This window comes from Chanos chanos, chromosome 2, assembly GCF_902362185.1.
Source record: "Chanos chanos chromosome 2, fChaCha1.1, whole genome shotgun sequence".
Classification (NCBI taxonomy): Eukaryota; Metazoa; Chordata; class Actinopteri; order Gonorynchiformes; family Chanidae; genus Chanos; species Chanos chanos.
Genome location: NC_044496.1, coordinates 17043291 through 17187469, shown reverse-complemented (window position 1 = coordinate 17187469; position 144179 = coordinate 17043291). Strand labels below are relative to the sequence as shown.

Below are 144179 nucleotides of genomic sequence, written 5' to 3'. Positions count from 1 at the left end.
AGCCAACACAATTTCACAATGTATTTCCTTGCTTAATCTTTAAAAACAAAATGTCTACCTTTCTACAATCATACCCAATTAAAATAGCTTGTAATAGAGCCTATTTTTTATATTCTAGGTTAGGGGTGGTGTAAGTGTCTCATGAGACAGATTAGGTAGAGTAGCAAGACCAGGATTAATTCTGAAGGTTAGACTCTAGAGAGCACAGCAAGGGGTCACTCCAAAATTCAGAAAGAAATGGTATGACTATTTTAAGTGGGCTGCATTTTAATTACATGCTTCACTTTCACTGCGTGCTTGTACATGACAAGTTGTTGTTATAAACAAGTATGTGGTAAAGTTTGTGTGGTATGCAAAAGAGTCTGCACACATTCAATATGATGGTGCATATATGGTACAGGTATCAAAATGGTGTATTTTACACTTTCTGTATATTTGTTTCAATGCAGGAAGTGTGGGGGTTAGAAGGGTTAGGTTAAGAATTCCTGGCAGATAAAAACACAGAGCTGTGATCCATTTCCGGCCAAAACTGTTGAGTCATCATCCTGCCACCATCTCTCTCAATCACTACAAACCCCCAAACCGTAAACGTTCCTTTCTACGCACAGGAAACGGATAGTTCAGGATCTTGATGGGCAGTTAGGACCAGGTAAACGCCTAGTAATTCAACTGAGTTACTGGCAGTCCAGGTGTCATGTACATCACATCCACAGCAGACGGTGAAAAAGAGAAACCGTCTGGGGCACATGATTGCCCGTGCCACAATATTTTCTCTTTACATGGTATTGGGCATAGCTTTTCATCTTTTTTCACAGAGGGAGGGATCTGGGCTGATTTTGACCATTAGCTTTTAACCTAATGCTCTGTCTGCCTGCACAGGCAAATATTTGACAAACAGTATATATTCATGCTATAGCTCATTATACCTTTAAACTTGGATCGGATGTTGGCCAACTCTTTGTTTATCCTCTTAATTTCTGCTTCTTTGCTTTTACCTGTGAAGATATAGAAACACAAACAGAAAATTTTAAGTAAAACAACAGTGATGGTGAAGAAAACTACAAGAGGAACCGTACGTGTAGACACCAATAACATTTTGGAAAACTGATTTTATTTGATATAACTGAATGAGTATCCATAACCATAGGTAGTCTACTTTGTCATTATCCCTAGTGTTAAGTCATTTAGTACAAGATCTCAGATAACCTAAGGCTATAAGATAATGTAAACTTCAGTCCAAAACCTCCCCTTCAGTTACATATTACTCCAATACATCATAGGCAACACGTTAACTTTGTGTGAGAACTTTGAAATGTAGGATTGCTGACAGAAATGGGAAGTTGGGGAGTAGTCTGTGTAGAGAACAGAAACAAAAGCATAATTCCACGTGACCACAAACGTTACAATTTTGAAAGCTAGTGTAGACCTTTGTTAGGCACAGGACACCATGGGCTCCTCACAATACTTTGGCCCACGAATACTTTGGTCTAACCCAACGTTAAATCCCTCAGCCAAACTACTGCTTCAAACCAAATGCATTTTGCCTACAGGCTACTTATACTCCCATCACTGAACCTAGCAGATTTGTTGTTGGTGTTTTGCTTTTTTTTTTTCATATGACACTTCAGTGTTAAAAAAAAAAAAAAGCTTGTTCTGCTTGTTGACAGCTTTCAATTAAAAGTAGAGGTATAACAGTTGACTGTACTCATGATTCAGTTTGTACCTCATTCTTCAGATTTTGGTCTATATCACAGAGCAGACGTTTTTCTGCCTTTTTTATTCGAACATCTACAAATTGAATACAAAAGAACTAACTCAATACCAGCAGCTCTTCAGAAAATGGGAATGAGACAACAAATCAGCACCTTTAAAGCTCTTATTTTAGAAAGCACATCTAAAGAAACTAAACTTGAGCTAAAGTTATTTTAAGGCTCTTCTCCATGACAATGAATCTTATAAGATTCCTAATCAAGAAAATAACTGCAAACACATGAGGTATGTAAAACAATGACTGTTCTCATTTTTTCAGATCAGATGCACAGCTACTTCAATATGAGAGAGACAAGTTCTTGCTTAGAGCCGGTAGATAAGATCTACTTGATTAGTTTATGTTTATTTATCTATTCAAATACTATATCTATTGTTTATGGTCTGAATACTGATACCACATGCTTTGATGTAATTTAAAAGGGCTACTCCATTGACATCACCATTAAAACATTTATATATACACACACACACACACACACACACACACACACACACATACACAGCCCATTAGAAAAGTACCATGAACTGAACCAAGGACAACAGAAATGTGTTTTTTGGGCTTTGGTACAAAACCATTACACCTAATTAAAAGCATTTATAATCTCAAAGTAACCACTCAAATGCAAGCTAAAAGAGTGGTAAATCATGGTTACACAAAATGTTACAGAAAAAAAGAGTTTTGTGCATGATTCACTTTTACAGCAATTACAGGCAATGCAGTCAGAACATATACAACTACAGCAGTGACCACTGCTCTCACAGTAACAACAATTCCAGCTTTTGTGACTGAGCACCTATGATATGATAAACAATTGCCACAACTAGGGATGATCTCTGCTTGACACGTTTTGGTAGACTGATAAATAAACAAATAAAGGACAGGGTAGAATCATCTTGGTTCTAGCCACAACAGTAAATGAGTTGAATAAGCACTTTTTTTGTGTTTTCCAAGAACTTTCAGATTTTACTGTAACAGGAAATGTCTCTGTATCTGCACATAGGAGTGTTCATACTAGGGAATGGGCACAAGGGTGTGTGAGTGAGTGGGAACATTTGTTAAGACTGAGGAAGAGGAACTGTAAATAGATCCTCATTGGGACAACGCATTTGGGCCAGTGGGGGTCTGGCAGAAAGCTTGGCACTGCAAAGCTGAGCTGATGGTAGAAAATCAGGGCACATTAGTTCATAAAATACTGCAATGTCTCAAAGGTCAATCCATATTGTTTTGAGTTAAGTGGCTGAATTTAGGGTTGAGTTTGGTAAGGGCTCAGATTACAGACTAGAGATTTTAGCTGTGCTACCCAGAACAGGCCACCTACATAGATCAGACAACAGTTTCTCCTAACTGCCATGTATTGATTAAAGAGTTTGTTTCATTCAAGTATCACCGGAAAAAACAGGGAGAAAATGCTGTGGTATTACATGTTGCCGATGTGACAGGTGAGGAAGAAACAGTGGCACAGGTACGTTTGAGGTACAAATATAAAATGCAGATCACACCCGTCTGCGTCTACTGTCTGAAGCCCTTAGTCAGATCGAGATACAGACTTCAAACGCATACGTCTCGGTATCGTGCAAACTAAACACTGATGTCACTTCACCAGAAGACAACTTAAAAAAATGCAGAATTAGTTCATAACTTGAAATACTAATCATAACATAAGCAGACATGTTATGATACTGGCAGCTCCTGAAGTTAAGCGTTTAGTCGATTACTCGTTAATATCCCCACCAAATTTGTACTTCATTCCCAATATTTGAGTGAAAGCGCCTACCATGTAGTCCTTCAGCATACGTAAGAAACATTACAACAACATCATGGTTTCGTCTGTTACATCAAGACGGCGCATTGTCTTAGAAGAGCAATGGGCAAGTAAAGTAACAGTTGTTCACTGATGTCACAATCAGGGCAAAAAAAAAAAAAAGACTGTCACTCAGCCCCATGCTGTAGGAGGAAAAGGAAAAACAAGCCAGGCTAGTGTCGGTTAGCAACCCTGGGTGATTCCTGTCATGACCCACGCCCATTTGATATTAGCTTGATAGCTCGATCATGCCCACTCATGTCTCCTTTGTGTTTATACGCACTCGTTGTTTATGTCTGAAGTTACGCGCGCTCAACCACCAAGTAGTTTTGTTAACCTACCGTACACCTGGTGACATTTCGGTCAGTCGACGTAATATTGGAAAACTGGCGCGGTAGCTCGCGAGGCTGCGCCTTCAAAGCTAGTTAGCTAATGAGAGCTATCATTATGTCCAGTGAGCACTTACCCAGGCTTGACTTTAGACTAAACACAGCGCTGAGTTAAATGCAATATTTTGTTAATACCAGTCTTGGAAAGATCTCCCAGCCCACAAGTAACTGTAATTCAGGATAACAAGACACTGCATGCTGTTGTCACTCTTAACTTTAATCTCTGATAGCTTCCTGATTGAGTTTACCGAGTTAGATTTAGCTTGAATAGTCGTTTTATTTCAATTAGCATAACCAGTTAAGATCATTTTATGCTGGTAATCTAAATAAGAGGAGATTATATCTGTCTATAATTTAACGTTTTCTCTGCAGGCACTAATCCTTTTGCTAGCAGTACGTCACCCATCACTTACTTCGGAACTTCTGGCAAGCTAGCCAACTAGGATTTATTATTGGTATTATTATATATTCTACAGAATTTGTCAAAACAGTGATTGATCAGTAAAAATCCACCAGCTGATGGGAGAGAAATTTGATCATTTCGACTGGTGTGACAAAGATGGATAGCACAACTGAGTCACTTGACACTAAATGAACGAGGATATTACCTTAATGTAGCCAACTTGCCCGGCACCATATTCAGGCTAGTCAACATGAATTGGGATACATTTTCGGCAGTGGTAGGGTATGCAGTCAGATTGGATAGTTTACCCAACGCTATCTTACCTAACTTCTAATCTTTCTCTTAGATATCCTAATTGGCTCTGGCAACGCTGGCCAGTGGGCTATAAAAGTATGCTATCTCTTGCGAGTTAGCTGTAATAGCCAGCTACGTCTATGCTAGCCTATACGTGTTCGACAGTTAGCAAGTAGTTTTGCCGACGGCCTGATACCGAGTCAAATTTGTCATGTGTAGTTTATTAACAAGCTATTATTGCCGTAGTATTGCTATTTTATTTAAATCTATTTATGTTGCTGTTAATGTTCATGTTAAAGTTGACATTAAGTATAATTCGCTCAGTAGCCAAGACCACAATACAGTATTATAAGTGAGAACAGGCGAAAGTGACTTACAATTCCTTATATCAGAAATGAAGACCGCAAGGCCACGCATCCCATCTCCCTTTGAAACAGCTGGCATTTTGTAAAAGCTGAATTTTCAGAGGGTTTTGGAGAGTCGGCAATTTCAGAAAGTTTGGGTAGAAATAAGAATCCGGCGAGACGGACACACACAGAGTCCGTGTCCGTTCGAAAATCTCTCGGTTCTATCAACGTCAGTTGAGTTGAATTCCTAAGTGCTGAGAGCGCGCACATCTGTCTGGGCGTGAAAGGTGCTACACATGGCGAGAACGAGCGTGCGTGACCTCTGCTGACTGCGGCCTGCTACGGAAGTTTGAACAGTCGTCCCCCCCCTCTCACCGCCTCTTACTGTGGGGCGTCTAAGGATATTCGTATGAGCTGCACCATTCCGCGTATGTCTATGTAAGACAAAAATGATGAATTCGTGTGATTACGTGTGTCTCTTTTTGATACAGTGACATGTATGTTTTCGAGTATGATTTACGTTTGCATGTTATTGATACAATGACATGTATGCTTCATTTATTAAAGCTGGCAACTATTCACAGGAGTTCTTGCGTGTGTGAAGATTTGCACACTATTGTTTTACTTTGTGTTTTTAGTCTTTGGATAATTTTTCAGCAGATGTAAATTGTAATTGTTGTATGGACTAACTCTTGTGTGTAGTGATTTAATAACACACGGAGACACTAGGTTAACGTGACCATCACTTTTACTGAACTCTGTTGTTTTTCGTATCTTACAGGTTAAATCTCTTGACCCATCCCTAGGTGGAGAGCGCCGACTACAGGTAAGGAGTATTCACATAATTTATTAGGATTACCATGTATCATCCCCCCCCCCCCCCCCCTTATGAAATATATTCCCCATAAACAGCTGAACCAGCTTAACTTCCTGTTGTTTATATTTACAATCCAAAACAATGCAGTCCTTTTCTTTTGTTTAACATTACAACCAAAAGTTCATTTTAACCTCACTTTCCTTTAAGTGAAATTCATTTCAAACTATGACTTAAATCAGTGTTTCTTTCTCATAAACAGAATGTTTATAAACAAATAAACACAAAATGTTTTTTTTTCACAGCATATAAACAAAATGTTGCTTTTCATGGAAAATTAAGCTTTTGTGGTCTATTTAGTCTACCCCACCGTGACCACTTGACCGGTTCTCCCCTGTCTACAGTTGGTGTAACAGTTCCTTTCACTGGTGACAGTGCAGGTGATTGCACTGTTGTGTCACTCTCCGCAGGTGTACTGTTGACTGAAGGAAAGACCTCCAGGTCTAGAGAGCATGGTTGTGGAAAAGTTATTTCTCTGGTGTTCAGCAGGTGTCGCCGATTTCTCTTGAAGCTGAAGGAGTTTCCATCAGGCGTTTGGATTACAAAAGATCTGGGTTTCTCGTGACTTCTCAACGCGATTGCTGGTTGCCAGTTGTTTTCGACTCTTACTTTCACCTTCTGTCCATCTGCCAGAAGTGGTAACTGTTTTGCTCCAAAATCATAGTGTTTTTGTTTCAGCTGCCTGTCCTTGATGTTCTTCTGCACATCGTCGTACAGTTGCGGTTTCAACAGCTGTGCTGATGTTGGCAGTTTTGTATGCAATCTTCGACCCATGAGCAGCTGTGCAGAAGACAGTTTCATGCCATACAGTAGTGAATTTCTGTATTTCAACAGAGCAATGTAAGGATCGCTTTGGGTTTCCTGTGCTTTCTTTAGCAAGTTTACTGTCTGGATTGCTCGTTCACTTTGTCCATTTGACAGTGGAAATCCAGGACTGGATGTGGTATGTACAAACTCCCATCTCTCTGTGAATGTTCTGAACTCTACACATGTGAATTATGGACCACTGTCCGACACAGCTACATCCAGAATCCCATGTCTTGCAAAGATTGATTTGAGAACTGTCACAACGTGTCTTCTTGTCGTCTGTGTGAGTTGTCTGGCAATCTCAGGAAACTTTGAAAAGTAATCTAAACACAGTAGATATTTACCTTGGTCATAGTGGAACAAATCTACTCCCAGTTTTGCCCATGCTCTGTCTTGCCAGAAGCCATGACTGGCATCCAATACCGAGAGCACTTCACATTCAGCATCTCAGCAACAATCTCTTCAACTGTGTGCAATGGGTAGTGTTCTCTCTCTATGCAGATTCTGAGTTTCTTGGGCTTCACTTTTGTGACCATGCTGTTAACCTAATCTTTGGGCTTAGTCTGCTTTATAATAACCCCAAGATCCTCTATTCTTTTCAGTTCAGTTTTGACCCTGTCCTTCAGTGCTACAGGTATTTTTCGTGCATGAATGACTGGAGCAACATCTGGATTGAGCTGGACATCGTATGGTCCTGGTAAACATCCTAGACCAGTAAACACATCTTGGTATTTGCTCAGAAAAACAGTTTTGTGTTTGTTATCTACTTTGTAAACTCTTTTCATCAGTTCTAGTTTTGAGCACGGTTCTCTGCCGAGGATAGCTGATGAGTCTCGCTCTACAATCTGGAATTCTAGCTGAAACTCATTTTCTTTGTAGTCACACTTGAGCATTGTCTTACCCTTTGGCTCCATCGTGTGGCGAGAGTATGTAACTCATTTGCAGCTCGACTTCAGCAGTGGTACTTTCGTGTTTGTGATTTTTTCAGAATCTTTGTATGACAACACATTGCACTCTGCTCCTGTGTCTAGCCTTAAGGTAAACATTCAGTTGTTTATTTTGAGTGCTCAAGTCCATTTCTGACTTTCGATTTCAATTATAGAAACTGTATGCAGTTGTGCTATCCTTACACCTGTTTGCTCACGTTGCTTGATTTCAATGCCGCCCATAAACAATTCGACATTTTCTTCTTGATCTATCTCATGGATCGTTCTCTCCATTTTTCTACACTTGCCAATTTGTTTTTGTGATTTGCACACGCGACTGAAATGGTTCTCTTTTGAACACTCATTGCAGATTTTGCCGTAGGCTGGACATTTTCGTGGCTCTTGAGTGTAACCACATCTCGTGCATTCTTCTCTCTCTTTCCCCGTTTGTTTAGTACTCACCTGTCTGATACTTGACTTAATTTTAGTAATCTTATTCACAGCTACCTCTGCTTACTCATGCAGTGATTTCATGTGACTTTGTGTCACCCCGCCACATATCCACAGCCTTTGCCAGGTTCAAGTCTGTTTCCATGAGTAGCCTAGCTCTCACAATGTCGCTGTTAACAACACAGACAATACGGTCTTTTATCAATTCGTCCATAAATCACACAGATTCACAGTCCTTGGCCTTATTCTTCAAGTAGGTCACGTATGCATCAATCGTCTCATTCAGTCCCTTTGCTCTCGTAAAATAACATATACCTCAGATATGTAATGTTCTTCTGTGGCTCACAGTACTCTCTAAACTTGACTACAAATCATCATCATCAAAGAGCATGGTACCCAATACCTTTGTTGCTTCATCTCCGACTACGTGAAGGAATGTCGCGCATTTCACTCACTCTTCTCTGCAATACCAGTCGCAATGAGATACCGGTTAAACTTTTGAATCCATGCTCGCTAGTGGTGGGCAGTTTGATTCATTTTAGTGAGCCGATTCTTTCGGACGGTTCAAGAAACTGAACCAGTTTTTTCTGGTTTTCGAGTTTTGATTCTTTTGCACTTCCAGTACATTTCCTCACTCGTTTCTTCAGCTTACAGCACTGGCTGAAGCTTTACGTTAGATGCAAATGGCCGTCTACAAATCTAATGTTGATAAAATAATTACCCAAACTGTGCATTATTTGAATAAAGCTATTTCTTCTTTGCCTATGTTCTGTTTATATTTAAATTTCAAAATGGTAAAATAAATCATGTATCTATAAATGTGCATAGCCTAATTTTACATGTTAGCTTACCATACAGTTACGTGCATGTTAAAACTCGTTTTATTTACTTCTTCCGAACAAACAGTGCTATCATTTATCGCATTTCTGATATCAAATTTCTGATCAGGTAACATAAACCAATATGTTATTAGCTACACAAAAGTTTCTATTTTGCCACAGGGAAGCGAGTCTGCATGTCCTTCCTCCTTAGTTTCTTGGCTGTGTCCGAAATGGCATACTACATACTACTCGCATACTAATTATGACGTAAAAGTAGTAAGTAGTATGCAGTACGTGAAAAATAAAAATTTTGCAGTACACTACAGTTACCCGGATGATGTACTGCTCTGGCGAAAATTTCTAGTATACATCCCGAGCTCACTTCGCTGACTACTGCATCCCATGATGCAACGCGGTAACCTCTAACTTTCCGAAAACTTTCAAAAAACATGGCGGACGGCGACAATGGCAATGTAGTGTAGTGCACTACACGAAACGTCTCGTAATTGTACCATACTGCATACTAGCGTGTGGAGTAGTGTGCAGTACGCAGTGTATACTAGGCTAGTATGTAGTATGCAGTACGCTAGTATGCCATTTCGGACACAGCCCTTGTGTCCAAAGATCTGATAGCCAGGCCTTATGGGATACTGGAATGGTGTATCCACTGAATCGAGCTTTTGAACTCTGGTCTTCAAACTCAGGTTTTCAAATTGGAGCCGTCCGAGTTCGAACTCATACTTTTGAACTCGGGTTTCGAACTTCAAAAGAACGGCTCAGTTATGCTGGTGAACCGGGACGAATGATTCACTAAGAAAGAGTTGTACAAAAAGAACGAATCATTTGCGAGCCGCACACCTTCAATGCCAGTTTTCCAACAGATTTCCCTTGAAGCACAAACTGTTTGGAGGCTTTAACTACTCCATGCTTTACTTCTGACACCATTTAATTGGTGTATGGACTAACTGCTGTGTAGTGACGATTTAAGAACTCATGGAGACTCATGGTTAACATGACCATTACTTTCACTGAACTGGATTGTTTTTTCGTATCTTACAGGTTATATCCCTGGACCCATCTCTAGGTGGAGAGCACCGACTACAGGTAAGGAGCATTGATAGAACTTTTTAGAATGACCATATATCACATAAATGAACAATAGGGGAGAGTGGGACCAAACGCGTGTCGGTTCTTACGATGACATTTTCCCCGAGATCTGTGGAGCCGTATGGTGCTGTATTTGTTTATAACACTATACCTAAAATCCAGTGGCGACTGGTGACCAAATGTTTTGGTGAAGCAACCCCTTAACTTTTTAACTTTTTCTCCAGGACTATATAGCATAGGACATATAAATGTTTCAGCCTGTTGTTTTTACCTCTTTTGGGGGTCCAACTCTTAATTAGGGGGGTCAGACCCCTCCAACTCCACCCCCCCTAATTCAAACCCCGGTTGGAGTTTTGTGTCAATCATATTCAAGTTGAGAACATACATATGGCAATTTACATTAGGTAACCTCCGCTTCAGGGGCGGGACTTATTGTCATAAGAGTCCGTTTAAATGCAAAGGGGAGATGATCCACGATCCACATCATCTCTACGCCAGTTCGTAAACTTTTTGAAACTTTTCTCAACATTTCTCGCATTTGAATCTAGTATAATACTGAACGCTCATGCCTCAGCTCTTTGAGGGCTACATACTTGGTTGTGTCCTGTCTTGGAAGACACTTTGGATAAAAGCGTCTGCTCAATGAATAAATGAAAATGCGTTATAAATGTAAAACGGTTATGATGGGCAGTGTTTTGTATTCATGTCAAGGTCAAGTCGGTCTTAAACTACTGTAGCTGCTGGGCGGGATAGGAGGTTATACAAGTTCATGAGAGATACAAATCAAAGCATTTTGAATTTGTCGAGCTTCGATAGTAGGTCTCACAGGATTTTCATCAAAGTTTTAACAGTTCATTTTCACAGTAAGTCGATGGGCTAGACTGGGATTTTAACTGTAAGCACTTGCACGTGTATTTCATTAGTTCGTGATACACGCGCTAAGACTTGGGTCGGTGTTCAAAACAAACAGTTGTTTCAGTTCTATAGCTTAACTCACCAAAACTATCTGCGCCCTTACTGGGCTAAAGCTAGCAATTTTGTTGCGAATAGTAGCGTCATCGCCGCAGTGGTATAATAACATGATATGATTGTGGCCTATTCTTATGTGATTTTTCTAAAGCTGTATTGTGTTTTATATCCATGTGTTATGCAAGCTTAAACAGATATTAAGGATGTCACACAGGTAGCATATGTTGGTTTAGTTGTTCATAATCAGTGTAATATCATGTAAGTAAACCAACATGCATTTATTTCCTCCTGTAGTGTGTACACTATGTATGACTTTTAATGGGCAAATTTTACAATAGACTGTGAGCTGAATAATCAACAGTAACCTCTGAAAATATCAGGTGCTTGTCGCCCTCTGGTGTGAAATGTTGACTTGAGGTAAAACAAGTGCGTCACTCTTTGTTCAGTGCTCTGGAGTGTGCAGAGGAGATGGGGTGCAGCACTCCGATGGTGAAGAACAAAGGAAAAAGGCCATCTCTTGATTGAGTTTTAATCATTAGTTGGCAATTATTGACTTTTTAGTTCAGAAAGAAGGTATTATCAGAGAGCATGTAGGGCGAGCTCATGAGACCAGTGTTTCTCACTTTAAGTTAGCACACGAGTTGCTTAGTAGTGGAATATGATCAATTTAATATCACTGAATGATTTATAATAGCCTAACAATTTTGTGCTTTGCAATCTTAAATTATTAAAATAATTTCAGCAGTTTGAATTAATTAACAACTCATAATATAATAATTATAATTGAAAATGATTAACAATAATAACTTCTATTTCAGAGAAATATATAGGATTTTAGGGGCAGAAACAGCCTGTGTGACGTGATTATAGAAATAGCCATAAAACTAAAGCTGATATTACATGTTAGTAGGAACACTGTGTTTTAGTTTATGTAAAACATTTTCCATAGAGGTGACAATTTCAGCATGACTTCAACATAAAGAGATGACACTGCCTGGTTCTGGCAAATTCTACTGAGGAATGTGGGCCATGTATAGTCATGGTATATTCAAAATTGCCTCCATTTGCAGTTTTGTGTTTTGAAATTCTCAGAATCATTTGGTTTCTCTTATCTATATTTTGCCACAAGAACATGTTGGCATTGAAAAAATATTGAAATGTGTGTGTAGAATGTGAAATAGGTTTTAGTTTAAGCTTTTTAATACAATAATAAATGTTGCAGTATTAAAATATTGAACTAACTGCAGGATTTAAGTTTCTGGTCCCAAATAAGGTATCAATATTTTCAAAGCTTTTTTGAGAAGCTATTTTGAGGCAAAGATGTATTGACATTCTCCCTCTAGTTTTAGATAAATATTACTTAAATCTGTAAGGCTTTCGTGGTATCTTAAAAAGCAAGTGGGAAGTAGTGGCTTTAATATATTTTCATGTATTGCCGAATTTTGCCTCTGTATACACATGCAGATCAGCTGATGCAGTACTGCTAGCCTTCCACTGGAGAGCATTAGTTACACATAAACACACCTACTTCTGTATATGTTCTCCTACATACTCTTAACAATATTATTTTCCGCAATTTCCAGCACATATTGAAAAGTTTCTCCCCTGCATTTTTTAATACTAGTACCTGTCAAAAATTACTATATTCTGCAACACCAACACTGTGTGCATGATGACAAACTGAAAACCATGAGAGGAACCCTAGAAACAAACAAGTAGGTCAGTTTCTTAGCAGTTAGCTTACAATGTTGTGCACTTTTAAAACATGACATTTTGTTTATTTTTTCTTTTGTACCTGTATGCGTATTCCTGGCTCTCGGGAAACTGTTGTTGACTATACCCAAAAGGATCAATGCACCTGACAAAATATAGCCTATTTATCACATGACAAAATGTGACACTGCTTTAAACATGTTTGTGAACAACATAGAGAAACCAATGGAATTTGTCTGTTGGAAATGAATGCATTTGAATGATGTGTGATTTCTCTGTTTCCCTAAGTTGTGACACAGCTATATTGTTTTAAAAAGTCTAGAATACACCAGTTTTTTGATATTTAAAAAAGAAAGTATCTCCTTGGATTTGAGGTACTTTTCATTTGGTTGGTGTAAGTATTAGTAATGATGATTTACTTTTTTCTTCATATGCAATTTAGAAATATTCCGTCAAATGATTAATGTAATGTGGAGTGAATATTTCATCTTTTTAGAGATCATTTCTCAAGCATTTTAAAATTTGAAGAAAGAGACATCTCAAAATAAGTAAAAATCTGTTTATAATGAACAATATATGAGTAAGCACAACTGAAACAGACAATTCCGAGTCTTCCTTTTGAGGTCTATGTCGGTGTGCTGCATATATGTCTTTGGCTCTGGCTCTTTGGCTTGTAATTGGCTCCGAGACCTTTCTTTCCCGGGATTTTCCTTTGTTTCCTTTTTGTGTACTGCACCCAAGCAACGTACTGAAGGTCTAAAGAGCCTGATACCAGGCTGTCTTACACAAGCTAAATTTGGGTGTCTACCACTCCCTCTTACTTGCGTCCATAGCACCACACCTGTTTACCAAACAGCACTTAACCTGTGGTACAAAGGGCTGTTATCAACCACCTAGAAACACTTTGATAATGTCTGCTGGACTGTTGTATCTGTGGTGTAAGATAACACAGTTGGAAAAAGAGACTTAGCCAAAGCTAGCGCTTAATCAAGCTTCAGTGTATACCACTGCATGTAGAAATGCAAGGCTAAAGATTTTTTTGATTAATTGATTCATGTGTCTGTCTGTGAGACATGGATGACAAGAAATTGGTGGTGGTTTTTGCATGTTTTTCATATGTAACCATGCCACGTTTTGCCCTGAACATATATATTGTATATTATATATTATATCCAATCAACATGCAAATAATTCTGTCCCTTAGTAGCAGACCATGGACGACTCAGATTGGGAAAATAAAATACATTTTAAAAATAAATTTAAAAATAAATGATTTTGTGGATAAATAAGTAGATATGTTCATAACTAAATAAAGTCCACAGTACATACTTAATTAGTGTGTAGAAAGAAAAAGTCCATGTGCCTCAGCCATACTGAAGTTGATCTATTGCATTTCTCCTACTGCTTTGTACTTGCATTCACACATTTGCACACATTCCTGATAACCACACACACTCTGCTATACACTAGAAATGCAACATACATACACACCCTCAAAGATTTCAGTGGCGGAGTACTTAGAGCTCGACACTGGTATATTACTATAGTAACCACTCAGCAATTCCCAAACTATTTATAGTGCTCTTCTCTTTAAACAACCCAGTGTATAAAATATTCCCCTATACTGTAAAGATGCACCAAAGGTCCACTCATACAATACATACACACACACTTCACAACTATCATAGTCAGCACACATCATACATACCACAATCTAGATGTAACACACAATGCATTTGCTCACCTCCACAACAGTTTCTACACGGCAGTAACCACTCAGTAATGTGAAAGCTCTTAAAAGTCTGCTATTCTTCTCTATTCTTCTTATGAGTCTTCTAACTCTGAAACACACTCAAAGTGAATACATCGCTCTATGTCTAACCCATATGTTAAAGCTGTAACATGCATAGCGTTTTTTAAATTAAAGGCTGCTCACAAACTTTGCTTGTTTTCCTGTTTGCTTTTTGAAGAAATTTTTATAATAAAAGATCCTTTTCAACTTTAGCCACAACTTGAGCTTGGTCTCTTGTGTCACATTTTGAGTATTTGTCACACCTCTGTTTTTACCTCTCTCTCCTGGCCAATCAGAGCCCACTCTTATCCAATTCAGTCTGATCATCTTGTTACCTAAATTGTATGCCCCTGTTCTCAGTTGGTTTTCCATTCTGTCTTTATGTACAGTATGTATACATGGGGTTGGGTCAGATTACTTTGAAATGTAATCAGTTATTGAATACAAATTACATGGCAATTTCTGTAATTAGTAATATAATCCATTGGATTGCAGAAAATGTAATCTAATCTGAATACTTTTGGATTACTTCAAAATCAAACATTGAAAATATAGCACCTTATTCTCAAAAAATGAACACAGACACAAAAATTTGAGTTCCACAAATATTTTTTCTCTTCAAACATCTCAAAACATTCTCAATGCAAATAAAATGCCTTCATTGATAACTCATCATTAAAAACAGAACATTGGTCAAATTAAATTGCCTTTACAAAAACACGCTGGCAGAAGCGTCTCTAGACGGGTATACTCTATTGTGTCTTTTTTTTGTTTTGTTTGTTTTTAGGTTTTTCCATATAAAACAAAGAGTGGTGAAGTCACTACTCCTACCCCACCCCTCTCCAATTTCCCTACTGTCTTCTCCTTCCCACCTCCCCTACACAACTAAGACCAACAGGATTACATACATGTGTACAGAGGAGACAGGTGGACATGCAGACGATCAAACATGCAGATGGGTAGATTGATGCACAGTTATGCAGGCAGAATAACAGACAGACAGGTGAACAGATAGACAAGCAGACAGACAGAAGCACAATGAAAGGTAATAAGAGAGTGAGGGATAAAGAAGAAAAGTAAAAAGTTGCTGATGTTTTTTATTCAATGGCCACAGGGAGGAGTTTGCTACTGTACTGCAAGAGGAGCACTTGTTCAAAGTTTTCATCTATCAAGCGGTTCCTCTGGGGGGTGAAGATGGTTGCACAGACTCAAGAGCCTTTCGACAGGTGCACTCAAGGGTAAGATGGTGCTGTATTAAGGGAAGAGCCTCTTCACCCTTGGAAAGTCATTAAGGCAGTCCAGAGTCTTACTAGTCCCCTCTAGATACCTCTGGACTTCATCAGCAACACCACCTTTGACACTGGAGTTTTCAGGTCCATAACTGAAGAAACCCTCATCTGACCATGTAGAATTCACACTGTCGTCAGACTCAGCATCATCACCTGGATTCAGGCAGGTTGCCTTTGACACCAACACTGCACGCATCTCTTCTCTTTCAGTTTCTGCCAGCCACCACAAACAGAACTGTAGCATAATTGCTGTTGCAATTTTTGCATCCTGACTGTTAAACAACTGTGCAAAGCATGTGTCTATTGCTGGCAGGATGGTGCCAATGACATCAGAGAAAAAGCGTGTTGCAGCTCTATTCTCGCATAGCTTCTTCCTCAGAGTAAGTAGTGTGGGTATCAACAGCCCAAAGAAGCATTCCTCTTCTTCTTGCAGAAGGTCAAGAGCGAAGGTGAGTGGCTTCAAGACCTCAGCATATTCTTTCAAGAGGGGAATCTCATGGGAGAGCATCCTGGCAATCTCCAGGTGGTGACAAACTTCCCCAGTTGTGCCTCACTGAAACACACAACTGTTTGCACTGCATTATATTCTGAGCTCCAGCCAGTAACACAAGGAACCATGCCAAAGCTTTCACAAGGTCCTTGGAGGCTATCAGATTCATTGTGTGTGATACACATCTGTGGTGGGGTGGTAGAAAGAGATTTGCAGGTTTTCAGAAAGAATAGTGTCCACATCCTGGAATTTAACTTGGTTATCCGCCTCACAGTGGTTATCACTTACTGTTGAAAACTCTTTGAGAGCTGTTATAAAATTGTGACCATGATCCATGACAGTAGCTTGGACTTTGTTTTCAATGTTGTAAGCCATGTGGGTCTCATATATTTTAGCAACAATGTCATATGTGTCTGCCTTTAATCCTTGCACAGGAAAGTGCTGCCGACTTCCTCTCCAGATCGTCACCCTCAATCCAATGGCAAGTCATCGCAAAAAAGCTCCTGTTGGAAGTTGTCCAAATATCAGCTGTTGTACACACCCAGTGTACTTTGCCTAGCTTTGCTTTAAATTCCTTTTTCATGTATTTGTATGCCTGATCAAGCCTAGCCATCAGTGTCTTTTGGGTCATTACAGTCTTTCCCCCACTTATGTCCTCAATTAGCTTCCAATAAAGAGAATGATTGGACATCATCCACAATGAAACTGAAGACAAAGGAATGTACTTTGGTTTGGGAAATATTATTCACAAATTGTTGAAGCCTTGGTTATTTCGCTTGTGGCTCTCCATGAGTCTGCTGATCTGCATTGCTAAGTCCCGTCTGTGTTAGCCCTCTGTGTGTTCTTCGTAAATTTCACAGCATGTTTTCTCTGAAATACACACATGGAAGGAAAAAATGAAACAAAAATGCAGTTTTCACTTGAAAGTTATTTTCATTGTTTGATCATAAATCATTAGAAGTAATATGTTTTATCCTATTAACTCTAAAATAATTGAAAATGTGATCAACTTAATAAATTAGGCTACTTCTAAGTAGTACAACCCTTATTAAAACACATGGCACTTAAATAAGACATTTCATTGGCATCAGTTGGGGTTTGGGGCATTTTAATCATTCAGTAAATGAGTTGTTGTGACTGACATTTGAACTAATTGTTGAGTCAAACCATCGGATGGTATTTATATTGATAGTAACCTTGATAATGTGATAGGGCTGTCAACACTAGTATAAAATTGAGTTCAAACTTATCTAATGTTCTAAAAATTATGTGGATGTGAGTACATTTGAATATGTAATGCCAGATTGACATAAAAGTACACTATACTGCGCAAGATGACGAATTAGACTATCAAAAGTAACAAGTGAAAATGAATTTTCTTTGACTCAAAAGAGAAATGTGAATTATCTACTCATTTCTAGTAGGAGGGGTTTGATAAAAGACTAAAAATCCTTTCCATGCGTACAAGAATTGTGTTTCTACTCCCAAAATTTAGCATGTTTCTTCCCCTGAAGCGTTGCACTGACAGAGAACATTGCCATATGTTCACTCGTTAAGTTGGTGTAGGCGATCTTCACAGCACACTGTATAAAATGCAGTGTCATCATTTTCTAACATAAACTTGTCACATGTTCAGTTTAGCTAGTGAACTAGCTAGCTAACTATAGTGGAAATGAGTGATCATAAGCTCCCCTTCAACATTCTATTTCTTGAAGAAAATGACTGAAAATTGCACACAGTACAGCAGATTACAGCTAGCAACAGGAGAGCACCGACTCCATACAATCGTATTGGGTAACATTAAGCATGGCAAAATCCATACTTTTGAGATCCAATATCTGTAATTTGCTCAGTATTGTATGTAATGAGCTAAGCCATCGCTACCATTATCAGCCATACTACTGTGGCAGATGCAAATGAGCTGTTGAGCACTGCAGTGAAAATGGTTGAAACAAAATTCTATACCCAAGCCTAACCCATCCCACATTTTTCTGCAACGTTAGCTGGCTAACTAAGAAGGAAACCTCTAAGTGTTTCTTCGGATTTGAAGTTGAGGTCGTTGCAGATGACAGCATCTTTATTTTTGGCTTGCACAAATTGCACTAGACAGAGACATTCTTGTTTTGCACATTTTTGAAGTAGAAGTGATGGCGATATTGCCAGGAATGGAAGGCTATTTTGGAGGGAGTGCTGCTGTTTGAACTTTCCATTGTGACTCAATCCCGTTCTTTTTTCCGTGCCACAAAGTTGAGCACTCTTCTAAGAAACCCCGTATGTCAGATGTGCTTTTCATGAGTTAACAGCATTGGTTATCACGAAAAAAGTTTAAAAATTTTTAAATTGCTGTATTTTAAAGACGTAATCAAAAATGTCATCAAGTAATCCTTTACAATGTAACTGTAATCTAATTACACATATTTTCAAATGTAAACTGGGCTGATCATAGTTACTTATGTTTTGTAATCTGATTACATAATCCCAATTACACGAAATCCATTACTACCCAACCCTGTGTATACACTTGTGTTTCCCAATGTGCAAAGTCTCACTTGATTATGCCAAGCCACTTCCTGTTGGCCTCCTTGCTCCCTGTTTGCACCCCTGTTTCCTTTTAGCCTTTCTGTGTGTTGACCTTTGTCTGTTACCTGAATTTTGATTTTGTCTAGCCTAGAGTAACCTGTTTTCGTGTTTTGTATCCTGCCTGTTTTTGACTTTGAGTTTGGATTGCATGTAGGATTAAAACTTTTGCCAGCACTTATGTCCAGTCTATTCGTGACAGTACTTAATCTCCAAACCTGTATCGTTTATTGCGTGAATGAGAGATAAAGTTTATTATGCTTGTGGATGGAACAAGATGCAAACGATTAACAGCTGTGCCCTCCCAGTAATAAGCTACACTGGAGTAATCATCCAGTGAGAGGTGAAAGAGGTGCAAAGACTGGACTGAATGACAAGGAAACTGATGATCATGGAGTCCTCCATCCCAAGGCAGACATATACTGGCATAAACTGGGAAAAGGAGCCAAGGTCTGAAGGAGAGATCAAACAAGGCCCTGCACAGGCAGTTCTGATGCCCGGTAGAGGAACTAACCAACATGGAAGAGGCACACAGATGGATGATTGAGGCCGGCTTCAAGGCATCAACAGAAGCACTCATCACTGTAGCACAGGACCAGGCACTGAACGTCATGCGCCATGAAGGAAAAATATTAAGGTCACCAGTGACCCTAAGTGTACACTGTGCAAGGAGCAGGATGAGACAGTCACCCATCTACTGAGTAGATGCTAGAAGACCGCAAACATCAAATACTGCAAGAGGCACAACAACATTGCAGCTCCGGTGCATAGGACCATCTATGAGCACTTTCAGATCCCAGTACATAAACCTGAACACATCACAGAGGATGACAGGGTAAAAATCCTCTGGGACATGGAAATCAGAACCGGCACGAAGCCCTAAGCAAGGTGGCCAGACATTATGGTGATCAGTGAGGAAGAGAGCAATGATCATCAACATTACAATTCCAGATGACAAGAATGTCTTGGCCAAGGAGCAAGCGAAAACCAATTGCTTGGACCTGAGATTTTAAGTGCAAAAGATCTGGAATGTGAAAATCCCCAAGTCACCTCAGCAGTGATCAGAGCTCTGGAAGGCCATTCTGTGGAACTGAGCAAACACCTAGGATTTCTGCCTAGAGTGTACAGTGCAGCAGCCCTTGTCAAAGCAACATGGCTTGGAAATGAATACATTCTTCACAGGATTCTGGATCTCCCAGAGGACTGGTAGGAACTCCAAGACCCAGAAGAACATGAACCAACCCTAGGAAAGAGTTGTGATGAATGAACAGATAATACTACTACTACTACTACTACTACTACTACTACTACTAGTCCCATTCCCACCAAGCTGCTGCCCAAAACATTGCTAAAAGGCTTGAATCATAGCCCGTATGAAATAGAATGAGATATGGGTAGGACAGAGCTGCATGGTGGCGCGGTCGGTAGCAACTCCCGGCCAGCCGGCCAGGGTCCTTTCTGTGTGGAGTTTGCATGTTCTCCCTGTGTCTGTGTGGGTTTCCTCTGGGAGCTCTGGTTTCCTCCCACAGTCCACAGTCCAAAGACATGCAAGTCAGGCGAATTGGAAATACTAAATTGCCCCAAGGTGTGAATGTGTGTGTGGATGTGTTTGTCTGTGTGCCGGCCCTGCAATGGACTGGCGACCAGTCCAAGGTGTTTTTCCGCCTTTCGCCCAATGACTGCTGGGATAGGCTCCAGTAACCTCGCGATAAGCATTTTAGAGAATGAATGAATGAAGGAAGGATGGTAGGACAGCACAAGGTTCAAACATAAACATAGGACAGTTATTGTGCTCCTTCCTGCACCCTCATGCCACATATGCCACATACCATTCAACATGGTATCCATATACACAGGTATATACTCTTTCCAATTCATTCCATGATAATTTTCACTTAGTTTTGTTTTCAGTTCAATAATCGTATCGCCAGTGCATCAGTCCTGTACATTAACAATTAAATAATGTTCTTTACCAGGGTTGATTGCAGACAACTGTCTGTGTGCCTGCACTATGCTTGTTAACCCATTTACTTTTTACTCTCACACTGAAGAGATACACAAGGGCTACAGCACCTCAAAGAGGTTTAATTTCATAAAACAGCATAGCAATGACATGCAAAAATAATTGAGCAAATCTTGAATATTGAAAAAACTCAAATAATCAGAGCCAAAGTCTTATCACAGCAATGGTGTTAAGAACGTTTCAGTAGAATCCCAAATTTACGAGTGCCCTGATTTACAGACCTTGTATCAGGAATCCTGAGTGTAAGGCTTTAATTTTTGTTTGACCATATTGGTGCAGACATAGAAAATGAAAATTGAACGCTAGATTACTACTGAGGTTTCTCAAAAAGCTGGCCCTTACTGCAAGGTTTGTGTAAGCCAATGTTGTATTAGTTGTTAATGAAACACCATTTCTAAATCTTACCATACTATGAATTTCAGCTTTTAATTCCAGTTAATCTTATCAAATATGGCTTTACATGTGCAGTTATTTAGATTAAAAGAAGTTTCTGGCCCCTCCCTTGTTCATATAGATAAATAGGTCTCAGATAATTTGACATATATAATTGCTATCACGTTATGATAGGTTTAACATCACTGTTAGGACAATCTGCATGTGACAATCTTGTGGGCAGGGGGCAGAGTATGTCTTCATAGGGATGCAGTGCCTTGCACTGAGAAAAAGCACACAGTGTTTGCTATACAGTGTAAATCAAATGCATTTCAAAAGTTCATTTCAAGTGCATTTTCTGGATCTAAAATTGAGTACTTATTCCAAGAAATCAATCAATCAGTTAATCAATCTTGTCCTTCAATGCTATTACAACATACGGTTTATCAGCAGAGACAGGTTAACATACCACAGGATTGCCATTTCTGTTTTTAGCTGATAACTCAAATTTAGGTTACATCCTGGCACTGTGGCTTTGCTGAGCCAAAAAGGTGTTATAGCAATGTAATTTATTCAAAATTAAACTGATTTTGATTGCTGCTCTGTTCACCTAGTTTCAGTGACATTCTAATCAAGATACTTAAAGTAGGGCAGAGCAGTATGTAGCACAATTCATTTGGCACATTAATGCCACACTGTGCATGCTTTAATCTTGTTGTGTCAAAGAATATTTGATACTAATTTCTAGTATTCATTTAAGTTTAGTTGACATGATTACTGTGTCATGCACAACCCTGACCATTGTTGAAGTGTGTGAAGGGTTAGGTGAGGAGAATTTGTAAGCACAAAGTTTTAAATGACATTAAAATTAACAATGAACATCAGATTTTGAACAAAATAGGAACGAAGGCCTCTATGACAGTCCAGGACTGCAGAAATAGAGATAGTCCTTTTTTTAGGGTACAGATGAGAAAATTTGCTGCTTGAAATTCCTTTGATGGTGTGACAAACACCGGAACACTCTATTTGGTTTTCCCTCTTTGTCTTATATTGACTTTGGAGGCAGCACTGTGTGTATTCCAAATATTTGCTGAAGAAAGGGTTGGACAAATATTGAATTGTTAATGCCTAATAGAGGCTTTGTAGAGCAATTGCACATAAATTAGAGGTAGAAGTTATTTACAGTTGTCTGTTCCTACGCTGACACATTTGTTGTGACATCCTCCCATTTCCTCCACTGGATACCCTTCTCAAGTCTGTGTCAATATTACTGTTTCCTCACTCTCATAAACCTAACTGAGCATTGTGCAATGAACATCAGATCTCTCTTGAGGTATTCTCGAGAACTGTTGTGGGGAAAATAACACAAAGTGGATTAGAAATCCGTTAAATTGCACTATGTTCATTTCAATTGTCTCTCTCTCTCTCTCTCTAGAGCTAGAGGAAGATTACAAATGAGGTAACACATGGGCAAGGAGAAGGATAAGAAAGGGAAAGAGCGGCAATGTCTCTCTCTCTCTCTCTCTCTCTCTCTCACACACACACAGAGAGAGAGAGAGAGAGAGAGAGAGAGAGAGAAACATTGCTGCTCTTTCTCTGTCTTATCTTTCTCCTTGCCCATGTGTTACCTCATTTGTAATCTTCCTCCATCTATCTTTGCATTAGTTGTGTTGAGTTGTAATGGCTGAAATATGGCTTATTGAATAACAGTACTTTCTTGGTTACCGGGCTTTAACAGCTCTGGTTTAACAGTTCTGTGATTTGTGTGAAAACAGATGAACAGGGCTTGTTTTTTTTTTGGTTAGGTAATGTAGTGGTTTAGCTGTTTGCACTGTGAAATGACAGTGAAATATTGTAATAATGAAAAGTTCTTTGATAGTGCTGGATATAAATTATTATTTAGTACCACTTTAGAAGCGGTTCTGTAGTTTAAGGAAATGGATTACTTTTATTTCACTCAAAATCCTTTGAGGTGTTCCTAATGATGTCACAAGGTCTTTTGAACCACTCCTTGACATATTTGTAGAGTTTAACCATTTGATGACCAGACTAACTTTATCTGTATTTATGGATGTTGTCAATGCTTTCATTTGTATTGTAAAATGAGTTCCTCTGAAACATTCATAAGTAATTCTCAGTTTTTTATGCTTCACAAATTGCTTTATGCTAGGTGATCTTTGATCCTTCCTGGGCAGGACAAGAAAGAGTGCTTTCTAAGTATAGTCAGCCAGTGGATTTGAGGGAGTGGGACAGCGACACATAATGGTGATTGTTAACCACAAATGCTGAGTAATTCTTAAGTGAGCTCAGTGATGACCGCCCAACAGAATCATCAGGAGAATCAATATTGGTATATGGCAGTTTCAGTGTACAAAGACTGATTAGTACATTTTATTCTAAAGCATTTTCGAAATCTTTAAAACTATTGCATGGCATGCGGATCTTTAGAGACCATTGATGGTTACATCTAGGGGTCGGTTCACTTGTAAACATGAGGGTGATTACAATTCTGCTGTCCCACCCCTCAGCTTATCAAAGAAGTGGTAAGGCTGCACAGTTGAAGTGAAGAATTGTTTCCTTTACTCATAGTTACCATTTCAAACAATCCTGTGTTGTTCACTGAGATCATAGATAATTGTATTTGACTTGTGTCCTTTGATGCTATTGTTTTATCATACAATTGTTTCTGACAACTTCCATAGCACATATCAAAGCCTTTGTGATTCTGATTCTATAAAACTTGTCATTAGGTGACGCAGACCAGTCTTAACAAGGTTCTCTATTTGTAACAGCAAGTAGTGTAACATTGATGAAGGAGCATGTTTGTATTATGTCTTAACAGTAGTGCTAAGGGTAAATGATCCTTAATACTGAAGATACACAGACCTAAATTACATTTTAATGAAACACATATTCTTCATATTCTATTCTTACTGATTTTCTTTTTTGCTCAGTGTTCACAAATGTGTTCAAGCTGTTAAAAATCGTCTCATTCACATACAGCCTCTGTTTTCAGATTGTGCTTGCTGTTGCAGGCTATCACAACTTGAATATTTCATCACATGGCTTTACATTAGTCTTCACTGTCTTAAGTATTTGTGACTAACCACAGTCTTTCCATTGTTCTCTTTTTCCATTTTTTAAAGTCTCATTGAAATCCGGACACTCACACACATAGACAAAACAGCACAGTGTGGTCCTACAGAACCAAAGACATTAGAGTCTTTCCTTAACTGGGTGCAGAACAATGGTGCTATGATATAGACATTAACAGCATTGTTCACATAAAAGTGAACACAGCTAATGTCTAAACCTATTTTTCATACAAATTTTCTCATATCTTGGACTTCTATCATATTGTTTTCAAACAGTGTAAATATGTATAGAAAACTTTAAAGTTGTTTACAGTTGCTTAAACACTTTCTGACATGACCCTCCATTTTACTCAAAATTATGGACACAAAAACAAAGAATAACACTGGTCAACATCAGACATCTGAAATAAAAATCAAACATTCTCATGTTCAAAAACATGTCATCTTCTACCTGAACTAAATGTTGCCTTCAGAGGGAATACAGAAGATGTAAATATTCAGATGCTAATGTAATGGTTTGGGAATTTCTGTTCACCAGTTTCAATGTGTAAGTGATAAACTATAATAAATGTGATCTGAATTAACAAATATTTTACAGAATAAATCGTAAAACACACAGATAGAGCCTTACATCTACACAGAATCCAGCTGAGGCTCATGAATACCAATTCATACTGTTTAAAGTGACATTCCGTGAGAATTAATCTAGGCATGAACTGACCTGCCTCTCTTTGACAAGTTACAAAATGAGTGTAATTTGTATAACACATAAGAAGTCTATCTATCTATCTATCTATCTATTAGGGCTGGGCGATATGGCAAATAAATAATATTGCAATATTTTTAGGCTATATTGCGATACACAATATATATCTCAATATTTTGAAATCTCCCCTAAAGCACTTCATAAATGCTTGATTTAACCCTTTGATGCATACAGTTACACCAATATGATGATTCTAGTAGTCCCTGCAACATATGTCTGCATTAAAACATTCTTGTTTATATTCGTTAATGGTTTCTATTGGAACCATTTTAAACTTGAATGTAAAAAGGGTGAAATCACAACCAAGTTAAATTTAACAAAACAGTGTTTATTCAAACCAGGCAATCGCACACATAGGCCTTTAACAACTGTTAAATGAAAATAAATAATGGCATGATGTAAGCCTACATACTGTAGCCTAGTTCTATAGAGCTCAAGCTCAACAAAGACCCTCAACAAAACAAAGCAACAAAAAAGTGCATTCAACAAACCCTGATAAAGACATTTCAAAACAACATAACTTAAAGTGCACTTTTTGTGCATGATATTTGTGACAACAGGTCATTTTAAAAACGGTAATATAAAAATAGCATAGTGTGAGAACCACAGAGATAGAGGTCCAAGCTGTCATTGCGACTAACCACTCTGCAGAGCAATAACAGTCACATACATCACAGGATCAAGGGTCCTAGTGACTTTTTTGAATCTGGGCTTTTTTACTACACTAACTGGGGCTGTGTTTTTGGAAATGTAGTTGGTTACTGCAGCTGTTATTTCTTTCTATTTTGGACTTTTTTCTGTCATATGGGATTGATTTGGAAAACGAAGAAGCCAGAGCCATTTGCTTCTGGGCTGGTTGCTTTGGTGTTTCATTTGGTGTGGGTGGAGATGTGAACGTGCAGAGTTTCAGGCATTCTTTGTTTTATAGTGGGTGGCATTTCAAATGGTGAAACAAATTTGTGGTAATGGTTTTGATGCATGTCTTGCAGATAACCGTTTTTTGTTCACCATCTTCCTTGTGATACCCAAACCACTGCCAGATAATGGATCTAGTGTGCACCCAGCGCCATGAGGGGGCTTTGCCCCTCAGTTGTATTTTGTGAAGTTTTGTGAAGTTTTGAAGTTTTCCCCCTTAAAATATTTGAAGCTTGTCATCTGATCATCTTTTCCCACTGCACAAACAGCGTTCAAACATGGTTCTGAAACATACCACTGTTATTTCAGGCCCATGGACAGTGCTGTTTGTTGTGCGTTGTCAAGAGATTTATTTATTAGATTTTAACGTTATAGCATGCTGTACACAATGTGATTGAAAAAAGAAGTTAAAACCGTTAACACTCAAGCTAGTTAGCTTGCTAAATAGTTAGTTTAACTTTCGCCATCATATTACGTAGCTTGTTTGCTTAGAAAAAGGCAGATCAGGAATAAGGATTGGCATCAGAGCTTGGCTTTGTAAGAAAAAAACCCTATTTCACATGGAAAACGTAAGGTAGGGAATTGTTCACATCCTGTCAAAATGCCACTATATTGCCACCCGCAGGATGACAAAAAATGCAAAGATAGGCATAGCAGGATGATAACCTACTGTTTTACTATATAATAAGATTTACCCCCTCACCATTTTAACTGCCCTCTCAGTCACTGATCCAGTGCTGTTTCTTTTCAGCCTAATTTGTTCACCTCCATCTTCGATTACCGTTTCTGAACCCAACATGTAAACTTGCTTTGGCACTGCACTTCTTTTGCTTGGCTCTTTCCCTGTTGCCTCCACAAAAACACACATCTCACCTATATACGTCACACTCACTTGTCCAGGAGAGTGGTCTGGATGGATGGATGAGTGTGTGTGACATATGTATGTGAGTTTTTTTCTTTTTGTGTCTGTGAGAGGGAGAGAGGCATAGGAGAGAGCGAGAGAAGCGAAACACCAACGCAAGTCTCATGCCTGTGGCTTGAAAAAATTACGTAACAGTTTGTACTCGATGTTAGCAATATAGTCAGTTACTACATTCCTTGTAGAACAAGCCACAAAACATCGAGTATTTTCGAAATATCGCCCACCTCTACTATCTATCTACACTGCCTAGCCCAAAAAAAAGTAGCACACTCTAATATTTCATTGGACTCCCTTTAGCATTGATTACGCCGCGCATTCACTGTGGCATTGTTTCGACAACCTTATACAACGTCACATTTATTTCCGTCCAGAGTTGCATTTATTTTTGGCCGGGATCTTGTTGATGATGGGAAAGTCGTACCACTCCTGCACATCCCAAAGGCTTTCAGTGGGGTTAAGGTCAGGACTCTGTGGTGGTCAATTCATATGTGAAATTGAGTCCTTATGCTCCCTGAACCACTCGTTCACAATTTCATTCACAACCGGTTGAATCTTGGCATTGTCATCCTGGAATATGCCTGTGCCATATGGGAAGAAAAAATCCAATGATGGGATCACCTGGTCATTCAGTACATTCAGGTATTCAGTTGGCTTCATTTTATTGCCACATAATGTCACTGAGCCTAGACCTGACCCTAAGAAGCAACCCCAGATCATAACACTTCCTCCAGAGGCTCCAAATTGGCGACTTTTTTTTTTTTGGCCAGGCAGTGCATCTATCTGTCTATCTATCTGTCTATCTATCTATCTATCTATCTATCTATCTATCTATCTATCTATCTATCTATCTATCTATCTATCTATCTATCTATCAATGCATGATTATATGTGGCTGACTGAAGATTGTATATCTATTTAAACTTTCACATTGTTTTAAACTGTAGGGTTTTTCTTTTACTTATTCACTTAATATACTGTGTACTATGCACTGTGCCTTTAACTGCTGAAGGAAGATTGGAGCAGAATTTCACAAAAAACTTAAAAATGGGCTCATTTGCTGTCACATCATTTACCCAATTTGTGCTAAAGTAGCACTGACATCAAAGTTATCTGGACCTCTTGGGGTCTCTACAAATTCTCCATGCTGCTTTTTGGATTGTATGGAGCCCCAGCAATGTTCCGACACCTCCTTGACCAGGTAATGTCCGGCTTGAGTAGTTTTACATCTGCATATCTGGATCATGTTATAATCAATATTTTTTCCAGGGAGGAACATCTTAGGCACCTGGATGTGATTTTCAAACATGTCCAGTCAGTTGGCCTCACCATTAACCTGTCCAGGTTTGCCTTTGTAAGACTGAGATAGAGTACCTGGGTTATGTGATTGTCAATGGGGTCATGAAGCCGCAGGGTCAGAAAATTTAGGCCTTATCTCTTTTTTCCTTTGCTGGTTGGAATTTTTTGCCCATTCAACTTGTACCTGGTAAAATAACTCCCTTAATTTTTGCATCGCCACACCTGTCTCTGTGCCCCTAAATGGACCGCCCATTACTATTACTGTTTGTGTAAAACAGCTCCTCAGTTGCATTTATGTTAGAGCATTCTGTTTCAAAAATCCCAATCACACATGTATGACTGTAGATTGCAAGGACAGCTCTCGTCACAGCTCATGTCACATCGTACTCATCAAAGTCTGAATCAGCTGATGATGCTAAGGTGGTGTAGCCTCGAGGTAAGTACAGTAACCATTGCAGTGGTCATGAGTTTTTTACTGCAAAACCTTAGCCAAACAGTGCCACTTCAGCACCACCTTCGGGGACAGCAACTGCTTAGCTGACATAACAACAATAACAACATCGCATGGTCGGCCAAAACAATAATAAAGGCACATGGGATTTTGGCAAGACACCCTAAGAAGGCACGACTGGAGGCTCATCAGGAGACCCATCATGTTCCAGCTAAAAGGGCCAGTATAGGGAGAGGTACGCAGATATGTCAGGAGAAGCTCACGATGACACTAGAGTGTGGGTCCAACTATCTTAAAATAAAAATATCAATAGGTATCCTTCAATTCCATAAAACCCTTTTAATTACATTTTTCCCAACAGCTTCCCTGCTCGAACTGTACTGCCATATTATTAGTAGTATAGTGTTTTCAGACCTTTCGATACAGATGTGAATACCGCTGAACAGTACATAAACATTGCAGTATATTAATTGTTATGCAAATAGTATCATCGTTTTGTGACTTTCTTCGCTTACCATGTGTTCGTCTTGGCTCTTATTAAAGTTGCTGTATTTATTGTCTTGTATTTACTTTTTTATGTCTTCTAGAGTTATAACGTGTCACTTGTTATTTGCTGCTCTAACAATGTATTTTAAACATAATTTATTTCATTAAATATGTTCTTCATGAAAGGTAATGATAAAAACACTCTTTAACTTTCTGAAAATAAAACTAGGCCCTTACATTAGACAAGGCAAACGAAGAGTTATCTTTCTGGAACTGTGTTGGTTTATTGTTGTACCGTGTAACTGAGGAGTTACCTCAGCTGATTACTTCTATAACTATGACCTGTGATCTGATCATTCATATCTTTCCAATTGTCCGGTTACAGATCCTGCTATAGGAGTCAGCATGTACCCTCCCATTACTGCATATCAGGCGTGGAATCAAAAGATATAATTAGCAATTTATGTTTTACTAAGAACACACCTATATGAGTTCATGGAGTAAAGTGTGACTCAAAACAGAATAAACAGTAATTAAATGACCACACCAAAATAGGGCAGGGCACACTCAAAATTTCTTTGCTGTGTCATAATTTGTTAAATTCTGTTTCAAAATGGACTAAACCATGATGTTTTGTGTCAACCCAGAAAAATTAAATGGAATGGTGACATAATAATAGATACATAAGCTCTTGAAACAGAAAGGTCTTTTTCAAGAGCTGAAAGAAAAAATTGTAATTGCAGTTCTCTAATTACTTCTTTGGATGACAGACTTGTCCAGTTGTCTCGAAAGAAACTTTCACATTTAGTAAGCTGCAACTGAAACTCTTTAAGGACTTAGCAATGCTTAAAGACCTTGGGGTCATGAACTTAATCACATTGCTACAGAGATAACTCATACCATACAAAATCAACCCTTCATTAGCTAGTGGGAGAGCAGGGGACTCATTGTAAAAATAAAGTGTAATACAAATGAAAGATTAAATTTTCATTTGAGTTGAAGAAAGCAGTACAAAATGGTGGGACCATCTCATTAAAAAAGAAAAAAGAACTTGTATATCAGACCAGTGCAAATGACTCATACAGAGAATACTCAGTGTGTACCAAAGAAAAAAGTAAGCAAGGTTTTTCATGCATTTTGAGTCACAAGCGTTTGATACTATTGTGTAAATGCCCTGTAATCGATAAGAAAGACAATGGGAAATGTCTGCTGGGGTAAGAAGTGAAGGACATAATTCATAATTAATCTCTTGCTTGTTACACACCTGTGCAAATATGACAGTGTCCAATATGAGTCAACATGAGATAAGTACATAAAATACACACAACAAAAAACAAAAATGCCAGAGGACTAGTCCACGCTTTATTTTCTCCTTTTTTTCCATGGTAATTTCTAAATGACACCTTAAGAAAATGATTTAAGTTAAAATAAGATTTTCCCCATCTTTTTAGCCCTTTCTTTATTTTCAAACCATTTAGTAAATCAATTCAAACTGTAAGGCAGATCATTATCAGTGACATGTGAAAGTGTTCAACATCCAAACAGAGAAGATTTTGTAACATTAATTTGGGTTTTCTGCAATGAGACACAATGAGAAAAAGGAAAATTAAAATTTAAGATGGTGTCTATAAAACTGAAGAATATGAGGCGCTGGCATTTTGAGTAGGAGCCAAGTTCTGCCCCAGGCCACACCTTTGCTCCACATCCTCTTACTCTGTGCCCCTTATACAAAGCCAGCTGGTATAAAGACCAGGACACAGGTAACTACTGCACTTAGACACCTTTGGAAAACCATACAGCCCCAGGATGGGGACATCTAAAGAGCCATCAACATGGTTGATCACATGGATAACACTATCCATTGGATTAAGGACATCAATGACAGGTATAAGAATGTCATATTTTTGCTTGGTGTGCTTTGAAAATGTGTTCTTTTTAAAACAGTGTGGGGTAGAATTGAATGTGTTATTTTGGTTAATATGTAATTATATGGCAGGACTGCATTGTTTGATCAATGTGGGACCTTAAAGAAATATCGCTGTCCTGTTCTACAAGTTCCACACAGAGAAAAGAGACCTAGCTCTTTCCATTGTGATAGGCTTAAATCAGAGATATGACCTGTGACTGAACAAACATGTGTTGAAGAATGAGGATTTTCTTATTGGGAAAGTAAACTATTCTTGGTTGCATAACTAAGAATTTGAGCATTACCTTGACTTTCACTATTCCTTCAGCTGATACTTCAAATGTTAACATCATCCCTCCGGCGGCCAAGATACCTGTGATATCAGGTAAGGAGGATTACATATGTAAGATGAGTGATTGCTTCGTGTATCTTGCAATAAGGTTGAAACACAACATATTTTAGATAAGAAATGTTCTTGAAAGAGATTTAAATATATTGGATCACCAGTGCTCCCAGAGTGTTAAGATATTAGTTTATCAAATGAATACAACAGAAACACTAAAATAGCTGATCGCTTTTTGGATCTAAGAAAGGGCGCAAAACATTTGGTGTGATAAAGTTTAGTATTCTGTAAACAAACCATTAATCTGAAGTTCCAAGAAAATTGTAACACTCAGGAACAACATCTGTTTTGTTTTTGAGAGGAATTTCCACAATATTCCTATTATTACACATATAGCATTTAGCAGTAACTTTATATGAGTCTGACCAATGTCTCAGGATTGCTCTTTGTTGGCTAAGACACATTTGGGTGAATTGTTATTTAATACATCAGTTTGCCTCACATGGTCATGCCCCAGAGACAGGAAGTATTAATTTGTTATTTGGTGTCACTTATCCCTAGGTGTGAGTCCAGCTCATAATGAGCGAGTCTGCAGCACATGGGGTAACTACCACTTCAAAACCTTTGATGGGGACATCTTTCAGCTGCCATCTACATGCAACTACATTCTGGCCTCTCAGTGTGGGAGCAGTTATGACGATTTTAATGTCCAGATGAGGCGTCAGGTGGTGAATGACAAACCTACCATCAGTAAGATCACAATGAAGCTGGAGGGGACAGTGTTGGAGATCACCAAGTCCTCCATCAGTGTGGAGGGGAAAACGTATGTATCACAAAACAAATAAACTAATCAAAAATATCTTCCACAAATGCCTCACACTGCAGTTAATGTGGAAAGCCTAAATGGCATTTGAGATGCCTATCCCACAATATTTGTACAACTAATAGCTTTTATAAAACTGCAGCAATGAAAGTAGCCGTGGAACATACAGTAAGAATTCAGTAGAAAACATCTTATTTTAGACCAATAATTAAGGTTTTATTTGGTATTTAGAGTGAATCCATGTCTTTTTGCTCTCAGGGTGACCCTTCCATATAGTCACGGAGGAGTTCTTATTGAGAAAAGTCCCTCTTACATTAAAGTCATGGCCAAGCTTGGACTGGTGGCATTGTGGAATGAGGATGACTACTTGATGGTAAAATAATAATAATAATAATAATGATAATAATAAAAAAAACCTCGGGATTTCTTGTCAGTACATTTATCTCACACACACTTCAGTGGCATTGTCTTACTCTATAAGTCTAAAAGATCTGTTTGGATACTGTGGCTTTGAAATTTATAGGTATAGTATATATTGAGGTTGTCTTTTTTTTTCAGGTTGAATTAGACAACAAATACAAAAATCAGACTTGTGGTCTGTGTGGAGACTTCAATGGAGTTCAACTCTACAATGAGTTCTTTAAAAACGGTAAAAAGAAGAGAAAGAAAAAAGAGAAAAAAAGTCAAGGCTTTATATATGCTACGATATTAACATAATGTTTTTCCTCGTATAAGGTGTAAGGATTTCTACATCTGACTATGGACAGTTCTGCAAAATGGATGGTCCTACAGAAAGCTGTACTGAACAACTGCCAACCTCAGATAAGACATGCAGCAATCTGGTATGGGCTGTTACAAGATACTATCTATGTGAGATTGAAACTGAATACTAGCATAGGTTTAGCTATTCGAGATGTGATTACAAACTTCAAGGATCTCAAGAGAAACATTACTTCTTAATAGACAAGAAGACCCAGTTAGGTCCATCATCAGACTTTAGATGCACATGTGCTTTTACATATACACTATTGTACAAATCTGTAAAGGCTGTATAGCCAGTCGCAGTGAGAAGTACTTACTGCCAGTCATTGACTACAGTTTAGCAAGGGGGTGACCACAGCCACTCTAATCACAAACTCAGCCACCTGCCTAGCCAGATGTTTTATTGCTTTTTGTTGAAACAGTTTTCCTCTGATTTTGTGAAAATACAATCGAAAAGCAGAAAAAAAGTTTGGCAAGAAGACTGAGACTTAGCTTAAAACTGATGAGAGAATTAGCACAGATTTCTGCAGGCTACTGCTATCATCTTGTATCTTACGGTATCTGCCATAGCAAGATAGCAGGCTTAATCTAATTAATTTTCCAATTACTATTACCAGTTTTGAGAAGTACTTACTATTTCATGGCCAGGCATAAAAAGGCAGGAACTGAACATAATCGTTAACAGCAGTAAATTTAATTTTTATTTAAGTAAGCAATTAAATAGGTTACGTTGATGCAATGGTAAGCTACAATAAAATACCTTGCTCCTTGAAATTTGCATAATTTTTCACATAGCCTACCTTCAATTTGTCATCTAACATGTTGGATGACTAAGTGCATACCAGCCTTAACATGGCCTGTTCAGTGTTACAAAGTTCAAGTTGCTGGCATATATGAAAGAATACGACTAAATGCAAATACAAAGTATCTTAATTAGATATGTGTAATATCCTTGGTTTTTGCTTTGTTTCTTTCTGTACTTATATATAATGGATTCTTCTCTCGTGTACTATTAAGCTGACATTACATCCGTATGTGTGCCTGGCTAATAGTTTGGACTCTCTGTTTCTGACCACTCCAGACATCAGTTTGTGAACAGCTGCTCACCGGTCCAGCTTTCAGTGGCTGTAAAGACTTGGTGGCTCTTGATTCATTTGTCAAGGCCTGTGAGGCGGACATGTGTCACTGCAATGACAGCTCCAGTTCCTTCTGCCTGTGCAACACCATCTCTGAGTACTCACGCCAGTGCATTCATGCAGGAGGAACACCTGAAGAGTGGAGGACAGAGCAGTTCTGCAGTAAGTGCGATCATCACTTTGTGTACACTCATCACCTATTTACATACACAACACTCACAACTTTTGGTGACATTGTCAAATATGAGATGCATAAAAACAAACAGAATTACTCACACTCTTGTTAAAGATAGTGAAAGTGCTGTTTGATTCTTGAACATGTAGGAAATATTCTACTCCTTATGTGTACAAGTGACCTGTCACAAACCAAAGAAAATACAATCGCAAATTTATACGCCTCAAATGTCCTCTTTGTGATACTCCCAGTCAGATTAATTTGAGGAAATAAAACGTAGCTGAATCAGTAAGACTGGTTTGGCAGTTTTTGTTTCTGTCTGAGGTACATTTCTTTTCCAGGTAAAGGTGCAGGGGAGCATGTTACTTGTAATCTAGAACAATTTATTATCTTTATTGTTATTCTTATTTTACAGGAAAATCTTGCCCTAATAACATGGTGCATCGGGAGTGTGGCAACCCATGTGTGGACACCTGCTCAAACCCTGATGGAGGAAATGTGTGTGAGGAACACTGCATCGATGGGTGCTTCTGCCCCACAGGTATCATAAGTTTGTAGAAAATTATAGATTTCAGCTTCATTAATAGCAATTGATTCAACAATGTTTGTGGTAGATATGTAGAAACAATGAGCATTTTAAAAGATTTTGTGCATATGATAATAAGGATTTTAAGCCTTCTCTGAAAGTTAAAAGTATGAAGAGAACAATAAACTGGAAAGTGTTCAAATTATGCTGCCATGTTTTATCAGCTATTTTGGTTTTTGATGAAACCAAATTAAACACTAAATTAAAAGAATGAGATGCACCACAGATGTGATGTAACTTGTGTGTCATGTACCTCTCCTTAAGGCTATGTACTTGATGACCTCACCAATAGAGGTTGCATTGCTGTGAATGAGTGTCCATGTCTCCACAATGGAACAATATACAAACCTGGTCAATCCTATTCAACCAACTGTAAAGAATGGTGAGCAGGTGTTCTCTTAGAAACATATTGCATGATGTATAGATCTACACAAATGTAACAGACAAAATCCAGTAAAATCCACGCTCCTTGTTTTGTGACAAGTTTTTTTCATCACTTGTGATGTTTAACATTTAGTGAGCCCTACATCTCCTCATATTTCATTCACATAACTTATAATGAAATATTTTCTGTTCAGCACTTGTATTTCGAATCAGTGGAGCTGCGTTGAAAAGGATTGCCCTGAGACTTGCTCTGTAGAGGGTGGGTCCCATATTACCACCTATGATGGGAAGGTGTACAACTTCCATGGAGACTGCACCTATGTTCTCACTAAGGTCTGTTTTCAGAGTTCCATTGTTAAAACTTGCTTAGTCTACATACATCATGTAAAATGAGCAATTTTTATGCAGTTTCAAGTAATATGAATTCATGTCTGTCACTTTTTGATTTGATACAATGCATGCAGTTTCCAGTTTTTTTGCGATGCAAAAAGTTTACAAACTGACAGTTTCATCAGTACCACTATCAAAATAATGGTTTTCAGGGATCAAATGGGACTGATTTCACAGTTTTGGGAGACTTAATAAAATGTGGCCTAACAGAAACTGAGACCTGTCTGAAGGCTGTTACTCTGGCTATATCAGGAGGATCAACAGTAAGTAAACCCTCTCAAACCAGCAGGGAATCTTCATGTTTTAGTTGATACTGTATCAGTTAATCCAGATCCTATTAAAAGATTTTGTAGCTCTATATCAAACATAGCAGGTAAATCAAAACTGCAATCTGTACACTCCATATTTCATATTAACACAAAATATAAAAATGAGAACATTTCTGAAGGTTCTGAAAGCACAGGCTTCCAGAATATAATTTAGTATGCACAGTGCATGAGATTTCTTTTACATGATTTGAAGGACCTTTGTCCTGCACTTGAGATCTGTATCTGTCACATACTTTTGGAAACTAATGATTAATTTCATACCCTAGGGCTGCTGTAAATTAAAAATAAATATATGAGTTTCAGATGATGGAAAGGTTTGTAAATTGTCTTGTAGGTATTCAACATCCAATCTGATGGAAAGGTTTTTGTAAACAGAATCTATTCTCAGCTGCCAATCTCAACAGGTGGGTGACTGACATAAATTGTGTGGCATGTCAAGACTTAATACATGTTACTGCATTCCAGGAAATATGATAAAAAATGTATATCTGAATATTATTTTAATTTAAAGTTATAAGAATCAAATATTTAGTTTTAATGTCTGTTAAAGATATGTCAAAATTATTTTTAGGACCAGCGACCTTTCAGTGAAATACAGGATGAGAATAATCATTTACAGTTGCACTAAATACACTGCCCCCCTCTAAAATTCAATTTCTCTTCATAGCCGGAGTGAATATTTTTAAACCTACAACATTTTTCATCGTCGTCCAGACCTCCTTTGACATGAAGTTAGAAATCCAACTCATACCAACTATGCAGGTTTACATAACTTTGGGAGTCTCTCACAAGCAGACAACAAGTGGTGGGTTAAATGCACATATTAAAATCTGTCATATTTAACTCAGAGTGTCTAAATATGAAGTTTGTTCAATGCATGCATCTTTGTCTCTCTTTATACACAGTGTCTTTGCACGCAATTTTTTACTGCTTTTTTATTGTCAGAGCCTCTACATATAAACCTTTCATCATGTGTTTACTGCTGGATAAAATAATTTCTGCATTCTTCTGTCAGGTTTGTGTGGTAATTTCAATAATGTCCAGGCCGATGATTTCACGACCATGAGTGGAGTGAGGGAAGGCACAGGTGTGGGTTTTGCTAACACTTGGAAAACTAGAGCCAACTGCCCTGATGTCAAGAGCAGTTTTGAAAATCCCTGCAGCCTGAGTTTGGAAAATGGTACAGAATTATACCTCTCCTTCATTTGTCACAATATTTTTGTTTTATTGTTGTCAAGAATAATGTCCTGTTGAACAAATAATCAAACAAGAACTCAGAGATTTCTCTTTGGCTTTTTAGAAAAATATGCCCAGCACTGGTGTTCTCTACTGTCAGACCCCAATGGGATATTTGCTCAGTGTCACAGTGAAATTAACCCAGATGTCTTCCGAGAGGTAAGTTAAAGTACTTAAAGTACTATATGTATCCTACAGACCTCTTTTCAACCTAACCTATTGTGTAGCGGCTTAGCATTAAGTTTGTCTATTGTGAAGGTTCAGGTTGACCTACTTGATATAAAATCAAAAATGTTTTTCCAACAGAACTGCTTGTATGACACTTGCAACTGTGAGAAAAGTGAGGACTGCATGTGTGCTGCCCTCTCCTCCTATGTACATGCTTGTGCTGCCAAAGGGGTCCTCCTCAGTGGTTGGAGAGATATTGCCTGCAGTGAGTGATAAGCCTAATGAACTCTCAGAACAAATATTTGTTCTTATGAAAAAGTATTAGATTAAAATATGTTTTTCTAAAATATTTTTTACAGTAGCTAAGGGCACATTTTCATTTTACATTGTAGGAACTACCTTTTAAGTGTTTTGAACTTTTTTGTAAAAAATCCACTCAACAGTTTCAGAAAAGATGCTTAAAGCGCCTGATCTAAAATAGATCTTGATCTGAAATTGAAATGTGTGCTAATGAACTTTTTGTAAATGTCCATATTATTAATGATGTATTAAAACCATTTCCTTGTCACAGATAAATATGCCACCAGCTGCCCTAGCACCATGGTCTACTCCTACAATGTCACAAACAATGATCGCTCCTGCCGCTGCCACAGTGACCCTGACTTCACCTGTGCAGCAACTTTTGAACCTGTAGATGGGTGTATATGTGCTGAGGGAACCTACTTAGATGAGGGGGGTAAATGTGTCCCGCCAACTAGCTGTTCCTGTTACTACAAGGGATCAGTGGTTCTCCCTGGGGAAGTCATTACTAAGGACAATACAATGTGGTATGTGGTACAGGCCTTTTGTTAATCTCCTTTTTAGGTGATGTCCTTTTCTACAAAAATGTTGACTTACTACTACAGTATGAGAGGATTTATGAAATGTCATTAATTTTTTCTGTTATCTGAACTCAGAGTATTTGTAATAATAGGATGTTCAGGACATGAACGTGTGTCATAAGAGTTTTTCCTCCTTGTTTTGAAATCAGCACCTGCAAGGCTGGCCAGCTTAGCTGCATTGGAGAACAAGGCAATCAGCCATGTGAGTTACTCCCACAATGTGGACAACTGAAGATTATATCCCTGCTGCTAATAGACCTAATGCATCAAGTTCATTATTTAAATACAATCACTTCTTGAGTCTATCAAATGCGCCTTAATACCTTTACATGTGATTATGCTTACTGACAGTATGCACTACAGTGGACTGTCTTATTGCATTAAAAAGGCTTTCTTTAGATCACACTTAATTTGTTTGTACAGAACTATAAGACAGTGTTGTTAAAAACATAAAAATCTTCTTTCACATCAGCTTGTCCAGGACCTATGTTTTTCTTCAACTGTTCCAATGCCGAGCCAGGATCTAAGGGGTCAGAGTGTCAGAAGAGCTGCAACACTTTAGACATGGCTTGTGTGAGTGATCTTGTCCTTACTTTGGTGCCTTAAAATGTAGTGACTGTCAGAAAATCAAATCTTGTAAACATTTCACTATGGACAGTTAAACATATAAGCATTTGAATAAGCTTTTGATACAGCTCACTATATAATTTGTTTGCTAGAATATATACAGCATCTGTAGGCGGTACCCTAACTGATATTCATCCAAAAAAACCAAACCAACAGATCAGTACAGAGTGCATCTCAGGCTGCGTTTGTCCTCATGGACTTGTGGCTGATGGCAGTGGTGGTTGCATTGAAGAGGATCTTTGTCCCTGTGTTCACAATGGCATCATCCACCAGCCTGGTGACAATATCAAAGTTGACTGCAACACCTGGTACTAATCAATCTCTTTTTGTTAGCCCCTAACATGTTATTTCCAATGTGACTTTTTTCTTGATGTTTTAAAGGAGCTATCGTAATAACCTTGACTTGATTTATTTTTGATACAGCACTTGTAAGGGTCGACAATGGCAGTGCACAACAAACTTGTGTCATGGAACTTGCACCATTTATGGGAATGGGCATTTTATCACCTTTGATGGGAAGCGATACATTTTCGAAGGAGACTGTGAATACATCCTAGCGACGGTAAACCTGAATGACAAAAAAACAGTGCATGCAAAAGACACGAGACCCACATATTTAATAACATTCTGGTTTAATATAGCTATACATTGTCAAACATTGGTAGTAATATCAATACCCATTTCATGTCCAATGAATGTGAACTGAATTTGGGTGAAGTGAGCTCCACTTTTCTGATTTACTTAGGATTACTGTGGCCATGGCAATGCCAGTGGCACATTCAGAGTCATCACTGAGAACATCCCTTGTGGAACCACAGGCACCACCTGCTCTAAGGCAATCAAGATTTTCCTCGGGGTAAGGAGTTATCCTCTTTGCAGTTTGATAGTTTAAGTGGTGAGATGAGATCTTTGACATTTGTATTTCTGGCACTAACAGCTTGTTACTCCTTTTCAGAGCAATGAACTTGTACTCACAGATTCAAGTTATCAAGTTATCAAAAGACACACAGGAGAAGACATCCCCTACCACATACACACTATAGGAATTTACTTGGTGATTGAGGCCGAAAATGGTCTGATCTTAATGTGGGACAGGAAAACAAGCATGTTCATTAAAATCAGTCCAGAATTCAAGGTGAAAATCTGTGAAACTCCATCTTTAATACTCTTTATATTCAAAAACTCCTTAAACCCAAAACTCAATTTAGTTGTTTTCTCAATGGCTACAAAGTTACCACAGTCAATATTACTGATTCTGTTATTACCTTGATTTTCCCTGACAGGGCCAGGTTTGTGGTCTGTGTGGAAATTATGATGGGAACACAAATAATGACTTCACTTTAAGAAACCAAGAAGTTGTCATCAATGCTCTGGACTTTGGAAACAGTTGGAAAGTATCTCAGAGCTGCCCGGATGCAAAGGATAATAGGAATCCCTGCATTTCCAACCCATACAGACAGTCCTGGGCTCAGAAACAGTGCAGCATCATCAAGAGTCAGATTTTTACAACCTGCCACACTCAGGTCAGTTAAATAGGAGTTCCACTGACTTCAGAATCAAACAAACATGTTTTTGCCTTTGGTTTAAAAGAATGAGACTTATATCTCAGGCCAAAATTACTGTGCCACTTAATTCACATTGAGGATCCAAGACATGGCAAAATATATGAGATGCCTGACAGAGTTTCTCAAATGCTGACAAGTATTTTTTGAAGATTGTCATCATTGTGAAAAATAACTTGTTACTTGGGCAAACACTTCAAAAGTTTCAAAATTCTAAATACGTCTGTGACATACTTCTGGTTGTATGTTGGCTTAGCTCAGAGCTGATTTATCATTTTAAGGGGACTTCTTAAATAATGGATATTTCAACTTGTATGGACAAAGGAGAGAAAGTACTTTGAGAGTAAATGACAGCATCAAAAAGGTTCAAGCTTACAGCCAGAAATGAAAGGGTTTTTCACTGTGACTATACTTATCATATGCAAAGCCTCTCTCAGTTGTGTAGACCACAACTGTAATAATTTCTAGCTGTTAGGACTGTGGGCCTCTATTTGGAGGGTCATAAAACTTGATAGTTTTGTAAGCACACATGGACTGTAGCAGAACTGTTAATATCAACTCATGACTGAGTGTAAAATCATCCTATGCAATCACCCTGTATGTTTGCTCAGTGATCTATAGACAACACATTACAGTGACAGTGCAGATGAAAATATCGCTGTTGTGGTGCAAGACTGAACACGAAGACATTTCTGGTCTTTTTTTGTTACATGATATTCAAGCTCTAGTCCCACATCTGCTGCACTGTAGACCGTTTATAGATCGCTTGTTTTTCATTTAACACTCCTCATCCTCTGCTTCAGGCAGAATCCAAGGAAACATGTATTGTATAATTTGTGCCTGCAATACAACCACTATAATTTTCCCTTCATTACCACCTCACTTTCATATGTAATTCTGAACTGACCTACTGATATCCTTTACTGGTATATGGAAGTTCTAATATTACTGTTTCCATATCCAGTTATCTCTGACTAATGGAAAAATTTAAAGGTCAAAAGAACAAAAATGGCTTAATTCATTCTGATTGTTCAGTCATAGTATAACTTTTGTTTGAAAGTATGTTTAATTTCTTGATTGTATGTACTTTCTCCTCAAGGTGGATCCCTCACCTTTCTATGATGCTTGTGTGAGAGACTCATGTGCTTGTGATAGTGGTGGAGACTGTGAATGTTTCTGCACTGCTGTAGCAGCCTATGCAGAGGCTTGTAATGAGGCAGGAGCCTGTGTTGCCTGGAGAAGTCCAACAATCTGTCGTAAGTCTTCCAATATGAGTAGAATGTAAGATTAATACAATTACTTAATACATTACTGAAACTGCTGACTAGATTATCATAATTTACAACTGAACAATACTGTACACTTCTGAGTTATTTTGTGTAAATCTTACAGCACTTTTCTGTGATTACTACAACCCACCTGGTGAGTGTGAATGGCACTACAATCCCTGTGGAGCTCCCTGTATGCAGACTTGCAGGAATCCCTCTGGTAACTGCTCCACTCAGATACCACCACTGGAAGGTATGAAGACCACATAAAAAACAAAGCGTGAACATTAACAATAATTTTCTGCACTGTACACACACACAAACACACAGGTGAACAGACAAGCTCTCCTGCATACTCAAATACACACTAAACATGTAATCAGTAAGCCAGAGCACATTTGGACTCTTTACCTGAAGTCTTTGCCTGAAAAAACACAATGCTACTATCACAAGAACCATAATAATAATAAAACTTCAAACAATGGCCCCTTAGATTAGTCATACTGATATTATGAATGAGAAAAGTTAAAAAAAAAAAAAGAACAAGGTGAAAAAACAAGCATGGAGTTGCCTTTTAATTCTTATATATACAAGAAATTTACAAGTAAAAAGATGATTAAGTGAGATTAAATAAAATAATTTTCTTTTCTAATCACAGGTTTTCCTTAAATGAAAAATGTAAAACAGTAATACACTCACAATTTTGCATTCAATTTTATGTACAGCCTCAAAAAAACAAAACAAACAAACAAAAAAAACAATAACCAAAACAGAACAAAAAAAACTGTGGGTACAAGTTTGATCAGTGCCTGAAGCGCCACCTCAATTTTATACTCCAGTGACTAAACAAGTGATGCAAGGAGATTATTTTTGAACTGTTTCTTTTTCCTTTTATTCCCTTTTTTAAAGAATTTAGAAGAAATGTAAACAAACGGTACATTTCTTCTTAGGGAAAAAATCACTAGTTTGTCTGATAGATCATCTAATGTGCCACAGCCCACTGCCAGAAAAGAAACTGTAATAATAAGAAAGGGGATTTATTTTTCTACAGGATGCTACCCTAAATGTCCTCTTGATCAGCCATTCTTTGATGAGGACACAATGAAGTGTGTGACAAGAGAGCAATGTGGCTGCTACGACACACAAGGAAAACATTTCTCCAATGGAGAAACAGTCCCCACCACAGAGAACTGTCAAACATGGTATGTTTTCATTTCAATTGAGGGAATAGTAGCATTTCATCAAAAAACAGTTTTTACTGATAAACTTTAAATTTTCTCTCTTCCTAAAGCTACTGCAGTTCTTCACAAGTAAACTGCAAATATGATGTAACAGGTAAGAATTTCTGGACTGACCTCACAAATACATTTTTTAACCTGGTTTTCATAGGATCTTGTAACTTTACACAGACTAACAATGTTTATAGATAAACTCAGATGTGCACAGCAACATTTCTGAAATATTTTTAACAGATGCTGTGAAGTAATATTGTTGTGGAGGAGGGTGGTTACCACTCTTATGGAAGTTGTACATGTATGTGTTGGATTAGTATGAGGGCAATTAGAATGATCAAGAAACCTGAAGCTACTGGAAATCTGATATAAACATCTGAGAAATTCTGTTACATACTTCTGTTTATAAGCTACTTTGTAATACTGCTGGTATGTAGAACATCCTACACCCTGAACATCATGTATGTGCGTGAAAGCTATCTGCAATTGTTTAAAGTCAACTGAACAGAAAAGCACAGTCACTGTTTCTCTTTGCAGCTTGTACTTGCTCATTCAAAGGAAACACATACTCTTACGGCCAGACCATATATAATACAACAGATGGGCTTGGTAGTTGCATCACAGCTGTCTGTGGAGAGAATGGAATTATTGAAAGGAACATGTACCCTTGTCCCTCAACTCCACCTCCAAGCACTCTGACGACCACAGCTACACCACTGACACCAACAACTGTCTTCAATTTCTCTACAAGATCAACAACAACCCCACCAACAACAACTGCAACTACAATAACATCACAACCTGTTTGTGAAGTCTGTTCCTGGACATCATGGATAAGTGTTGATTATCCAGAATATGGTCCAAATGGAGGTGATAATGAAACAATACAGAATGTGATAAAACATGGTAAAAAAGTATGTGAAAAACCAGTTGAGGCTAAGTGTCAGGCAGTATTTTATCCAGGTGTTCCACTATCACAATTAGGGCAAAAGGTGGTATGCAATAAATCAGGATTAATTTGCAAAAACATAGAGCAGACACAACCAATCTGTCTTGATTATGAAGTAAAATTCAAGTGTTGTAAATTTGAAGCATGTAAAACCACGACACAAATGTCAAGTACTGCAACAACCTCAACTCCAGTGTCAAGTGCTACAATAGCAATACATTCTACAACAACGAGCATGCATGCTTCCACAACAAAGCCCACATTTACAACAAACATAATGACTACAGCTTCATCCACTTCAACATCAACCACGCAGTCAACACCAGGCCCAGTTGTGACCACACCAATGACAACTCCATCTACGTCCACTTCAAGCTGTACAAGTTGTAACTGGTCCGATTGGCTGGATTTTGGCCCCCCAACAACAGGCCCCAAGGGTGGTGAAACTGTCTCCATTCAAAACATTTCAAAAACCTATCCTCAGATCTGTTCAGCTCCAGTTCAGGTGGAATGTAGGTCAAAACAATATCCTGGACTGACAATCTCACAGTTGGGTCAGGCTGTGGTATGCAATCCCACACAGGGACTTATTTGCCTGAACAGCGAGCAAGGCATTCAGCAACAATGCTTTGACTATGAGATTAGAGTTCTGTGTTGTGGACCATGTCAAAGCACTACCACGCCAACAACGACACAGCCTTCATCCACAAGCACCAGTGAGACAACAAGTCCTACCACCACAACAACATTTACACCTTCAACATCCACGACACAACCAACAACAGGCCCAGTTGTGAGCACACCCACGACAACTCCATCTACATCCACTTCAAGCTGTACAACCTGTAACTGGTCCGACTGGCTGGATTTTGGCCCCCCAACAACAGGCCCCAAGGGTGGTGAAACTGTCTCCATTCAAAACATTACAAAAACCTATCCTCAGATCTGTTCAGCTCCAGTTCAGGTGGAATGTAGGTCAAAGCAATATCCTGGACTGACAATCTCACAGTTGGGTCAGGCTGTGGTATGTAATCCCACACAGGGACTTATTTGCCTGAACAGCGAGCAAGGCATTCAGCAACAGTGCTTTGACTATGAGATTAGAGTTCTGTGTTGTGGACCATGTCAAAGCACTACCACGCCAACAACGACACAGCCTTCATCCACAAGCACCAGTGAGACAACAAGTCCTACCACCACAACAACGACATTTGTACCTTCAACATCAACCACGCAGTCAACACCAGGCCCAGTTGTGACCACACCAGTTACAACTCCATCTACATCAACTACTTCCACCACTGTTACAACAAGTCGTACCACCACAACAACATTTACACCTTCAACATCCACGACACAACCAACAACAGGCCCAGTTGTGAGCACACCCACGACAACTCCATCTACATCCACTTCAAGCTGTACAACCTGTAACTGGTCCGACTGGCTGGATTTTGGCCCCCCAACAACAGGCCCCAAGGGTGGTGAAACTGTCTCCATTCAAAACATTACAAAAACCTATCCTCAGATCTGTTCAGCTCCAGTTCAGGTGGAATGTAGGTCAAAACAATATCCTGGACTGACAATCTCACAGTTGGGTCAGGCTGTGGTATGTAATCCCACACAGGGACTTATTTGCCTGAACAGCGAGCAAGGCATTCAGCAACAGTGCTTTGACTATGAGATTAGAGTTCTGTGTTGTGGACCATGTCAAAGCACTACCACGCCAACAACGACACATCCTTCATCCACAAGCACCAGTGAGACAACAAGTCCTACCACCACAACAACGACATTTGTACCTTCAACATCAACCACGCAGTCAACACCAGGCCCAGTTGTGACCACACCAATGACAACTCCATCTACGTCCACTTCAAGCTGTACAAGTTGTAACTGGTCCGATTGGCTGGATTTTGGCCCCCCAACAACAGGCCCCAAGGGTGGTGAAACTGTCTCCATTCAAAACATTACAAAAACCTATCCTCAGATCTGTTCAGCTCCAGTTCAGGTGGAATGTAGGTCAAAACAATATCCTGGACTGACAATCTCACAGTTGGGTCAGGCTGTGGCATGTAATCCCACACAGGGACTTATTTGCCTGAACAGCGAGCAAGGCATTCAGCAACAATGCTTTGACTATGAGATTAGAGTTCTGTGTTGTGGACCATGTCAAAGCACTACCACGCCAACAACGACACAGCCTTCATCCACAAGCACCAGTGAGACAACAAGTCCTACCACCACAACAACGACATTTGTACCTTCAACATCAACCACGCAGTCAACACCAGGCCCAGTTGTGACCACACCAATGACAACTCCATCTACGTCCACTTCAAGCTGTACAAGTTGTAACTGGTCCGATTGGCTGGATTTTGGCCCCCCAACAACAGGCCCCAAGGGTGGTGAAACTGTCTCCATTCAAAACATTACAAAAACCTATCCTCAGATCTGTTCAGCTCCAGTTCAGGTGGAATGTAGGTCAAAACAATATCCTGGACTGACAATCTCACAGTTGGGTCAGGCTGTGGTATGTAATCCCACACAGGGACTTATTTGCCTGAACAGCGAGCAAGGCATTCAGCAACAATGCTTTGACTATGAGATTAGAGTTCTGTGTTGTGGACCATGTCAAAGCACTACCACGCCAACAACGACACATCCTTCATCCACAAGCACCAGTGAGACAACAAGTCCTACCACCACAACAACGACATTTGTACCTTCAACATCAACCACGCAGTCAACACCAGGCCCAGTTGTGACCACACCAGTTACAACTCCATCTACATCAACTACTTCCACCACTGTTACAACAAGTCCTACCACCACAACAACATTTACACCTTCACCATCCACGACACAACCAACAACAGGCCCAGTTGTGACCACACCCACGACAACTCCATCTACATCCACTTCAAGCTGTACAACCTGTAACTGGTCCGACTGGCTGGATTTTGGCCCCCCAACAACAGGCCCCAAGGGTGGTGAAACTGTCTCCATTCAAAACATTACAAAAACCTATCCTCAGATCTGTTCAGCTCCAGTTCAGGTGGAATGTAGGTCAAAACAATATCCTGGACTGACAATCTCACAGTTGGGTCAGGCTGTGGTATGCAATCCCACACAGGGACTTATTTGCCTGAACAGCGAGCAAGGCATTCAGCAACAATGCTTTGACTATGAGATTAGAGTTCTGTGTTGTGGACCATGTCAAAGCACTACCACGCCAACAACGACACAGCCTTCATCCACAAGCACCAGTGAGACAACAAGTCCTACTACCAGAACAACGACATTTGTACCTTCAACATCAACTACGCAGTCAACACCAGGCCCGGTTGTGACCACACCAGTTACAACTCCATCTACATCAACTACTTCCACCACTGTTACAACAAGTCCTACCACCACAACAACATTTACACCTTCAACATCCACGACACAACCAACAACAGGCCCAGTTGTGACCACACCCACGACAACTCCATCTACATCCACTTCAAGCTGTACAACCTGTAACTGGTCCGACTGGCTGGATTTTGGCCCCCCAACAACAGGCCCCAAGGGTGGTGAAACTGTCTCCATTCAAAACATTACAAAAACCTATCCTCAGATCTGTTCAGCTCCAGTTCAGGTGGAATGTAGGTCAAAACAATATCCTGGACTGACAATCTCACAGTTGGGTCAGGCTGTGGTATGTAATCCCACACAGGGACTTATTTGCCTGAACAGCGAGCAAGGCATTCAGCAACAATGCTTTGACTATGAGATTAGAGTTCTGTGTTGTGGACCATGTCAAAGCACTACCACGCCAACAACGACACAGCCTTCATCCACAAGCACCAGTGAGACAACAAGTCCTACCACCACAACAACGACATTTGTACCTTCAACATCAACCACGCAGTCAACACCAGGCCCAGTTGTGACCACACCAATGACAACTCCATCTACGTCCACTTCAAGCTGTACAAGTTGTAACTGGTCCGATTGGCTGGATTTTGGCCCCCCAACAACAGGCCCCAAGGGTGGTGAAACTGTCTCCATTCAAAACATTACAAAAACCTATCCTCAGATCTGTTCAGCTCCAGTTCAGGTGGAATGTAGGTCAAAACAATATCCTGGACTGACAATCTCACAGTTGGGTCAGGCTGTGGTATGCAATCCCACACAGGGACTTATTTGCCTGAACAGCGAGCAAGGCATTCAGCAACAATGCTTTGACTATGAGATTAGAGTTCTCTGTTGCGGACCATGTCAAAGCACTACCACGCCAACAACGACACATCCTTCATCCACAAGCACCAGTGAGACAACAAGTCCTACCACCAGAACAACGACATTTGTACCTTCAACATCAACTACGCAGTTAACACCAGGCCCAGTTGTGACCACACCAGTTACAACTCCATCTACATCAACTACTTCCACCACTGTTACAACAAGTCCTACCACCACAACAACATTTACACCTTCAACATCCACGACACAACCAACAACAGGCCCAGTTGTGACCACACCCACGACAACTCCATCTACATCCACTTCAAGCTGTACAAGTTGTAACTGGTCCGATTGGCTGGATTTTGGCCCCCCAACAACAGGCCCCAAGGGTGGTGAAACTGTCTCCATTCAAAACATTACAAAAACCTATCCTCAGATCTGTTCAGCTCCAGTTCAGGTGGAATGTAGGTCAAAACAATATCCTGGACTGACAATCTCACAGTTGGGTCAGGCTGTGGTATGCAATCCCACACAGGGACTTATTTGCCTGAACAGCGAGCAAGGCATTCAGCAACAATGCTTTGACTATGAGATTAGAGTTCTCTGTTGCGGACCATGTCAAAGCACTACCACGCCAACAACGACACATCCTTCATCCACAAGCACCAGTGAGACAACAAGTCCTACCACCAGAACAACGACATTTGTACCTTCAACATCAACTACGCAGTTAACACCAGGCCCAGTTGTGACCACACCAGTTACAACTCCATCTACATCAACTACTTCCACCACTGTTACAACAAGTCCTACCACCACAACAACATTTACACCTTCAACATCCACGACACAACCAACAACAGGCCCAGTTGTGACCACACCCACGACAACTCCATCTACATCCACTTCAAGCTGTACAACCTGTAACTGGTCCGACTGGCTGGATTTTGGCCCCCCAACAACAGGCCCCAAGGGTGGTGAAACTGTCTCCATTCAAAACATTACAAAAACCTATCCTCAGATCTGTTCAGCTCCAGTTCAGGTGGAATGTAGGTCAAAACAATATCCTGAACTGACAATCTCACAGTTGGGTCAGGCTGTGGTATGTAATCCCACACAGGGACTTATTTGCCTGAACAGCGAGCAAGGCATTCAGCAACAATGCTTTGACTATGAGATTAGAGTTCTGTGTTGTGGACCATGTCAAAGCACTACCACGCCAACAACGACACAGCCTTCATCCACAAGCACCAGTGAGACAACAAGTCCTACCACCACAACAACGACATTTGTACCTTCAACATCAACCACGCAGTCAACACCAGGCCCAGTTGTGACCACACCAATGACAACTCCATCTACGTCCACTTCAAGCTGTACAAGTTGTAACTGGTCCGATTGGCTGGATTTTGGCCCCCCAACAACAGGCCCCAAGGGTGGTGAAACTGTCTCCATTCAAAACATTACAAAAACCTATCCTCAGATCTGTTCAGCTCCAGTTCAGGTGGAATGTAGGTCAAAACAATATCCTGGACTGACAATCTCACAGTTGGGTCAGGCTGTGGTATGTAATCCCACACAGGGACTTATTTGCCTGAACAGCGAGCAAGGCATTCAGCAACAATGCTTTGACTATGAGATTAGAGTTCTGTGTTGTGGACCATGTCAAAGCACTACCACGCCAACAACGACACAGCCTTCATCCACAAGCACCAGTGAGACAACAAGTCCTACCACCACAACAACGACATTTGTACCTTCAACATCAACCACGCAGTCAACACCAGGCCCAGTTGTGACCACACCAATGACAACTCCATCTACGTCCACTTCAAGCTGTACAAGTTGTAACTGGTCCGATTGGCTGGATTTTGGCCCCCCAACAACAGGCCCCAAGGGTGGTGAAACTGTCTCCATTCAAAACATTACAAAAACCTATCCTCAGATCTGTTCAGCTCCAGTTCAGGTGGAATGTAGGTCAAAACAATATCCTGGACTGACAATCTCACAGTTGGGTCAGGCTGTGGTATGCAATCCCACACAGGGACTTATTTGCCTGAACAGCGAGCAAGGCATTCAGCAACAATGCTTTGACTATGAGATTAGAGTTCTGTGTTGTGGACCATGTCAAAGCACTACCACGCCAACAACGACACATCCTTCATCCACAAGCACCAGTGAGACAACAAGTCCTACCACCACAACAACGACATTTGTACCTTCAACATCAACTACGCAGTCAACACCAGGCCCAGTTGTGACCACACCAGTTACAACTCCATCTACATCAACTACTTCCACCACTGTTACAACAAGTCCTACCACCACAACAACATTTACACCTTCAACATCCACGACACAACCAACAACAGGCCCAGTTGTGACCACACCCACGACAACTCCATCTACATCCACTTCAAGCTGTACAACCTGTAACTGGTCCGACTGGCTGGATTTTGGCCCCCCAACAACAGGCCCCAAGGGTGGTGAAACTGTCTCCATTCAAAACATTACAAAAACCTATCCTCAGATCTGTTCAGCTCCAGTTCAGGTGGAATGTAGGTCAAAACAATATCCTGGACTGACAATCTCACAGTTGGGTCAGGCTGTGGTATGTAATCCCACACAGGGACTTATTTGCCTGAACAGCGAGCAAGGCATTCAGCAACAATGCTTTGACTATGAGATTAGAGTTCTGTGTTGTGGACCATGTCAAAGCACTACCACGCCAACAACGACACAGCCTTCATCCACAAGCACCAGTGAGACAACAAGTCCTACCACCACAACAACGACATTTGTACCTTCAACATCAACCACGCAGTCAACACCAGGCCCAGTTGTGACCACACCAATGACAACTCCATCTACGTCCACTTCAAGCTGTACAAGTTGTAACTGGTCCGATTGGCTGGATTTTGGCCCCCCAACAACAGGCCCCAAGGGTGGTGAAACTGTCTCCATTCAAAACATTACAAAAACCTATCCTCAGATCTGTTCAGCTCCAGTTCAGGTGGAATGTAGGTCAAAACAATATCCTGGACTGACAATCTCACAGTTGGGTCAGGCTGTGGTATGCAATCCCACACAGGGACTTATTTGCCTGAACAGCGAGCAAGGCATTCAGCAACAATGCTTTGACTATGAGATTAGAGTTCTGTGTTGTGGACCATGTCAAAGCACTACCACGCCAACAACGACACATCCTTCATCCACAAGCACCAGTGAGACAACAAGTCCTACCACCACAACAACGACATTTGTACCTTCAACATCAACCACGCAGTCAACACCAGGCCCAGTTGTGACCACACCAGTTACAACTCCATCTACATCAACTACTTCCACCACTGTTACAACAAGTCCTACCACCACAACAACATTTACACCTTCAACATCCACGACACAACCAACAACAGGCCCAGTTGTGACCACACCCACGACAACTCCATCTACATCCACTTCAAGCTGTACAACCTGTAACTGGTCCGACTGGCTGGATTTTGGCCCCCCAACAACAGGCCCCAAGGGTGGTGAAACTGTCTCCATTCAAAACATTACAAAAACCTATCCTCAGATCTGTTCAGCTCCAGTTCAGGTGGAATGTAGGTCAAAACAATATCCTGGACTGACAATCTCACAGTTGGGTCAGGCTGTGGTATGTAATCCCACACAGGGACTTATTTGCCTGAACAGCGAGCAAGGCATTCAGCAACAGTGCTTTGACTATGAGATTAGAGTTCTGTGTTGTGGACCATGTCAAAGCACTACCACGCCAACAACGACACAGCCTTCATCCACAAGCACCAGTGAGACAACAAGTCCTACCACCACAACAACGACATTTGTACCTTCAACATCAACCACGCAGTCAACACCAGGCCCAGTTGTGACCACACCAATGACAACTCCATCTACGTCCACTTCAAGCTGTACAACCTGTAACTGGTCCGACTGGCTGGATTTTGGCCCCCCAACAACAGGCCCCAAGGGTGGTGAAACTGTCTCCATTCAAAACATTACAAAAACCTATCCTCAGATCTGTTCAGCTCCAGTTCAGGTGGAATGTAGGTCAAAACAATATCCTGGACTGACAATCTCACAGTTGGGTCAGGCTGTGGTATGTAATCCCACACAGGGACTTATTTGCCTGAACAGCGAGCAAGGCATTCAGCAACAATGCTTTGACTATGAGATTAGAGTTCTGTGTTGTGGACCATGTCAAAGCACTACCACGCCAACAACGACACAGCCTTCATCCACAAGCACCAGTGAGACAACAAGTCCTACCACCACAACAACGACATTTGTACCTTCAACATCAACCACGCAGTCAACACCAGGCCCAGTTGTGACCACACCAATGACAACTCCATCTACGTCCACTTCAAGCTGTACAAGTTGTAACTGGTCCGATTGGCTGGATTTTGGCCCCCCAACAACAGGCCCCAAGGGTGGTGAAACTGTCTCCATTCAAAACATTACAAAAACCTATCCTCAGATCTGTTCAGCTCCAGTTCAGGTGGAATGTAGGTCAAAACAATATCCTGGACTGACAATCTCACAGTTGGGTCAGGCTGTGGTATGCAATCCCACACAGGGACTTATTTGCCTGAACAGCGAGCAAGGCATTCAGCAACAATGCTTTGACTATGAGATTAGAGTTCTGTGTTGTGGACCATGTCAAAGCACTACCACGCCAACAACGACACATCCTTCATCCACAAGCACCAGTGAGACAACAAGTCCTACCACCACAACAACGACATTTGTACCTTCAACATCAACCACGCAGTCAACACCAGGCCCAGTTGTGACCACACCAGTTACAACTCCATCTACATCAATTACTTCCACCACTGTTACAACAAGTCCTACCACCACAACAACATTTACACCTTCAACATCCACGACACAACCAACAACAGGCCCAGTTGTGACCACACCCACGACAACTCCATCTACATCCACTTCAAGCTGTACAACCTGTAACTGGTCCGACTGGCTGGATTTTGGCCCCCCAACAACAGGCCCCAAGGGTGGTGAAACTGTCTCCATTCAAAACATTACAAAAACCTATCCTCAGATCTGTTCAGCTCCAGTTCAGGTGGAATGTAGGTCAAAACAATATCCTGGACTGACAATCTCACAGTTGGGTCAGGCTGTGGTATGTAATCCCACACAGGGACTTATTTGCCTGAACAGCGAGCAAGGCATTCAGCAACAGTGCTTTGACTATGAGATTAGAGTTCTGTGTTGTGGACCATGTCAAAGCACTACCACGCCAACAACGACACAGCCTTCATCCACAAGCACCAGTGAGACAACAGGTCCTACCACCACAACAACGACATTTGTACCTTCAACATCAACCACGCAGTCAACACCAGGCCCAGTTGTGACCACACCAATGACAACTCCATCTACGTCCACTTCAAGCTGTACAAGTTGTAACTGGTCCGATTGGCTGGATTTTGGCCCCCCAACAACAGGCCCCAAGGGTGGTGAAACTGTCTCCATTCAAAACATTACAAAAACCTATCCTCAGATCTGTTCAGCTCCAGTTCAGGTGGAATGTAGGTCAAAACAATATCCTGGACTGACAATCTCACAGTTGGGTCAGGCTGTGGTATGTAATCCCACACAGGGACTTATTTGCCTGAACAGCGAGCAAGGCATTCAGCAACAATGCTTTGACTATGAGATTAGAGTTCTGTGTTGTGGACCATGTCAAAGCACTACCACGCCAACAACGACACATCCTTCATCCACAAGCACCAGTGAGACAACAAGTCCTACCACCAGAACAACGACATTTGTACCTTCAACATCAACTACGCAGTCAACACCAGGCCCAGTTGTGACCACACCAGTTACAACTCCATCTACATCAACTACTTCCACCACTGTTACAACAAGTCCTACCACCACAACAACATTTACACCTTCACCATCCACGACACAACCAACAACAGGCCCAGTTGTGACCACACCCGCGACAACTCCATCTACATCCACTTCAAGCTGTACAACCTGTAACTGGTCCGACTGGCTGGATTTTGGCCCCCCAACAACAGGCCCCAAGGGTGGTGAAACTGTCTCCATTCAAAACATTACAAAAACCTATCCTCAGATCTGTTCAGCTCCAGTTCAGGTGGAATGTAGGTCAAAACAATATCCTGGACTGACAATCTCACAGTTGGGTCAGGCTGTGGTATGTAATCCCACACAGGGACTTATTTGCCTGAACACCGAGCAAGGCATTCAGCAACAATGCTTTGACTATGAGATTAGAGTTCTGTGTTGTGGACCATGTCAAAGCACTACCACGCCAACAACGACACAGCCTTCATTCACAAGCACCAGTGAGACAACAAGTCCTACCACCACAACAACGACATTTGTACCTTCAACATCAACCACGCAGTCAACACCAGGCCCAGTTGTGACCACACCAATGACAACTCCATCTACGTCCACTTCAAGCTGTACAAGTTGTAACTGGTCCGATTGGCTGGATTTTGGCCCCCCCAACAACAGGCCCCAAGGGTGGTGAAACTGTCTCCATTCAAAACATTACAAAAACCTATCCTCAGATCTGTTCAGCTCCAGTTCAGGTGGAATGTAGGTCAAAACAATATCCTGGACTGACAATCTCACAGTTGGGTCAGGCTGTGGTATGCAATCCCACACAGGGACTTATTTGCCTGAACAGCGAGCAAGGCATTCAGCAACAATGCTTTGACTATGAGATTAGAGTTCTGTGTTGTGGACCATGTCAAAGCACTATCACGCCAACAACGACACATCCTTCATCCACAAGCACCAGTGAGACAACAAGTCCTACCACCAGAACAACGACATTTGTACCTTCAACATCAACTACGCAGTCAACACCAGGCCCAGTTGTGACCACACCAGTTACAACTCCATCTACATCAACTACTTCCACCACTGTTACAACAAGTCCTACCACCACAACAACATTTACACCTTCAACATCCACGACACAACCAACAACAGGCCCAGTTGTGACCACACCCACGACAACTCCATCTACATCCACTTCAAGCTGTACAACCTGTAACTGGTCCGACTGGCTGGATTTTGGCCCCCCAACAACAGGCCCCAAGGGTGGTGAAACTGTCTCCATTCAAAACATTACAAAAACCTATCCTCAGATCTGTTCAGCTCCAGTTCAGGTGGAATGTAGGTCAAAACAATATCCTGGACTGACAATCTCACAGTTGGGTCAGGCTGTGGTATGTAATCCCACACAGGGACTTATTTGCCTGAACAGCGAGCAAGGCATTCAGCAACAATGCTTTGACTATGAGATTAGAGTTCTGTGTTGTGGACCATGTCAAAGCACTACCACGCCAACAACGACACAGCCTTCATCCACAAGCACCAGTGAGACAACAAGTCCTACCACCACAACAACGACATTTGTACCTTCAACATCAACCACGCAGTCAACACCAGGCCCAGTTGTGACCACACCAATGACAACTCCATCTACGTCCACTTCAAGCTGTACAAGTTGTAACTGGTCCGATTGGCTGGATTTTGGCCCCCCAACAACAGGCCCCAAGGGTGGTGAAACTGTCTCCATTCAAAACATTACAAAAACCTATCCTCAGATCTGTTCAGCTCCAGTTCAGGTGGAATGTAGGTCAAAACAATATCCTGGACTGACAATCTCACAGTTGGGTCAGGCTGTGGTATGCAATCCCACACAGGGACTTATTTGCCTGAACAGCGAGCAAGGCATTCAGCAACAATGCTTTGACTATGAGATTAGAGTTCTGTGTTGTGGACCATGTCAAAGCACTACCACGCCAACAACGACACATCCTTCATCCACAAGCACCAGTGAGACAACAAGTCCTACCACCACAACAACGACATTTGTACCTTCAACATCAACCACGCAGTCAACACCAGGCCCAGTTGTGACCACACCAGTTACAACTCCATCTACATCAACTACTTCCACCACTGTTACAACAAGTCCTACCACCACAACAACATTTACACCTTCAACATCCACGACACAACCAACAACAGGCCCAGTTGTGACCACACCCACGACAACTCCATCTACATCCACTTCAAGCTGTACAACCTGTAACTGGTCCGACTGGCTGGATTTTGGCCCCCCAACAACAGGCCCCAAGGGTGGTGAAACTGTCTCCATTCAAAACATTACAAAAACCTATCCTCAGATCTGTTCAGCTCCAGTTCAGGTGGAATGTAGGTCAAAACAATATCCTGGACTGACAATCTCACAGTTGGGTCAGGCTGTGGTATGTAATCCCACACAGGGACTTATTTGCCTGAACAGCGAGCAAGGCATTCAGCAACAGTGCTTTGACTATGAGATTAGAGTTCTGTGTTGTGGACCATGTCAAAGCACTACCACGCCAACAACGACACAGCCTTCATCCACAAGCACCAGTGAGACAACAAGTCCTACCACCACAACAACGACATTTGTACCTTCAACATCAACCACGCAGTCAACACCAGGCCCAGTTGTGACCACACCAATGACAACTCCATCTACGTCCACTTCAAGCTGTACAAGTTGTAACTGGTCCGATTGGCTGGATTTTGGCCCCCCAACAACAGGCCCCAAGGGTGGTGAAACTGTCTCCATTCAAAACATTACAAAAACCTATCCTCAGATCTGTTCAGCTCCAGTTCAGGTGGAATGTAGGTCAAAACAATATCCTGGACTGACAATCTCACAGTTGGGTCAGGCTGTGGTATGTAATCCCACACAGGGACTTATTTGCCTGAACAGCGAGCAAGGCATTCAGCAACAATGCTTTGACTATGAGATTAGAGTTCTGTGTTGTGGACCATGTCAAAGCACTACCACGCCAACAACGACACATCCTTCATCCACAAGCACCAGTGAGACAACAAGTCCTACCACCACAACAACGACATTTGTACCTTCAACATCAACTACGCAGTCAACACCAGGCCCAGTTGTGACCACACCAGTTACAACTCCATCTACATCAACTACTTCCACCACTGTTACAACAAGTCCTACCACCACAACAACATTTACACCTTCACCATCCACGACACAACCAACAACAGGCCCAGTTGTGACCACACCCACGACAACTCCATCTACATCCACTTCAAGCTGTACAACCTGTAACTGGTCCGACTGGCTGGATTTTGGCCCCCCAACAACAGGCCCCAAGGGTGGTGAAACTGTCTCCATTCAAAACATTACAAAAACCTATCCTCAGATCTGTTCAGCTCCAGTTCAGGTGGAATGTAGGTCAAAACAATATCCTGGACTGACAATCTCACAGTTGGGTCAGGCTGTGGTATGTAATCCCACACAGGGACTTATTTGCCTGAACAGCGAGCAAGGCATTCAGCAACAATGCTTTGACTATGAGATTAGAGTTCTGTGTTGTGGACCATGTCAAACAACTCCTGCAACAACTGTTGCTCCTCCTACTACTACATTTACACCATTCACCATTGTCACTGGACCAACAAAACAACATAGTACCGCATACCTATGTAGCTGCAAAGTCAATGGATTATCATTTCAGCCTGGTAAGTGAAATTTTGTCACCTTTAGTCATTTTTAATGTTATTACAATAATTTTATAGAAGTTATGAATTAATTAATTTTTGTTTTCTCTGGTTTGCATAAGCAGAAGTCTAATCTATACATTTAAGTTTAAAGTGTACAGCACAAGGGCTTTTCAGTGTTTTTTAATAATAGACCACAAATGTATAACTTTGTTCCAGGTTCAATTATATACAATCAGACTGATGATGATGGATGGTGCTTTGTCGCTTTCTGCAATGAGACATGTGGTATCGAGAAGAAATCACAATATTGTGGCACTACCAGTATTCCAGCAACAACATTTTCGGGTGTTACTCCAACAACATCATTACCCTCACCACCTACCACTCTCACAACATCATCAACTATAACTCCTCCTCCTCTGCCAGTTGACTGTAACAGTCTAAGTCCACCAAGGAAGGTACTACTTTTAGTTACAATTTTTCCAGCACTTTTCTTAGAGCAATGTTAAGCAATTGTGAAGTAATTGGAAGTAATTGGAAGGGAGAAATGTTCATGAAAATAAAATACATCAGTGTGATATGAAACAACCTTGATGTGAAGCACTAACAAGTGCCATTGCATCATTTTTCATACTTTTCATACTGATGAAAAATTCAGTGTATACCTATAAACTATTTTTGGTCTTAATGACACAATCACAGTTTCATACCAATGTGCCCATCAGTGTGCCAGGAAATCTAGATTTAAATTCTTGAAATTTAAGCTTGTGTATGAAAAGAGAACTACACTTTTAGCCAGTCAGCTGGCAAAGATATTTTTAACACCACTTAATTTGTAGATCTTAACTTCACAAAAACTATTTTACAACCATAATCTTCTTCTGCAGTCCTCTTTGCTGCAGATATTCTGAATTTTATCTCTTTCCTTTTCAGAATGGTGAAAGTTGGAAGCCAGATAAATGCTCCACTGAGACATGCATCCATGGCACAGTTCACCACAACTATGTACACTGTGAGCCAGTGACTGTCCCTGTTTGTGTGAATAACCTTCCACCAGTCAAAGTCTATGATGAGAACGGATGTTGTTTCAAATATGACTGTCAATGTAAGTCAATATGGTTTACAAAATGATGAGCTGACCAGCATGTACCATTAAATTAAGTTTGAAAAGTTACGATTGCAGTTCATATAACCATATAATCTCATGTCAACACTTTGAATACCATATGAAAATACACACTTCTCCTCATTGAAATGAACTACCTTCAGGTTATTTATTATTTCTCTTATATTGATTGATATCAAGTTGAAGTGTTGTAATTGTTATATTTTATTTGAGTTTAACATACTTTCTGTTATGAATTTTATTAAGGTACCTGCAGTGGCTTTGGAGACCCGCATTATATCACTTTTGATGGGACATATTATGGTTTCCAAGGAAACTGCTCTTATGTGTTGATGAAAGAGATTCATCCAAAATACAACTTCAGTGTCATAATTGATGATGTCTATTGTGATGCCAGAGATGGTCTTTCCTGCCCTCAATCTTTGACTGTGTATTACAAATCCTATGAGATCTTCATGTCACAGAAGGTTGCTGATGGCATTGTCACAAACCTGGTACCTACTTTTCTGCCTATTTTGGAAAGTTATTTTGTGATAAACGAATTAATTAATTATTAATTAAATATTTCTTAGCACTCACAAAAACAATGCATCATGTCCTCAAGTTTTGTGTACAAATTACAATCTATACAGGAAAATTGATAGGAGCACATTTAATGTATGCATTTTCTTTTTAATATGCCAGCTTTATGTGAACCAGAAGCGTGTTATCCTGCCCTATCAGAATTCTGATTTAATGATCACAGAAAGTGGAATAGAATCCCTTCTTGTCATACCAGCCATCAATGCACAAATATACTTCACTGGGCTGATGTTTTCTATCAGTCTTCCATGGGAGAAATTCCATGGTAACACTGAGGGACAGTGCGGTGAGTTCAGAATCTTCTCACTCTATATTGTGTGTTGAGAATTCATCATTGCTTTACTTAGATTAACTAAACACCAGGGTACATGGAAACAATTAATATAAAAATTAATGTAAGAGCTATTTAATTAAAAATGTTTTTTCCTGTTATTAGGATACAATTCTGTGCAAAGCTTGTATTGGTGGTTTGGTGGTTTATGCAATGAAGCTTTGTGGTTTATGCTATGAACTATTGTAATCTGAGAGTCAACATGAAATATTCCCTCAGTAGCATCATTCCATTTGTTTTAAAGCCAGCCCACAGGTGTGGATGTGATTATCAAAATGCTTTTAGTTTTTCTCTTTCTTCAGGAAAATGTCTCAGGTTAATAAAATCATATGGATATGATTCATAATAGGCAGTTTAATGTGAAACCTGATATTTTCTTTTAAATACATCAAATTTCTTTGCCATCTCTCAGGGACATGTGATAACAACCGCTCAGATGATTGCCGCTTACCAAACGGAACCATTGACTCATCCTGTCCAGATATGGCTCACTACTGGCATATTCATGATAAGAACGCTCATTGTGTGCCCCCACTGCCTCCCCCAACCCCGGTGCCACACTGTGATAATGCCATCTGTAAGATCATTGAGAGCAAGTAAGGAGCAAACTTTTTATCTTATCTATCTAATTATCTACCAGTTTTACTTTGCTCTTAGATAGTTCCTGGCCTTATAAAACTAACATTCTGTCTAAGTGAAAACATGATCAAACTCACTGTCAAGTCACATGATTTTAAATTGAATGATGCTTCTTAATGAAATGTATGCTTAGGAGTGACATAATGTCATTGATTGACCTTGATTGCAGGCTGTTCGAGCAGTGTCACAAGATCATCCCATATGAAGCATATACACTGGCCTGCAATTTTGATGTCTGTCACATGAATAGCAGTGCCATAGGTTGTGCCAGTTTAAAGGCCTATGCTGACCAGTGTGCTTTAGCAGGAGTTTGTATTGACTGGAGAGCAGCTACAAATGGAATATGCAGTGAGTACATCAGTAAACTGGGCTGCCACATACAAACAAATGCTTTAATCTTAACATATTTTTGTTGATTCTGATCATTCAACATGCCTCTTCTCCATGTAGCTTTTAAATGCCAAGAACCAAAAGTGTACCAGGCCTGTGGTCCCCAGATTGAGCCAACCTGTGATGCAAGGTATGCCAAATTCTCTCTCTCTCTCTCTCTTCTCTGTCTAGTCTGTATTCGTTAATCTGTGTAATTGATGTCTTGAAATCTTCTTACTTCTTGTTCCTAGGTTTAACCAGAACTTTATCCAGGAGACAAATGCATTTAAAGTCTTACAGCCTGTGATGTGGGAGGGATGCTACTGCCCACCTGGAACCACGCAACTTAGTCCAAAATCTAATGTCTGTGTTGAAAGCTGTGGTAAGGACACCAACTCCAACCACTGTCTATATAACCAGTGATGACTTTTTTGTAGATCTGTTGAAATTAAAAGTGGTGAGGGGAAAAGATCACAAGACTCCCACAGCAGCCATTTATGCATAACAGTACACTTTCACTACTTTCATACTTTAGATTACTAAAAATTAAGATCATTCTAAAGTAACCTTTACATCTTTTTTTGATTCACCAGAGATTTGTCCATTACCAAATGGAGAGTGGAAAAAGGTAAATTTAGTTTAAAACGAAACTAAACAATTTACAAATGGTACTTGGCATGAAACGTATCCATGATTCATATGGATTTATTGCGTATGTTTCTGGTCATGAAATGCTCAGTCATGATTTTGTATATGTTTGGTACACAATTTTCCTTTTGAAGGTAGATTGCGCTTAACTTCTAATTCTCAACAGGCTAACGACACGTGGATTTCTGGCTGTGAAAAGTGTACATGTGAGCAGGAGAGCCTGACTGTAAGCTGTGAGGCACTGCCATGTCCCACACAACCTCCAGTCACTTGCAAGCAGGATGGTCAAGTGAGAGTCACTGACACAGTAGACTGCTGTGAGAGAACCAAATGTGGTAAGACATAAACTATGACACTGCAAACCCTTGAAGATCCTCTAAAATTCTGTACTTAGCAGTATGCTACAACAAGAACAAGAACAATAAGAACAACAGTAACGATAATAATAATAATAATCATAAGAAGAAGAAGAATAGCAGAATAATAATAATAATAGCAGTACTATTAGTAGAAACAGTAGTAAGTGTGGAGATAGTAGTAGTATTTAAATGTATTGATATACAGTCTTTTAGACAACATTAGCAGCTCAAATTGCTGCAATAAGCACATAAAATTCTACAAAATAGAACATCTAATTAACAGAATTTACATTTATGATGAAATAGATCATATCTCTGACTCAAAATGTGTGTTTCGTTTTTCATTGTGTGGCATAAGAATGGATTTGACTGAACTGATATGATCATGTTCTCACCAGAATCCAAGACAATTATTTTTTATCATTATTTCACTTTAACTGTATGACCAGATGAACAACATAACTTAAACAAAGAGTAAAGCATAATGACAACATGTAGATGTCATCAATAAGATAAGTCTTACATAGTTCATGTTCATTTATCATAGTGAAAGAGTTGAAGTTGGTCAGCAGGTTAGGACAGAAAATCTGACTATGTGCTATGTGAAAATATTTTGGCTATGTCAGATCTAATTTTGGCCACATCCAGAAGTTTTGCTTTATCCTCTTCATGTTTTTCTCCAGACGTGTTAAATAGTCTACATTCTCATAGATGCTGAAGTTTGTTTATAATTTTTCATAGTTGAACCTCAAGTTAGAGATAGCTGAATAACAGCAAGAGAAGTCAAGGTTTGTGTTCTCTGCCCCATTAGAGTGTGATGTCAACCTTTGTCCCAAGATGCACTCATGTCCAGTTGGATACACTCAAGAGATAACAATGGGAGTGTGCTGTCCTGTCTATAATTGTGGTAAGTATTCCACTCTCTCTCTGTCTCTGTCTCACATGCACATAAACTTTTGTAAAAAATTGTCAACTATTAAATGTTTGTCAACTTATTGAAAAATAAATAAATAATCTTTTGTTTATATCTACAGTACCTAAATCAGTCTGCATATACAACAACACAGAATATAAGGTAAGATTTTTCCTTTAACCTGATGCTGCAAAACCATATATGTGGAGTATTATGACAATAACATTGTTAATAACATCCGATTTACATTCCCCTTAAGTAGTTTATAACTCACAGGATCCTAACTGAATTTTTCACAAGCACAAAAATCACAGTCTTGTTGTAATTCTCAAAGTATTCAGGTAGGATTTCTCTATGTTACCTTAGAGAAATTCAATAAAAGAGGACTTCATGAAAAGAAAAACCTTTTCTTAATATGTATATTTTAAGTTTTCTGTGTTAGGGTATGTTATTGGATTTTACTTTGGTACCTACAGTCTCCAGCTTTTATCTCTGAGAAACAAGCTGTGCAGGGGTGTTTTCTGTATGCCTTCACAGATTTCATCCTGTGTTTCAATGACAGATTCTAGTAATTTGGCTCCCTGTGTAGACAAGCTGATTGTTAACTCTGAAAAAGATTTGTCAGTCATAAAGGGATTGATGTCTAATTTCAGCCAGGAGAAAGTGTACCCATGAAGCAGTGCGAGAATTGCCAGTGCAGTGACAAGCTAGATGACCAAAGTAAACTACACATCATTGAGTGCGGTCCCAATGAGTGTGATACATTCTGTCAGCTGGTAAGAACACAGAAATCCTGTAACTGGTTTCTACTTTTAAAAATTCCTGCATTAACTTAATAATTGAATTGATGTTTACTGTTTTGTCCACATCATTTTCCTGTCACAACTGTTCACTGAGAGACACAATGAAATGAATAACTGTTATCTAACTAGATATATTTTACAGTACCACATTTCAGATTGTGAGTGTAAACAACACCAAACTGACTAAATCATGAATTGTATATGAGTCTTTAGAGTCAGCTAAGAGCAGTTTTAATCATTTTTAGTTAGTGTTGACAAGGTCATGTTGAAAGCAATTACAAAAGACCTGATTCTGCATTCTAGGGCTATGAATACCAAGATGTTCCTGGATATTGTTGTGGAAAATGTGTGCAGACCAGCTGTGTGGTTGTGTATGACGGGAATCAAACATTGACCATTCCAGTAAGAACACAATTTCTGCTTAGTGGAAAATGACAAATTGTGATCAAGTTTTGTATGCTCCACATTGTTGGGAATGTTAGGGCTGCATTAATCTACAGTATTTACAGTAAAAAAAATCTGTTGATGTAATGTCATAAAACAAATAATTCTTCATGACAAACAAACCAAGTATATACATACTGTCAATCTCTCTCACCTTGCTCTCCTTTTGTGTGCTCTTTCTTCCTCTTCTTTTCTGTCTGGTCCTCTTGTTCTTCTCAGCCTGGTGGCACTTGGTATCCACCTAGAGACCAATGTTTGCAGTTCGAGTGTGTGAAGATAGGAATGACTTTCATCACAATTGAGGCCAAGATTGTTTGTCCAGAGTTCAATCCTGAAGATTGTATTCCTGTGAGTTTTTTTTTTTCTTCCAGCAATTGGGTCTGGAGACGAAAATTGTAAATCATTTGACAGATAAATACAGATAGCCTTGCATTAACTAATAAAAACATTTTAACTGAACCTACAGTCTTAAGGCTGGCATAACATTGTTACAAAATAGTAACAATACCTTGCTGTACTAACAGCTATTCTGCTAAAATGTTATAATGTTTAAAAATTTGCTTTGTGCTTCTAATGAAAATGATTAGAGCATGGCAAGAAAATTGTTAGTTTGAACAATATGTTTGACTATAATGTTACATCAAATATTTCTTTATCTCATAAAGTAATGTGCACCTTTATAAAATGACATGTTAACAGCTGGAGACACAGTTATGCATTTTGTGTGACGGTTTAGATTTTAAAGTGGTATTTGTGATATGTCTTACAAGACTAACCTACATATACCCAATGCTGCTAAATACCAATGCTGGTATGCTGCTAAAATGACATTTCCTACTCCTTTTCTGTATCTACAGGGAACTGAAGTTACTGCTCCCGATGGTTGCTGTCATGCTTGTAAGTGGTCATGTTTTGTGACTTGAATGTATCTGATAGTACATGATACCGTGATGTAGTTTAAATGAATGATTTGGATGATCAAAAGCTATTGTTCACCTTGACAGTGGTGTCCTGTTTTATAGACTGTTTTAATATTGAAACTAGCACTTTGGTTATTGTCTGCGTGTTTGTGTGTGTGAGTGTGAAGATCACATGTAGGGAGTTGTAATCAGCACTGAAGCAAGGTCTTCATAACTTTCTCCTGAACAAACATCTTTTTCTTTGTAAGGTACCACATTGCCCAAGACATGCAATCTAACCAAATCTTCAGTCTACCTGGAAAGCAATGGCTGCACAAGTATAATGCCAGTGGAGATTACATCCTGTGGTGGGGCCTGTGGTACCAGCTCCATGTGAGTAAAAGAACCCCAAAACCTGACACAATTGCCTGAAGCAAAACGTGTTGTCTTGATATACATAAATAGAAGTGAACCAGTGATGGAAGGCAAAGAGCTCAGTGGTAGTGCCTGAGCTGGATGAAATGAGCAAACTATCTGATGAATGAAATAAGTAAATGAAAGCAAACTACAGTAAAATATGTCAGCTGAAAATGTCATAATATGAATTATGAATTCTGAAATTCAGTGCCCTCTATCTGTGCTCATGTTATCAGGTACTCCATGCAAACTCAATCAGTGCAGCACTCATGTTCCTGTTGTCGTGAGACAGCCACCACCACAAAAGAAGCTGAACTAATCTGTCCTGATGGGTCAAAGGTCAAGCACAACTACATCTACATTGACAAGTGTGGCTGCCAAGAGACAGAGTGCACACGGTGATTGAGAGCTGAATACTGCTCTTAGTCTCCTCACATCCGTCTTATATTTATGTCTTTGTTTACTGTTTAGTTAGTTACAACATTCAGCAAATGTTATGAATAGAAGTACTGTCCTGTTCCTTTTTTATTGCTCTATATTGTTTCTTTTCAACTGTGCAAAATTAAATAAATGTTAGCATTATGCATCCTGATCTGAATCCCATCTTTATTTCTATGTGGGGGTTAAGAACATATTAGGTGCAAGAACAGGAAGGACTTGAGAAGCTTGTTTGCACATCAAAACTTTGGTTGTCTCTCCCTGAGGGAAATGACTTAGTAAGATTGGAGATGGTAGTCTTTATAATAAATGTTCAAACTTGCTATCTGTAAAGTTAAAACAAAGTGGTCATGAAAATGGTAGCTGGAAATGCTTTGAAAATGAATATGGAATATCTTGATTGAATATGGAGTATTGCGGTCTATTGCACAATGAAGATTACATTAAAATACATGAAATAATACATCCAAAGAACTATATTCAGGAGCACTGGGTAAAGTATAATTTATAATACTGTCTGAATGGACCTGAGGTACTTTCCCACTGGTCCATGGTGACTGTAACACCACCTGCTGGGACTTAAATTACGCAATAAAATTCCTAGAAAGTGATGGACAAATGGTTGAAACACCAGGCTGCTACCACTGACTAAAGAGGTCGTAACACAACGGATTCAAATATTTACCCCAGTGAAGTAATTATTTTTAATCTTTGTATTACAAACGAATGGATCTGAATTTAGTTAAACCGCTGCAGTATCTCGACCATCAGCCTTCTGCAGCTCTGTAGCCAGGAAGCTCGAGTTCGAAAACCTAAGTTCAAAAGCACAAGGTCGACAGCATGAGTTCGAACTTGGACAGCCCGAGTTTGAAAACCCAAGTTTGAGTTTGATGGTTCATGCAGTAGACGAGTCTACCCAAAGACACCCGAGGACTTCACTCATGTCCTGGGTCCTTGTGTCGATTCAGTGGATATGATACACCATTCCAGTATCCCATAAGTAGAGGTGGGCACAACCCCATTACTTGAGTCAAAGTATAGATACTCCTGGTCAAATACTACTCCAATACAAGTAAAAGTTGTTTGGTTAAATTTTTACTTGAGTTAAAGTACTGGAGTATTTGCTTTTAAAAATACATTAGTATTCAAAAGTACATTTTCTTGCCACAATGCATTTACAGAGCCTAATGACTGAAACAACCTACTGAATGCACTTGCTTGTAGAACCTGTAGAATAAAAAGCTTGTGAAATATGCTACAAAGGCTATAGAAACTCAGCTGAATCGAATGTTTCCTCTATAAAGGGCAGCGTATAGCTTCAGTTAAATAGGCCCTAGGTTAACTCAGATTGGCCTTAAAAGGATAAACACGTCATCATGTTGTAGGCTAGGTTAATTTTACTTCGACTACATAGCATTGCAAGAAACGTGAAACAGCTGGATGACCCTCGTCACCGCTTGATTACTCCCCACCCGTCTTATCCACTGCTTTCACGTGACCTTACTAATAGTACTGTGTTTAAATCATATATTTCTGAAAGACTTTTGTCAGTAACGTTAACTCGGCATTTTCTCTAGCTAACTATTAGTATGCTTCAGCAGTGGATTCACACAGGACCCGGTGTTATGTCCCAAATGGTTTCCAAGCCAACTGGTTTCCGTACATGTTCAAACGTTGTGTAAACAGTAGCAGTCGTGGTCTGCCTCTGTCACCAGATTCATCACACATTCACAAACATATTAATCTTGATTTTCAAGTCGCATCTCATATCTACTGCGGCAAATATGACTGTAACTGAGCAGTGAGCACTACATCACAGCCACCTATGAAAACACAGTGCGCGAATGCGTATGGGAAGCAGTTAGCTTGAAAACCAGTTGATTTCAAAAATCTCAGGCATGGACTTAAGATATGCCAATGGGTGCTCTTCTGTAGTAGTGGTCATCAGCAAAACTGCCAAATTCAACTGTTAAAAAAATGCAGCACACACTTAACTGACAGCATTGGAGTAGTTTGCTGTGAATGATTTTTCTCCTGTGACGAACACAATATGGCCTATCGCATTTTAGAAAAGAAAATCCGTCCACTGACTTCAAAGTTATGCTTCAAAGTAATGAGTAACGAGAACCTTCCTAGAAATGTAGTGGAGTGAAAAGTACAATATTTGTCTTTCAAATGTAGTGGAGTAAAAGTCATAAGTTTCCAAAAAAAAATAACACTCAAGTAAAGTACAGATATTTGAAAAATGTACTTAAGCACGGTACTCAAGTAAATGTACGTCGTTACTGTCCATCCCTGCCCAGAAGGCCTAGCTAGCACATAAAAGTCTTTTAGCTCTTTTCCACCAGGACGGTGCGTGCCAGCGCGGAGCCAGTGCTGCCTTGGTGCCTTTTGAGAACCGGCCCGCATTTCCACAGGTTTGGGAACCGAACGCTACATAGCGAACGTTTGGGTAATTTCCGTGGGGAAAAAATAATGTCAGACAGAACGCAACGCTGCTTGCTTTTTATAAATTTACTTTTACGCTAGGCTTCCACACAGCGAAACACCTCACGAATTTTGCCCTATAACTTTTCGCTCTGGGGGCAAAATTCATGAAAATAGTAAGTCTGTCACCTAGCTCAAAAGTTAAAACGAGTGTTTAAATGGAGGTCTGCAGTGGTTTATTTGCACCAGCCAGAGCTGAGAGAGAGAGAGTGTCTTTTTCTACCACTCTGGGTCCGACGACGTTCATGTAACATGTAAACAACAGCCCGTGTTGATGTAGACACAAATTGTTGCTCATACATCTTTTAATCATATACATATTTTCATGCTACAAATATCCTTTAGCCTACCGCTACTTGGTCAGACGTTTTTTGTTACTCCCGCCTCTCTAGAGAACGTCACGTACCAAACACATTAAACGCTGAACTGATTGGTTCTCGCGTGGTTTTTATTTGCATAGCCTCTGACGTCAGCGGTTCCAACTTTTGGGACCAGCAATTCTGTGGTGCTGCGCCGGTGCCAGCTTTTTGGCACCAGCACCAGTATTTTGTCAGTGGAAAAGCGTGGCCCGGTGCTCGATTAGGCACCGGCACCGGCACCGTGGCAGTGGAAAAGTGTCTCTTTTCCACTACGACGGTGCTGGTGCCGGTGCCCGTGCCCGTGCCCGTGCCGGTGCGGAGCCAGTGCTGCCTTGGTGCCTTTTGAGAACCGGCCCGCATTTCCACTGGTTTGGGAACCGAACGCTACATAGCGAAAGTTTGGGTAATTTCCGTGGGGAAAAATAATGTCGGACAGAACGCATTGCTTGCTCTTTATAAATTTACTTTTACGCTAGGCTTCCACAAAGCGAAACACCTCACGAATTTTGTCCCAGAACTTTTCGCTCTAGGGGCAAAATTCATGAAAATAGTAAGTCTGTCACCTAGCTCAAAAGTTAAAACGAGTGTTTAAATGAAGGTCTGCATGAAGTGGTTTAATTGCACCAGCCAGAGCCGAGAGAGAGAGAGTGTCTTTTTCTACCACTCTGGGTCCGACTACGTTCATGTAACATGTAAACAACAGCCCGTATTGATGTAGACACAAATTGTTACTCATGCATCTTTTAATCATATACATATTTTCATGCTACAAATATCCTTTAGCCTACCGCTACTTGGTCAGACGTTTTTTGTTACTCCCGCCTCTCTAAAGAACGTCACGTATCAAACGCTGAACTGATTGGTTCTCGCGTGGTTTTTATTTGCATAGCCTCTGACGTCAGCGGTTCCAACTTTTGGGACCAGCATTTCTGTGGTGCCGTGCCGGTGCCAGTTTTCGGCTCCGGCACCAGTATTTTGTCAGTGGAAAAGCGCGGGTGCCGGTGCTCGATCGGGCACCGGCACCGGCACCGCGGCAGTGGAAAAGGGGTAAAGGGGTATCTGACAGTTCGGAAACAAGGAAGTAAGAGGCTGAAAGATACGCGGGCTTGCTTTTGTGTGACAAAATAGAAACTTTTGTACGTGGCTGGTAAATGTGACATATTGGTTTGTTACCTGATTAAAGATTTGATATTAGAAATGTTTTTTTCAACAACTAAACGATAGCACTGTTTGTTCGAAACAAACAAATAAAAAGAGATTTAAAGACATGCACATGATTGTATGATGTTAAACTGACTGTTTTAGGCTATGCACATTTATCGATACATTGATTTATTTTACCATTTTGAAATGTATGAAATCTTAAAAAACAAAACAACAACAACAAAAAAAAACGGTGGTAGTGCTGGATCTTGCACAACCACCAAATGTAATGAGAACAGAGTGGTTTTCCATTTTTAAAGGCACTTTTGTTTGCCCGATTAAAAATAGGAAATTATGAGCCTTAAAGACACACAGGCTGTTGCATGATGAAATCGAAATGTATGTATGCTTAACTGATGCAGTCAATTGGTTTATTTATCTCATAAAAATCCAGGCTGTGGTATGACGAAAAGTCAAACATTAACGTTAAATAGGGTCTATTTAAATAACAGACCCAATCCATTTTCAGTCACTAATTCAAAACGGTAACAAGTTCTTGCAAAACAATTAAATCAGACCAAAATGAGTTTATTACTTGAAGTCAAACAACAATACAAAATAAAATAGCTTGAATAAAATAATGGACATAAAATTGAATACAGTATATCAATACGAATTTAGCATGGACTAAATGTAGAAACAAAAATAAGCACAATGATATTTTAAATACACATTTACAACTTGAATAAATATATGAGAGTATGTAAATTTACATGAATTTAAATATATAGGGAACATTAGCAAAGAAGAAATAAATAGCTTTACTGAAATTATGTTTGAGTAATTAAAAAAATGTTTGAGTAATTACTTTATAAACATTAGATTTGTACATGGCCTTTTGCATTCAGCGTAAAGCTTCAACGAGTGCTGTTAGCTGAAGAAATGAGTGTGGAAACGTACCGGAAGTGCAAAAGTATAGAAACTCGAAACCCCCCTGATATCCTGTTAAAATACGTTGCAGATACTTACCTGCAGCACCACTCCACGCCACACGTGGAGGTGTGACCTTAAGTTAAAGGCACCACTTACCTGTTATATCCATGAATAGTTCAAACCTGAAAAAGAGACAGTTGACATGTTATGAGATTGCTTCGATATTTGATAGTTAAGTTACTGATTAAATTGTTAATTTCCATCCCGGACGGACTCATTGAAATAAAGTCATCACAAACCCAGAAAAATACCGGTTCAATTTCCCGAACTGTTCGAAAGAATCTGTTCACTAAAGTGAATCAAATTACCCGCATCTAGTCACTACTGGTGCCCAGTGTCGCAAGATGGGAAATGTTAAAGTATGCTACCCAAGGAATAAAATGATCGTATTTTGAGGAAAATTATTGTATGCGAGTCATAACCAAGACGATAAATATGCATAAACGTGTAATTTCAGAAAACACGTAGGCCTATTTATTGAGACGAATGACTTTTAAACACCACCTACAAGTCTAGCCACAGTTTAAAAACAAACTTCGCCTCTCTCCGGTCCTCAACCTGTTCAGCACTCATTTCCTTTACGTTTTTCACATGGGTGCAGCAGTAAGCTAGTGCTGAAGGGAAGCTATAATCATGGAAGGTTTTGTGTCTCTAGCTAGTACAAAAAAGAGCGAAGTTTCCATAACTTTGGTTTACATATCCCCTGGGGGTCCCGCCCCTCTCCTGCTGAGCTGTCAACCACCAGCACGCTCGGAATGTATAAGACGAGGGCGTGTCGATGATTGGCAGCGTGCCAGCAATTGATGGCAGTTCCCCCAATTAAAGCTTTTGTCCCTGTGTCCCGACTCACGGGACCCATCAGGTCACTACAGTACTATGGAATATCTGTCTGTCTATCTATCTATCTATCTATCTATCTATCTATCTATCTATCTATCTATCTATCTTTACATTTAATGTGAGCTGTTTAGAGTGTCTACTTGTCATATTTGGTACTTTAAACCACGTTAAGCGTTTTTCACGTTAAGCGTTTTAGACTGTCCCCAGAATTGGGCCTCGGATTTGGGCACAAACAGCGTTGTCAGATGTGCGATAATTTGCCCTCTGTACCATGTACAATCAATACTGCCGAAAGTCCCATGTACGATAATTTGATCATTTTGTGACACTTAGCCTAGACTGATTACAACCACTAATACTATCTCATTTTAATTAATTTCCAGACACGATCGTGATAGTAAAATTTGGATCCCCGTGTTTACGCATCTCTTCTGGAGTGACGTCTTTCCAGCCAGTCAGGCTTGTTGTGATGATGAGCGTGACTCTTAATCAAATCCTCTATACAAGTCAGAAATTCTAGGTATTTTGTACTGAGTGCAGTATAGTAAGGGCCAGTACTATACTTACCCAGTGCAATGCAGTTATCATTATAATATTAAAAATCAAATGGGCGACGAGCGGCGTTGTCCCGCTCCTAGTCGCTCATTAGAAGAGAGCTGCACGAACTATATCCAAAAGCTTGAGAATGTAGTCAGAGGAGAAATATTTTAGATATTGATTAAGCGTTTTCTCTGCGCATAGGTAAAAACGTCTCACGAGAACCCTACCAAATATTTTCGTAGGCTCGGCTGCAGCTTGTTAAGCAGATGTGAGCAAAGAAAACGCTTAATGAATATTTAAAACATTTCCCGTCTGACTACATTCTCAAGCTTTTGGATAGTGCTGAAGGAAAACTATAATGTCGGAAGACTGTCTAGTTATCATTTTAGGAATGTTTTCACTCGTTGAGCGGATATGGACAAAGTAAACGCTTAATCAATATTTAAAATATTTCTCTTCGGACTATTCTCATGCTTTTGGATATAATTAGAACTATAACGATGAATGTGAGCGGTTTTTATTTATTTATTTATTTTTTACCTGTCAATTTGCGTCGCACCTGGATGAATCGACGGATATCAGCGTGGAGGCAGGTGACTGCCTTTATGCGCTAAGGGACTGACATAAATGAGGTGAGGACAATTTATGGCGACTGACAACTTTCTCAAGGACGACGATCTCGAGTCATGTAGCCTGTGTAAGCATGGAGCGGTAGCGATGACGGAGAGAGTATATGGACTGTTTAGGCTTGTAAAGAAGGTAAACCCAGACATAAGGTGGAAGCACTGAGTCATTCATCCAAGAGGCCCTGGTCAGTAAGAGAATGAGCCCCGAGTTAAGTGTTGTTTTTGACGATGCAGTTAAACTGAGAAAGCAAGGCTAACTTTACTGTCGTGAAAGGCCTGTCCGTCTCAGGTTCTTTCAAAGTCCTTGCCAAGACGGTAGGGGTGTAACGATTCACCGATACGAATCGGGAACCGGTTGTAACGTTAAAGATGCGACGACGTCGATACGCGGACCAGCTGGATCGGTCTGAATGTACCATGAACCGGTCATGGCCTGATTCTAAAGTTACGAATTGGTCGAGTGAAGCTTTGCTGCTAATCCTACTTATTTAGCTGCTGCGGAAGACTCACTGAACTAACATTACAAGCATGTTACTTTCAAAATAATAATGACCGCCTCTCATTTGCTAATGAACGTGCACAGCCTCTCGTGTTGACCTTTTACCTTTCACGACAGTAAAATTAGCCTTGCTTATAAGGTAAAAATAAGACAACCCATCCGACACCGCTAACACGGTTTACAGTGCACCCTCAAATCTAGAATCTAAAGTTCGTAAAACATTTGATTTCATAAGCGGGAAAGAAAATTGGACAAAAGTCTGGCCATTTGTACGGTCTGTAGGTTCCACCATGGTGGAGCCTGTGCGGGCGATGAGGGAGATGCTAACAGCACAAACAAGAACAGGCATTACAAATACATATTAAACACTTTGTCGAACCACTCTTAGCCACAACTCGGCGAGGTGTAAGGTAACCACGGCATCTATAGCTCGTTTTTTGCGAAGGACTTAAAATGTTTGTTCATACAGCGAGTCTTTTTTGCCTACGTCTGTTGGAAAAGTAATAAACACAACGACATGTAATTCTGAAATGATTGTCCTCCATTTTCCCCCGTGCCATAAAGTAAGAAAATACTTGGGATTCCCTGGTAGTTCATGAGATATATCTATTTGAAGGTAAGGAATGCCACTTTTATAGAATTTGCTTATTTTAATTTATGACGGAAAATGTATGTCTACATCAAACAAATGTTAAGAACTGTATCAGATCACATCGCACCGAATCCTCCCGTATTAAAATGTAGTATCCCTGAATCGTATCCTAACCCAAGTATCTAGATACCTATCGGATCGTCTTATTAGGGAGAGATCCACAACCCTACAAGACGGTGGATGAAGGCATGACTCACCACTGCTTCATACGTACTATTTCGTGGCAAAACTATTGAAAGACTGTTTGAACTTCGTGCTGAGGTATGCGCAGTTTTGAAGGAGCACTTGCAGCTTTTCGCCACAATGGTTGCATGTTTGGCATGTCTTGCTGATGTACATCAGCAAGATATGCCAAACATGCAACCATTGTGGCGAAAAGCTGCAAGTATTCAACAAACTGGATGAACTGAGCTGCAATGAGTACAACACAGCCATCATTTTTATGCGGACGTATTGCACTGTGCTGATAATCATCAGATGTCTGCTGACTTAAGTTAGACCGTATGAAGCATGGGGTAAACTTGAGGAAAGTTTATATACCAGCTAGAACCGTTAATCACTCATGGTACAAAATGTGATATAGTAAGCAGTACACTAAAAGAACACAATTATTAAACTAAGACATATATTTGCAGTGATACATATAAAGTAAACTGAAAGATATTTAACAGAAACAACATAAGGAAATATTAACCATCTCTAATAATGTACTAAATGTAAGAATGTCTGTGTAATTTTTAACATATTTGATAGAATGAGAATTGTGTACTGTGTTACATGACTGTGTTGTGGATCTCTGCAATTGTATAGGAAATATTGATGAAGCGTTGTTGACAAATTTAAAATAAATCTGTTAAGTTGTTAATACTGTTGTTATAATTCAGAGCACATATCCATGGTTAATTATTTCCACGAGAACTAAGAGACTTACAAGACATTTGTGGTTCTTAAAATTCACTTCAATTTGTGAAATCTTTGAAGTAGTGGGGCTTGATTTTGACTCAGCAGAAACAAGCATGCATACATAGTATCACACACAATAAACTAAATAAATGAAAATTAATAAGAATTTTTAAAAGAAATTGAGGCAATCTAACAAGTGAAAGTGCATGAAATGCTACTAATGACATGATGTGGGAAATGAGGTTTCTGATGTGAAATAAGTGCCTAAACACAACAGTTTTTATTATCTAGTGCGTTTGTTTTATCTGCCGAGGAGCTTGATTAAATTACACATACAAATATTCTGAAGGAAAGGGATGTTATACATATATTTACACTCTTCCCTTTAATAGATCATGATTTTTAATGTTTGTGGCCAGAAGAAGCTGAAGGGGTCTACTCCATCTCTGGAATCAAGACACAGGATGGACAGTGAGGGAGCACCAGGCAGTGAGGTCCTTGCAGGTCCCATGCATCTTGAGATCACAGAACGTTTGTCCTCATCACGTCAAAGAACATTTCATTTCAGTCGTTTCAGAGATTGCCGAAGGATCAGACAACTTCATGTGGAGAAAAATCACGTAGTGGTGTAGTAAGTGCAGAAGTTAATCTGAAATGTGCATGTCACCTCAGAACTCCCGTAAGATATAGAACTACCTTTCTGTGGTTGAATATTTATACCATGCAGGTTAAAGGGGGAGTGTTTGGAAAGGCCACAGAATCTCTGCTGATACTGATGGCTAGGTGCCAGAAGGTGAGTTGTAAGTGAGAAGTGCCACCCTTTTCATGTGCTAGAATTTATGTAAGCTAGAACAGCAAGTTGCTTTAATTCATGCTACAGTATTCAGTCAGAGATTTTTCAATATCATGAAAGTCACAGAGTCACACTGTTTCCAGACGTAACCTTGTTTGTGTATGTATACATCAAAAGCCCAGGAATGCACATAATACACTGAAAAGGGACTTTATTATAACTTTTCTTTTCAAAGCCTTTGCAGTTTATTTGAGTTCAGTTACTTAATTTGGGTTTTCTCTGTAGTCTCAGATCTTGACTGATGGGAGAGCAAATACGGAACTTGTTGAAAAGTTTGCCACCTAAGGATTACTTGATAAGCTTACGTCCATGACTATAGTAAGTGTGGTAGTTTTTACTCAATAGACTTCATGTTCCATATTGAGCTTTACATATTAATAGATATGTGATAATGCCCCATTTGTGTGCCATTCCTTTGTACATAAATATTCAAATAATTATGGCACTGAATTACCAAACTAACCTTTACATAGAAAGCTTTCCTGAAGTCTACTTACCTTCAGCACATAATACGTCATAGCATCATATAAATCACCACCTTGTGTGTCTTGAGTTACAGTATTATGAGAATAATTCATTTTGCATCCTGTACTCAATTTGTTCCACAAGAGCTTTTGAGCTCCACATATTTACCAAGAGATTAGCAGATAATAGGCCCTCACATAAGCAGGCCCACCTAGAATAAAGTATGACGGGAGATGGCCAAATCCCCAAGCCGGAGCTTCTGACATCAACAGTGAATTTTCACAGTCAAGGCACAAAACCTCTTGCCATGATGTTATAATGAGTGTGGGGAGTGAAACATCAACTACTTACAAAGGACTGGCTGAGTCTTAAATCAAAATTGGACATTGCCTAAGAAACACTAGATAGTAGCATTGCAAACACTTCTAATTTATAGGAAAGCAGTTATGTCCTCTAAGGAATGTTTTCCCTCACATTCCCATTTAATTATTAATAGTGAAAAACACATCGAAAACATTCAATCTGTTGTCTACCCTACCACCTAAAAGAGAGGGCAACTGAATTTGTCAATCATGTTTTTTAAGTATTTTATATATCTTGCTAAATAGAGTGAATACCCTGCTTTATAACATCAAACTGATAGCATCATTTTTTTCCCATTGACAATTTTGCAATTACAGTTAAGTGAAACAACAAAAAAATCAGAGCATGATCTGAACATACCCTTTTTCTTCAGCTAAGTGACTCAGTACTCTTCTAAAGTAGCCAGAGTATGATGAACAAAGTCTGAAAAATAGGATTCTTTTTAATCATGGTCAGATGAAACAGGCCGTTTTGGATTTAACCATTAACAGAGATGGCAAAAGTAAAAATAGAAGTATTTTTGCTATAAAAAATTACTCTAGATAGAATTAAAATATCCCTCCTGAAAAATATTTAAGTAAGATTAAAATAGTCACTCACGTACACTTTACAAAAAACGGTTGTCAATTTAACTCTATGTAGAGTACTTTTAGCAAGAGTACTTCTACTTTTACTTTTGCCATCTCTGCCTATAAGTGTCTTTATTAGAAAAATAAAGGTAGAGCCTTTGATGATATGACATGAATGGAATATCTAAAGCTAATACAGGTCTATCAAAGCATTGTTAGTTTAGTTTTTGTGAATATATCATCAAAGGAAATTGTATTACAGTTGATGAAATTGTAAATACATACTTGAAATCAAACCTATTCATTTTTATCTCTTTGTTTTAATGTGTGATGCACATGAGTCCAGCTACTACATTTTGAGGGACTACATGCTTCAAAGAGAGCATGACTTGCCCAGTTTTACACCCGACACTACAAGAGACTGACTCACAGCACATTACAGAACAGTGCACAGTGCATTGGCAGAAACAAAACGATGCTGCTCTCCAAAATGATGCTGCGAACTTCTATCTTAGAGTGCCCAGTCACAGACAACAAGTGTAACATTGAAGAGAGCTTGAGGTTCAATTCTAGGATTAAATCTGTCAATTTAAGGAAAGCACTTCTGAACTATAAAGTTGTAAGGCTAAACTGTGAGTGACACTTCGAAGCCCAGAGCTAAGACACTATAGAAAAGGATATACAGAGATCACAACACTCCTAATGCTGGATAGACAATAGACCCCTTTTTAGTCATTGTGATTGCAGCAGATTTTAACCTGCTTATACTGGATCTAATTCAAAACCCAAGTATCAGTGTACACTGTTTCGTTTAGAGAGAAAAATTAGACAGCTGTTGTCTCTTGTGTGGTCACCAAGCTAAAACTTTTCATTTTAGTACTGCTGCACTAACAGAGGTCTTTATTAAAATGTTTGAACTTTGTGTGACATAGATATCTTACTGCTCATATCCTTGGGGAAAAACACTGATTAGGAGTTATTATCCTCAATCTTAGGCACATATGTTAGGGATTCATGCAGTCCGCTCATTTCTGTCTATCAGGATGCATATCCTGGAACTGTTTTTGACTCACCCTTCTGGTACAGAGTAAAATATGAGGAAATATGGAGCAGCACCTTATTCAGAGGAACAGTGAAACTATTTAAGTTAGCTTATGTGTGTTCAAGATGTTGAGTCATTGGCATAGATTTATGTATTATGTAGCTAGTACTTATAATCAAATACCTGGATGGGCACTGATATTTATACATAATTTGAACAACCACAAGAGTCTTACCCCAAGCATTGTTGTCTAGTTAGAGTATATTCATAGCTGAAGTACTGAAAAGGTGCACCAATATTGAGTAAATGGTTATTAATTATAATACACAAACACACACACACACACACACACACACACACAGAGTATCTTACACTTCACACTTTGTACCTCCACTTTTGATTATACTATGAAAGATTAATACTTTAATATATCAAGAAGATCACAATTAGGAAATCTTGCATAACATACATAGGAAAGAAAAAAACACAGGAGAGAAAAAGTGAGTAAATACAACAGTCAAACAAATTTGACTGTTTAAGTTATACTTACGTTACGCTTACACTTAGTTCAGAGTGCTCACAAAATTCAGTACCATAAAAATTATGTATCATATAGTTAAAAATGTTATGGTTGCCACTTACGGGTTTTTAAAAATGTGTCTAAATGACTGTTACCAAAGCTATCACTTTATTGTTAGTTTATAGTCATTATAAAGTCCCTCACCATTTGCTTTTTAATCAGACACCCCTCTTTGAACATTTCAATACTTTAAAGCAGTAGATCACAATTATATTAATTATTTTACTTCATCAGACATGAAAAGATGATTCTGTTCTGTTTATGTTGAAATTGTACTATGTTACAAAAGTTCCCAGGAATGATACTGTGATCTAGAATAATACAAGAAGAAATTCATCAAGTGGAAATGTGGCTCCGCCTTCATGAACCGCCTACTGCCCCATGTCCCACCCTTGAGGAAAGTGGTTGATATAAAATTCTGAGAGGACATATGTGACTGTCTCATACAACCTGTGGAGCACTTGTCTCTCCACACGCAGCCAACATGGGAACAGTAAAGGGAATAACAGCTGGAATCCTGATATGGATGACACTTTCTATTGAACTGGCTGCACCACAAACCAGTGAGTTTTGCTGTTTGATATGGTTCTTACTGATATGGTATTACAGTGGTATAATACACTGTTGTTCCGTGTCATGCCTTATGTAATAGATTTTCAATAGCATGTTGTTTGTTAAGAGTGAAATTTAACTTAATTCTAGACATAACTCCGAAGAGCTTTAAAAAAAGGTGTTTAATCATGCCACGTAATTCTTCTGCCATGTTCATTTCAGCAAACCCAGCAACTGTCAGTATCATCCCACAAATGACAACAGTGCAACTGATCTCAGGTAGGAATTTATGAACGTGAACCCCAAGCCCTAAACCGTATAAAAGTAACATTTCAAACAATATGATTGCATATTTTTTGTTGTTAGGTATACGTTCGGCACATAATGATAAGGTCTGCAGCACATGGGGTAACTACCACTTCAAGACCTTTGATGGGGACGCCTTTCAGCTGCCGTCTACCTGCAACCACATCCTGGCCTCACAGTGTGGGAGCAGTTATGAGGATTTCAATATCCAGATGAGGCGTGAGGTGGTCAATGAGCAGCCTACCATCAGTAAGATCACAATGAAGCTGGAGGGGACAGTGGTGGAGATCACAAAGTCCTCCATCATAGTCAACGAAGAAATGTATGTATGTTTTTTGGGCCACAAATTCAGTAATGCACTGAGTCATTAAAGATACCAAAGAACAGACAGATAATTAATGTGTTACCTAGGCTCTTATATGACTCTTGAATGTTCAGGACAATATAGATCCTGAATAATTTATTTGCACAAGCAGTTTATGAAGAGAAAATATTACATTATGTTAACATGTTATGTTAATGTGTCTTACAAAAAACATGTCTTCAGAAAGAGTCTGTCTCACACACAGAAAGAGGACCTTTCTTAATGAAATGTTTCTCTTTTCAGCGTGACACCACCATTTAGTAGATCAGGAATTTATATTGAGAAGACGTTCTCCTATATTACCCTCCATGCTAAACTGGGACTGACTGCTATGTGGAATAAAGACGATGCTCTTATGGTAAAATACTTTTATTTGTTTTATCACTTAGTGTAATGTATACAGATGAAACACTTTTTAAAAACACAAAAGACCATCAACACACACGTGTCATCGCTTGCATACAATAAAAAGAATTTCATATAATATATAAAAACTTTTATTCATAATCATTTTTGTTTTGGGAAAAAAGGAAACTTTGTTTTTCATAAAATGACATTTGGAACTATTTGGAAACTATTTGTTTTCTCATAAAAGAATATTGAACACAGAAACAGATGAGCAACCCTATGCAAGATAAGGTTTTAAATTGAATAACACATCGCCACTATTTGACAGAGGAGTTTGCTTACTGGAATATACTGTTACTAATGAAATCTGACATATTTGTCTGATTAGACTGATCACCTAAATATTTCATTTTTACAAATAGTTTCTGTTTCTATTTATTTTATTATGTAATAGTCCTATTATGGATCTGCCACTTGACTCACAGGTTGAACTGAGCGACAAATTTAGAAACCAAACATGTGGGCTGTGTGGTGACTTCAATGGAGTTAAGACCTACAATGAATTCATCAAAAATGGTAAATGTATTAACTGTGCTCTGAGAATTTTCCCTGTTTTATGCAGAAATCTTCATCAAATCTCTGAAAAAGGAGAGGAGCACATTTTACATACACGGCGGTTCAATTTTTTTAATGTGCTGTTAGGCAAAAATTAAAATATACCCATGTGCCAGAAAGATATACCTTGGTTGAAATATGTTGAGAAAAATATACATTGGAAGCACACTGTAGACAAGCAATGTGTGACACTCTTTGTTTTGCAGGGATAGAACTCTCACCATATTTCTATGGAAACCTCTGGAAAATGGATGGCCCTTTAGAAAACTGTGAAGAACAAATTCTGGTGGCTGAGGAGAATTGTGGGGACAAGGTACTAACTTTTCACAAAAAACATTCCTTGCAAAATTACTTTTCCTGTGTTGTGCATCACCTATCTATGAGAATGAATTCCAGGGACTAAGATTTGATTTTGTCTCCTCTCCTTCCACAGAAATTTTGCCAGGATCTCTTCTCACTCCCTGTTTTCAGTGGTTGTTGGGATGTGGTGTCCGTTGATTCATTTGTAAAGACATGTATGGAGGACTTGTGTCACTGTAATACCACCTCTGACTCTTTCTGCCTGTGCAATACTCTCTCAGAGTACTCCCGTCAGTGTGTACATGCAGGGGGCAAACCTCAGCAGTGGAGGTCGGAAAATTTCTGTAGTAAGTGTATTCAGATTATCTGAAGTTTGCAACTGTATCATTATTCACAGTGTCTTAATTACTTATTAAACTATATTTTTTATATTCATTGCTATATTCATTTCTGTCTTATGAACTTTTCCTGTGATCCATGCAAATATAACATCTTGGAAGAGGTTGTACAAATTACAGAAAAGAAAAAAATCTCCCTATGACTATTTAAGCCTTTGATTCTTATTTGTGTCAGACTATTTGTGCCCTGACGGCATGGTACACCAGGAATGTGGAACCCCCTGTGTGGACACCTGCTCAAACGCTGACAGTGGAAGTGTGTGTGTGGACCATTGTATTGATGGATGCTTCTGTCCCCTAGGTAATGTTTACTAACACTTACTACACTTTATTATGTTAATTGCACTTTAGGCAAATGAATGCTGCACTTGATGCAAGACCACCGCTGCATTAAGAAACTTTTTTAATCATCTATTCTGTATGTGTTGCATCCTTTGTGTTCAGTGATATTTAGACAAATAGATTTGTCTCAAAGAAAGGGGCAAATCTACAAAGACAGTTCAAAGTTTTGCCCACATTAAAGGTCATAGTTTATTGATTCTGAATGATGACTTTTGGATTAAGCTCTTTTGTGAATACAACCCTCATAATTAACACAGAACTCTATCAGTCATTATACATACAATTTTGAAATGCAGCAAACTGAGGTGAAATAATTACATTTTACTGTTTTATATTCATAGGTACTGTTTGGGATGATGTAAACAAAACAGGTTGTATACCACAAAGTGAATGCTCCTGTATTCATGGAGGAAAAATTTACAGCCCTGGAGAAAGTTACAGCCGTCACTGCAAAGAATGGTAAACACTTCATAAAGTATCACCAGTACAGAGAAATCCAACGTAGTGCCCGGCAGATCCATGAGTCATCTGAATCCTTCAGAATATTTGTTAAAAATTTGACTGAAAACTTTTTTTGACTGGAGCTCAGGCATTCATAATAGCTTTTGTTGTGAACTTATTCACATCAATTTGAGAAACACAAACATGTTGAAACCATAGAAATAAGTCTAAGGCTATTTGGCGTATTGGCAAAGTTTTAAATCACTTGTACTTTTCATTTAGCACCTGTACTGGGGGTCAGTGGGATTGCCAGGATAAGGACTGCCCAGGAATGTGTTCTGTGGAAGGGGGGTCCCACATTACAACTTATGATGGAAAGGCATATACATTTCTTGGAGACTGCACTTATGCCCTCTCAAAAGTGAGTATTACACTATTGCTGTCAGCTGTCAACAGCTCGAACTTTCAGAATTATGCTGGTAGCTAGAGACGCTTTTCATATTGTCACTTTGTGTTTGTAAATGTATTTGTATAGCATGTTGTGGCAGTGACCTATTCAGTTTATCAATTCAGTTTATTAATTTAGATTATTTAGCTTTATTAATTTAGCAAATGTCCTTCATCAGGCTTAGCCTGGTTATTAAACAACTCACACAGGGTATAAACAGTCAGAACTGAAATGGCAAAAAATACTTATTGCACATTTATACTGGATTTAAGTAAGATAGTCATAATTGATTTATTCTGTCATGCAATGTGAACTGTAGGCTATTTTGTAGATTATTTTATGAGTAATATAATGTTTTAACCTACATTACCATTTCTTTCATAGCATTGTGCAGGGACTGATTTCACAGTTCTGGGAGACCTAATGAGATGTGGGCTGACTGATACTGAGACCTGTCTGAAGGCAGTTACAGTGGCTCTATCAGGAGAATCTACTGTATGTCACTGTTTCCTGTTGTTTTGTGTGTAGAGTGCAGATAAAAAGTCCATATAGTTAGTTAAATCATTGTGCATGGGCAACATAGAATTTTCCCGAAAAAGGTGCTGACCTTCATTTGACAGCATATCATACTGACATGCTATTTTTCAATTCTTCATCTTAATTTACTTCTTTTTAAGGGTTATTGTACTGGGTCATCTGATTATCTTAGAACAGTCCATTTAATTCTACACTTTCACTTGAACAACACAGGTGATCAGAGTGGACTCAAGTGGAAATGTTGACATCAACAGAATATATTCCCAGCTGCCACTTTTTACTGGTAACTTGTTCTGTTTATCTTAAAAATAGACAGCTATGCCAAATATTTTTCTCAGTTATTCAGATGATAATGGACATAGCAGTTTCTACAGATTACTTTACCAAGACGAATGCAATAACGTGGATCAATGAAGTATTATAATTTAGGCTTTAAAATTATTTAAACTCATCTTCTGTTCAATCATTTATTTGTTTATTAATGTATTTCAGCGGAAGTGAGCATTTTCAAGCCCTCTTCTTTCTTCATTGTCATCCAAACCCGTAAGACTGGGCTTCGTCTGGAAATACAGCTTGTACCTATCATGCAGGTTTTCATCACAACCGCCAACCAATTCCAAGGACAAACCTGTGGTATGCAAATATACTAATTATTATGCTTAACATGACCCACTGTTTATCTCATTGAGTGAGAGATTATTAGATAACAACATCATAATTACATTGCAGTGTATATGATGTAATCATTTGTCTCAATAAGTGGATGTATAAATGTACAATGTGTTTTAACATTTTGTCAAGGATGCAATATGACAACCATGCAAGCAAAATTTTTGTACCTCAGTTATGTTTAATCAGTTTAGGCCTCTTGTCAGCTTTTATGTCTTTTATTTCCCGCTTTTCAATCATTTCACAGGTCTTTGTGGGAATTTCAACAATATTCAGTCAGATGATTTTACAACCATTGGGGGACTCAGAGAAGGCACAGCTGTGGACTTTGCCAACACTTGGAAGACTCGAGCAAATTGTCCTGATGTTAAGAGAAATTTTGAGAACCCCTGCAGTATGAGTATTGAAAACGGTATGAATTTGTGTTTGTTTTGTTGTGGGATTTCTGGGATTAAGTCCTTAACTTCAATTTTGAAAGCACATCCTTCAAATACTTCTACAAATAAATGAATTCTCATGAAAGTGTCTCTCATTGACTTTTCCCTGCTGCCCTCAGATATTCCTAATCACAGTTGGATAACATCTCAAGTAACAAATGTGGAAGTCTTATCATTTTATAATGACCAGGTAGTGCAAATAATTTTTTTTTTCCTTTCTCATAGAGAGGTATGCCCAGCACTGGTGTTCTATGCTCTCAGATCCTACAGGAGTATTTTCCTCCTGCCATCCTGAAATTAGCCCTGATATCTACAAAGCAGTAAGTGGAACCAGAATTTATACCAGATGGATAACCTTTTTTGTGTCTTGCCAACAAACTGCCAATTTCTATTCATTGCATAACTCTGAATTGTTTTATCCACAGAACTGTATATATGATACCTGTAATTGTGAGAGAAGTGAGGAATGCATGTGCGCTGCCCTCTCGTCCTATGTACATGCTTGTGCTGCTAAGGGGATCATCCTCAATGGTTGGAGAGATGTTGCCTGCAGTGAGTGTATTTTCTTTTAAGTGGAGATGTTACATTTCTCTTATATGTATGTATATATATCACCCTGAGTATGTATTGCCACTCTGAGTGATCTACAAAATCATACTGACAATCTCCAACTTTCCACAGAGAATTACACCCTGAATTGCCCCTTGACGCAGGTATATTCTTACAACATGACTAGCTGTGGCCGTACCTGCCGATCTCTCAGCCAGCCAGACTACACCTGCGCTATTGACTTTGTGCCTGTAGATGGTTGTGGATGTGCTGAAGGGACATATATGAATGAGAATGGCCAGTGTGTGGCACCATCTAGGTGCCCCTGTTACGATGGTACCATTGTGGTTCCAGCGGGTGATGTTCTCAGCAAGGATGGAGCTACATGGTAGGGACTGCTAACACACACTGTTAAAACACATTACCTGTCGGTATTTTACAGTGCTCACAGAACATTAACACTGAATAACAGCCTACATACAGGATTAAAGAAATCTGGTTTTAATTTTTATAGGATACTGGAATTTAAAACTATAAGCAATGATAAAATGAGAAGCACTATAACATTGTTTCAACCGATCAATTTTCAGCACTTGTATGCAAGGTGCACTGAACTGCATTGGTACACCAAAAGTTCAAGGTAGGTCAAAGCCTTTGATATATTCTGATTGTTTATAAAGTTTATTAAGGTTTTCTCACCAAAGTTGACTCAGCCTGATTGCTAAAGCAGTTGGAAATTTACTGCTGGCAAAGACAAGAATGTTGACAGATTTTGCCCTATGAAAGGGTGTAATTCAGTCACAAAAGCTTGATTTAACAAACAATAAAAGATTTAGTATACACCAAATTTATTGTTACATTTTTGCAGTGTCTCTGACTCTTAATTTCTTATCCCAGACTGCTCTGCACCTATGGTTTTCTTCAATTGCTCCAGTGCTGCTCCAGGATCCAAGGGGTCCGAATGTCTGAAGAGCTGCCACACACTAGACATGGCTTGTGTGAGTTGTCTCATTTCACAGAAACAATACAGTGTATAAACCAAAGACAACTTCATCTCATTACCTGAGTAATACATTAAACAAGTCACTCTAAGATGTTCTACCATTACTGATGAAGAATTTTCCTAGTCAGTTATAAATCACAGTACATCGATCTTTTTCTCTATTTTAGATCAGCACAGAGTGTGTGTCAGGTTGTGTATGTCCTGCTGGACTAGTGTCTGATGGGAATGGTGGCTGCATTGAAGTGGACCTTTGTCCTTGTTTTCACAATGGAGTCAGCTACAAGCCTGGCGAGAGCATAAAAGTGGACTGTAACACCTGGTATGCACAGCTTATTTGAACAGTGATCTGTGGCATTTCCTTTCTCTATCATGATTTTTGACAAAGGTAAAAATTAAAATATCTTTTTAATAAAGCACCTGCAAGGACAGAAAATGGCAATGCACCACTAACCAGTGTCATGGAACCTGTGGCATTTATGGAGATGGGCATTATATCACCTTTGATGAAAAAAGATTTGTCTTCAGTGGCAGCTGTGAATACACTCTTGTTCAGGTATCAGTTTAATTGTAATTGGCCTTGTGTAACATGACATTTACTGTAAAAAGAGTAATTAATGTCCTATTTACCTAACTCTGCTCTATGCAGGACTTCTGCGGCAATAGCAACACAAACGGAACCTTCAGAATCATCACTGAGAACATCCCTTGTGGAACCACTGGTGTCACTTGCTCTAAGGCAATCAAGATCTTCCTAGGGGTAAGGAGTTAACCTGTTGAGAAATCATTTGAGAAGGCTAACATACAAACGGCTAATTAAATGTCATGCATTTTCAGAGCAATGAACTTATACTCACGGATGCAAGTTATCAAGTTGTTAAGAGGGGTACAACAGGAAAAATACCATACCATATCAGGACTGTAGGAAAATACTTGGTGATTGAGGTGAATAATGGTCTAATCATCACATGGGATAAGAGGACAAGCATGTTCATCAAGCTCAGTCCAATGTATAACGTAAGTAAATCTGGGTGCTCCAAGAATCTTTGACATCCTGTATCTGGTTCTCTTGAATCAACAGTGGACAGCAGTTTTAACAGAAGCGTCCCTCTTTCTTATAGGGACGTGTTTGCGGTTTGTGTGGGAACTATGATGGAAATGCAAATAATGACTTCACCACCCGAAGCCAAGAGGTTGTAGTTGATGCCCTGAGTTTTGGAAACAGTTGGAAAGTTTCTCCCAGCTGTCCAGAGGCAGTTCAGATACAGGATCCTTGCACTCATAATCCATACAGGGAGTCATGGGCTCAGAGACAATGCAGTATCATCAAGAGCAAAGTCTTTTCTTCATGTCACTCTAAGGTAGAGTAAACTGCACAGTTAATTTGGAATTTGGGAAATAGGTATGTTAGCCCTACAAAATAACCACAGTACAACAATTCTTAGTGAAGCGTTTTATATGTATATGTGATATTACACTTCTAGTGTAAATGATTTTTCTTTTAAGGTGGATCCCTCTTACTACTACGATGCTTGTGTGAGAGATGCATGTGCTTGTGATAGTGGTGGAGACTGTGAATGTTTCTGCACTGCTGTAGCAGCCTATGCAGAGGCTTGTAATGAGGCTGGAGCCTGTGTTGCCTGGAGAAGTCCAACAATCTGTCGTAAGTCTTCCGATATGAATAGAATTGAAGATTAATAATGATTTTCATGAGAGTGCTGACTAGCTTGTCATTATTTACTACTGAACAGTTCTATACATTTCTTAATTATTTAAATCTGCTATCTGCTGTCCTGTATTTGGTTAAAGAAAAACTTGATAGTTAGCCAGTCATCACATTAGCAACAGTAATACAAAGTTCTGAGTTGTTTTGTTTTCCTACAGCACTTTTCTGTGATTACTACAACCCACCTGGAGAGTGTGAGTGGCACTACAAACCCTGTGGAGCACCCTGTATGCAGACTTGCAGGAATCCCTCTGGGATTTGTTCCACTCAGATACCACCACTGGAAGGTAGATATTTAGAACAATCTATGGTGATCCTATGGTCAGCAAACATACATCAGACACAAGGCATTGACATACAAGCTAGAAAAACATGGTGTTAAGACATCCAAAATTGTATGTCACCCTGTCTAATAGATGTTCGTGGTATTATAATTAGAGGCTAGATGAATACTTCAGGAAGACAGTTGCGAATTTACAAGATCATTTTTGTCTGTGTTGATTACTTATGAATCAAATGTTTCAATAGTGCTGTCATATATAGTTGAGTCACTTTCAAAAATGAGTATAATCGAGTATAGACTAAGCACAGAAAGCCAAAAATCTATATGGAATTATCAAAGAAATTTTCTTGATTACTGAAAGTTTATCAAAATGAATGGGTCTCCACAAGGGGCAGTCTACTTTTGGTTTTCTAATGGTTGGGCCTGTAGCACACCCTTACTCATGGTTTCTAAGTGAGATTATGAACTGAAGTCAGTTCAAAAGAGTGATGTAGTCTGACTGTTACCTTTTCAGGCTGCTACCCTAAATGCCCTGCTGACCAGCCCTTCTTTGATGAAGACACAATGAAATGCGTGACACAAGAGCAGTGTGGCTGCTATGTTGGATTGCAACGCTACGACTATGGGGAGAATGTTCCTAGCACAGAGAATTGTCAGACATGGTATGTTCTTATTGTGCTCATACTTTCATTCAACACCTATATATTTATGAAACATAAAAATGATAGAAATGTAGTAAAAGGATCAGAACAGTACTGCATGTTTTGGTCAATTAATGTTTTGGCCAAAAAGGTGCTTGTTTTACTATATACAACACCCAGAGCTGCACAGGGATATGAATAAGCTGATGTTATAGGCTCAAACCATACATAGGTAGAAGCAAAAATCAGGCATTTACTTAGTGGGTCAAAAACCTTGTCATATTCTAGCAATATTACAGTGATGAGAATGGTTCCATTTACATTATTTTGCCCATTATTCTAGAAACTAGGTAATAATCATCACCATCATCATCATCATCATGAAGCATGAATGCAACTGAAACGTAATCAGACTATGTTAAACTTGAAACTTAAACCTGAGGCTTGTTAATGACTTTTGCAAAAATGTTACAGTCTGCTAAAAAATTTAAAAAAAAAAAAATCTTAGGATGGGGGAATAGCAAAACATTACATATACTATAAGAGCATTAAAAGGCAGATAAAATGTTTTCTCAAAGGACTGGACTGTGATGTAACAATACTTAATATCAAAAGTCTAAAGTATATCCAGTATCTTTAAATTATTACAGAATAATTGTTTGTTTATCTGTTTTTTTGTTTGTTTGTTTCCCATTTAAGTTATTGTACATCATTTGGGGCGAGCTGCAGCTATGATCTCAATGGTGAGGATCTTTGTTTATTTATAATACCTGATTTAAAACTGTTCTACAAGTTTACCAATGATATGTATTCTGATTTAATGTTCTTTTCCACACAGCATGCTATTGCATATACCAAAATGTGAAATATACCTTCGGAGACATCATTTACCATACAACAGATGGTTTTGGCAGCTGCATCAAAGCTGTGTGTGGAGTGAATGGAACTATTGAGAGGGAAATGACACCTTGTGAAACTACAGCTGTACCAACATCAGCCTTTACCACAACAGCTTCAAGTTTCACAACAACTCCAACACCAACAACTGTGTTTGTCTTCAGCACACTAGGTAACATTATAAAATGTCTTAGCGATGGGAGTTCTTTTTTTGAAAGCTTCCCTACCTTTCTTTCATTTCATAAATATGTATAATAGTTTGGATTCACCATAATATATACATTTTACTAGGACTAGATGGAAAACAGGAAATTATATGTTTTTCTCTCCTTTGCATTGAAACATAGAGGAAATAGTTTTGTGACCTCATGCAATTAAACGATATATGTGATGACTTCAGATTGACACTTGAATAAATATGACATAGAAATTACATTAATAGCTTAGTTTTATTCACAGAGTCCACAACAACAGCCACTGAGGGGGAGACAACCATGTCAATGAAAGTGTCAACACAGATTTCATCAACTGAAGGCACCTCAACAAGCTCTAAGCCTTATAAAGAGAGGAGTACTTCAACAAGTGTGCCAACAACCTCTTCCACTACTATAACTGAACAGACAACAGAGGCTCAAGGAACTGTTACAACAGGGCCATTTGTAACAACACCTAAAGAGTCCACTATTATGACAAAGACAATGACAACTAAAATTGCTACTGAACCAACAACACTGTCGACTGGAAGCAGAACCACAAAGGAAGAGGTTACTACATTTGGCCCTATAATAACTGGTGAAACAACAACACCTGCTGTCAAGTCTCAAGGAGTTGTGACAACTACAAAGTACATGTCAGAATCAACAGCTACTACAGAGTCTAAATTGTTCACCTCTCAGAAAAGTGAAGCATCAACGATCATTAAAACAACAGAAAAAAGAAGTACTGCAATAACAGCAGGAACAACATCTATTGCACCTATCACACAAACTCTAGCTACCGTCACAGCAACAGTACCTGTAACAACACACGAACAAACAACTTCTACCCCCTTCGTTGTCACCCAGACCACTGCAGGGCCGACCACAACTGAAACAGTTACCGAGGCACAGTCAGGCAGCACGACAGCCGGAGTGGCCACGTCAAGCAAGCCACACAAGATAGCCACCACTGCTCAGGCAACCACATCCGCCACCACGGTTGTAGAGCGGGAAAGCACAACATCCCAGCTATCAGCGAGCACAGGGACAGCACCAAGCAGCTCTGGCCCAGTTGTAACCAGCACTAAACCTAGCACCGTGACTGGGACGACCACGGTACCAGCTTCAAGCACAGAAGTAGTCACATCTGTCACAAGTGAAACACCAACCCCAGGCACTTCACCCGGAACTAAACCCTATAAAGAGCGTACGACTGTTTCCACAACTGTGCCAACAACTTCCTCCACCACTGGACCCGTTGAGCAGAGCACCACGTCTCCATTCGCAACGGGAACGTTGCCAGTTGAATCAACTTCTACCCCCTTCGTTGTCACCCAGACCACTGCAGGGCCGACCACGACTGAAACAGTTACCGAGGCACAGTCAGGCAGCACGACAGCCGGAGTGGCCACGTCAAGCAAGCCACACAAGATAGCCACCACTGCTCAGGCAACCACATCCGCCACCACGGTTGTAGAGCGGGAAAGCACAACATCCCAGCTATCAGCGAGCACAGGGACAGCACCAAGCAGCTCTGGCCCAGTTGTAACCAGCACTAAACCTAGCACCGTGACTGGGACGACCACGGTACCAGCTTCAAGCACAGAAGTAGTCACATCTGTCACAAGTGAAACACCAACCCCAGGCACTTCACCCGGAACTAAACCCTATAAAGAGCGTACGACTGTTTCCACAACTGTGCCAACAACTTCCTCCACCACTGGACCCGTTGAGCAGAGCACCACGTCTCCATTCGCAACGGGAACGTTGCCAGTTGAATCAACTTCTACCCCCTTCGTTGTCACCCAGACCACTGCAGGGCCGACCACGACTGAAACAGTTACCGAGGCACAGTCAGGCAGCACGACAGCCGGAGTGGCCACGTCAAGCAAGCCACACAAGATAGCCACCACTGCTCAGGCAACCACATCCGCCACCACGGTTGTAGAGCGGGAAAGCACAACATCCCAGCCATCAGCGAGCACAGGGACAGCACCAAGCAGCTCTGGCCCAGTTGTAACCAGCACTAAACCTAGCACCGTGACTGGGATGACCACGGTACCAGCTTCAAGCACAGAAGTAGTCACATCTGTCACAAGTGAAACACCAACCCCAGGCACTTCACCCGGAACTAAACCCTATAAAGAGCGTACGACTGTTTCCACAACTGTGCCAACAACTTCCTCCACCACTGGACCCGTTGAGCAGAGCACCACGTCTCCATTCGCAACGGGAACGTTGCCAGTTGAATCAACTTCTACCCCCTTCGTTGTCACCCAGACCACTGCAGGGCCGACCACGACTGAAACAGTTACCGAGGCACAGTCAGGCAGCACGACAGCCGGAGTGGCCACGTCAAGCAAGCCACACAAGATAGCCACCACTGCTCAGGCAACCACATCCGCCACCACGGTTGTAGAGCGGGAAAGCACAACATCCCAGCTATCAGCGAGCACAGGGACAGCACCAAGCAGCTCTGGCCCAGTTGTAACCAGCACTAAACCTAGCACCGTGACTGGGACGACCACGGTACCAGCTTCAAGCACAGAAGTAGTCACATCTGTCACAAGTGAAACACCAACCCCAGGCACTTCACCCGGAACTAAACCCTATAAAGAGCGTACGACTGTTTCCACAACTGTGCCAACAACTTCCTCCACCACTGGACCCGTTGAGCAGAGCACCACGTCTCCATTCGCAACGGGAACGTTGCCAGTTGAATCAACTTCTACCCCCTTCGTTGTCACCCAGACCACTGCAGGGCCGACCACGACTGAAACAGTTACCGAGGCACAGTCAGGCAGCACGACAGCCGGAGTGGCCACGTCAAGCAAGCCACACAAGATAGCCACCACTGCTCAGGCAACCACATCCGCCACCACGGTTGTAGAGCGGGAAAGCACAACATCCCAGCCATCAGCGAGCACAGGGACAGCACCAAGCAGCTCTGGCCCAGTTGTAACCAGCACTAAACCTAGCACCGTGACTGGGACGACCACGGTACCAGCTTCAAGCACAGAAGTAGTCACATCTGTCACAAGTGAAACACCAACCCCAGGCACTTCACCCGGAACTAAACCCTATAAAGAGCGTACGACTGTTTCCACAACTGTGCCAACAACTTCCTCCACCACTGGACCCGTTGAGCAGAGCACCACGTCTCCATTCGCAACGGGAACGTTGCCAGTTGAATCAACTTCTACCCCCTTCGTTGTCACCCAGACCACTGCAGGGCCGACCACGACTGAAACAGTTACCGAGGCACAGTCAGGCAGCACGACAGCCGGAGTGGCCACGTCAAGCAAGCCACACAAGATAGCCACCACTGCTCAGGCAACCACATCCGCCACCACGGTTGTAGAGCGGGAAAGCACAACATCCCAGCCATCAGCGAGCACAGGGACAGCACCAAGCAGCTCTGGCCCAGTTGTAACCAGCACTAAACCTAGCACCGTGACTGGGACGACCACGGTACCAGCTTCAAGCACAGAAGTAGTCACATCTGTCACAAGTGAAACACCAACCCCAGGCACTTCACCCGGAACTAAACCCTATAAAGAGCGTACGACTGTTTCCACAACTGTGCCAACAACTTCCTCCACCACTGGACCCGTTGAGCAGAGCACCACGTCTCCATTCGCAACGGGAACGTTGCCAGTTGAATCAACTTCTACCCCCTTCGTTGTCACCCAGACCACTGCAGGGCCGACCACGACTGAAACAGTTACCGAGGCACAGTCAGGCAGCACGACAGCCGGAGTGGCCACGTCAAGCAAGCCACACAAGATAGCCACCACTGCTCAGGCAACCACATCCGCCACCACGGTTGTAGAGCGGGAAAGCACAACATCCCAGCTATCAGCGAGCACAGGGACAGCACCAAGCAGCTCTGGCCCAGTTGTAACCAGCACTAAACCTAGCACCGTGACTGGGACGACCACGGTACCAGCTTCAAGCACAGAAGTAGTCACATCTGTCACAAGTGAAACACCAACCCCAGGCACTTCACCCGGAACTAAACCCTATAAAGAGCGTACGACTGTTTCCACAACTGTGCCAACAACTTCCTCCACCACTGGACCCGTTGAGCAGAGCACCACGTCTCCATTCGCAACGGGAACGTTGCCAGTTGAATCAACTTCTACCCCCTTCGTTGTCACCCAGACCACTGCAGGGCCGACCACGACTGAAACAGTTACCGAGGCACAGTCAGGCAGCACGACAGCCGGAGTGGCCACGTCAAGCAAGCCACACAAGATAGCCACCACTGCTCAGGCAACCACATCCGCCACCACGGTTGTAGAGCGGGAAAGCACAACATCCCAGCCATCAGCGAGCACAGGGACAGCACCAAGCAGCTCTGGCCCAGTTGTAACCAGCACTAAACCTAGCACCGTGACTGGGACGACCACGGTACCAGCTTCAAGCACAGAAGTAGTCACATCTGTCACAAGTGAAACACCAACCCCAGGCACTTCACCCGGAACTAAACCCTATAAAGAGCGTACGACTGTTTCCACAACTGTGCCAACAACTTCCTCCACCACTGGACCCGTTGAGCAGAGCACCACGTCTCCATTCGCAACGGGAACGTTGCCAGTTGAATCAACTTCTACCCCCTTCGTTGTCACCCAGACCACTGCAGGGCCGACCACGACTGAAACAGTTACCGAGGCACAGTCAGGCAGCACGACAGCCGGAGTGGCCACGTCAAGCAAGCCACACAAGATAGCCACCACTGCTCAGGCAACCACATCCGCCACCACGGTTGTAGAGCGGGAAAGCACAACATCCCAGCTATCAGCGAGCACAGGGACAGCACCAAGCAGCTCTGGCCCAGTTGTAACCAGCACTAAACCTAGCACCGTGACTGGGACGACCACGGTACCAGCTTCAAGCACAGAAGTAGTCACATCTGTCACAAGTGAAACACCAACCCCAGGCACTTCACCCGGAACTAAACCCTATAAAGAGCGTACGACTGTTTCCACAACTGTGCCAACAACTTCCTCCACCACTGGACCCGTTGAGCAGAGCACCACGTCTCCATTCGCAACGGGAACGTTGCCAGTTGAATCAACTTCTACCCCCTTCGTTGTCACCCAGACCACTGCAGGGCCGACCACGACTGAAACAGTTACCGAGGCACAGTCAGGCAGCACGACAGCCGGAGTGGCCACGTCAAGCAAGCCACACAAGATAGCCACCACTGCTCAGGCAACCACATCCGCCACCACGGTTGTAGAGCGGGAAAGCACAACATCCCAGCTATCAGCGAGCACAGGGACAGCACCAAGCAGCTCTGGCCCAGTTGTAACCAGCACTAAACCTAGCACCGTGACTGGGACGACCACGGTACCAGCTTCAAGCACAGAAGTAGTCACATCTGTCACAAGTGAAACACCAACCCCAGGCACTTCACCCGGAACTAAACCCTATAAAGAGCGTACGACTGTTTCCACAACTGTGCCAACAACTTCCTCCACCACTGGACCCGTTGAGCAGAGCACCACGTCTCCATTCGCAACGGGAACGTTGCCAGTTGAATCAACTTCTACCCCCTTCGTTGTCACCCAGACCACTGCAGGGCCGACCACGACTGAAACAGTTACCGAGGCACAGTCAGGCAGCACGACAGCCGGAGTGGCCACGTCAAGCAAGCCACACAAGATAGCCACCACTGCTCAGGCAACCACATCCGCCACCACGGTTGTAGAGCGGGAAAGCACAACATCCCAGCTATCAGCGAGCACAGGGACAGCACCAAGCAGCTCTGGCCCAGTTGTAACCAGCACTAAACCTAGCACCGTGACTGGGACGGCCACGGTACCAGCTTCAAGCACAGAAGTAGTCACATCTGTCACAAGTGAAACACCAACCCCAGGCACTTCACCCGGAACTAAACCCTATAAAGAGCGTACGACTGTTTCCACAACTGTGCCAACAACTTCCTCCACCACTGGACCCGTTGAGCAGAGCACCACGTCTCCATTCGCAACGGGAACGTTGCCAGTTGAATCAACTTCTACCCCCTTCGTTGTCACCCAGACCACTGCAGGGCCGACCACGACTGAAACAGTTACCGAGGCACAGTCAGGCAGCACGACAGCCGGAGTGGCCACGTCAAGCAAGCCACACAAGATAGCCACCACTGCTCAGGCAACCACATCCGCCACCACGGTTGTAGAGCGGGAAAGCACAACATCCCAGCCATCAGCGAGCACAGGGACAGCACCAAGCAGCTCTGGCCCAGTTGTAACCAGCACTAAACCTAGCACCGTGACTGGGACGACCACGGTACCAGCTTCAAGCACAGAAGTAGTCACATCTGTCACAAGTGAAACACCAACCCCAGGCACTTCACCCGGAACTAAACCCTATAAAGAGCGTACGACTGTTTCCACAACTGTGCCAACAACTTCCTCCACCACTGGACCCGTTGAGCAGAGCACCACGTCTCCATTCGCAACGGGAACGTTGCCAGTTGAATCAACTTCTACCCCCTTCGTTGTCACCCAGACCACTGCAGGGCCGACCACGACTGAAACAGTTACCGAGGCACAGTCAGGCAGCACGACAGCCGGAGTGGCCACGTCAAGCAAGCCACACAAGATAGCCACCACTGCTCAGGCAACCACATCCGCCACCACGGTTGTAGAGCGGGAAAGCACAACATCCCAGCTATCAGCGAGCACAGGGACAGCACCAAGCAGCTCTGGCCCAGTTGTAACCAGCACTAAACCTAGCACCGTGACTGGGACGACCACGGTACCAGCTTCAAGCACAGAAGTAGTCACATCTGTCACAAGTGAAACACCAACCCCAGGCACTTCACCCGGAACTAAACCCTATAAAGAGCGTACGACTGTTTCCACAACTGTGCCAACAACTTCCTCCACCACTGGACCCGTTGAGCAGAGCACCACGTCTCCATTCGCAACGGGAACGTTGCCAGTTGAATCAACTTCTACCCCCTTCGTTGTCACCCAGACCACTGCAGGGCCGACCACGACTGAAACAGTTACCGAGGCACAGTCAGGCAGCACGACAGCCGGAGTGGCCACGTCAAGCAAGCCACACAAGATAGCCACCACTGCTCAGGCAACCACATCCGCCACCACGGTTGTAGAGCGGGAAAGCACAACATCCCAGCTATCAGCGAGCACAGGGACAGCACCAAGCAGCTCTGGCCCAGTTGTAACCAGCACTAAACCTAGCACCGTGACTGGGACGACCACGGTACCAGCTTCAAGCACAGAAGTAGTCACATCTGTCACAAGTGAAACACCAACCCCAGGCACTTCACCCGGAACTAAACCCTATAAAGAGCGTACGACTGTTTCCACAACTGTGCCAACAACTTCCTCCACCACTGGACCCGTTGAGCAGAGCACCACGTCTCCATTCGCAACGGGAACGTTGCCAGTTGAATCAACTTCTACCCCCTTCGTTGTCACCCAGACCACTGCAGGGCCGACCACGACTGAAACAGTTACCGAGGCACAGTCAGGCAGCACGACAGCCGGAGTGGCCACGTCAAGCAAGCCACACAAGATAGCCACCACTGCTCAGGCAACCACATCCGCCACCACGGTTGTAGAGCGGGAAAGCACAACATCCCAGCTATCAGCGAGCACAGGGACAGCACCAAGCAGCTCTGGCCCAGTTGTAACCAGCACTAAACCTAGCACCGTGACTGGGACGGCCACGGTACCAGCTTCAAGCACAGAAGTAGTCACATCTGTCACAAGTGAAACACCAACCCCAGGCACTTCACCCGGAACTAAACCCTATAAAGAGCGTACGACTGTTTCCACAACTGTGCCAACAACTTCCTCCACCACTGGACCCGTTGAGCAGAGCACCACGTCTCCATTCGCAACGGGAACGTTGCCAGTTGAATCAACTTCTACCCCCTTCGTTGTCACCCAGACCACTGCAGGGCCGACCACGACTGAAACAGTTACCGAGGCACAGTCAGGCAGCACGACAGCCGGAGTGGCCACGTCAAGCAAGCCACACAAGATAGCCACCACTGCTCAGGCAACCACATCCGCCACCACGGTTGTAGAGCGGGAAAGCACAACATCCCAGCCATCAGCGAGCACAGGGACAGCACCAAGCAGCTCTGGCCCAGTTGTAACCAGCACTAAACCTAGCACCGTGACTGGGACGACCACGGTACCAGCTTCAAGCACAGAAGTAGTCACATCTGTCACAAGTGAAACACCAACCCCAGGCACTTCACCCGGAACTAAACCCTATAAAGAGCGTACGACTGTTTCCACAACTGTGCCAACAACTTCCTCCACCACTGGACCCGTTGAGCAGAGCACCACGTCTCCATTCGCAACGGGAACGTTGCCAGTTGAATCAACTTCTACCCCCTTCGTTGTCACCCAGACCACTGCAGGGCCGACCACGACTGAAACAGTTACCGAGGCACAGTCAGGCAGCACGACAGCCGGAGTGGCCACGTCAAGCAAGCCACACAAGATAGCCACCACTGCTCAGGCAACCACATCCGCCACCACGGTTGTAGAGCGGGAAAGCACAACATCCCAGCTATCAGCGAGCACAGGGACAGCACCAAGCAGCTCTGGCCCAGTTGTAACCAGCACTAAACCTAGCACCGTGACTGGGACGACCACGGTACCAGCTTCAAGCACAGAAGTAGTCACATCTGTCACAAGTGAAACACCAACCCCAGGCACTTCACCCGGAACTAAACCCTATAAAGAGCGTACGACTGTTTCCACAACTGTGCCAACAACTTCCTCCACCACTGGACCCGTTGAGCAGAGCACCACGTCTCCATTCGCAACGGGAACGTTGCCAGTTGAATCAACTTCTACCCCCTTCGTTGTCACCCAGACCACTGCAGGGCCGACCACGACTGAAACAGTTACCGAGGCACAGTCAGGCAGCACGACAGCCGGAGTGGCCACGTCAAGCAAGCCACACAAGATAGCCACCACTGCTCAGGCAACCACATCCGCCACCACGGTTGTAGAGCGGGAAAGCACAACATCCCAGCCATCAGCGAGCACAGGGACAGCACCAAGCAGCTCTGGCCCAGTTGTAACCAGCACTAAACCTAGCACCGTGACTGGGACGACCACGGTACCAGCTTCAAGCACAGAAGTAGTCACATCTGTCACAAGTGAAACACCAACCCCAGGCACTTCACCCGGAACTAAACCCTATAAAGAGCGTACGACTGTTTCCACAACTGTGCCAACAACTTCCTCCACCACTGGACCCGTTGAGCAGAGCACCACGTCTCCATTCGCAACGGGAACGTTGCCAGTTGAATCAACTTCTACCCCCTTCGTTGTCACCCAGACCACTGCAGGGCCGACCACGACTGAAACAGTTACCGAGGCACAGTCAGGCAGCACGACAGCCGGAGTGGCCACGTCAAGCAAGCCACACAAGATAGCCACCACTGCTCAGGCAACCACATCCGCCACCACGGTTGTAGAGCGGGAAAGCACAACATCCCAGCCATCAGCGAGCACAGGGACAGCACCAAGCAGCTCTGGCCCAGTTGTAACCAGCACTAAACCTAGCACCGTGACTGGGACGACCACGGTACCAGCTTCAAGCACAGAAGTAGTCACATCTGTCACAAGTGAAACACCAACCCCAGGCACTTCACCCGGAACTAAACCCTATAAAGAGCGTACGACTGTTTCCACAACTGTGCCAACAACTTCCTCCACCACTGGACCCGTTGAGCAGAGCACCACGTCTCCATTCGCAACGGGAACGTTGCCAGTTGAATCAACTTCTACCCCCTTCGTTGTCACCCAGACCACTGCAGGGCCGACCACGACTGAAACAGTTACCGAGGCACAGTCAGGCAGCACGACAGCCGGAGTGGCCACGTCAAGCAAGCCACACAAGATAGCCACCACTGCTCAGGCAACCACATCCGCCACCACGGTTGTAGAGCGGGAAAGCACAACATCCCAGCTATCAGCGAGCACAGGGACAGCACCAAGCAGCTCTGGCCCAGTTGTAACCAGCACTAAACCTAGCACCGTGACTGGGACGACCACGGTACCAGCTTCAAGCACAGAAGTAGTCACATCTGTCACAGCTGAACCTACTACTACGTCTCCAGTTTCAACGGCAACAGGACCCTCTACTACTTCTCAATTATGCTGCACTTTGAATGATCAAAATTTCCAATCAGGTAAGACTCAGAATTATTTGAGGTATTCTGATTTAGTCTCTTGCAGAGCAATGCTGCGTTTTTTTTTTTTAAATAATCCACTGGGACCTTAAGTGTCCTTCATTTTCTTTTCATTTACCTGTGATGTACAAAATACTAATTTTCCTGTATCTACTTTGTCACTTCACCATCACATTACTGTTTAAAGCGTTACTTTGTTGACTCTTCTCAATTGATTGAGGCTTTCCTAGTGTTTTAATGTCGTTTTAACTAGTTTTTGTGAACCAAACCACTTTATATCTAAACTGCTAAATTTTGTCTGAGAAAATGTGAGCTACTTTAAAATATTTATATATTTTAAAGTATTTAATTATCTTTACCTGACTGAAAGCTCTAACATCACACCTTTTGTAGTTCTTGGCAATTTCCCAAGAACACTTTGGATCTTTGTTGATAACACTGTATCAAAGTATTTTCAGAGTTTTAGCATTATTGATGTCTATGAACAAATACTGTTAACTGTGAATTTGGGCTGTATATTGTATTATGAGTGGCATATTAGAGTTTTATTGATGGGCTCATACATTTAAAATGTACAGCCTATGCCTGTTTTTGTGATTCAATTATAGCATCTGTATTGAAAATTTCTCTTTCATTTTCTTTATAAAGGGGATGTGATATATAATGTCACTGATGGTGCTGGGTGGTGCTTTACTGCCTACTGTAATGCAACCTGTAGCATAGTAAAGACGTCATCTTCCTGTGGCACACAATTAACAACTACTCCATCCGCAACTACCCCTTTGAGGACCACAACACAGTCTAACAACACAACACCTACGAGGAGCAGCCCTGAAACTACAACAGTTGGAACTACACAGTGCCCGTATATGTCAAGAAGTCCAGATTGTCCTTATCTGACCCCCCCAAGAAAGGTATACCCAATGAACAGATGACATCTAGACTCATGTATGTCTTTGACACAGTAGTCCATTGAATGCTAGACTGCTGGGTAAGAACAACACTTGTCTCAGTGGGTGATGTAATTTATTCTTTTTATACTTTTATTCTTTTTGACAGGGTTTATTGAATGATGGTCTTGTGTATAAGGGGAAATTTAGGTAATTTAATGCAGTCTTGTGGTATTTGAGTGTAGTGTTATGTTTTCCTCATTATACAATAACAGAGCGGAGAATCCTGGAAGGTAGATGACTGCACAACAGCAACGTGTCTTGATGGCACAGTCATCTATAAACCATATGAGTGCAATCCAGTTGAAACCCCCATTTGTGAAAGTGGTCGGGCCCCTGTAAAGGTTTATGATGAAACTGGCTGCTGTTTTGAATATCAGTGTGAATGTAAGTTAAAACCTTATTTTATTTTTCCTTCTCCATCAGCATGTTTACAAAACTTCTGACTGCATTATGAACTCCATCGCAGTAAATGATCTTTCCATGTCTTTTTTATATGGCTATCACCACTAATCATTTTTTATGTTGTGGGGTTTTTTTAGGTACTTGCAACGGATGGGGTGATTCTCATTATGTAACATTTGATGGAAAATCTTACAGTTTCAATGGCAACTGCTCATATGTTTTGTTTCAAGAAATTATCCCTGTACAAAACTTCAGAGTTGCCATTGACAGACAGTACTGCAGTGCTGGCAGTTCATTCTGCTCACAGGCACTTATTATCAGTTACCAACTACAGGAGATCATTCTCACTCAGACAAGCAGTGCGAGTGGCATCACCGATATGGTAACTGTTTTTCTTTTATTACAAAAATGTAGATTTTTTTTAGTTTAGAAATTTAGAAGTTTTTCTCAAGTCATCTTTTTCATTGAAGAATTAGTCAGTCAGTTTTTTCACTGAAACTTTTTTTGTTCTTTACTTGTGTTTATTCCTCTGAACGACTGAACCAACAGATTGTACTGTATCATTTCAATCACTGTGTCATGTTAGTAAAGATACTTTTTGGCTATTAATTTGGCTAAGATTAATTTGACCAATAATATTCTATTGCTCTAAAAAATAAAACATGGAACTAAATAATTATTTTACAAAAAAAAAATCCAGGTGATGGTGGACCAGAAACGTGTCTTCCCTGCTTTCAAAAATGGTAACCTCATGATCACGAGCACAGGCTTAGAGGTCACATTGGAAATACCTGAGATACAGGCTCAAGTGACCTACACAGGCTCTTCATTTGGCATCAGTGTTCCCTATTTACTGTTCCAGAATAACACACGGGGCCAGTGTGGTGAGTATATTGTTGTGGCTCAGATACAGTGCATATAGGGTCACTTAAATGTACTCAATAACAGAAATTACTTCATAATATTTTACAAATTGTCACACATCCTAACAGTAAGTGTCATGTTTTATATCAAATCTATATTTCTGATATTTTGCCACATACGTTAAGTGTTTGACATTTACATTGTGTTTATGGCACATGTAAAATGCATGTAAAAAAATACAGTCATGAAATCATGTGGCAGGGTCCACATCTGAAAAAGTACATCATAAAGTTGCGAACAGTTGTCTGTGCACCAAGCAGACAGCCACAAATGTTTCTGGTGTTAAGCTGTCATCACACAACAAATTTACTTAATTGAACACTGCTGTGTGGAATTTGAGTTCAAGAATTACACTTCCTTTGAAATAGATGCAAACTCACAAGGTGTACATCATTAAATGATCTGAATTACTGAATCATTAACTAAGAAATGGATATGGAATAAATGGATATTTCTTCTTGTTGATTGATATATGTTTTTGCCAAATTTGACTCTTCTTTTCTTTGGCAAACAGACCTTTCGCTGTGTTAATTCTAAGAATAATTACTTATTCCCGTAGTAGTTTCACGTATTATACTGTGTATTGTGTTTAAAGATTTCATCCTGGAGATTGAAACAATTGCCAAAGCTAAAAAAATGGACAAATTGCTTAAAACATCTATTGTAATTATATGATTCACATGGAGCATATTTAAATGTTGTCAGCACCATTTGCATTTAAGGGATTAACTGACAACAGTAGAGACATATATTTTAGACAAAACAAGACCTGTTGTGTCTACTGTCTGTTAAACCTTATGAATTTAAGTATGTTTAAAGTGTGTGCTTGTTCTTTCTCGTTCTTAGGTAGCTGCGATAACGTCAAAGATAATGACTGCCAGTCAATCTTTGGTGAGGTTACATCTTGTACTGAGACAGCGCTCAGCTGGCAGGTCCCCAGCCTGGACTGTAAACCATCTCCCACTCCTGCTCCAGTCGTCACCACTGTGTCCCCAAAGACCACATCTGGTCCTTGCAAGCCCCCTATTTGTGACCTAATCTACAGCAGGTGAGGAGCACAGGACTTGATAAGGAAGCTGTATTATAACATTAGGTAGCAATCTAAATGTTTATTTCTAAATCCCCATTACCCTGGTGCTCAGAAACACAGATGAATCTAGTATAACTGTCATAAACAGATTGCTGTGGTCTGATATTTTAAAAGTGACACTAAACTCATTTTATCAACACTGTACAGCTTTACATTTGCTCGAAGAGCTTTCACTGATATGGTAAAGATTTTGATTTCATCCATAATAATTGTCTTTCCTAGACATGTATTATCCCATTATGTAGTCTCAGTGATAAGTGGTGGTTTTCACTGTGTGCTATTTTGAAGCTCGGGTAGCAATTGTCTAATTTATGGATCATTTCTATATAACTTCTGAATTGGTTATGTGTTTTTCTGCTGTGTCAGAGTGTTTGAGGAGTGCCGAAAAGCAATTCCCCCTGAGGCCTACATGGAGGGCTGTTTACATGACGTGTGTGATACAGTGACCTCTGGCTGTACTAGTCTGCAGGCATATGCATCTGCCTGTGCCAAGTTAGGCATCTGTGTGGACTGGAGGGATTACACCAATGGAGAGTGCAGTGAGTTTTGCCTCATTCACTTTTGTTCGTTCTTTATTCCTCTCTCCACTACATATAAATTATGCATTGCATTTGTAAAGCACAACACAGTTAACTGCAAGGTTGCACATAAAAATAGTATTATTTTCAACCCATCTGCCTTGGGACCCATAATTAAATATACTGTATGTTGATTCTTGTCCAGCTTAATTTCTGTTGTCTGTATTTTTAAGCAATAACATGCCCTGGTACCAAGGTCTACAAGCCCTGCGGCCCAGCTGTGGAGGAAACCTGCAATGCTCAGTAAATCAACACACATTACTAATCTTTGCATTAGCGAATGCCTTAGCTGTATTATGAAGCACCTGCATGTCTGAGTCCATGTACCCCCTTAAAATGTCTGAAAACAAATCACGACTCATACATTCCCTTCACAATTCCTTTTCTTGGGTGATCACAGCACATATGACTTCTTGTTTTGTGCAGATATAATAACAGGTACATTATCGACAAAAACAGTACAGAGGGGATGAAAGAAGGATGCTTCTGTGAAGCTGGGACTATCCTGTTTAGCACCTACTCAGATGTATGCGTCACCTCCTGTGGTAAGCACATTGTGCAGCTGATTACAGTTACTCATTAAAACAGCGGCAGGGGTCCTTTTGGGTGGCAAAATTAAACAAGTTAGTAGTAGGTTGTTAGACTAAACTACCAACATGCTATACATGGGAAAATTAGACATATACTAAAAAGGTAGGAAAAAGTTCATTACCAGAAGAAACCAGTTATTCAGAGTATCATGTTGACTGTATTTGTTTCTTTTTGTTTATAGCTTGCACTGGTCCTGACGGCAGTCCCAAAATGGTATGTACACAGTTTTTGCCAACACTTCTATTTCTGTGACCAGAATGTAAATATGCTGGTCTCAGTCCCTCTATGTCTCCACTTATCTTTTGTATTTAACCTGTAAAGCTGTTCTTTATATTTAGAATATTGATGGCACACATTTAGATGTTCTTATGAAAGCTGAATACATTGTAATGCATATGTTTTATAACCGATGCACTCTGTAGCTCATGTATGTGCTTTGCTGAAGGGGCTTTGAAATAATTCACTAACTTCTTCTTAACATGTTGTCCTCTATGCTTACCTCTTACACATTCTGTGTGGTACTCCACTGTCTCATTCACTCTCACTTGCAGCCTAATGATACATGGCAAGACAACTGTCAGACCTGTGAATGTGATGGCAACACACTCAGTGTCCAGTGTCAACCCATTGCATGTGCCACTTTGCCCCCTCTCTCCTGTGATAACCCTGGTGAAGTGCTTGTAAACATAACAGATGGATGCTGCGAGAGCTCCGAATGCAGTGAGTAAATAGCAAGCAAAGAGATCACTTGTAAATGTCTCTGTCCTTCTCTCTCAAACACGCACAAATACATATACACACAAGATCTAATAACAGAGAGACTAGAGTGGTGGTCATTTTACTCACTTGCAAAGTTGGTATTGCCTGTCTACCAGGAGATGTTGATTTGGTGCCTTGTAGTGCTGGAGTGTACAACTGAGTACAGTGATTTTTGATTCTACTAATGAATGTTTACCATGAGTGGTGAGACCCACTGTGGCTACCAGTTGTAATTTATAGTTTTATTTACATCTTTTCAGCTCATGCTGGATCAGCAGTATCAGCTACAACTTATTTCAGCTACGTATCTTTGATGTTTTGGGTTTTTTTCGTTCTCCAGAGTGCGATGAGAGTCTATGCCCCGAAGTCACATCAGTCTGTAAGGTTGGCTTCATGCCAGTCATAGAGATGAATAACGGGAGCTGTTGCCCAGACATCAAGTGTGGTGAGTGTGGATGAGCAACCTTTGCTGATATGCTTCAAAGTATCCTCTAAGATTTAGTGAGTTTTAGGATGGATATTGCTAATGCTGTTTATTCTGCTTTCAGAGCCCATGGACGTTTGTGTCTACAACAATACAGAGTATCAGGTAAATATGCAGGATGTCTTTTTTTAAATGCCCTGGTTAGCATCACTTGTCTTGCGTAAATGAAAAGAAATTTCCCTGATAATTAAAGTGCCTACTCTCTTAAGAATGAATATAGGTAGTTGGGAAATATCCATGTGTTGTATTCTTGTAATGTAGTTAATCGTCTTTTAAGTCCTGCATTCTTGCTTTCTCTCCCTAGCCTGGTTCCACCATTCCGGTCGAGCATTTATGCGAGAGTTGTTACTGCGGCTGGACTTCAGATCCTAACACTGGACTTAAGAAGACAGAATGTAAACCTATTGTGTGTAACAAAACCTGTCCAGAGGTATGGAAAAAGTCATTTCTACCCCAAAAATTAGTTTGTGCCCTGTGCTGTTTTGTGTGAAGATGTGTATTTCCAAATGAGCCTCTTAAAGAGGAGCGCTTCATGCTTTCTTATTTTGTAGGGTCATGTGTACCAGTCTACTCCTGGTCAGTGCTGTGGAAAGTGTGTAAGAACCAGCTGTATAGTGGTGCTTCCTGGCAACACCACATACAGCATTCAGGTGAGATGTTCTCCCTTAAATCATGTCTCCCTTCTCCCCCTTAAATCATTTCATTATGCTGTATGAGCTAATATGGTCACCTTCCCCAACATATACATTTTCTTGGCCTTTCAACAGGTTAATGAAGTATGGTCTTCACCTGATGACAAATGTGTGAAATACACATGTGAGAAGTCTGGGAGCGAATACATTCTTGTGGAGACAAAGACAATTTGCCCTGCATTCAACATAGAGAACTGTGTTCCTGTGAGTGTCAGAATCTGAAAAGTGCATTTTAAATTCATAACGAGAGAACGTAGAAACAATAAGAGAGTGGGCCAAAGAACTGAGAACGCAGAGACAAGATTTTCCTGTAACTGACAGGATTAATATGAATAAAATTAATGGAAAGGGAGTCAATGAATTGAGTAAGGGGACTGAGAAACAAATTCTCCCACCTTAACAAGTATTTTGTATGTGATGTATTTTAGAGGCAGTGTCTGCCCTACGCAGCATACGTGAAAAAATTGTAGAATCTGAACATTTACTGTGGTATAAATGCATCTCCTTGCAAACACTTAAAATTTTTTGCCTTTTCCCTTTGATTTCCCTCAGGGAACAGAAAAAACCGAAGCAGATGGCTGCTGCCTAACATGTATGTGAAAAGAAAAGCACAACTCCGTTTACTTTTTAAATTTTCCATGTGCAGATTTTTCTCTTCAGGAAATTACATACATTATTTTAAAACAGGAAGCACAATAAGGAATTATTTACTATATTAAATAAAGAGTAAACAACAGCTGACTCAAAAGTCATTTTTATTTTTCTGTGGTTTGCTACGATACCAACATATATTAATGCTAATGATATTTTAGTTAAAGTAAATTAGTGCCCACATTGAATAACGAACAGTATGACTCCTGGGGGGAGACTACCTCTGTCCCTCACCTCTATAGTCCATAATATCTGCTCGACTGACCAAGTATTTTTCACCCCCTTCCAGGTCAACAGCGTAATGAATGTAACGTGCATAAGAACACTACCACTCTGGTGAATGGTGGTTGTGTTAGTGTGGAACCTGTTGAGATCACTTCATGCTCTGGGGCCTGTGGAACCATGTCTATGTGAGTATCATAGCTGGGGTTCAAATCAAGAAATCAGGTGTGCTGTTGAGTGGGCCAAGGCTCACAACAAACTCTTAACTTTCAGAAAACCACCACTGAATGATTTAGTGTTCCTTTTCATTTGTGGCTGTGTGCACAATCACTGACTTTCCTATATAATTTTAAGAACTGTCTCTCCAACAGTGTGTTTATCAAGCTTCTCATGTCATTAGCTAGCATTTTCAAAACCAGCAAAAAAAAACCAAACAAAAAAACTCCCCAAGAAATTAAAAGAGGAGCAAAAATGGTAATGATAGCAGTCATAATCACTGTTCATCCTTTTTATCATCCCATGAAGCCCAACTGAGATACTGTAGAAAGTCCTGCTGTCTGTCAATACTTTTTCATGGCACGTGAATTTCATGATGCATGAAATACAGTAATTACATATTAGGAACATAACCTCGGGTTTGGCTAAACCTGGGGAGTGGATACATTTCTGTGGGAGGAGTGAAAAGGCTTTAACCAGTACAGTATGTGGAGCTCAGCTATCACTAGGGCTTAGTCACAAGTAAACAAACGAGTAAATAAGCTCACTGAGTCTCTTTTCTCAAATATTCAGGTACTCAGCAGACACCAGTTCTTTGATGCACTCATGCTCCTGCTGTCGAGAGATGAGTACCAGCAAGAGAGAGGTGGACTTGATCTGTCCTGATGGGTCTAAGGTCAGCTACTCGTACATCTACATTGAGACCTGTGGCTGCCACGTCACAGAATGCACAGACTCCGGGACACAGTCAGGGAAACGAAGGAGAAGACGCTGAACACTCAGCTCTGACTCTGCCTGGGACCTCTTCAGACACTGACCATGCAAAAGATACCATTCCAGAGATGTGATGTAAAATGATCAATCATTTTCAAGCTGTAATTTATTTACCACAGTGTAAATGTGCATTTTCTCTTTCATGTGTTTAAAATACAAAATGATCTAAGGAAGATAAATTACAATGTTACTTTGTTAGCATGAAGAGAAAAAAAGAAAATCAAAGGCTTGAACTGTCACTATTATCTTTTTGAAAAGGCCTCGGTGTCCTTGTATACTACATGTTGGAGCGCTCTTTTTCTCTGTTATGACTTGGTAACTATCAATAAAACACTGCAACCTTAAGTTTGACTTGTCAACTTGTCCACAATTTTAAATTCAAATCGAGGGATACAAGTAATACAAGTGAATATGTCCAACGGGATCAATTACAGATAAATGAGAGAAATGACATTTCCACCAACATCTCAGTATGTATGGCCAAAAGCAATAATAATACGTTTGCAGAATAAGAAATATTCTAATCACGCTTTAAGAATCAGTTCAGTGAAATTCTCTGGCTATGTTTAATTAGTCATGTAGGCAAGTACTACAAAAGTTTCTCTATAGATTTTTATTGATCATGTTACTTAATGTTTAACATAAATTAAGGAGAGCATAGAACATGTATTTCACACAGAGAAGTGTCGGGCCATTAAGATTATTACACACCACTAGATGCTGTCAGGGAAATCTTTTAGACAGATAATTTTGTCCCATGAGTACCTTCTCAGCACCAGCAACCCAGTAAATCAGAAATATAAATTAATCCTTCAAATCAAACACATTCTAGAAGGTATAAAACAGAAGCCAAAAAGGGTGGTTATGTGATGTTCTTGCAGAGGTTTGGCCATTGTAACTACTAACATGCTCGCAACTCCTTCTATATGATAACCAGTTATGATTTAAGTAGGGTGTTGAAGGTCTTGTTGAAATTATACTCTTTTGTACAACCTGAGTGTGACCTCAGACAGTGGACAGTGCAGTGGTCAATGCTGTATTTCATATAAAGGTTGTATAGTGTGGGTACATAAATGGACTACATTTCAAAATAGTTGACCACTGTGTATACCTTTCCATCAAAATATCTTTGTGATTGAAATTTCCATTTCATCCCATTTTCTAATGGTAACACTTGATGAGAGACAACAGTACGCGATAAGATGAAACACGATAACCAAGCAGTAAGCCTTGGTTATATATCTGCACTTAGTGGACACACACTGAAAAAGGAAAAGTGAAAAAACAAAACTAAACAAATCAAAGCAGCAACGCTTAAGAGAATTGGTGTAATTTAATAAAATGTGCACAATTCCTGAAATATTTCCAAAATTAATCACATCCAGTCTCTCTGATGGGAAACAGTCCATGGGGTCTTCTTAGCTTAATAATGAAAATGAAGGCTTGGGTTGACTTCTATTACATTGTTAGGAGATATGAAAAATCAAAGAACCTTGGTGTGTGGCTATCAATTTCACTGAAAGTAACACTAAAACAAAATAAATTACTCTTTTATACTAAGTATATTACTGAAGTGGTGATACAAAAATAAGCCAGATTTGGATTCGTCAGACTTAATACATTTTTTGCAACAACATCTAATCACTTTGGATGACTGGCTGCAATGGAGACTGTACCAACTTTGAAGTGACAAATCACAAACAAGAAGAAGCCCTTCTTGGTGCTTAAGGATGAATATCCTATGTGTGATAAAAAAAATGTACTCATCTGGGATATTTAATATTTAATTTAAATTGGTCTTACACAAAAAATAGCAAAGATTACCTTGGCCTCTGTTACTGCAAACATTCGTTGTTTATAGCAAAAATCATCTTTGAGCTTTTCCTGTAATTTACCAATCCATTGTTGAATCTGATGTACATGGCAGCTGATGAATATGGCAGTCTACTATGAAATCACATATAATAATGAATTTAACACACGGAAACAGCTCTGGCGACATCCATAAAAAACAAACAAACAAAAAAAAATGCATGTTTTGAAAACAAATCAAAATACATAACATAAATCCACTATTAAACTATTACCTTTGGCAGACTGGAATTCTCTCACTAGGTTTTGCATGTGTCTGTGTAGCTCTCTTTAGTTTTAAGCCTCACTATAAAACAATCTTAACAGGCGTGTTTGGAACATTGGAAACCTCAATTCCAAAGTACATTCAGAGGCAATAAGCGCTGCATAAAACACATAAAGATGGCAATACTAATACACCTGCAAGAGCTTAAACTCTCATCCTGAATCAATGACTATATTGGCTTTGATTTGCACTTCTCCCAGAACCTATATATTCCCCTTTGAAAACATACAATATTTAAACATCTCTTAACATCCTTTTAATAAATTACGATCCTTTACATATGCAGAGCTATATTTATACAGATAAGGGCATATATCAATCACACAATTAAGACAGTTCACATGATAGTGTATATAAAGTACAGGCAGATCACGCATCTCTAAACTGAAAATTCTGCCATATTTAGTATTTCTTTGCAGGAAAAAAAATAGGCCAAACTGTTACACTAGTGAATGGATGGGTTTTACATCTCCTGATGGCTAATCAATCCAAATTCTACTATCATTGGGGAAACAACATTGTATAACATCTTACCACTGAGGGGGAATGTCTGTATTTTTGAGAGAGACATTTTGCCATTCTCACAAGCAGATGAATACAAAACTGCTTACTATGCAAGTCATCCAGCACAGAGAACAAGCAAAGACAGTTATGATAAGGACACAATTGCATTTTGTATGACTGCAACCTAACTGTTGAGGGCTTAAAGCCCTAAGTGAGCATATTTACAGCTGAACTGTTGGTCCAGTGGAAAAGACAGTGTTCTGGGCCTCCATGCCTGCTCCAACAGCTCTGTTGTGGTTCCGTGGTTACAGCTCTTCAGCCATCTGTAGCAGTGAGTTGATGGCAGCGTCCTTGTTACCCTGCTGGGCCTCCAGCACGGTGCGGATCACTTCACGGTCTAGGTTGGGGAACATGTCGTGTAGCGCTTTCAGGTCCTCCTCACTGCAAGGGGCACCCTGGGCAGTGGACGTGGGCACAGATGGCATTCCCACCGGCACGACACCCTGGTTATAGACAGCAGGCATACCTGAGAAGAACGACGAAGCAAAAACATAAGAGAATAAAAATATTAAACAACACAAGGCTTTGCAAAGTTTAAGTCGTTTCTGCAGATTAATTTGCCTCTTTAGTCAAACTGTTGACCGATTCACTGTCTGAATACAAGTGGGCTTATTCATCCTTGTAAAAAGGCCTCTGCACAATTCACCTGAAGACCTCATGCCAAAATCAGGTGGTGATAACTTCAGCAGGACAAGTGAGAAAATCAAACAATCCATGAAGAGAGGCTGTGCTTTTGGTTCACAAAGTCCTCATCTTTGGGCCACTTGCTTATAATCTTATGTTGTTACATTATGATATCATTTTGTTATGATGCTGCAAACAGCTTTGACTAACTTTTCATAATAATCATCCCACCTGAAAGCAAAAGTGTTTCTGTTCAAGGTGCCCTTTGATGGGGCTCTACAAGGGATGTAGTGAAAGCTGACTTCATAGCATCAGTTTTGCAAAGTTAAAAGAAACGATTTGATTCATACTGACATTCAGAACTTCTCTCTCCTTTCTTGCTAGTGCTTTGCTGAAGAAGCATAAAGAGGCATTAAGTGTGCCTTGTGTTAGGAAGGCTTTACATACCTGCAATGGGTACATAGCCCACACCTTGCTGGTACACTGTGGGCATGAGAACCACAGGCTGAGATGGCATCATCATTCCTGCTGGCATGGACTAAAAAAAAGGAAGCAGTTGGCATGAATAAAGAATAGACAAAGGAGTGAAAATAGATAAGGGGGAGAAGTTTTGGATGATATTTATTATTTGTGTGCATTGCTCTCAAAGATTGTTTAAAATGACTATCAAATTAAGCTGAAAAAAATCAATGTTACATTGGATCAGTCTTGTTTTTGATATTGTCTTCATATTGTGTGTGTGGATGTGGGTATATTTCCCTTAGCTGGAGGGCAAGGTTAACAACACTGAGAACTCCCTGCAAGTTTGTGTCCACAGAACAGTTTGTCCATCTCTTTGGCTGACTGACTGATGTCAGACTGGCTGATTCAAAAGCTTGACTGTCTCTTTGGCTGATGCAAGCAACAATGATCTGAATACTGAATTTCTACAAATAAAGGGTACGGGACAACATGTTGAGTCAAACTCACAGCGAAGGACATGACAAGGTTGATCATGCCCTCTTTGTCATCACCCTGTCGACCACTAAGACTGTACCACTCGTCCACGACACGACCCTCTCGTAGGCCTTCTGGGATGGTCACGTGTGTCCATGCAATACGGTCATCCATAGAAAATGCCCTCTACAGTCACACATGGAACATATTCTTCTCAGCCAATGCAAAAGACCTTAAAGGTATTTGCTCATTTGGTGCATCGTTAAAGTCAGTTACTTGCTTCAAGGATTTCCAGGTATGAAGGTTTCAAAACAACTTAAGAAATCCACCAAGGCTAGATAACAAATAACCTAGACAGCGAAGATGGGGCACTGACTTATCAATATTTCAGTTCATTATCATTTCTTTCATACTCTCACCTCATCAAATATCTCCAGGTAGAATGAATCCACCCCTGGGGGAACAGTGCACTGGATGACTTTGTTCCAGCGTGGGTTTTTTGCACCGTTGTGAGCTGTTGGGGTCTCATAGACAGCGTACCCGAGCCTGATCCTGCAGTATGGGTCCATGCGTGTCATGCCATAGTTCTTTGCAAGCTTTGCCTATGAGGAATTAAGAATAACATGTCTATTGCTGTGAGGATAACCAGGCAAACAAATAACAAATAACAAAGTAAAAAAGAAGTAAAAAAAGGAGTAAAAAAAAAAAACATAACAAAATCCACACTACTCAATACACGTCCTCTCTCTCCCACAGCTTCAAAAATGAACTCTTGAGGAGAGTGAGGAGCTTAAATAAGATTTGCCACTAAGCATAAAATAATTACACCAATCAAAACACACACTTCATCAAAACACATAAAATTATTTTATTTTTATAATAAAATCTGTGAAAGAACCACCATAACTGATACATTTCTGTTGGAAATAGCAACAACTGAGCATGCCAGACTAGCAAAGGTTGTTCTCTATAAAAGTTATGGAGATGAACCCAGAAGCTGAGAGGAGAATCAAGACAACATGAGTAAAATAAACTGGGGCTTAGGAAGACACGGTATAAAAATATATACTCTGTAACGAGAGGCCAATCACAAAACTAGAAAATAAAACAGAACTAGTGTCAGACACAATAACATGAGGCTTGATAAACCCAAGACTGAGCAAAGAATGGAGTCAAACAGGGAACTTAAATGCAGATATGGAATCAAGGCATAGGTGACAGCGATAAGCTAATAATCAGGAGCATTGGAATGTCGAGGTCTGGTGTCCTCCCGCTCCCTCTGGCGGCAAGACTGAGATGTGCCAAGTGCAGTGATTTAATGAGCATTTTATATCTAATCAAAACACCTGTTCAGTTATATTTCATATTTTTGATTATTTTTTGCATCCTTGAGCAGTTAAACAATACTTGAAGGCTATGTCCAAAGGTTTCCGTTGTGGCGTCATTAGGCTTGGGCATCCGGGGCTACAGCCCCGGATGTTTTATGAATAGCCCCGATCTCAATTTTTTTTTTTTTTAATTTTACCAAAAAAAAAAAAAAATAATAATAATAATAAACACCCTAGATCTATTCATCTGTCATTCTCCCTCGAAAATATTATGATACTGTTGATCAAAACAGCAAGTACATTTTGGGTCCTCTATGTGTCATCCATGCAGCAGATCTACTTCACAGTACTTGGCACACCTGCATAGCTTGTGAGCACAAGAGAAAGAAAGAGAGAGACAGTGCGGAAAATGCGGAATGGTGACATTTACACGATCGGTTTACCATCACTCATTTGCAGGTCACGTTAATGACATCATGTTACATGTGGGTCAGTTAATCATGTCAAAGTGGGTGCCCTGATTCTAGTTTGAGAGCTAGGCAGGCTACTGCCTGGGAAGCTCTCCCACTCAGAAGTACGACGTGTGGAAGGGTGCAGGGGTAGGTTGACTGTAGGTCTCCCCACTGGAAGCCCAAGGTAGGGGGAGCGGGGGCAGGGGTGTATAAAGTAAATGCAGTACTCTCGCTAAAAAAAAAAAAAAAAAAAAGTACACTACGTAGAGTTAAACTGACAACCGTTTTGGTAAACTGTAGATGAGTAAATGACTATTTTACTGTTACTGAAGTATTTTTCAGGAGCGATACTTTAACTCTACTTAGAGTACTTTTTTTTTAGCAAGAGTACTTCTGTTTTTGCTGTATACACCCCTGAGCAGTGGAATCTGTTAAACTGCGCACCTCTAACTTTGTACAGCACTAATGCAACTAGTAAAATCAGTCACACTAAGAAAGACTACCACATAAACCACAGTTCTGTGAATATATAGTTTCACAGACTTATTGTTGCATTTTTTCCCCTGGTTTGTGCAAAATCATCTGAATAAAAATTACAGTTAGTGCAGAAAGGTGTTTTTTTTTTTTTGTGGTCGGGGCAGAAGGGAGAAGGGGGGGGTTTGCTGACACCCCTAGTCTATGACCTGCTGATAAGTATAGATATGGACTTCGTTGGGAGTGTGGAGGAGTAATTTGATACCAACAGCTCCTGATACCAGTGGGTTCCAGAGAATTTCACTGTCAGTATGATTTTTTTTTTCTATGAGGCATGTACCTAAGTGTGTGCCCCTACATCGTCTTGCCGTTATCAGTTTACTGCTGTTTAACTTGCTTAAGTTTTTTACACGTTGTGAAATTTCAGACTAAATTTCATTTTTTGGAGGTCTTTTTTTTCCACTGTACCGAAACATACCGAACTGTGACTTCAAAACCAAGGTACGTACCGAACCTTGACTTTTGCATACTGTTACACCCTTTATATAGCTGTGTAAATCATCATAAATAAGACTAATTCCAGGGCACACCTAGCCAGCACCTAAGGCACACCGGTGTGTGATGGCACACAGACTGAGACCACTGGTCCAGCCAGCCTGCACTCACTGTAATATTAATGTGGAATGGCGGAGCATATAACTTATAAGCATGTAAACATATACCTGCAATAACCTGAAAATGGTGCAGTTATCAAAGATCTAGAGATCTAGATTTCTGGGCTGAGCTAGGCCCCCAATCTTTCAAGATCCTAACAATGCCTCTGCGTTTTGCTGTTTTATTCATTCTTCATTATAGTTGGGGAAATGAATAATCTCAGTAATGTCAAATCCAATGTACATTTCAGAGCACTTACCAGTATGGTGAAGAATAAATCCTCAGATACACATTACTATTTTTTGTGCAAAAAAGTCACTCGTTATCATGACAGGTCTTTACCAATTTCATCGGGTGACTTTCCATGGAGTGTGTCAATGGAATTAAAACACATTTACTTTCCTAAATATCTTGTAAACATTGATCAGATCAGCATACATAAACACAGACACTTCTTACCTGTACCACTGTGATGCTGAGTCGGCCCACTGTGCCCAAAGAGCCTCCGTACTGTAGCTGCTGGGCTGCCTGTGCATCCAGCTGGACTTGCTGCTGCTGCTGTGTGGGGGTGATCCGCAAAAAATCCTGGGGTAACTCCCCTATGTAGACCTGATTGGGGTAATGACAATGAAAGGGAAATGAGAGAGCCACGCCAAAATGAGTTTCTGTTCTTGACACTAAAGTCAGTGCTTCATCAAGATAGTGCTCAATTACTTACAATTACTGGATCTGCCCTAAAATACATTTTCAAAATATGATGAAAATATGTCTTATTTGAAAGCTGACTCCAAATACACTGGCGTTGTGGCACCTGTGAACAGAAGCATGTACCCTACAGGGAAAGTGTAACTCCACATAATAAACCTGCATGCCAAACAGTAACATGTCATTAACCTTTTAAGAGGCTTAAGTTGAGAGGATGCATTGGGGATTCAGAATTAACAGATTACATTTAATAAGGCACCACGTCCAGGTCTAAATGCAGTTGGGCTTAAGTGATACAAAAATAACGTGACGTAGGCAATGTAACAAAACATATATGATGTCTCTCATATCTTTTTACACTGTAGTACCAACATGGCCCCAACGGATGATACACTCTTAGCGATGTTCAAGCTTTCGGCACATAAACTACATTACTCCTTTACTATATTACCATGTATACATATGTACATATCCATGTATGTTTAAGAATGCTGTTGTTTCTGAGTACGCTTATTATCCGGATGACCAATAATAATGCCAGATTGTCTCTGTTTTAGAACGGTACCAGACAGTCTCTATTACATTTCCAGAAAGCATCAACAGTGGGAACGAGAGATACAATACGTACATTAAAATTTTTTAGAGCAAACGTTAGCAGAAGTTTCTCACCGAATTAGTCATGCGTTGCCTCATCGTGACTGCACGATTTCGACCGGGTGGTAATCATCTTAGCCCTGGAACTAACCGATGACTACTGAATTAGCTACTTTACATCACTGTAAACAGTCTGTTGAGACGATGAAGCTGGGCCTGTTGCATAATAACTCTGGATTTTGAGATTTACTTAAACGAAAGTACTGATTTGGCTACATCACTCTGAGTCAAATGAACGATGGTATTATTTAGAACGTTTAAATTAAGCTGCAACTTTGTTCAACATTACCAAGCTAGTCTTACCATCACAATTTAGCTGATATGCTAACATTAGTCAAGCCAAAGAAAACCTCTCCTGGTTATTTACCACATATACGTACCTGTCCCCTTTGTGTGCTGATAGTAGTAGCCATTCTGTCTTGATAAATGAGCCGTCAAAATGTTTTCATATGATTACAATAACTGTCTAGTAATGTAAACAGTTTAACTGTTCCTCTGTGTTCCACGCTCTACTTCCCTGTTCACTGATTTCACTTCGTCATCACTGTCAGCTGACTTCGTAATGGCTCAAGCGAGATACTGATAGGTGTAATGGTGCGTTCCATTTGAACTCGGAAGTCGGAAATTTCAACGGGAACACCCCCTGAAGTCGGATTTCCAACTCGGAAAGTCAGAGGAATCTCACTAACCCCGACTTCAAAATCCAAGATGTCTGCCCCTAGTAGTGAAGCAGTGAAAGCTGTAGTAGTTTACTGTTTATTGGCACTTCTGTCTTAGTTATGTCTCATTAAATCAGTCGTACACACAGTACGACTGTGGACATGTTGCTACGGTGTTTGTATGCACAAAATACAGAGTAATGTGTTGTTATCATCTGGTATTGCTAACAATGTCTAACAATAGCTAACCTGGCTAAAAGCAGTGTTCCGACTTGTTGTTTGGGAATGCGCAGAGCAGTAGAGAGAACAGAGTGGCTCCCATAGGGTACCATTGTAAAAAAAAAAATGGCGGACACAATTGTGGCCAATTTCCGGGTCATGGAGACGGTGGATAGTTCCAAACATTGACATTTACTGCATGGAACCACATGCATTTCAATTGCTCGCCAAGCACTTCCAGCAGTAAGTTGATAAAATAACAGTTTAAAAAAAAACAAAAAACATTTAGTGCATCAGCTGAGATTAATATAGTAAATACTGTTATTTTTTTTGTATGTGCTCAGCATTAGCTGTTAATGTTTATCTTAATTAATAATTATTACCGGAGGTAGCTTAACCAGCTATCCAGGCGTTTCCATTTCACTGAAGAGTTTCAGTCAAATCACTATTAGTTATTGACGCAGAGTAATGTTACATATTAAGTTGTTATGGTTATCAACGGGTTTATGATTACTGTTAGCTGCACTGGTACCGTGATAGTATACCTGATTGAAATTAATATGGCTATATTTGGCTAACCTAAATATTAGCCAATATTAACTAGTTTGCTAGATTTAGACAAACTAGAATGTATTTTTTATGAAAAACATTTCACTGACAGCCTATTTGTTGTTTGCCAATTAATTTGTGGTGAACATCACACATGGTGAGAGAGGCTGCCCTGAGACATTGTGTTTTCCAGTCGATGTACAGTCTTTGTGAGTGAGTAGGGTTTATTTACTCTGATATTTACTTTGACCCAGTATGGATAACACAAAAAGGCACTGAAGTTCATTATACTATGAGGGTGGAGACGTGGTTCCATCCATAAAATATTTTTTTATTAACAGATGGCGAGGCCTTGGAGCTCTGATACTCTTTGACTCTATCTGTAACTTCAGTCTGATCTACCTGGTGGTAATTTTTTTTTCTTTCAGATCATGGCATGAGGGAAGCCTACTGTCCAGGCTTCTCTTTCCAGCAATGCCACTGCTTTGGGGAGCTCCGTGAGGGAAGCACTCATCCTTGCCTGGAACAGCTACCCTACTTTACAGAGAAGATCAAAGGCCTCATCTGATGGATGGTAAAGAGCACCCCTCTTGAACTTTCAATCACAGTAAAATACTGCATTCTCCATCAGGACTCTCATTGTCTGTAATTGCAACCTGGCATTTCTCACAAACTGTAGAGTTGCTGATGTCCTTCTTACCAATGTATCCTGCAAGGTGGTACAGAACACAGGTGTCTGTTTTTGTTAATTCAGATGCTGCTGTTGGCTCGATCAGCTCCTCCATCCTCAGATCAAGGCTATGGAAGCTCTCATTTGTGTACAGGAAGTCTGCCAAATGGTTACCGCCATCCTCGTGGTAGCTTCCAGGTTCTTATATCCGATTGTGGAATTTGCATTGCGTGGAGTGTTTTGTAGCCTGGTATACCTGTAGTGAAGCAGATTTTTATTGCTTTTTTACAGTTTTATTTCCCCACCGTATCCCTCTTTTATTCTTTTAGTCCAATTGTATCGATTCTGTTGTATTGTTACTTTTGATATACTTTTGTTTTCTTATAAATACCAATACCACAAGCAACTTGTATGTGTCATTATTTCTCTTTATTATCACTGTACTTGAGAGGTGAGGCATTCCTGTCTGAGGCAGTAGTAATGACACAGTCTAAGTCCCTTCTTTGGGCTTCGAGACACTCACAGAGCTGGGCATTCAGAGGGTGACAATTTAGATTGTGCTCCTAATTTTAGACAGCATTGTAATTTCAGTGTGTGTGTTCCCTCATCAGCAGAAGCAAGGATGCAGAGGTTTTAGGTCTCCATGAAGGAGCCCTTTTAGTGAGGGAGGTGTTACGCCCCCAGCACCCCCACTAGTCCTGCGGTGGCAGGTGCAGAGGCTGTGGTGGTAACAGGGAGGATAAATTAATAAATTGAATCAATTCTGTTACATATTTGAAACCTAAATTTGTGTCGGCCTTTCTTTTTATGTTGCGGTCTCACTAGCCAGGCTGTAACATGTGTTGCAATTGTTTTCTTGAATGCAGGGTTGCCTTGTATATTTGCACTATTATTTTGACCAAACTTGCTTTTTTAATTTGAGCAGTTATTGGTATTCGTTGATATTTATTTGTCATGTTACATGTTTATGTTGTATGTCTATATGTTGACGGCCTTAAAATAATATCAGGGATGTGTGGTGGAGCTAGGGTTGCCACCTTTGTGTCATCAAAAACCTGGACACTAACAGACTGAATGCCAACTCGTTCACACATTCCAACATCAGATGTTTGACAGATCTTTGACAGTGCAGGTAAGTGATGTAGAGTAGTGTCTTTTTTGCGTCTGCTCAGTCAATGCAGGCAAATCTTACGGAGCCAATAACATAATGTAGCTGATGCGTAGAGTCTGGTCAAAACCGTTTAATATCAGGAATTCTCAAGAAAGTAAAGGGAGGTCGATTTACGCTAAAAAAAATTAAATCGGACTACTCCAGGATCTTGCGTTAGGCTATGTAATGTATGCTAACATAATGTATGTTAACATGAACGGACTCTTTCCCTCCAAAAATAAAACTGAGAACTCATAAACTGATGAAGTTGTCCGTCCGCCACTCCACATACCAAAGCGACATTAACGTACTTGCAGCAAGTGTAAAGGCAGTCAAAAAAAAATTACACGTAAGTGGTTTAATATTTTAACCTTCTAATAAACGTTTAATTAACCGTTTAATATCGCATTCGCTTCTGTCTGTCCTAGAGAACTTGACAGCACGGGGTTCCTTTGGAACTTTTGAAGGCGTACATGAACTACGTGATCGCGTGGCGGCGAGATCAATCAATGTCGCCACTCCCTCTCTCTCAACGGCTCTCGGAATGCGGTCAACTCGGGTGTGACGTCAGTCTCAGCGCCGAGTTCCACGATCCGTTCTGTACATGCGCATACGGACGTAATCGGAAAAAAATTATTCCTGGACGATTTGTACCATGCGTGTCGTATGAAATATGTAATCTGGAAATCTGGAACGGGTGCATCCGGTTAGCACGGCGGTGACAGTCCACGATCCGTACCCGGAAGCACGATCCGGGTACGGATCGTAGACCTTCAATGGGAAGCTGTTGGGGACAAGAAAGCCCTTAGAAAATCGCCTTAAAGTGGGCGGTTGGCACACAGTCTTACAATTTTTATAGATCAATATCGCAATTACATTAATGCAATACTTCGATGTTAAAAACGTAGCCAAATTGTTTACATTGCTTTACATTGAACTCAAGTATGCTGTTGATTCTCAAAGTGGGCATGGTGTCCACTGATGCTGAACCACACTGTAAGGAAAAGATAGCTAGCAAGCCGGTGATGGCTCTTTCTCTAGTCTCAGTTCTCTATAAATTTATTCTCTTGGTTTCTTTCTGAAAATATGTGTTAACAAGTTTGAAGAACAGGCTATGGACGGTGTATATTTTAGCGATGAGTATGATTTGCTAGAGTGTGCATTTATTGTTGGAAGTTTTGCCATAGATTTATGTTGGAGTAGGAGCTGGTCCAGTTACAGGTTAACCAAACAGTAAAAACAATACAGAGAGATAAGGTTAGAGAAACATCAAGGAACCACGGGCTATTCCCACAATTTTTGGTGATTTAATTGAATGACATGCCAACCCATATCAGCAGACACTGACTGTGATATGGTATTCATTTTAGATGACTGGCTCGTGGACCACCTTTAGAACTAGTCGATTCACACACCTCATAAATAAACTCTGAACAACACTTACATTTTTCTTTGGAATGGTCCAACTTTTGTTGCACTAATATGCAGATTAAAGTAAAAATAAAGAGGACTGTGCTGCTAAACCTCAACAGCTTGGTTTAGGATTTCACTAACCAGCAGCCAACAGTCTATGCACTGTGGGCTCTAAGATGCCATTCTGTGCAGCACTATTGCACTGCCCCTTTATTTACCTGTTTGTGGCATGTCTCTTGACTTACATGACTCTTGCCATTCTCCTTTCACCTTTCTTATCAGTTAACTTTTTTTTCCACTTGCAGTACTATTTTTCATAGAAATATTTTAGTCAAAAATAGATAAATGACAGCATGAAAATAACATGAAAATGTTTTTGTTGGAGAAAAGATAGGGTTGAGCCACACTTATAGACTGGCTAGGCTTTTTTATGTCATCTTTTTTCTTTAAAATGGTAACAAATAACAAGATAATAATCTTGTGAGTGGGATTTTTGTTTTGAGTATCTGAGTCTGTATGTAAACAGTTGTGTGACGTGATATAAGAGATGATGTTAATATTGCTTAATATGTTTTTGAGACTTGTTTTCATGAAGTAAATATTGTAGAATCAGCTTCCTTGAGAAGCTGCTTTGAAGGAGGTCATTTTACCTGGGCAAAATGCAATGGACTTTGAGTTCAGTGCTTCCTTTGACATTATCAATGTTTCAATTGACATATTATGAATACTGTTGCTATAGGTAAAAAAAAAAATGTTTTTCTTCTCAGACAAATGTTAAACTGTTAAGAAATTATTTCGGTTATTCCCAACCACTGTTTGAAATTGTTCTACCTTAAGTACAAAGCTGAATGTATAAGCCACATTTATAAGTTACTGTATAAGTAACTCTTTTACAATCTATAAACCTTGGCCCTAAACTATAAACCTTATTCCTAACTTTTATGGCTTCATTTTTTTTTCTGCTGAGTGAAAACTGATGTCCCTGTAATTCTAATTTCATTTCGTTTAATGAGAGAACAAAAGATCCATTTAAGCTTTGAGTTAAACAAAAGTTTCATATTAATTTAGAGCGCCAAAGATACTGATTCCTTGTAGTTGTTTCACTGAGTAATGGCCGTAACAGTGATGACCGCTACGACAGTCATGAACACCAGAACACACCACAGCCGATATGAGCCCTCATATAAAAGTCTCTTGGTAGGGGGATATAACACATGAAGTTGATATTATTACAAGAATACATGAGGCTTCTGACTGACCTATGTTTCTGTCACACTTTTCATTAGACACAGGGAAGGAAGAAACCTTTTGCTTGTTCAGTGTTTAACAGAATAATTATCACGCCTTACTGGGCAGAGAAAACGAAAGCTGGAAAATCACCTGTCACATATAGGTCAGGCCAGTAGCTGATTTTTCAGTATCGAACAGGTTCTGCTTGTGGAGAGTGAAATTCAGACATGATTCTGACTGATTTTCTTGTGTTCACGATCCTTGCCCTCACCGAGGGTATGTAACCTAAGTTCTGTCACTGTTGTAATTGAAATTAGTAATCAGTAATTATCAAAACTACTGATTCTTCGATTCTTCGTCTTCAGTGTTGGGGTAGCCAGTTATAAAGTGACGCGTTACTGTAATTATATTACTTTCTTCCATAACGAAGTAAAGCATTACAGTTCAAATTTCAGTACTCACATTACAGTTACTGGATTATTAAAATGTCTTTTCCTGCGTTATACACAGCTTTTCAAAATAATGTTTAATGTTTGAATATTTAAATTTAACTTGTAAAACGGATAGTTCCGGTCCAGCGAGGTAAAGTTGGTTTTAGATTGGGCTGATTCGCTGGATATTCGGTATTATACGTTCCTAAATTCGGACACGACAAAGCACTCCAGCTTAATTACATGTTCTGTAGTAGTACTGTAGAGTAACTTGTAGTAAGTCATGCACTGTGGTCGGGAATTATACAGCAATCAGAACGAGAAAATGTCTATTGGTTGATTTTAAGTGCAGAAATGTTTCAGAAATAATTGACCCCTGCTTCCATAAAAGATGATATTTCACAAAATTTTCACTGTCTTAAGTTAGTCATTGTAACCGGGAAGTACTCCAGCAATTAAAATGAGAAAAGGTCATGTCGTTGATTTTTGGTGAATATTTTTCAGAAATAATTGCCCCCCCCCCCCCCCCCCTTTCCATATAAGTTGATATTTCGCAAAAATTCCACTTGTAGTAAGTTACATGAGTATTTTACTGAGTATTTTTCAGAAATAAATGACTCCTGCTTCCATGTAAATTGACCTTTCTCAAAAACCTCACCTGTAGTAAGCAAGACACTATATTTGGCAACTACTACAGCTATCTTAATGAGAAAAAATCTTGTCGTTGATTTTTAGTGAATAGTTTTTAGAAAGAAATCACTCCTTCTTCCATGTATGTTGACGTATCTCAAAAATCTCACCTGTAGTAAGCAAGACACTGTAACTGGCAACTACTACAGCAATCAGAATGAGAAAAGGTCATGTCTTTGATTTTTAGTGAATATTTTTCAGAAATAAATCTGCTTTTGATCCATGTAATTTCACTTTTCGATAAATTCTCACCTGTAGTAAGTGATACACTCTAATGTCGAGCTACGACAACCAATATTTCTCTAAGAAGGCTCCTGAAACAGGGAGTTTCTTCTAAATATGTGTTGTGGGAAGTCAGTTACTTCATTTTGGAATCACTAGAACGTTGAAGAGGTGTAAAGTTGATTCAGTTCATTTTTGGTGAATATTCTTTTAATACCAACGAGCATATGAAAAAGCAAATATCCACAAAATGTGTAATTTGCAGACGGTCCCTTAGACGGCCGCCGAATATCCAGCGAATATGCGGGTATAAAACCAACTTTACCACACCCTTTAAGTTGATTACCCACCGTCACTAAGGAGAGGTTGGGTCCTTGATAGTAGCTCCCGTTGGATGGGACAAGACCAACATCTGGTAGCTAGCTACCAAGGTCTGCTACATTTGAGAAAACCCGAAAAAACGGAGTAGCCAACCCGGACAATAATATGGAGAGCTTTAATGTTACTTTTAATCACAAAATACAGATAAAGCAGCTGTCGGCTGATGCTGATACCAGATACTAGCTAACCACTGTAACTGATGTATCATTTTTACTGTGTTGGCTGTTCGAACCAGTACTGGCTACACTGCTTTCTAATGAAACGCTAATAAGATATGCCCTTAACTGTGTTCATACTTTGCACTAGGCTATTGCTTTGAAGCCTATTGAATTAAAGTAATGAAAGTACTATGATGTTTGTCCTTCTATTTTTATGTGGTAAATTGTGGAATTTGTAGTTTAAGAGAGTAACTCAAAAGTAAAGTAATGAGTAGTGTAATTACTTTTCAAAAGGAGTAACGAGTAAAGAAATCCCATTACAATTTAAAGAATAATTGGTAGCTTTGGTTACTTTTTTTGAGTAACTACCCCAACACTGTTTGTCTTCAGTTAAAAAAACAAACAAATAAACAAACAAACGAACAAAATACAACTTTTAGGGAGCCATTGCATTCTCTCAACCAGTCTTTTTTCTCTACTCAAGGGCTTCATGTGGCAGGCCCTGCAGAGCCTCTGGTTGCCCAGTTAGGTGGTGAAGTGTTGCTACCCTGCTCTGTAGAAACCCCTTTAGCTATCGCTGACTTTGAAGTGGAGTGGAAGAGAACAAACCCAGATGCGCTGGTGCATTTGTTTCAAGGTGGTGAAAGTAGACCAGAGTCCCAGTACCCAGCTTACAAGAACAGAGCTGATTTCTTTACAGATGAGATACCGCGAGGAAATTTCTCCATAATACTGAACAATGTGACAACTGAAGATGCGGGAATTTACAGATGCATAGTTTACACAGAACAAGGGACTAATGAAACCTCTGTTGATATTAATGTTGGTAAGGAATCACATTCAATATATTTTATCCAATCTAGTCTAAAGACAGAAAGAATGTATTATTGAAAAATGAGGAAAAGGGTGTCAACCAGGAAGTAAATTAAGGCAGGTGACATAGATAACTCAAAGTTCATGTTGCCTAACACCCAAGCTAAGTATCTTGTTTCTCTGTGTATTTTGGTTTCACTTTTTACCATTGAATAGCATAAAGTGTAGATTGTGCAGTAGTGGTCTGTTGGTGTAAATGAATGTTTTGCTCTGTGTCCCAATCCTGGACATTTTCCACTGTAATAAATATTTCAGTTGGACCTGACTCACCCTCAAGCCTCAAAAACTCAGCTTTCACAGCCTCCAAAACATAGTTTTGATTCTGTGCATTCCAGAGTATCTAGTGGTGATGACTAGAGGAGGCAATGTCTTATCTGCATCTGTGGGAGGAGAAGTGATACTGAACTGCAGTGTGGATTCCCATGTACCACCTGAGGAATTTGAAGAGGTCACTTGGAAGAAAACTGACAAAGATCTGCTAGTTTTGCTATTCCAAGATGGTCAGGTCATTCAAGATGCAACTCATGAGATGTACAAAGACAGAGTCGAGCTCTTCACTGCAGAAATCTCTAAAGGCAACTTCTCATTTAAACTGAAGGACGTTAGGACTGAGGATAAAGGAGAGTATATGTGTGAAGTCCACACTAAATATCTGTCTGCAAACTCCACTGTGGTGCTCCAGCAACTTGGTAAGAGAGTGAATTTCACAGAATTATGAACAATTTTGTCAGGATGAATAATTAGAAACCATGAGAATCTATCCGTGTTTGATCCTCATTTAAATAAACCCCTTTATATGGATAGCATAAGCTCACACATTTTAAGTGTCAAGACCTTACATTCAAAGTGTTTTCTTATCATGTGATGGTAGAACCCTACACTGGGGAAAGTTTAGAAAAACACTCTAAACCCCTGACCCAAACCTATTTTAACATGTTAAATTAAGTTATCTGATGTTTTCCTCCATAGGCTTATCTGCCTTGCACAAAGGAATATTATTTCTGTGTACTGCTGCCATTTTGTCTGTGGCTGTCCTTGGCTATCCAGCTTTTACCAGTTTAAGAGGTAAGGACATGTAATTTGGTTAGTATTTATTTCAGATGTTATCTTGTTTGTAGTTAAATATGTGGCATTGTAATTGCTTTGTCTGGTAAAATATTTGACCTTAGAATGAAAATGCTAACTGGACAGTGCCTAATGATGCCATGACAAACTGTCTTCTCAACATGTGGTGTTAATTATGATTTTTAATAATGGTGCATTTGGACAGTCTGTGATACTCAGTATCCGAACTGGAAATATATTTTATTGCTCAGAGATGCTTTTATCATTTTAGTCTTTAAATAAATTTAATGTTATTGTTTCACATTTAGCATATAAATACACAACAAATGATTTTAAAAATTGCAAATTTTGTTGTATTTTCTGTATTTCTGTACAGCATTCTCTGAGCAAGTGTCTGTGAAAGTGTCAGTTGCAATTTGGAACTGATTTTTCTTCTGTGGTTTAAAATGTAAAATATAGTTCTAAATAGGGATAGGCTATATGACGACATTATACTATAACCACTTTCATTTTATCCTCAGTATGCTTTTTCGAGATATTGAAAGTACAATGAGACAGAGCTGCTGTACATTGCACTGTTATGAGAGCAGCACTGACAAGTCTCACATTCTGCTGCCAAACTTATCTGCTTACACTGTAACTCTTGCTATTGGTAAGAATGACTCCAGAGAACACTAACTTGTCCCCACAGCAAAAAACCCCAAAACAATAGAATAATGTATTGTTGGTGGAACCTTTAAAACAATGATGCTTGTACTTGATAAATCATTTTTCCTCCCTTAAATGTTAACTTGAGTGTAAACAGAGGACAGCATGGTTAAAGAAAGAAAAGTTGGTTCCAGAAAAGGTCCTACTTCATGTGAAATTGGTTTGGACTAGCCAAATTGACTTGAATCAATCCTCTGTCATTTTTAAGCTTAACAGAGATACCATTCAATCACTGGCTGGCTACACAAGCGATCTATTTAGTCTCCTTAAATGAAAGCACCCCAAATAGGATATACAAAGTCTAATGATGTGTGCATCACATTACATTACAATGTATTGTCCTCAGCCCCAGTCTCACCTGCATAGTTAAAGACATCAACAAAAGCTAAACAAATGCTCCTCATTGAAGTAATGGGAAAATCACTCCACATCATCATTCAAACACTAGAGAGAGACAGAACATTAAAACACTAAAAACCCTGGTGCACTAAAAAGATACAGTGTCTTCTTACTTAACCAAATATATGATCTCAATTAAAACAGTTGAAACCAGGGCTTGAGAAGACTGATACAAACAACTGTTTATCTACATTATGACATATCCAGCTGCAAATATTTTTCAGCACCATTCTGAGTAGAAATACCATGATGCAATATTTTAGCTGTATTGCTCACCCCTAGTTCTAAATGTAGAACATGGTGCAATATGAATGTTGAGATGCATAATATTTTGCTTTTATCTCTTCCCTTAGACCCCCCCAGAAAAGCTATGGGTATACACATTTTGGTTATATTTTTCCCAAGTATTTGTATGTTTGTTGCATACATCATGTGGGGTGTAACTGAAGGTAAGCTTTCAGATCAGCTTTTGGGACTGTTATTTTTATATAGATCATTTATGCAAATGTCTTATAGGTCTAGTTTTATATGTAAACTACCACATATATTTATGTCTAAGACTGCTTTTTCATAGAGTTCACACTGTCCTTTTGTGTTTTCCTGGTACTCATTATGTATGTGTGTATGTATGTATGTATGTATGTGTTTATGTATGTATGTATGTATGTATGTATGTTTATGTAGTTCTTTCTATGCATAAAATATCTATATATAAAATATGAAATAGCATCACAGATAAAAGTGTAACACTATTTCACATGACTGGGACAAGTAGCTGGTCTCTAACACTAATAAGACTATTAATTCATTTTTAGGTTTTATGCAGGAAGCCGCTGCTTGTAGTACTATTAATCTTATACGCTTCCTACTGCTATTTAAGATGGCGCCATATTTGGGTACTTTTCCAGGTATGTTTTTAAACAGAACGGCCAAACAGTCGTACACTGAGATGCCCATGTTAAAGTAAATGGCAACTGTAGATTAGCATTTCTAAAACTGCATTAGGGACTTCAGAGGTTCAAGTGGAATTAATGTGTTACTGATGTGTGTGTACATACGTTTTGTTGTGAAAGTCAAATGTATTTGTTTCCTCATTCAAAAAAGTTTTTTTTCCTTATTCAATTTACAGACACTCTTCAGAGGTATATAAAATCTTCGAATACTGTGGCTGAATTTTCAGTTTTTGCAGCAGCTGTTTACTCAAGTAAGCATTCTTTTTACTAAATCATACATCATATATTCTGGTATAATGAATATTCTGTCAACACACATGGCATTACTAAATATATACACTGTTGTTTTACCCAGCACTGACTGGATGTGTTTTGATAGAAACAAAAAATATACCAACAAATGTGTATCAAACATATGATTAATACGAACAGGCCCAAACAGATCCAAAAGCACTGCATGCAGACAAATTAGACATGTTTTGATGACAAAAACAGTTTCAAAAATCTAAAAAACGTGTAAATGTAACAAATCATTTAAAAATAACAGCAACAACATAGGTTTACACTGATGGAAGATGTTATTTACAATTGTTGTTCCTCCATGTTTTTAAGAACCGATCTCTTTAAATTAATTTGCCACTTTTAATTCATCATGTCAACACATGCCCCAGCCTTCAGTCAATCATGTGTCGTATGTCATCAATTTTATTTTCTTTGCAAACAACAATTAAAATGAACTAGGCCTACAGCGGGTGCTCGTTACCCGTGGAGGATTGGTTCCAGCATCTCCTGCGCATACCAAAATCCGCGGATGCTCATGTCTCTTATATAAAATGGCATAAACTTTGCATATAACCTACGCACATCCTCCCGTATATTTTAGATCAGCTTTAGATTACTTATAATACCTAGTACAATGTAAATGCCATGTAAATAGTTGTTACTGTACGTTCACACTGAGAGAGGCGAGAGCGTCAAAGTGACCGGAAGTCAGTCATTCATTTTCTATATGAGCCAGTGGCAAAGAGCGGTGCGGCGAGGGCGATTTGAGCGTCAGAATAAGGTTGAAGTTCGGTTAACTTTATGTGCGGCGGCAACCAGTCGGAATTTAGAAGTACACCCCGCTAGGGAATTCTAGAGAACACAGTCATGTAAACTTTTGTTCCCACCAAACATGTAATTTAGTTCCCAGCACAAAGGAGGACAGTTTGATCATAGCCGTTGCGGGTTGAAATGTTGAAATTTGACTTAGCATCACCGCAAAAGTCACATCACACAAATGGCTTATAATTAGTTTATTTCATTACTTTATTTTGTTACCAAACTTGCCATTATAATTGTTCATCTCTTTCCTTAATCGATCAATTTCTCAGCTTCACATTTAAAAGATTTTATGAGTTAACTTAGGCCTATACCCTACATGTGGTCAGTCTGCAGATATCGGTCTACATGTTTTTTTTGCCTTTCAGCCCCTTTAAACAAGTCCGCAAGACCAAGCATTGCGAACGGACTTGTACCCGCCTATTTCATCAACGTCAGACCGTCCACAATGTTCAATAGCATTGTTGGCAGGGCGGTTTGAGCGAATTTTGACCTTTTCCTAGGCCTATCATAGTACACATAGTACACATTTTTTTCTTTCAACACTTACAGATTACTTTCGTTTAATTACCTGAAAGAGAAATAGCCTACGTAGGCTAAGGGATAATGTATAGCGAGCTGGTCATTATTGCGAAATAAACCCCAACCGAGTTATGTTTATCTCGCAATATCGACTGGATTTTTTTCCGAATATTTTCGATCCGCGGTTGGCTAAATCCACGGATGCGGAACCCCCAGATACGGATGGCCGACTGTGCTATAATTTATAAAGACAGCACCGTATGGCAAATTGTGACCTCTTTATGTAAATTGAAATGTTTAGATGTAATACCTCACAGCACCTAAAAATGGGGATTGGTGGCTTGGACATTTATGCTTCTTCTGCAATGGACAACTAGGAACTGACTTTGCGTAAGGGTCAGTTGCTCCAGCTTTTCTTAGTCTAGTCTAGTTTTCTGGTTGGAGCTTGTCACAAATGATTGGGCTGGTATTTTTGTATGCCTGATCTGCAGTCAGTTCCTTCTGAAGCTCATCAAATTTACTTGTCACATTTGTATTGGCAGAGACACTTCAGTTATAAAATGCCTCATATTTATAATTCACAGAGAAATTTTAGGACACTGAAGCAGCATCCCCTCTTTCTGTCACAGATGCCAGTTACAGGCACACATGAGGCCTGACAATCTACAAAATCCAGGAGATTGGAAACAAATAATTACGATTTCTTGTTTCTATTCAATATTCTTGTAGAGCTCATAATAACAAAATTGTTTAGATCACAAAGTATTGCAAGTTTGTAATCACAATTTGGAATATTATTGAATTCTATTTTCATCTTTTTTAATCATGGGAGGGCTACTGAGTGCCCTTGCTCTTTTTAAAGTCCACCATGCTTGAATGGGAGATAGGGGAACCATGCAATAATAATGCAGTCTGAGTGAGGAAGATACAGAAAATTTTTCTCAGGAGTCCTCATAACGGTTATGTGTATAACATTAAGTCATTTACTGACTAGAGGCCTGTGCATGCCCGCAGAATTGCAGCATTTTCATTTTCTTTGTGAAATGTTTATCCAGAAAAACCCAGAACTAAGTGATACATATTATTATAACCTGACTGTATTTTGAAGTGCAACTAATATCTTAATCAAAGGCATTATCTGACAGACCCAAGCAATACCAAAATCTTTCTATAATTAAGCTATGTCTTCAGGTCAGACATATGAGGTCATGGGTGATGCATGCTCTACACTGTCAATTGGAAATGTGCATTGTTAAACAGCTGCATGTTGTGACATGAATTAGTGTACTTAATGTTTATTTATCTTTCAGTTATTTGCAGAACTGCATGGAACAGGGCTACACACAGTAATGAACACATATTACATCAAATGTTTATTGGAGGATATTTTGGTCTAGAGATCCTTATGTCCTTTGCCGCCATTCTTGGAGGTGAGTGAATACAGATTAACATATCAGGGGTTATATGTGTTCTTAGGATAATACAAAAAATATATATTTTAGTTTAGAAACATTACTTATGCAGTTTACATGACAAATAATATTTTAGTCCCTTATTGTTCTGTGCTACTGTTACACTGCTAAACATACAAACCAACAGAAGTCACCTCACCTGTTAGGAACAGCTTCCAGAGGACCATAAGTATAAAATATTCTTTTATTTTAACACTGTATTAAAAGGAATCAGAAAACGTATAAATCACAGGTAAGAAAGAAGAGCAGGGTGGGTAAACCCAGTGTCATGGTTTGTAGGAAGATCTGGACGCACACAGCAGGCACAGCCTCTGCGTTGACATGACCAGGAACAGGGCCAGGGACTGCAAGTTAAAGGAAAATAAGACAGTGATGTTCAAGTGGGTCAAAGAGCCCCTGTAATATAAAGATGTAGCACAAGTAATCAAAGATACCAGGTATGAACTTGGACAGGAACAAAAGCTGCTGGTAGAGAAAGCAAAAAAGAAGGGAAAGAAAACTGACTTCCAGGCTTTGTTCTGTATTGCAGTAAAGACAGTATTCCCACAGTTTTAAAGAAAAACTGTTGTTTCTGTGGAGCTCTATGGGTTGTGTGATAGTGTGGAGTGTAAATTATATATATATAGGGTGGAGCCGAATCCAAATACTGTATTCAGCAAAGCACAAATAGTGGGTTTTTACAAATATTCATTTTGTACAAATATTTTAAAAATTATTTGTTTTTGGGAACAAAAAAAGAATAGCTGGTGTTCCTAATTACGATGGAGTAATGGGACCACACTGAGGAAAAAAATTCTGAGATTTTGAGAATAAGGTCATAATATTATGAGAATAAGGTTGTAATATTACAAGACTAATGTCGTAATTTCAGAAGAGCAGAAGAGGATCAGAAGAGCAGCCTGCCGCAATGTGGTGCTGATGTGCCAAAAGATTAAGTATTTTGTTAATTTTAAAACCTAGACTACACTAAAGTATAACTTTAAGATGATCCACGTTCCTCATTTTAACGCAGACAGTAGGCTGCTCTTCTGATATTTCCCCTCATGTAGCCTAAAATTACGACTTTATTCTTGTAATAGTATGACTTTTTTCTTGTAAAATTACAACTTTATTCTCGTAGCACTTTCCTCCAAGTCCATGTGGTTCTTTCTTCGGAATAGACACAGTTTCTTGCACAATCTTTTCAAAGTCCTGATACTTATGATAATGTGGTGCTGATGTGCCAAAAGATTAAGTATTTTGTTATGTGCTAAACCTATACTAAATAAAGTCTAACTTCATGCTCTACATAGGAGATTAGCCTACGTTATCTCTGGCTGTTTAGTTACATATTTGTTCACATACGCGCTGCGCACACTGCTCAGTCAGACTGTGTGTCACGCGGTTGCGTCCTCTAATTAGGGCGGATGGTGGCGGGGTTCACAATATTCACATAGGCATTTATTAGTTTAGAGTTTTGTTTATTGGCTTGAGTGTGGATTAGGAAGTGAATGTTAGTTTTAAAATGGTTGTCTTTTCAATGATGTTTATGGTTACACGTGTTTATTGCTGGGTTTATGAAAAATGTAATATTGGTTTTAGGTTAAGTGTTCAGAATTATTCTGCTAGTTTATTGAAGAACATTTATATTAACACTTCAACATCCTGAATTTCGAAGTGTAATAAAAGCAAAAACAGGATTGTTATGCCTATTTCCACTTTTATTCAAATACAAATACTTTTGCTGCCTCAACAAACACAGATATAAATACAAATACTGGGCTCTCTGCACATATATATATTTATGTGTGTGTGTGTGTGTGTGTGTGTGTGTGTAACAAGATTCTTTTTGACCAACTGGAGTCAAAGAAGAGTCAGAGGGACAATGTCAATCAATCAATCAATTACAATTTTATTGAAGCCAACATCAAATAGGGAAGCAGGAAATTCAGGGGTGGCAGCCTACTACCAAGGTTTAAAGTCACACTTAAAGCAAGCAAAGACATAAACGAAAAATGAATACACAGCGAGTAAAATACAAAAGCATTCAAAAGGATTTTGTTATTTCAAGTTGAAAGGTTTCAAACACCCCAGATTCAAACTCAAGCAAAAGGACTAGTAGAAAGCATTAGAGCCCGACTGCTATCGACGTGCTGATATTATCGGCCTTTATGAGCTACTTGCTGGTAAATCGGTATCGGCGTTTACAACGGCCGATAAATGACAATCAAAAAAGAAACGGAGAGACGGAAGATGTTATGAATGTTGTCACTGAGTAGTTTGTCCTCTAGAGGACACACTTCAACTCCACTGTTGGCAACACACGTGCGAACACAACAAATGACAACAATCGGCTGACCCAAGCAGAGTTCAGCAGAGTAGCCCACAACAGAGATGGTCTGTGTTCATGGTAAGCTGATAATTGTCGCGTGAAATACATTACTCAAATAATAATAAACATCCCCCATCACTTCTCCTTTTAACCCAAATAAGCTTGACAACATTTATGTCAGCCATGCCTGGTTTTGGTGCAGTAATGTGAAACCCCGCAGTCAAACATCAAAATTACGTTAAATGTTAGGGTATTTCAGTAGTGTAGGCTAAGCTGTCGACATACTTGATTGTACATTTTTTTATTAAACAGCGTGGCAGATCTAGCGAGTAAACAAACAATGGTTCTATCATTTCTCCCTCTTCCGTGCTAAAACTTTTTGGCAACATCGCTTACGGCGGCTTATAACGCTATCCATTGCTAAATGAGGTGATCCACAAAACTATAGCTAATTCCATGTTTATCAGTGAAGACCGCTAATGTTAATGCGCGGTTAAACTATAGTGTTTATCTTATTCTGCCTAAATGAAGCAATCGTAAATATATCTGCAACTCGCATGTCTGTAGTTACAGTAGGTGCATTGGAAATTAAACCAGAGGGGACACGTAAATAAACGTGAGTTGCACAAATATCTAACATGGCTTGGTAACCAAACAGTTATCGAGCTTCTCTTTCAAATGTGTAACCGGAAATCCCAAAGTTGCAGTCCTCGCTGCAGACAGTCATGTAGTATTACTGTACGTTCACAGCGGCGAGAGCGTCAAGAGTCGCCCAAACCTCCCTGCCAACGACGCTGTTGAACACTGTGGACGCTCTGCCGTTGATGAAATAGGCGGGTACAAGTTCCTTCGGAAAGCTTGGTTATGCAAATGTTTTTAAAGGGGCTATAAAGCAAACAAATAGGTCGAGCGGTATCTTTGTGCTGACTGACCACCAGCAGGCTATAAGTTAACCTATGAGATATTTTAAATGTGAGGGTGCAAAATCGACCGATGACAGAAATAAATAAACAATGCTAATTACATATTTCGTAACAAAATAAACTAATGCAAAACACTACTTAAAAGCTTTTTTTGTTGTGTGTCTTTTGTGTTAATGATAGGCTAGGTCAAATTCCAGCATGGAGTTTATAGGACACGTTTACCAGCCTTGGTCTTTAACACGAACGTTTGTGCATAACCTACATTACAGTACAACATGGGGAAACCCACCACCGATATAATCAGTTTCGCCTCCATTTTGCTTAGGACCAAAAGTTTTGTGGGAACAATAGTTTATACTGTTGTGTTCTCTACAATTCTCTAGCGCGGAGCACTTCCAAGTTTCTATTGGTTGCCGCCAAACCGCGTCATATCTCATTACCATAAAGTTAACCGAACTTCAACTGTATTTTGACGCCCAAACCACCCTCGCCGCGACGCCCTTCGCCGCTTAAAGACGCTGGCTCTCATTGAAAATGAATGACTTCCGGTCACTTTGACGCTCCCGCCGCGCTCAGTGTGAACGTACAGTTTAGATGCATTCAACAGCAGCGTTTATTCTAGGTCACTATCAGTTTACTGCATAGTCTATGATGGCATGTTATAGACGGCACCAATTGGTGGTTGAAAAATGGTTTCTTGTAGCTTGCATTGGACAGAATTAAAAGTAAAAAGTATATGTGTGCATATATATGTATAACTTTTGGTATTTTTATACATTTGACTTTCATTTATCAAAACTTTAATATATTTTGTTGTACCTTTGTTCAAAGTACTATTTTATGGCAACAAAACAAGTTTACTTTTAAACTGCTGTCGTGCCAATGGTATGAGGAAAATCTGGTTACTGGTTCACTGTGAATATTAGACTTAATACTAATATCACTTTGCTGCAACCATAACCTTATTTTGGAACCTGAACCCAGTGAAATTACAGATATTCTAAAAAAAACTCTAATTATAGCTCAGAGCTCTGAACACTGAACCTAGAGATTATTTTGAATACCTCTTCATTAGCCGTACATATAATAAATAACAGCATTAAAGTAGCAAGTACAATAACACTCTTCGAATTCAATACTCCTAGCTAACTAAGTTCCTGGATCACCACATTCAGTAACTAGGAAATAATTTATCATATACTCAAAGAGTAGGACTACAGACATACACGTTTATTACAACGATCAAATTCAAACGGTACAGAATGAATCTAATGTTGAATAAATTGGAAATCAGGTGGAATTAAGGCACAGCCGCTATACACACACATACAACAGCATCTAAACTGCTAACAAGAAGACGAACAACTAACAGTAGACAATAACAATATCCTCGTTACCTAAAGTATGTATGAATGAACAACTACGCGAGCATGAGGCATTACTCACGAGAAGGCACGCTTAACCAAAAGAACTACCTGAGTGATGTTCTAGTGGAGTTACTTAAATACAAAAAGGGGTTGTGAGGAAGGGAGAGAAAAGGGATGAGGAAGAAGAAGAGCAGGCCCAGCCACGTTCAGGTATGAGAGACCAGAGTTACCGAGGTAGGCAGAAGGAGACCGTGAGCGAGACTTCGTGTCGGTGCCGGGAAAGTCTTTTAGCGTTGCGGATCTTCCGTAGCGGTGAGCCTGGGCCGATTCTTCGTGGAGACGAGCAGGACAGAACGGACGGACTTACATTACGGCTGATACAACCGGAGCTCAACTGGAGCTGAACCTTAGCACAGCTGAACTGAACTGACGGATAGCAGAGATTCCGGCATTTTATCTGATTTGCAGACGGGGGGTGCCGCTATCCTTTTGGGGGGTGTCTCTGCCTGAAAGGAGAAGACATTCCTTGGAATTTGGGAAGTATTAATTTGAGCTCGGTTGAAATAATTTTACATAACTTTTTCGTCCGCGTACTTGAATCTACCGAATTTTATTCTCCCAAACAAGACCAAATATGGTTTCTTTACCATTAAAAACAGCACACGTACACTGATGGTCATACAATTAGCTGCTCATGACTTGGCTCCTGGCTATTTTTTAAGTTTTACCATGCATTTCTGACCATACGAACAGTGCGTATTTAACTGATAATATTGTATGGTTAGTTTCGTTTTCCTTTTGTTCTACATAGTTTGTGCCCGAGTGCAGCAACGTAGACGAGGCCTGTGGCATGGTCTGAATTCCATTTTCATAGGGAAACTAACCTCCCGAGGTGATCTAGTCTCCCTCGCACTTAAACGTTATCAGCATTTGACCAAATGGTCTGGGGGTTGCTGCGCTAAAACATCGAGCCTGGCGTCTGTTAGGTGTTACCGCGAGTTGTTTCTGCTTTGGTATTCATTGGTCCTACACGCAGGGAGGCCTAGGCCATAAAAGAGAGAACTGGGATCAAAGGGGATAGGGATAGAGAGGTAGAGTGGGGGTGATAGAAATAGATAGAGAAGGGTGAAAAAGAGGGAGAGAGTTTACATAACTGCAACTTTAATTACTAAGGAACACTTAAGGTTAACAAATGTCCTTTTCTTTCTGAGAGCTGCGCAGTCTCTGCCCGACACTGCATTATGTCTCATTATTTTGGTAAGGACTCTTAAATAACTACACATAACACATGTTAGGGTAAATCCTTGTTTAGGTTATGGGTTTCTGAAAAAAAAAAAAAAAAAGAGTATGGGCCGATATATCATTATCGTTTTTTTAAATCTTCAAATATCGAAATCTGTATCGGTCTTAAAAATCCTGTATCGGTTGGGCTCTGGTAAGCATGCTACACCCTGGCTCTAAGCAGTGTTCCCTGGGTTGTTAGTTATGCTTAGTGGTTAACAAATTAAGATAGATTAAACTGCTCTTTATTAATTTGATGTAAAAGCTATGGAAATAGAAAAGCATCAGGGTAAAATCTTTATCCCTGCTGGAGGCTGCAATTCAGTGCATTTGCATTTACCCGTTGCTGCTGGCTGAGCCACCTGGGGCAAAGTAGAGGGCGTGCAGAGTCACAGCACAGGTCGGCCACCCTGACTGGGACTTAACAAAAGAACTTAACAAGCAAAAAATAGACATACACACAACCAGACAAATACAAACAACAAAGACAGTCACAAAAATCTTGTCAAACCAAATAAAATAACAACAGCTGTTGACTCAAGGCTACTGAAAACAGTTAACCCTCACCCATACTCTAAAGCCTAGTCACACGAACCATAGACACAAACAGGAAAAAAAAACAGACTGCGCGCCATCCAACTTACCCCAACACCCAACAAAGACACCAAGGAGACCAAAGATCAGGGCCGTAAATGGCACCCTCTATATAGGGCACTCTTCTTCTATTCCTAATGGTGTATACATTTCCTGCTTGAGTGCACTGGCTCCCCCGCTGCACTGGTCCTGCAATTACACCCTCAATATACGGTACATTATGACAGAAATTTTCCAGTTTACCCTGCCCTTTAGGACCAACATCACACACTAATACCCTTTCCCCTATTGCTAAGGGTCCAAGAAGGGCCTGGTTGTCATATTGCTTTTTTAGTGCTGCCCTGCCCCCGCGCTCAACTCACCCGCTCTCTTGTAGGCATAGTCCAGGTGCTCATGTTTCTTCACCTACTCCTCAACAGTGTTCCATTCATCCAATGGGCTACCCGACATGACATCCAGTGGGGCATGGGCATGCCGTCCAAACGTGAGGTATGAGGGCGTATAACTTGTGGAGCTGTGCACCGTGTTATTATGAGCATGGAGCATCTCAGGCAGATAATCTGTCCACCTGTTTTTTTTCTGTCATCCACCGGGGTACCCAGTTGTTGCAGTAGTGTGGTCATGTGTTGCTTCAGCCCAGGTGAACTTGGTGAAGTGGTCTGTCAGGACTTTAATGGTCTGGCATCCCCCTACTAATGCCTCCAAGGACAGGAAATCCATGGTAATTAACTCTAGAGGGTAAGAAGCTGTGATGGGGGTGAGGCCAACTTTAGTTGCGCTTGGTCTTTTTCAGAGGGTGCACCTCTGAATGTCTGCAGACATGTTAGGCCAGTAATGACGGATCTGCAGTGTCTTAAGAGTCTTTTCTGCAGCAAAGTGCCCCATACCCTCTGGGGTAGCACAAGCTGGTAGCGTAGCATGCTGGCATTCGGGTCTTGAATCGAGCTGTAGAAAGATGAGCCAGAGGTTTATTGTCAATGAATATAGTAAAGTCTGAACCAAGCAGATTGTCATGAAGCTTTTCTGTAATTGCCCATTTGAGCGCAAGTAATTCTAATTAAAATGAGCTGTAATTAACATCATTATGCTCTGGGAGGTCCCTGCCAGCATGGGCAATAACTCTCTCTTGGCCATCCTGCACTCAAGAGAATTCTGCACCTAACCCTTTGATGGCTTGTATCTGTATAGAGCAGGAAAGGTCAGGTAAAGTCGGAGAGGGCCAATAACGGGGCCTGGGTCAAATCTTGTCTCAGGCATAAGAAAGCTGTCTCACATGCCTCAGTCCAGTTCCAATCAGGGCAAGAAGCACTTGCTTTGGCCTTTTTAACTGGTTGGCCTCCTAAAGGTTTGTGTAGAGGTGCAGCTATGCAAGAAAAACTCTCAACAAACCTGCAATAGTACCCTGCTAAGCCAAGAAAGGCTCGCAGCTCTGGGTCCAGGGCATATCTGGGTCCAGGGCTATCCAAGTTTCAGACACTATTTGGCCCAGGTAATGAACACTGCTTTGGAGCAGCCAACACTTAGTAAGTGTAGGCTTAGTAAGCAGCTTACACTTTCAGCTTGAGGCTTTGGATGGAGAGGCAAGAGAATACAAAGTCAAGTTGGTCAAGATGAGTCTCAAAATCAGCAGCAAATAAAGTTACGTCATCTAAATATATCAGTAAGGACTGGTAGTCCTGTTCCCCCAAGCAACTCTCCATGAGGCGCTGGAAAGTAGCGGGCACATTACACAATCCAAATGGCATCCATTCGAATTCAAACAATCCCATGAGAGTGGTGAATGCCGTCTTTTCCACGTCTTTACCATCAACTTTGTCTTACAGTAACCACTTGCCAAATCTAGTGTGGAATACCAGCGAGCCTTTTTCAAGCTGGCTAGGGCTTCTTCAACCCTTGGTAAAGGGTATGAATCTCTTCTGGTTACTCGATTTAGCTGTCTATAATCCACACAAAAGCGGATGAAGCCACCCTTCTTTTGTACCAGGACTATAGGGGAAGACCATGGGCTCAAACTTGGCCTGATGACATCAGCCTCCAGCATCCGCTTCAGCAAGGCCCTGACTTCAGCATACAAGTTTGGGGGAATCTGCTGATACCTCTGCCTAATAGAGGCTGCATATCCTGTTGGTATTTGATGCACATTGTTATCTGTGCAGCCATAGTCCTCATCATGCTGAGAAAAGACTGACTGATGCTTGTCTAACAGAGCTGCCAATTTACCCTTCTGTTCAGCTGACAAGTGAACCCCTTCTAGATGGAACACTGGTGGAGGACGGGCATCAATATAACTTCCCACAGATCTAGCTCCTACTGCATTTGTCTGTGTCCTGACCTCCACTGCATCACCTCTAGACAGCTGCAGCTCAGGGCCATCATCAAAAACTTCACATGAGTCTAGCACCAGTAAGACCAAAAAAAGCAGAGCCTTAATTGGCACCCTGTGTATAGGGCAATCCTCCTCTATTCCTTATGGTGTATGCATTTCCTGCTTCAATGCCCTGGCTCCTGCACTGCACTCATCCAATTGTAACTCATGCAATTACACCCTCATACTACCAACAGTCCATCCTGTTACATATACATATATATACACATACATATATGTATATGTATGTATGTGTATGTATATCTATCTATCGATCTATCTATCTATATATCTATATCTATCTATCTATCTATCTATCTATCTATCTATCTATCTATCTATCTATCTATATCTATCTCTCTCTCTCTCTCTCTCTCTCTCTATATATATATATATATATATATATATATATATATATATACACACACACATACATACATACATATACTGGAAACCACTTAAAGTGATCACAGTTATAGTGATCAACCGCTTATGTGCATCAAAAAGCTTGGGGCAAAATAATTTCTATACAAGTATAGTACTGTGTAATTCGCTTATAGAAATCAAGTGGTCTGCTTACAGTGTTCATTTTGGGTCTTTTAATACATGACAACAAATTAATAAAAATCAAAACTATGGTAACCCTTTTTTTTCTTTAACTTTACTTTGATAGGCCTACTTTGTCTCATGGTAACCCGTCTGCTTCCGGTAAGCCACTTGAGGCTGATGCTGCGTGACTGGAAAAACAAAGTCATTTTCTCTCAGTGACAAACGTAGACTCATTGAAGTTTATAACAAACTGCCAAAAATGAGCCAACAAGATGCAGCAGCGAAATTTGGTGTTCCTCAGAATATTTTACGGATAAGTTTGATTTAAAATTTTGCTACCAGTTCGGCATTGATAGCCTACAGTTTATTTTCAATTCTGTTGAAATGCACCGAAACCCCAGCCAAGCTGTGGCCTAGCCTGTATTTGCACTACTAATGTTACTATATTTTGTACACCGCACAGTACTTTTATGTTTTAAGCTATAGCCTAATTATAATTTGAACTAAAATAAGCTATATATTATATATGGTACTGTACTGTATTATAGTGTCTTTGAATTATACACAGTTCAGTAGTTTAATTTGTACAGAACTGTAATTTGAAACTGCGATGGACTGGCGACCTGTCCAGGGTGTTTCCCCGCCTTTCGCCCTATGTGCGCTGGGATAGGCTCCAGCACCCCCCGCGACCCTAATCAGGATAAGCGGCTTAGATAATGAGTGAGAGAGTGAGAGAGTGTAATTTGAAAGAGATCATAAAATTCTGTACATAGCGATGCTGTCCATTTCATTACTTTATATTCATGCAATAAATATACAAATGTCAGTTAGATGGTAATCTGCATGATAAATAAAGAAAAAGAGAAAAAAATAGGTTATAATGATCGTCCGCTTGGTGATCAATTTCACCCGAACAGGCGTGATTACTATAAGCAGTTTCATTTGTGTGTGTGTGTGTGTGTGTGTGTGTGTGTGTGTGTGTGTGTGTGTGTATATATATATACAGGGGTTGGATAACAGTTTTATTATTTAATGTCGAGTTGGTCCTCCTCTGGCAGCAATAACTGCTTCAAGACGTCGAGGAATAGATTCATACAACTCTTAGACTGTGGCAAAGGGAATTTTAATCCATTCCTTAAACAAAACCTGTTCCGGCTCTTTCAGAGATGATGGTGGAGGGAAGTGGCTCCTTATTTGCTGCTCCAAAATATACCAGAGATTTTCGATTTGGTTAAGATCTAGTGATTGTGGGGGACAATCCAAGTGTTCAGCTTCACTGTTGTGCTCTTCATGCCAGTCTTTAATGATTTTAGCAGTATCAATTGGTACATTATCGTCTTCAAAGATGGCACCACCGTTTGGAACGAGTGTTTGGACCTTTGGGTGAACTTGGTCACCCAAAATTGACAAATACTCTTTAGAGGTAACCCTACCATGCAGTGCTAACACAGTACCAAGAGAATTCCACGATATTGCGGCCCAAACCATCGCAGAACCGCCTCCCACCTGCACTTTAAACTAAATCCAATTGCGGTGTCATTTAGAAATTACGTAATCTCCACTAGTTGTCACGCTTTCTGAGGTTTATCTGAAACCTGCTGTATACATAAAGCTGGTGTTGAACAGGAGACAGCGATTATTTAAACATGTCTCTTGTTCAGATATTTTTGATACTTAGTTATAATATCTCTCACTAGTATATAGTGCACCAGCATTGTGGCCAGCCGCAAGGAGCTGCAATTTTAAAGTTGGTCAGCTCTGCAGCTCCTTGTGGCCAAGGGAGAAGCTGCTTATACCAATCAATGTTTCAGTGTTTCAGCTTTATAGTATTCAGCCATCTGGCATATCTGGCATTGAAGTTAGTGATAACCTTGTCCCATCCAACTTTTCACTGGAGCATGGTGGTCCTGTGAATCCCCTACATACTTGTCTTATACATTGTCGCATGCCCAGCTTGTGCTCACTCAAGAGTGAACTATATTTCTGCGTAGACTCTACGCCAAGCCTACACCGTAGCCTACATGAGTGGCCTACACCGTTGTGAGCATTTACACTTCTGCGTTGGTGTGTCTGCGTCGCTCTGTAATGAACTTCAAAACACTAGTTTGCGGTGGGATTTCTATGCCACTGTGTTGATTTCCTCATGCATTACAAACGATGGAGTAATGTTAAATAAAAAGTTGGAATTCAGTCCTTGCACAGCAATATCTGTAAAACAAGTTTTGCGTTCAAAAGAACGACTAGTTTCTAACCTTTAGGGGACAAACAAATGGAGCTCTCAAAATAATGAGCGCTCCGTTGGCCATTTTGCGATTGAAACTGAGTGGATCATGTTGGAGTTGGAGCTAATAAATGTTGAACAACACTTACTTTTACTAAAATTACTGCAACACAGACAAGAGAGAAGACTTCGGAGGAGATGGTATGTACGAACATTGAACTGGTTGAGCAGAAAGAGGGTTATGCTACCAAGTGGACCAATCACAGTTGTTGTGGCCTGCTTCGACGCGCGTCGCAGTGACACATAGTTACATTTCTAGGGAGGTGCACGTAAGGCTACTGTGTAGGGTACGCGGCTACGCAGAGCCTATGCCGTACCTATGGTGTAGATTCGACGCAGAAGTATAAATTAGTATAGTATAAAGTATAAGTTTTGAACTCTAACCATGATGAGCCCGATTCATTCCTCCCAGCTGCTTTTTCTCCCAGCCCCAGCTGTGTGTCAGTTAAGTAGTCAGCTGATCCTGGTGGTGAATTCAATAATTCAATCACCTGAGACACCTTCTCTTAATTTACTTTAATGACCTCAGAAAACCATGGACACAGCTTTGATTGGTTAATTACCTGATTTTATTTGAAAGATTTAAGCAGTCACAGAACTATACCTATGTACTACAAATAGCAAACATAGAGAAAAAAATTGTGGATGACACAACGTCATATGATGGCAGACAGAATTGTATGTTCCATTTTGTATTTTATTTTATGGGACAATCTCAGAAGTATTTGAAAATGCAATGTTAATTTTTAATAAAAGAGATAAGTATTAACTAGATATTAATAACATATTTGTGAGAACTGAAACAGCAATAAAATAGCTAATAAACAATGAAATCTATCATTGTTGTACAATGTTGCCTTGCAGAGCCGGCCTTGACCACTTAGGTACCCTTGGCAAGACTTTAAAATGTAATGTAAAATTACACCTGGGGGGC

At 40.3% G+C, this 144179-nt stretch overlaps 5 protein-coding genes across 7 annotated transcripts in view; 3 read left to right on the top strand and 2 right to left on the bottom strand.

Annotated features, from left to right (window-relative positions):
- The window catches only part of LOC115804286 (AP-2 complex subunit alpha-2), a 17543-nt gene extending 12346 nt beyond the window's left edge, over positions 1-5197 (bottom strand). The window contains exons 1-2 of the mRNA XM_030764633.1: positions 5036-5197; positions 927-995 (exon numbers count right to left, since the gene is read on the bottom strand). Coding sequence (XP_030620493.1) covers positions 927-995; positions 5036-5102 — 136 coding nt within the window. The 5' untranslated portion in view covers positions 5103-5197. The remainder of the gene's footprint in view (positions 1-926; positions 996-5035) is intronic.
- A 26755-nt stretch (positions 5198-31952) lies between these two features.
- Positions 31953-46846, top strand: LOC115804607 (mucin-5B-like; the record flags this gene model as incomplete). Its single annotated transcript, XM_030765118.1, has 29 exons — positions 31953-32218; positions 32477-32591; positions 32777-32867; positions 32954-33060; positions 34062-34278; positions 34707-34832; positions 35142-35259; positions 35456-35594; positions 35804-35914; positions 36315-36384; positions 36648-36785; positions 36996-37160; positions 37281-37375; positions 37523-37649; positions 37956-38211; positions 38415-38465; positions 38733-38838; positions 39049-39200; positions 39316-39454; positions 39638-39748; positions 39848-40027; positions 40176-40415; positions 41554-41710; positions 41847-41975; positions 42774-42924; positions 43014-43057; positions 43492-43623; positions 45151-45219; positions 46650-46846. Coding segments are annotated over 29 exons (3999 nt in total), but the record flags the coding sequence as incomplete, so codon positions are not given.
- Positions 46847-57909: 11063 nt separating this feature from the next.
- LOC115804606 (intestinal mucin-like protein) lies at positions 57910-61182 on the top strand. The gene is made up of 8 exons (XM_030765117.1): positions 57910-58170; positions 58646-58817; positions 59085-59332; positions 59523-59706; positions 60164-60347; positions 60560-60738; positions 60841-60910; positions 61011-61182. Exons 1-8 carry the CDS (start codon positions 57910-57912, stop codon positions 61180-61182), a joined length of 1470 nt encoding a protein of 489 aa, XP_030620977.1.
- A 2168-nt stretch (positions 61183-63350) lies between these two features.
- On the top strand, positions 63351-108182 carry LOC115804605 (mucin-2). The gene is made up of 44 exons (XM_030765116.1): positions 63351-63455; positions 64146-64274; positions 75142-75253; positions 79513-79774; positions 80060-80174; positions 80650-80740; positions 80986-81092; positions 81213-81426; positions 81653-81778; positions 82161-82278; positions 82543-82681; positions 83093-83203; positions 83459-83528; positions 83738-83878; positions 84162-84326; positions 84577-84671; positions 84777-84903; positions 85033-85288; positions 85491-85531; positions 85786-85898; positions 86071-86222; positions 86318-86456; positions 86550-86660; positions 86738-86917; positions 87022-87261; positions 87407-87563; positions 87785-87913; positions 88424-88561; positions 89389-89534; positions 90512-99722; positions 100494-100759; positions 101011-101182; positions 101338-101582; positions 101901-102084; positions 102971-103172; positions 103581-103753; positions 103966-104035; positions 104219-104337; positions 104565-104596; positions 104935-105103; positions 105483-105587; positions 106178-106276; positions 107259-107379; positions 107981-108182. The coding sequence occupies exons 1-44, from the start codon at positions 63351-63353 to the stop codon at positions 108180-108182; spliced, it is 15399 nt and encodes a 5132-aa protein (XP_030620976.1).
- A 1779-nt stretch (positions 108183-109961) lies between these two features.
- On the bottom strand, positions 109962-117233 carry tollip (toll interacting protein). 3 transcript variants are annotated; one of them, XM_030766306.1, is made up of 6 exons: positions 117090-117233; positions 115810-115959; positions 112862-113044; positions 112476-112628; positions 111954-112044; positions 109962-111348 (listed from the first exon to the last, which is right to left on the bottom strand). In XM_030766306.1, exons 1-6 carry the CDS (start codon positions 117120-117122, stop codon positions 111128-111130), a joined length of 831 nt encoding a protein of 276 aa, XP_030622166.1. In that variant the 5' UTR covers positions 117123-117233; the 3' UTR covers positions 109962-111127. The 3 variants fall into 3 exon arrangements, with proteins under 3 accessions (XP_030622166.1, XP_030622169.1, XP_030622167.1); XM_030766309.1 differs by lacking the exon at positions 112862-113044; XM_030766307.1 differs by lacking the exon at positions 115810-115959.
- Positions 117234-144179: the final 26946 nt, after the last annotated feature.

Excerpts from the sequence above, each read along its gene's own strand:
- LOC115804606 (XM_030765117.1), top strand. The coding sequence starts at position 57,910 with ATGTATAACTTTGTTCCAGGTTCAATTATATACAATCAGACTGATGAT. Across the intron at positions 58,171-58,645 it reads GTCTAAGTCCACCAAGGAAG|AATGGTGAAAGTTGGAAGCC; the intron begins GTACTACTTTTA and ends TTTCCTTTTCAG. Across the intron at positions 60,911-61,010 it reads GAGCCAACCTGTGATGCAAG|GTTTAACCAGAACTTTATCC; the intron begins GTATGCCAAATT and ends TCTTGTTCCTAG.
- LOC115804605 (XM_030765116.1), top strand. The coding sequence starts at position 63,351 with ATGAAGCAGTGCGAGAATTGCCAGTGCAGTGACAAGCTAGATGACCAA. Across the intron at positions 79,775-80,059 it reads ATCATAGTCAACGAAGAAAT|CGTGACACCACCATTTAGTA; the intron begins GTATGTATGTTT and ends TTCTCTTTTCAG. Across the intron at positions 81,093-81,212 it reads AGGAGAATTGTGGGGACAAG|AAATTTTGCCAGGATCTCTT; the intron begins GTACTAACTTTT and ends CTCCTTCCACAG.
- tollip (XM_030766306.1), bottom strand. The coding sequence starts at position 117,122 with ATGGCTACTACTATCAGCACACAAAGGGGACAG. Across the intron at positions 112,045-112,475 it reads ACCTTGTCATGTCCTTCGCT|TCCATGCCAGCAGGAATGAT; the intron begins GTGAGTTTGACT and ends CCTTTTTTTTAG. Across the intron at positions 111,349-111,953 it reads GGGCTATGTACCCATTGCAG|GTATGCCTGCTGTCTATAAC; the intron begins GTATGTAAAGCC and ends CGTTCTTCTCAG.